At 40.2% G+C, this 144,179-nt stretch overlaps 1 protein-coding gene and 1 pseudogene across 2 annotated transcripts; both read right to left on the reverse strand.

Moving 5' to 3' along the window:
- Positions 1-13,075: 13,075 nt before the first annotated feature.
- Positions 13,076-14,047, reverse strand: LOC118628615 (annotated as a pseudogene).
- Positions 14,048-18,545: 4,498 nt separating this feature from the next.
- STK33 (serine/threonine kinase 33) lies at positions 18,546-84,511 on the reverse strand. Of its 2 annotated transcripts, XM_036259382.1 has the most exons (12): positions 84,287-84,511; positions 82,576-82,689; positions 75,120-75,233; positions 72,505-72,609; positions 67,401-67,539; positions 63,574-63,662; positions 61,663-61,747; positions 55,940-56,015; positions 50,202-50,314; positions 49,673-49,758; positions 36,995-37,198; positions 18,546-18,767 (listed from the first exon to the last, which is right to left on the reverse strand). In XM_036259382.1, the coding sequence occupies exons 1-12, from the start codon at positions 84,509-84,511 to the stop codon at positions 18,576-18,578; spliced, it is 1,542 nt and encodes a 513-aa protein (XP_036115275.1). In that variant the 3' UTR covers positions 18,546-18,575. The 2 variants fall into 2 exon arrangements, with proteins under 2 accessions (XP_036115275.1, XP_036115276.1); XM_036259383.1 differs by lacking the exon at positions 36,995-37,198.
- Positions 84,512-144,179: the final 59,668 nt, after the last annotated feature.

Here is a 144,179-nt window from a genome sequence, read left to right on the forward strand (position 1 = left end):
ACTGCAGCCAGCTGCTGAGCCCAAGCAGCTCCATTCACGTGGGATTCTAGTTCCATCATGCTCGATGTTCATTTCTTTGTTGCACTTTCATGTTTGTTGGCTAATTCTTCCTTTCGATGATCAATTTTGTAGAATGTCATGTGGCTTCATAACTTGAAGGCAAGGAGGCAACACAACGACCCATGTAGCTGTCTGTGTGTGAAACGAACCATGGATGCCCGGAGGCCAATCACCAACAGACTGCGAAAGAAGTGCCATGATTGGTCACAGATCATGATGTGCACCTGCTATTTACAGGACGTATGGGCTGAAAAGCCAGAAGGGAAGTTGCATTTTATGCAATTACAGTTAATATACCATGTTAGCTAAAATTTGAACCTTTTGTTGGAAAACTAGTATTATTTAACTAAATTGAGGTAACTGAAATCCATGCCTATCAGAGCTATGTAAAATGAAGACTGCTTGGATAAGTAGTTTGTTCTTTTTCACTGCTGTGTACTACTCCATCGTATGAATGTGTCACAATTTGTTTATACTGTCTCCTGTTGATGGACATTTGGGTTGTTCCCAGTTTACCTCTATTATGAATAAGGCTGCTATGAACATCCTGTACTGTCAAGATATGCACTCATTTGAGCTGGTTAAAGATTTCTCTATTCCAGTTCACTAATTATTTTATGTGACCCTAGGCAAGTCCCCAACTACACAGGGCTGGAGATGTTTGAGCCACATTTATAAAGAGAGAGGCTTCACAGGGTCCTAACTGGACTGAGATGGGAGGAAGGGCCTGCAGGAATCATCTTACTCGGCTCTTGTCCTCCTCCAGACCATTTCACAGGCAGGAAGATATACTCTAGATCCCAAGGGATTTGTCCAAGGTCACAGAGAGTCAGGCCTCTGGGGCCCCTCAGCTGCCCTCAAGGAGGCACCCTCCTAGTCGGGAGGCTGGAACTTGCCTAGTTCTAGGCCTGCTGGGGTTGTCCCTCTCTCTCCATTGTCAGATAATTGCACCCTGTCCACACGGGGGCGGAGGTCAGATCAGGTGGTGGGGCCAGGAGGCTGATGGTGGGAACCTTCCCTCCTCCGGATACCCCAGGAGCCTTCAGTGAAAGTTCAGCCCGGCCTGGCTGCCCCATTTAATTCTCATAATTAGCTGACAGCTCATTAGCAGCTCATTAGAAGTCCTGGAAATGTGGTGACAGTAACAAATTCAGTGCAACCAGGCAGTCTGGGGGTGACCCCAGGGGCCTGGCCCAGGCTGGGTTTCTGGGGAGCTACTGAGAAAGCTCAGTCTCTGTGCCCATGTCTGAATCCTCATTCTGAATCCCATCCTTGGATCCCATTAAAATGTCCCCTTGCCCTGCCTCCTGCCCACTGCCACTCTCCAGCCCGTTTTAGCTGCAGGACCCTTGGCTACTCTCCTGCGAGGATAAGATAGAGGGTAGCCTGGCTCCAAGACAAGAAGGGGGACCCCAAACCCTGGGAGGGACCCCAGAGAGTCCAGCCTCTCTCCTGAACACTGGGCACCAGGCCAGCCTGCAAGGTCAGGCCACCTGCCCACCTGCATGTCCTGGAGCTCATGCCCCCTGCTCTGGTCTCAGCTTTTCTGTCTATCTGTCTGAGTCTATCTCCATTTATTCAACATTCATTAGGCACCTACTATTTGCCTATTCTGAACTAAGTGTGAAGCAGTTACAAAGTTAGGTTAGCACAAGTCCATAAGTAAATGACATTGTGGGGAAGGAGATGAGTAAACAGACCTATGAGATACAGGCTGGAACAGAGGGAAGACTGAGGAATCACCAGAAGAGGGGATCCCAGTACCCCAGGGGCAGGACCACTCAGGGGTGGCTTCCTGAAGGAGGCAGCATCTTGCAGGAGGAGGAGTTTGCCAGTCTGTCTGCTCTTCCAACCACCACCTCTGTGCCTTCTCCTCCTCGCTGCAGCCCAGGCCCTCCCCTCCCTACAGCTGAGCCCCTTCACCTGGTGGTCTTGAGCCCACCAAAGGCTCCAGGAGCAGAGAACACAGACTTGGGACAGAGCCAGCCCCCAGGAGACAGCTAGAGCCTGGAGGGGCAAGGCGAGTCAGAGAGACTTCACCTCCAGAAGGGATGGAGGGGTAGGGAACAGGAAATGGTGGTGGGGTGGGAAGAGGAAAGTAGATGTGAGGGGCTAGAGTCTTGTGTCCTAGGTGGCCCCAGCCTCCAGCTGGCCAGATGACCTTGGGCAAGTCATTAATCTCCCTTGGACTTCCGTCCCTCACCCCCATCCCTTACTCCCACTGTGCTCTGTGGGAGCCATGGCCTGGGTAGGAGAACAGGGATTCCTGGCATGGCCACCAAAGGTCAGGACTCTCTAAGGGAGGCATGGCCACCAAAGGTCAGGACTCTCTAAGGGAGGCCTGGCCCCCAGTCCTGAGCTCCCAGCTCCACCTGCTCAGCGTGGTCATGCGTCTGCCACTGGGATCGATGGGAAGTCATTATCATCTCCACATGTTAATGACACCAATTAATTCCCCATCTGTGGGCCCCATGCAGCCTTCAGCGCTGAAGGTTAAAGGGAGGGGCACTGGCTCAGGGTGGCTTTTCCCCAGGAACAGTACAGGCCTATTTGTGTTGCTTGGTGTGTACAAGCATATGTATTCATTCTCCTTGCGTTGTCTGGTGTATAAAGAGCATGTTCATCTTTCACTGGTATATGCCACATGTGTACATGTGTGCACTCTGTGTATGTGTGCACTCGGTGTTTGTGTGTACAAAGTATAAATCTTATAAATATGTGCCAAGTACTGTATGTGTGTCCTGTGTACAATGCGTATACATATAAATTGTGCTTCTATGTTATGTTTGTATGCCATGTAGGGTTTTCATCTGTGTGTATTGTGTGTGTGCAAACATTATGTGTGGATCCTATATCTATGAATACTAACATAAAGTATTTGTGCCTCCTTTATCCACATGGATTGTATGTGGGTACACCTTCAGTCTATCTGCATTGTTATACCGGAGTATGTACAACACACCCATGTGGGTGTGTGCCCACTTGTACATTTGTGTGCTGACTGTGAGGAGCCCTGGCCAGCAGAGCCCTCACACTATTATATGGGTATGGGGTAGGTAGCAGAGGCTCCTCTCTCCTTTGGAGGTGCTGCCCTTGAGCCCAGGGTTCCAAGGGCAGATCTTACACTGTTACATGGACCTGAGGCTGCCTAACTTTCGTCTGGGTTTTGAAGGATGAGTAGGAGTTCACCAAGCAAACATAGTAGTAGAGAAGGGAAGGGGGTTCCAGGCTAAATGTTCTAAGTGTGTTACACATATTCATGTAATCTTCACCGCAAGCCTGTGAAGTGGGCACTATCATTATTGCTATTTTCCAGATGAGAAAATTGAGTTAAAGAGATGTTTAGTTAAAGACACATAGCTTGAAAGTGGTACTCTCAGGATTTGAACAGATTCATATTTGCACAAGTACAATCATATATACAATGTGCATGTACATAATAGTCACACACTTATCATCATACAGGCACGTCTGGCACACACGTACACGCACATGCACACACCCATACTCAGACCGTCTCCACGTATCCCCAGCTGTCCAGAGTGACCCAGGCCAGAGCTCTAGCTCAGCCCAGCTTCCTTGGGGTGGAAGTCCAGGGGAAGGAGAGTGGTGAGCATGTGATGAAGGGGAACCAGAAGGAGGTGCATGGGGGTGGTCTCCACCTGGTTACTGTACCCCTGCAGCCCAAGAACAGAGCACAGGATCCTCCCCACGCACCACACCCAAACCAGCAGGCCCATTCGGCAGACTTGGGCGTGGCCTTATTGTCTCCATCAGCCGAGGGGGAAGAATGCTGTCCACCCTGCGTGTGAACAAGCCTGAGGAAAGGACTCTCTAGAAAATGAGACCCCAAATCTCATGTATCCCCCGTCCCTTCAACGGCCAGCAGCCATCTAAGGTTCAAATAGCAGCCTGAAAAGCGGCTGCCTGCCCCATGTACAAGGCCTCTCACCTCAGGAGTCCCCCTGAGGGTGGAGCTTCCCGGCCTGCACCCTCAAGGCCAAGCTGTGCCCTGGCTGCCTCCTCACCCCCCCCCCCAAGGCCCTGGGTGGGCCGCCTGCCTGGCCTGCCAGAACCCCCGCTCACCGCCCTTCCCCTGGGCTCCTGCTCTTCTTAGTTAACAGAAAGCCACTGTGAATACTAAAGAAGAAATTAGCACCTGTCAGTCATTCTGGGTGTTTATAGATTTCCCAATCCCTCTTTAATTAACCCCTCCAGTTCCACAGCCACGCCTCCCCTTGGGTGGGAGCAGGGCCCCTGCCTCGAGGAGCTCCACGACCTGGTCTTTAATCCCCGCTTCACAGTTGCTTCTCATTCATCTTAGGGTCAGCCGTCCCACAGCCCCAGCGAGGCCCCTGCCGCCCCGAGATGTCAGGCAGTCAGATCAGGACATGAAGCATACGTGCCCTTCCACCTTCCACCCCACGTCGGGCATTTGTGGAACGGAGCTAATCACACAGACGTGCAACGCGTGGACGATGCAGCACAGCTATCGTCCTAGCACAGGCAGAAACATTCCACGTCCGTCAGCACATGGCTCGTCCTGGGGCAAACAGGACAGCTCAGCAGCCACCAAACAGCAGTGCCAAATCTACTTATTGACAGGGAAAACGGTCCTTTATACAGGCAAAACTGTAGGTCACTAAAGTGCATTTATAATATAGCACTTGCACTAAATCGTATTCATCAAGAAAGAGAAAGAAGCTCAAGAGACATGTTTTGAAGTCACCAGAATGTTAATGGTTATTGTTTCTCGGTGGTGAAATCACAGGTGATTTTTGCACTTCTCTGTGGTGTTTTTAACATATATATAATATATATTAAACCAGAAAATCCAATAGATAATTTGATAGAGGGGACAGACCAGAAGAGCTACTACCTGAGTAAATGGCTTCTTTTTGTTGTTAATCCTCACCCAAGAATTTTTTTTTAAGCGAGAGTGGGATGAAGGGAGGGAGAGAGAGACATCGATATGAGGGAGACACATCGGTTGGTTGCCTCCTGCATGGGCCCGACCAGGGCCAGGGAATTAGACCTGCAACCCAGGTACATGCCCTTGATTGGAAATCAAACCCACAACCCTTTGGTGTGCAGGCCGACACTCTAACCGCTAAGCCATGCTGGCCAGGGCTAAACAGCTTAATTTGTGTGGAAAGCAAGATTATTTAGAGACAGAGGTGGGGTGTGAAAAGGGAAGGGGCTGCTGCCTCAAAATCCAATTACACCCCCTGTGGGAGTCCAGAGCCCTCACAAGATGATTCCAAGTTCCTCCGCCTGACTTCTGGCTTCTCTCTGCTTCTGGGCTCCCACCACCTCTCACGGGGTCTTTGGGGTCACCAGAGCCCACCCAAAGATCAGTCAGAGCCCAGAGCCCCTCCCTTCCCTGAGCCCCTCCCCTGCCCTCGAGTGCAGGTGCTTTGTGAGTTGGGAGGAGGGGAGATAAGTAGAGTTAGGAGATTAAGTAGTCAGAGCCAGCAGTCATAATGCACCACAGACCATGTGACTCAAACAGCAGACATGTATTTCTCACAGTTCTGTAGGCTGGGAAGCCCAAGACCAAGGTCCAGCAGGGTTGGTTTCTGGTGCAGAGAGCAACCTTCTCACAGTGTCCTCACGTGGGGATTGAGGGATGGGCGGAGAGAGGTCTGGTTTTATAAGCGCACTAATCCCATCAGATCTGGGTCCCACCCTTATGACCTCATTTAACTTAATTACCTTCCTGAAGGCCCTCTCTCCAAATTCAGTCACATTAGGGACTGGGGACTCAACATATAAATTTTAGGGGACACAATTCAGTCCATAACAGGGTTGATGACATAGAGAGGTCACATTGCAGATGGAGGGTTTTGACCATCTCGCCCCAGCGCAGTGGAACTCCTCCCCCTCCCGTCTCTCCCGATTCAGGATTGTCCCCGGCTCATCTCCCAGCCCGAGGGCCCATTAAGGAATGTTTTGCAAGCAAGTATGTTTTCCTTCCCAGAAGGAATTTTAACAAAACATTTTCCCCATCACACAGCATAAACGAAATCCATTTACGCGTTTCCCAAGTCTTCGGAGGATTCTGACGCGGAGGCTTCCTGAGAAGGCTGGTCGGCACGGAGGTGGCTGAGCTCCCACCGAACGCACACTTGCAGGGTTTGAAGAACCACAGCCTGAGCACTTGTGGTTTTATTTAGCTGCTATTTTTGCCTTTTAACCACAGACCCCCCATTAATTTAGCTTCATCATCAATTTAGTTGCCTGCCAGTTAACCCTCCAATGTATGGGACACATCTCTGCAACCACAGGGTTGCCCATGCGTGACTAACCCTGAAGGTGGGTAAGTATTCGTGCTGGCTCAAGTGTGAGACATTTCCACCCTATGGCTGCCTCCGAGGTATCCGAGGTGTACATTACCCTCCACTCCCTCCCCCTACTGCTGATAGACAGACATTATTGGTGATGAACTAGAATTTGTGTTACTTAAATAACTAGCAATGCACCATCAAGGTAAGAATAATGGAACCACTGGATGATTTCAAGTTCACAGAGAATAGTCTTATAATGTGTTTAAGTTTATATTTTTTAATAGTAAATACACAGACATGCTGCCAGCAGCGAGTTGTCTGCAACTTACTTGTGCATTTTCCCCCTGGAGAGTGGAAGCAGAGAGGTGAGCTTTGGAGACAAACTCAGCTTGGAGAATGCAGCCTACCCCCGGGCACTTGGGCCACTGACATTTCCAGACTTCCAACAGGACAGGTGCAGCCCCTTGCTTCCTCCCCTCCTTCCTTCCCAAGCCAGGGAAATGAGTTCCACCCAGGCACCACTGATCAATGCCCAGCCAGGGAAGGGCACCGAGACCTTGGCAGAGTCTCGGGAACCTGGGTCCTGGGAAGGAGGGGACAGGAAGTGAGTGTAGTTTTATGTGTGTCTCAGCATGTTACGTGGGCAGGCGCAGACTGTCTGCCGCAGCAGTGAGGGTCCGAGGTGCCCACGAGCGTGTTCACGTGTGTGTGCTGGGCGTCGGGGGTGTTGCTTAGAACTGGCTGGAGCCAGGAGACGGCAGAAGCCTGAGGCGGGGCCGGGCTCCTGGAGCTCTCCTCCCCCAGTCTCGCCTGGTACTTTCAACACCAGCTTGGTCTCTGGACGTGGACGCACACCTGCAGCGACACCTTGTCGGGCTCTGACTCCACATTTCCTTACCATGAGCGAGATCACATCTTCCTGTGGCCACACGGGGGCTCCTGCGTCCTTGACCTTCCCGACACTCTGCCCAGGTGGGAAATCTCCTCCTTGGCGGAGTCGGAGCTGTCTCCTAGTATCCGTCCTCTCCTCCTCAGTGTCCTCCCCCCCATGTCAGTTGGTCCATCCATTAAAGCCAGTAACCTGCTGTGCTCCTTTGCGCTTTGTCAAGTCCTCCATTTTCCTTCAGCTTGTCACAGCCAAAGCAGTAACTGGAATCTAGAGATGGTGTCATTAGCCAAGAATGACCAGTAGATACCCCATGCCCTTGGGTTAATGCTGTTGCCCTGTTGCCTAGGTTGGGACACTATAAACCCCTCAATCTTCACTTGGGTCCTGAATAGATCTCTCCTAAAAACTGTCCAATTAAAACACACCTCCTTTTAACTCTCTTAACCCCCAAAGCTAGTGGTGGGGGCCTCTACATGATTGATAAAGAGTATCCAAAAATCCAGGTCAGCTGAGTCTCCCACCTGGCCCTCCCCCTCACAGTGGCTAAGGTTCCTGCTGCTGCCCCCTAGAGAATGGGGGTGGGATTGCTGTGGAGTGAGGAGCTGTTGGAGGTGTATGTCACAGAGCCTGCACGTCCCTGGCCTCCACGTAGGATCCAGAAGACTCATCCCACATGGCACATTCTGAATGCAGTCTGGAGAGGCCACACAGCTCCCAGCATCCCCACTTCCAGCTGGACACTCTGCCTGGTTCTGGTCCAGTGGCACGGAGCACCAGACACCCCTTTCACTGGGGCTTGCTGTACAGTGACGGGTTGGACTACATCTTACCTTTTGCACCTCTAAAGAAGCCTTTCATTTCTTTTATGGTATGAGTGTGGCCAGAGCCATCCATCCTGGACAGATACGCTTTTTGCGTTACTTCCTTGACATCTGAAAATAGTCTGCAAAGTTGGTCCGAAGGTTGTGGGTTATTGTTAAGCTGAAATTAGTCTGCAAATTACTTGCTTCGGGGCCCAGATAGGAAGCAAACCTGTTGAGTGTCATGGTTACCTGGGGAACCTCTCACCCATGTCCCTCTGCACACGTCCTCTGTGCACGATGCTCCTCCCCATGAGTTCCCCCACACCCCACCCACAGCCTATACCACCCATGTCCACCCACTTCACATGGCCGCATCTGCATCGGGGGCTACATGAGGGGTCCCCACAGCAAGGGTCATGCCAGGACCCAAGGCCTGGGCTGCCCTGCCTCACCATGTCTGGGTGGGACACCCGGGATTTGGGCCTGGTTCTCACCACTTTGGACACGTGGCTTCTTGCCGGGATCCCCAGAGCTGCACAGAAGCTGGGGAAGCAGAAGCCACAAGATCAAAGTGAGGGGCAAGAACGTTAGAAGTTAGTCTTCGGTTTCAAGGGTCACATCTGAGCCTCTGCTTCCAGGCAAAGAACAGCACGTGACCGGGAGAGACAGGTGTGTGAGCACTCCGGGGAGTTCTGAGATGGTTGGAGGGGAATCCTCTGGAAAAGACTCAGACTCCTGCAAGCCACATGGGGGGGGGGGGGGAGGGGTGCCCAGAGGCATTTATTTTAGGCATAAAGATAGTGTTCCCCTGCGGCCCAGCAGGCTTGGGCACACAGACACAGAGGCCGTCTCCTGCTTTTCTGTTAGGAGGACCTGGACAGGTGATTCGAAGTGCCAAGCCTCCTCACTGCCACCCCAGCAGCTGCTGAGCCGCTAACATGCTCTCTGGCCAGCAGGCCTGTGACTCCGTGTGTGTCTCTCCCCTCTGCATATCTCAGTGGACAGTTAGCAAGACAGACCTTTAGGGAAAATGGGTTTGTCCTTTTGGGTAATCACAGGGCTTTGTGCCTCTGACCCAGCCTAGGCCCGTCAACATGCTCTCTGGCACTCCGGCTGGCGTCACACAGGGAGAGGGCCCCCTCGTGGTCACTGGGAGTCCACTGCAAGAACATCGATAGGAACAGAAACATGCTTTGGGGATGCATCGCTGTCAAACACTGTCCTAGCACACTTAACAGCAGACCGCCCACTAATCCGTGCTAACAGGAACACCGCGGGGCCCACCAACAGGGGGCCTGGTGTCCTGAGGACTGGGGGTGACAGGACACACACTCGGAGGCCTGAGCCCATTTTGGAAAAAGATGCAAATGACCTAGAATGAAGGGCCAATAACCATGTCATCTGAGGAAGAGTCCAAGAGAAGTGGGGATGTTTAGATTGGAGAAGGCGTGCAGGGCTGTGGGGTCACCTTCACTTCCTGGGGGGCCATTATGTGGCAGGAGTCGAATTTCAATAGTCCCAGAGGGGCCAGTGAGGAGCAGGTGTCAGTTCAGATGAAGACTTTTCTAGCACTTGTATGTTTTCAGAATAGAATTCGTCTGCCTTGGGAGGTAGGGAGCCCCCACCTCAGGAAGGGTGTCATCCGAGGCTGTGGGTGGGGGTCCCTGCTCTGGAGGAGAGTTGAGCTGACGGAACAGTGCAGACAGTTCATGATTCAAATTTGGGTTCGGGAAAGGATCTGGTCCGCCACTGTCTGATTTACTTCTGGTCCAGGAACTGTGGAATTCGGGTCTCGCTGCTGAGGGCTTGCTACCCGGCCGCATTCAGACTCGATTAATCAGGCTGCAAAGAGCTTTGGCCACATCCCCCACAGGTACTTCCCCAAATGGTGTTTCCTGTCACCCCACTCCATTCTCATCCTTGTTCTTGCCCAAGGACAGTCCCTGCTCAGTCCTTGAGTGAGGGCAACAAGCAGCTATGTGCCCAGATGGTGCCTCGATGCCAGCTCTCCTGGGCCCTGGGTTCCCTGAGCCCTGCTCAGTCCTTGAGTGAGGGCAACAAGCAGCTATGTGCCCAGATGGTGCCTCGATGCCAGCTCTCCTGGGCCCTGGGTTCCCTGAGCCCTGCTCGGCGTCCAGAAGTCCTTGTACAACTTGCTATGGACTCTGGGTCTCTCTCAACATCCTGCCCCCTCTCCCAGCTGCTTTTCCATTCTCTCCATCCACCTGGATCCACTCCAGCCCTTAAATCCGTCCCGAGCAGCCACCTCCACCTCCAGGGCTAGCAGCCTTCTCAGCTTCAGGGACCAGCTGGAGCTCACTGCCAACCCCCACGAGGTCTTCCTCGGTGAGTAAAGCCACCATCATCTGGGTTACTGAAGCCAAAGTCACTTCTTGGTCCCCTGCCCCTTTTCCTCCCCCTCTATTTCTAGCCCATCACTGGATCCTATCAATTCTATCTCCAAAACGGATTTCAGACCCTCGTACTTCTCTGCCACGAGCTCCCTCTGTGCCCTCTCACCAACCCCCTGCTTCTCCTTGGGCTCTTTGCGAAGCTGTTTGTTACGCAGAAGGCAAGAGTGATCCTTTAAGCATATGTCCTGCCGTCCTTCCCAGCTGAAAACTTGTCAATAGTTTCCTACTGCTAAGAATAAATGGGTTCCTTCCTGTGGCCGCCAAGGCCCTGCAGGGCCTGGCCCCTGCCTCTCCCTCTCCGTCATCCAGGCCTTTGGACCAGGTCCTGGAGTCCTCCAGGCTCTTTCCCTGCTCCCTCTGCCTAAAGCGCTCTTCCCCTCAGCCTGCAAGCTTCCTCAGAAAGGCTCTCCAAGAAGGTTCCTACCCTGTTATTCTCCACTGTAGCCTTCTATTTCTTTCCTTCCTAGTTCTAATCACAAACATAATAATTTTACATATCTGTATAGATCTTGATGGCCTGACACCCCCCCACCCCCCGCCAGGACTGCAAGCTTAAGGGCAGTGACCTGGGACCTTGACTGTGATCTACATCATTTTATATCCAGTGCCTGCCACATGACTGGCACATAGTAGATGGCCCACAAATATTTCTTGATTAAATGACTGAGTCTCTCAGTCCAATTCTACTTAATGGACATTCTTTGTGCAGCTGCTGGTCCTCCGTGCTGGTGCCGCAGTGTGGTGCTGGTCCCCCTGGAGGAGAGGCCTGGCAGGGGCCAGACCGTGGTTCCTCCAGGCGAGCAGTGGGTAGCAGCCAGACATCCCCGCCAAGATGTGATGGGGGCCAGGGCACCTAATGATGCTTCACGGGCAGAAACTGGTATGAAGACACTGGTGAGCAGATCGTTGACATAAACATGGCTGAATGAATCAAGTCTCATGACTACGGTCTAGACTGATGGGAGGAAGGATAACTGCTTCTAGAAGGAAAACGACTGGTAGAAAACCACCCATTTCAGTGGGCTTTGGGAGCTTTCCCACTAGAAGCCGTGGGAACTTCCTCTTTTCTCCTAAACCCAAGTGGCAGACAGCGGACGGAGAGTGGGCAGCCGGGGCAGGAGGGCTGCCACCGTCCCTGGCTGCGGGGCTTCCTTCCAGAGCCGAGTTCCCGTCCTGCCTCACAGAATGGACCGAGCCTTCGGAACCGTCTGTGTTCCCTGGCGCCAGGCACTGTCAACGCGACAAGAAAACAAAACATCGCTCCGCCGAACATTACAGCAGAAGTACGGCAAAGGGAGGGCAGCAGCAGGGAGGCAGGGACTGCTCCGTAGCTGACCTCTGAACCCGCATTTCAGCCGCACAGCTGCACGGCCCCCCATGAAGAACTCTGGGGAATGGAAACATTGCCTCGATCCCTACCCCGCACCTGCCCTGTGCCGGGCATCACCGCACTGTGCTCCCGGTGAGCGTCGATTTATCCCGTCTGCACACACAGGGCTTCCAAACCCTCGGAAGCGAGGGAGCTCTTTGCTCTCTGGTCAAAAATAAATTCAAAGGCTTCTAAAGACGGCTGATGACCGGTGAAGGCATTCGGAATTTATTTTTATCAGGCCAAGTCCTTCAGAATGCCCCTCTCCCTGGCATGGCGTGGCTGGGTCTTACTCAAATTTGTCAACACGTCAAATAATCCTCTGTTCTACAACCTCGAGCCTCAGACTTGCTAACATGGCCACTCCAGGGTTTCGCTGGGAGACAGGGGAGCCACTTGGCCTTTTGGAACGCTGGGGTCAGCCTTCCTAGCAGTCTCAGGCCTAAACCACGAAGGCCGGGAGAGGCATGCAGTGCAACCGCCACGCACAGGAGCGGCTGGCTGGGTTCAGAGCTTGGTTCTGCTACTTCTTAGCTGTGTGACCTGGAAATTTCAAGTTTCTTAACCTCTCTGTGCCTTAATCTATTTCTCTGCAGACAATAATAGTACCAACTTCACAGGTTGCCGTAAGGATTAAAAGAATACGTTAAGTCCTGGCCTGTGGTCCAGAGAGACCCGGGTTCAGTTCCCGCTAAGGGCACGTACCTCGGTTGTAGTTTGTCCCCGACCCTGGTTGGTCGTGTGAGTGGCAGCCACTCGATGTGTCCCTTTCACGTCAATGTTACTCTCTCTCTCTCTCTCTCTTTTCCTCTCTCTCCCTTCCACTCTACCTGGACAAAAAATGGAAAAATGTCCTCGGTGAGGATTAAAAAAAATATGTCAAGGTGCTTAGAATAGTGTCTGGCACATGGTGAGCACTCCGTAAATGTGGCTGCAGTAATTACATCATGACCCCGGGAAGGGCTTTAGTTAAAAGACAGAGATCCTTCCACTAATACAGCTCAAAGCCAGCTTACAAGGGGACTTCGATGTCTAGTAAACTCAGTGTAAACCAACGCCTGGACCAGAAAATACTGGTAGCCACCCCCACACAGGGCCATCCCCCACCTGCCTTGCCCAGGGTCACGCTGGAAACGCTGACTCCGGGACCTGGCAGTCGCCCTGGGACAAAGACAGCTTTCTGTGCTGATGAGAAAAGTCTTTCTTTCTTATCTTTTTTTTTTTTTTTAGAAATAAAAGCCAAGTTTATTTGTTCATTTCTTGCATTTGAAGTACTCCTCGATGACATCCTCTGCCTGAGATTCTTTGCCATAGTCCTTAACTACCACATAACTGCAACCCACCACTTTACGGGGTTGTCCCTCTCCGTCGATTTTGCAGAGGCCTGCCCATCCCCCTACTTTCTTGTTGTCGTCAGCCTTGATGAGGCTGATGTGGTGCTCCGCACAGAGGGCCTCCGCCAATCTGAGCTGCATAGGCTCATCACGTCGGATGCGAGCACACAAAGGTGGGCTTGGCGCTCGTCTAAGGCTTTGGCAGCTTCGCGAATTCCGCGCTAGGCCACTGTGGAGGAGGGCGGTCTTCAGCACCTCCCGTAGAGCTGTATTAGCCTCCACTACACCTCCACAGCAATGCCTCCCTTGGCCATGGCGGTGGGTTATGGGTAGAGCCGGATCTTGAACGCACCCAAGCCTCCGCCTCTGCGCAGCTCCACCGCAGCCGGGAAAGAGGAGAGAGAAAAGTCTTTCTTAAACAACAGCTGGTGTCAGGCTCCTGTCTGCGGAGCGTGATTAGGTGAGAGGGTCAAAGTGTGTCTCAGTCCCCCAAGGGCAGAAAGATTTATGGGACCCGCGTATCAATGCCAAGGATATGCATGATCGGAAGATGCTGCAGAAGCCAGCTGGGAGAAGACTGTGCTGGGGGGAGGTCTGTCTGCGTGGCATCTGGTGGCCCTGGCCTCGGGGAGGCCCGCTGAGGTCTCCACCCTGTGCTCGCCGGGTCCACCTGAGACGTCTGGGGTGGCACCAGGCAACTGAGAGGAAGGTCCCTGACACCGCCAGCAGTGACCCTATTGGCCCGATTCGTCTTCCCAGCATCCCACGGTCACGTGTGCGCTGCTGCTCGAAGCCAGGCCACTGGGGCAGCGGTGCGATCCCCACCACGCCTGCTGGGAACTGCTCCCGAAAGCGTAGGGAGACGGGCAGAGAGGGAACAGAGCTAATCATGCCAGCCGCTGAGGAAGGCAGCCTCAAACACGCAAGACAGACCCTGATCATGGCCTTCCTTCGAAGAACAAAGGCAAGGAGAACGGGCTTACCAGTGAGGATTAGGTGATAACAATGTACCGAGCAGAAATCAAAACCACTTCTGAGCCAGCTCACTCAGGAAAATACGGGGTCCCAAAGAGTGAAACCGGACTAGTTCAGTGAGACCTTTGAAGAGTGAGGAAGTTCCTTTAAAATGCTGTGCGCGCTGATTTGAGCACTTGTAGAGATGAAACAAACACACAAGCCAGGAAGACGGCTTCAGATCGCCTGGCTTCCTGGTGCTGCGGGTTCTCCTGGAAGCCTCCACTGTGCCCCTCGGCCCTCGGCCAGGGGGCAGCCCGTAGGTCCTCCTGGCTGTTACAACTGTGGTTTTGTTTTTTAATCCTCACCCGAGGACATTTTTTGCATTTATCTTCAGATAGAGCAGGAGGGAGAGAGGGGGGAGAGAGAAAGAGAAACATGGACGTGAGAGAGACACATCGACTGGTTGCCTTGCCACCCACACGACCCCAACCAGGGCCGGGGACAAACTGCAACCGAGGTATGTGTCCTTAGCGGGAACCGAACCTGGGACTCTCTGGTCCGTGGGCTGATGCTCTAACCACTGAGCCAAACTAGGCAGGGCTACTGTTGCTTTCTTTAGGCTCCCCAAGGCCATGGTTGGAATCTAGACCTCAGTGCAAGCCTCCGGGGTCTAGACACTGTCAGAGTCAGTTGAGTGGTGGCAGACCTATCCAGCTAGTCTCAGTACCAACCCCAGGAACATCTCCCGGCCACCCCATCCCTCAACCCCTAGTGACCGCCCAGACCGTCGGTTTATTTCGGGAGGAACTCAGGTAAGCTCTTCGCTCGTATTCCGGAGGAGACTGGCAACCATAGAGCAAACCGGTCCAGGTCAAGAACAGTGCAGAAACGATAAGGAAAGGGACCAGATCGCTGTGGGTTCCAGGAGGAAACAGATGGTGCACGCAAATGGGGTGGTTGGAAGTTTAACAAAGAGGCTATTTCTAAATGTACTGAGAGTTTAGGGAAACCCACAAGGGAAGACACAGTACCCCAAGGCAATAGCCCCTGGTCTTGGCCTAAAGGGGCAGGGGACACAGCTGAGAGATCGACGGAGAATGCAGTGAATTCCCAGCATCCCGGCACAAAGGTGCTGGGGAAACCAACGACTGGACCCCACTCTCCCACCCTCTGGTCACCTGTTGGCGTCTCCCACTGACCGAATCCCCACAAACCTGAGGCCCGGAGCCTGTTGCTGCAGTCCCTAGAGACCGTGCTCTCCGGGTGGAGGACAGAGCAGGGTCAAGTGTCTCAGGGGAGGAGGACGGAACATGCCCAGCCCAGGTCATTTCCCTGAGGCCACAGCTTCTTGGCCTCCAGCCAAGTGCAGCCTTTCGAGGACACAACTTCCCGGCCAATGTCAGAGCTTTGCTTAACTGCTGGGAACGCATGTTTGAACAAAGCCTCTGTTCTCCATTCCAACAGCAGGTTGGAATTTAAAACGCTTCATTTTCAAGACTTGCTGCTTTTGATTTGTCCAACCTGGAACTTACATTTTGGAGTCAAATAGAATTATTTAAACAAAGCTTTTCAGTGATAAGCACAAAATGTTTTGATTTTTTTTTTTCTCCTTTCCTCCTCCCAACACCATGTAAAATTCCTCCTCAAAATGTAAGGGCTATTCCGTGGCCAACTCTTAAAATCACAGCCTTTCTGACCGTCCATTTCCCAGGGTCCTTGCTTCTCCAGCCGGTCTTCCTCCGGGTGCGCTTGCACGGGCCACGAGGGGCCCGTCCACCCGACTGGTCTGGAGTGACGGCTCCTTGAGGAGCAGCGCTCCCTCCTCTGCCTCCTGCTTCTGGGTTGGCAGAACCGTGAGCTGTCATCCCAGTCAGAGTTCTTTGTTACCTGTACCCACTTTGTTTTCCTTTTGCCCCACCCCCACCCGTCTTCCTTTCTTCTCTGATATCATCTTCTGTGCTCAGCTGTACTTCTCCCCAGTCCCGGCCTGCACTCACCTCTTTCATCACCTCCCTCTTGCCTTGGCTTGTCTGCTATTTTTAAGTCGGAATGTTGATCAGCATCTGCGTGCCTTGGAAGCAACACCTGTGCTGTGCTGTCCTAGAGAGAGTGTGTCCCTTTGGTCACAGCAAAGCCCAACCCTCCATGCTGACGTGCGCGGGAGATGTCAGTGATTGTTATCAATGCCTCGGAGTTGCCCATCGGTCACCAAAAACCAATCTGAAACAGAAAAGCTACTTTTTTCACAGTCGTGAGAGTACAAGGGGAAAGCAAGGCCATTCAGCCCTAGACACTGAAGAGGTACCACAGTTGGAAAACAGCTCAGACATGGTCTGGCCCAGGTGTGTTCCATACAAATAAATAAATAAAAATAATACGGAAATTCCCTTTAGAAAGAATGAGCTAAGTTTCTGTTGAAAGGAATCTACATAGCCCTGGCAGGTTTGGCTCAGCAGTTAGAGTGTCGGCCCACGGACCAAAGAGTCCCGGGTTCGATTCCAGCCAAGGGCACGTACCTCAGTTGCAGTTGGTCCCCAGCCCCAGTTGGGGTTGTGAGGGAGGCAACCAATCGATGTGTCTCTCTCACATCAATGTTTCTCTCTCTCTTCCTCCCTCTCTCCCTCCCACTCTATCTGAAGATAAACGGAAAATAATAATAATAAAAAAAGGAATCTACATAAATAAAATGAAGGTCTAGACAGAAGGGAGGACATCGACGCATCTCTGTGGTGGGCCTGGTGCTGGGTGGGAAGGGCACCACTCAAAGGGTATGAAATGACTTCGCCATTCACTCAGTGCTCACTTCTGGACCTTTGCTCGAGTTTACTAAACGGAATCACGCATTGAAGACCAAAGAGGCACGTGGATAGAAATTTGGATAGTACTCAATTTAACAACAGAATTCTCCTTGATACGAAAGACTGCATCATGCTATAAAAGTTAAGAGCATTTTGAAAACAGGGTATGTTCCATTTTCAGGCCCAGTGGAGGGGCAGAATCAAAGCCACTGTCTCGGCTGGTTTTTCTGCAAGGAGACCAGCAGCCAGCAACCCTCTGCCCCCAGGAGCGCCAGTAGAGAGGGGAAGTCGCCTAAGGAGGCCGGGTGTCTCAGCAGGCAAACAGAACCTGCTCGAAGACTGGCTCACTAAACCCAGAGAGAAGGCTTAAAACTCAGGAGAGGGTTTACGGGCTCCTGATAGGACTCGACGCAATCAGCAAGGGAGAAAGACCTTGAAGAAGCTGTGTCAATGCCAGTTCTAAAATAAAGTCTACACAGTTTCCACTAGACAGGCCCAGGCTGTCAGATGCCCCCAGAGGGAGCACATCGAAGGCACTAGGAAAGTGCTGGCAGGACGACTCAGCCCAGGGCGGCACGGGTCGGGGTCCTCTCCGATCCACTCGGAAGCACAACAGCATCTTCCAAATTAATGGCAAGAAGCACATCTACTACCTTCAGCCACTGGGTGGATTTATATGCAATGAGTACATGCTCAGCTGGCCAGGCGTGGGTCATTTTGGAGGCCCAAATGGCAATCCAGTTGGGGAAGGGGGGTTACTGCTTCATAAAGATAAAAGCTGATGTAAACTGTTTCTTTAGAATTTGTTTGGAAGGCCAAGTGAAATATCCACGTGCTCAGTTTGACCTGGAATGGCGAAATTATTTGCCAGGTGGAAGAAGAAACCCGTAATACTGAGAGGAATGATACCTTTCCCCCTGTGTCCAGCCTCATGACCTTCCCCAAAGGGTGTCCCTCCTCCTGCAGTAGGGGCCAAGCTCACAATTTGCATAGGGGCTCAGAGGACCTTATGATATTCACTTCTTGTTAACATAAAAATTAATGTGAGTGGGTAACATCTGTCTTTTATTGATTCCATCAATACATTGGGAATTTAGCAGCATATGAATGGCAAGCAATTACAAAATCTCCTATTCTTTTTCTACATTTAAATTGTCTTATACAATCTATAGCAACCTACAATCACAAGAACACACATGAATAGTCCGAAGCGCTTCTGCTGTTATGCCTGTGGTAAATTTATTAGTAATTTCCTAACAATGTCTGCTAGTGCAAAGTGCACATAATTATTAGGAACCTCCGTTACCATATTTGGCTCTCCTTTTCCCTGTGACTGTGCTGGAATCTAAGCAGGTGCAGCAGACTGAGCAAGGATGCTCCCAGTCCTGCTCGGAGGGCACCGGCTCCGCTAAACCACCCTGGAGAACGTCTGGCGTTGACTTCAGCGCAGCCCCACCGTCAGGCCTGCTGGTGGCTGTCCTTCAACACCATGCTGCTTGGAGATATCTAGTTTCAGTTTTAAACTGGCGCGAACACACCGCCGGGTTCGATGGAGCTGAAAGGCTAAAAGACCGCCTAGTGCTGTCCTTTCCACCGCCCATCCCCTCGTTTTAGCACTAGACAGAGCAGCTCTGGTTTTGCACTATTCAGCGCTGGAGGGAACCTTAGAGTTTCTTTTTGGTTCTAGGCAGGACAGCGGACTTAGCAGTATATTTGGTTGCTTTTCCATGACTCGAAGTCACAGAGGGTTTCTCTAGTTCTCCCTTGAGTGCAGCTGGAAGGAGTCTGCTCATGTCCAAGACGTCCGTATTTCCCTTCTTACTGGTCACAGGAAATGTTTCTTCATAAGCAGTGGGCTAGAAGTAAAAGGCCTGGATTAATTTTCAGACACAGAGCAACTCACATCATTTCAAAAAAAGCAAGGAACTACAAAACTGTCCCGGATTTGCAAGCTGAACACTGCCCAGCTGTGAGATATAAACTAATCACATTGTGAATTTGTTATTAGATGCCAGAGAAAACTTGGTTAGCACCTTCAAGAAAAAAGAATTGTTTAGTGTTTGGTGTAGAGCAAACTCAAGGTACCATTTCAGACCCTCCGCCGCACAAAATGAAAGTAAATACCTGGTAACCTTTGCTCAGGGAAGTCTGCTTGGACACAGCCGTCCTGGGCTCATCTGCAGATTTCTAGCCAGCGTGACGTTTGCATGGGACCCTGACAAGCCCATCATGACTATGCTTTCTAACCTGGGCACGAGGCTACTCACAGGGCCTCACAGTCTCACCATTCTCTGCCTCGATCCCAGGCTCCGGCTCCTAACCCCAGCCACACGGCTGGGGCAGGTCTGCAGCCCCGTGGAGCCTGACGCCTCACTGCCAGCCGGGGAAAGTGGCATCTGCACGTTTACCTGGGTTTACTATGAGAACGAAGAAGGCGGAGGCTGAGAAAGGGCTCCACAGCGTTCAAGCACTAGACCAGAGGAAGGGATTTTAACAGGCTGTGGTACTGTCTCAGATCCCCTCACCCCACAGATTAGTCTCTAATCTGGTCATGAGGGAAGCAGAGTCTATTTTGACCTTAGACCCATTTTAAAAGTAATCAATTCTAATTAAATGGAGCAGAGCACAGAGTTCTAGGAGAGCAGAGGCTGTCTCAGGAGCCCTACCCACGCAGGATGGGGGAGGAGGCGCCGGGGCTGACAAGGCAGTTCTCACGTACGCAGAATGATCTGACGTTTGGTACTCTGGTTAACTGAAAGTCAGTGGACATGTGAGTTAATAACAGGTTGACAATTTTCAAAGAAAAGATCATGTTACACTGCCCTGGCCGGTTTGGCTCAGCGGTTAGAGTGTCGGCCTGCGGACCAAGGAGTTGCAGGTTTGATTCTGGTCAAGAGCATATACCTCAGTCAGGGTTCGGACCCTGGCCCTGGTGGGGTCATACGGGAGGCAATCAGTCAATGTGTCTCTCTCACATCGATGTTTCTCTCTCTTTCTTTCCCTCGCTCCTATTCTATTTGAAGATAAATGGAAAAATATCCTTGGGTAAGGATTAAAAAAAAGATCACGTTACACAAAACCAATAAACCCAGTGTTTCTCTGACCACTTGGGCTCCTGTGATTCAAGTGCCCATGTTTTATACACAGCCGTAGCCCTTAATTTATGTTTGTCCAATGAGTAAATGACCTCCCAGGGCTGCAGCAAAACTACAGGTCATTTAACGATTTCTGGGACCTGTATTTTAGGAAGAGAACATTGACCTGATGTTTGCTTATTGCAGAGAGCCCTGAAACATCTGCCCCTTCAGAACACCACCACGCAAGGCTTGTGACAGTGTATGATCACTCTTGAGCTGGTGATTTTTTTCACTGAAATATTAATTTGTATACATTTAGAAATGAAAACAGGTCCTTTCCTTCACAGATTTTTTTTTCCCCCAAGAAAATTTCTGGGTTGCTTCTCTGTGTAGCCTTTTGAGAAACAGAAAATACCTAAAGTGCATTAGCATTCAGTAAAATATAGGTTGCACCCTCGTGCTGGAAACTCCTCTGCTCAGTGACAGGGCGAGAGCATAGCACCCAGATGTGCTAGTATCTGGTTGAAGGTAAGTTGCTTTGTCTAGTACATTCCTGGTCCCGAAGACATGAAACCTGTCATGGAAATTTCAATTCATAAAAATTTCATTCACTTGACATACAAATCCTATTAAAAGGTGAATCTAAGTGTAACCCTCTCTCTTTTGACATTTCCACCTCTTGAGTTATCATCCAAGTCGTTGTGGAAATGTTTTCCAGCCTGTCCACCCCAACTAATCCTCTAGAGAATAGGAGCAGAAACAGTCATTTTCTTTGTAATGCATTCATACTGCTGCATGGTTTATTGTTTCCATTCTTCTTCATGCTTCCATCTGTTAATTAATGTACTTGAGTCATTAAACTAATGCTCTTACCAGCAACATATGAGTGCCTGTTTTCTTATTTTTTTTCAGTCTGGCATTTAATACATGTTAAAACTAATACAGCCAACCATATTTTAATTGAGCTCCAAAATCAGCCTAAAACTAGCCACACGGAAACAAATCCCAATATTTGTTCCTTTGTTCCCTGGTAACATCACTGCAAATCTACTTATCTTTATGCAAATGTTTACATTGTAAATGCGTACGAACTTCTGTGTATATGGGTGCATCTTGTTAAATATTATATGTGTGTACACTTTACCATCTCTCTCTGCTAATTTGCAGTGGCATTAAGTTTAGGAAGCAGAATCATGAGAGATTTCCTAAAGGCAAAGCCTCCCTCTTAAATGTCCCCTCACTGGAAGTTCTCCACCACCAACGAAGCCCAGACGCGGCCCTTAGGGGGAGCTTTAACTTCCTTCACCCACAGCCACGCCTCTCAGCTCCTTGGAACATACGGTCAAGGCAAATTCTAGCTTCTAGGCTTTTCTCTAGAAACGTGAACAAATCTTATTTTCCAGGGATATAGATTTTAGATTATAGATGATCTAGACGTGAGGTTTCTCTTTCTCTTTTCTTTTTTTTTTATCCTCACCCGAGGACATTTTTCCATTTTTTGTTCAGATAGAGCGGGAGGGAGAGAGAGGAAGAGAGAGAGAGAGAAACGTCGATGTGAAGGGACACATGGAGTGGTTGCCACCCGCACGTCCAACCAGGGCCGGAGACAAACTGCAACCAAGGTACGTGCCCTTAGCGGGAACCGAACCCGGGTCTCTCTGGACCGCAGGCCGATGCTCCAACCGCTGAGCCAAACCAGCCAGGGCTCTTTCTCTTTTCTTATAGTTGATGGGGTTCCTCAGAGACCCACGCTGCTGCTGGTGCACTTCGAAGCGGAAAGTGCACCTGCCAAGGCTAGGGGAGCTACGAAGATCTTCCAGATCGTGAAAGGAAACCGAAGGTGATGGGCTCCCAGAGGATTGCACAAGGGGGAGAAAGATGAGAAAGGAACTTCAATATTCGGCTCTAGGGGGAAAGAGTCTAAATGAGACTGTTGGTCACCATTATCAACCCAAGAAAGAGGGTCTAAAAATCACTGTAGGCTGTTCTCTGAAGATACTGGTATACTACTGCACAGTGACCAAGAGAACCGGGCTATCATCAGCAAGCATCTTGAAATCAAATGAAAAGAATTCTCCTATCCTTACATAAAATCATGAAGAATTCATAGCTGACACACTGCAACCAGCTTGAACAGAATAGAGACCAAAAGGTTTACACAAAGGCTACTGATATGATTAATGGGTGGAGGTTTATTTATTCATCTATTTTTATTAATTTATTTTTGTTACAGATGTTTCTCCTGTTCCCCGCATTGATTCCCCTCCCCCTCCCTCCCCACCCTGTCCCCAGCTTTGTTGTCCATGTCCATTGTTCATGCATACATGCATATAAGTTCTGTGGTTTATCTCTCCCCCACCACCCTCTCCTCTGGGGATTGTTACTCTGTACCCCACTTTCACGTCTCTGGGACTACCCCATTCCTCAGACTGTTATGTTCATTATATTCCACAAATAAGTGAGATCATATGATACTTGTCTTTCTCTGTTTGGCTTGTTTCACTTAGGATAATACTTTCCAGGTCCCTCCATGTCGTCTCAAAGGATAAGAGATCTTTCCTTCTCACAGCTGCATAGTACTCCACTGTGTATATGTACCACTGCTTTTTTATCCATTCATCTACTGATGGACACTTGGGCTGTTTCCAGATCTTAGATATTGTAAATAGTGCTGCTACAAACATGGGGGTACATATATTCTTTCTGATTGGAGTTTTAGGCTGCTTAGGATATATTCCTAGAAGTGGGATCACTGGGTCAAATGTCAGTTTCATTTTTAATTTTTTGAGGAAACACCATAGTGTTTTCCATAGTGGCTGCACCAGTCTGCATTCCCACCAGCAGTGTACCAGAGTCCCCTTTTCTCCACACCCTCGCCAACACTTGTAGTTTGATGATTTGTTGATGGCGGCCATTCTGACAGGTGTGAGGTGATACCTCATTGTTGTTTTAATTTGCATCTCTCTGATGAGTAGTGATGTTGAGCATTTCTTCATAAGTCTCTTAGCCATCTGAATGTACTGTTTGGAGAGGTGTCTATTTAGTTCCTCTGCCCATTTTTTAATTGGGTTCTTTGTCTTCCTTTTGTTGACTTGTATGAGCACTCATTATATGTATTGGAAATTAACCCCTTATCTAATATATCATTGGCTTTTTCCTGGCTCTCTGCGCTGTGGAGCGGGCTTGGTCTTTATTCCCCAAGGGCGCTGCTCACAGCTAAGGCTGCTGCTGTCTGTGGGCTCTCAGCCGCCACCCTCTCGCGCCTCCACAGATCCTACCAGTGTCCCTGGTTATATGGCCCTGTCCTGCTGCTTTTCTGTTGCTTTTTTCCGAGGATTTTTCTTTATTTTAGTTGTAATTCCTGTTTGGTCCTGGGTGATCGTCTGCGTAGCTTCTACTCACTCTGCCTCCATTTTCACATCCTCTAAGCCTATCTTTTGCGCAGCTGGGTCGCATAGGTCTTTCTGGTGCACCCACACCCTGTAGGTCCCGTGGGTAACTGGATCGCACAGTCCCTTTGTTGACCCGGGTCTATGCCTATGTTATGGGCTGCTGGGTCGCACTGGCCTCTCTGGTGCCCCTGCACCCCACAGGTCCTGTGGGTAGGCAGCTGGATAGTACCAGTCTCTCTGGGACTCCGGCTTCCCACTGCTCTTGTGGGCTACTGGACCGCACAGGCCTCTGTGGAGCCCCAGGTCCCGCAGCTGGTGGCTGGAGAGTGCTGCTGCCCTGTGGGGCTCAACTCCTGCTCAGCTTTTGCTAGTTTTTTGGGGATGGGTCTCAGCTGGTGATCTGTGCTTCTGTTGTCTGGGGATGGATGTCTGCTCCCCAGCCTGTGTTGCTGGGAGTATATCTTGACTCTGATCGGGCTGCTACTATGGGGGATGTTGCTGGGCTCTCAGCTGTCCGCGGTTTCCGCATCTGGCACCTTGGCAGCTCCACTACTGTGCACTGGTCTGTGTTGACACAGAGTGTCCACTGGTCCGATGGAGCCAGGTGCGCTGGTGGGCTCAGGTTGCTGGGCCCTAGCCGCTCCCACTGCCTCCTCCCAGGGAAGAGCCGGGATCTTCCAAAATGGTGGGGCCTCCCCGCGGCGCAGGGAGAAGCGCCCTTAAGGGCCGCTCACCGCGGTAGCCGGCTGCTCCGTCCACAGCACAGGGACCTTCTGCTCCCGGCTCTGCACTGCTCGGGTTTGGTCGTCCGCCTTCAGGTCCACTCACACTCTCTCACACGCTAGCTCACTCTCTCACACACTCCCCCTCCCTCTGGAGGTTTTTGTTTTTTTTTTTATCCTCACCTGAGGACATTTCTTCCTTTTTTTTTTTTTAAAGTTCAGATAGAGTGGGAGGGAGGGAGAGAAAGGAAGAGAAAGAGAGAAACATCGATGTAAAAGGGACACATCGAGTGGCTGCCACCCACACGACCCAACCAGGGCTGGGAACAAACTGCAATCGAGGTACATGCCCTTAGCGGGAACCGAACCCGGGTCTCTCTGGACCGCAAGCCAATGCTCTAACCGCTGAGCCAAACCGGCCAGGGCTGGAGGTTTCTTTATAAGAGAGTTCTTCAGTCTAAAATTATAAAGAATTGGAGGACCTATATAATCACAATCTATAAAATGAAGAAGGGGCAAGATTTCAGCACTGGAGCTGGACAGCGTTTCTTAGCAGGGCAGTCAGAAGGTTACACAGCAGCTGCCCTGACAGCATTTCCACTGTTGCTCACTTTGACAGAGTCTTAGCATCTGGGACTGTTGAAGAACAGTCAGTCCTACTGGGGGCTGAATGATGGAAACGATGACCTTACAAGGTTCCCTTCAGTTCAGTTCCATCTTTTAGTAATTTTGCACCATGGCCTGATTTCTCCAACTCACATCACTAATCTTGAAAAGGGCGCATCATATGTGCAAGGGGAGATATGTAACAAGAAAACTGCGCTAAATATACATATTTTATTATTCACTGGCATAACTTTAACCTGATGAACTCACCCGTTGATAAAGGATGCAAAACCTGTAAGCTCTAGGCATATTCCTGAAAGCTAATGCCAGTGCCTGATTACTAGAAACTGTTACCATTTCTCTGAATTTGAGTAAAATATATGCTATTTAAGTAAAGTGGTTTATCACCATAGCAACCATTTCTAGAGTTACACATTCAAATTATAGGTCTGTATAAGGTCCAAGTGACAGAACATTCCGATACAAGTTTTCAGGGTACACCTTTGCTTGCAATGGTCACCCACTTTCTCTTACATTCCTGTGATTTTCAGAAGGAAGAAGATGGGGGAGGGGGCAAAGGGAAAATATAACTTGCAAATTAGAGAAATGTAAGCATCTCTCTTTTCTTTTTAATTTAAGGATAATTTACACACAGCAGAATGTACAACTTTCAAGGTACAGTTTTATGAATGTTGACAATGCTTGGACCTATATAACCAACATGCCCATCAAGAAATACAACAGCTTCCCAGAAAGCTCGCTAGCGCCACATCCTCGTCAACTCCCTTCCATCCTGGGGCTCCAAGGGTTCTAATATTTTTCAACATAAATTACTTTGTCTTTTCCCGAACTTCATATAAATGAAATGACATACAGCATGTACTCTTTGTGTCTGACTTTTTTTGCTTCACATTTATTTTAATTGACATTATATTAAGATAATTATAGATTCCATAGTATTATATCATACGTTTTTGAGATTCATTCATGATTTAGTGTTTTTATTGCCAAGTAATATTTTATTGCATTGGATATATTACAAGTTGTTTATCCATTCTTCTATTAATTGATATTCGGGCTGTTTCCAGTTTGGGGCTGTTTATATATAAAACTTCTATAAATATATTCTAAAATTCCTTTTTCAAATTTATATTTGGGATTGCTACATAAATGGTAAGTAAATGCTTAACTTTATAAATAACTGCCCAACTGTATTTCAAAGGAACGGTACCATTTTGCATTCCTACCAGCAATACAGTAACATTGATGTGAGAGAGAAACACCGTTTGGCTGCCTCCTGCACGCCCCCTACTGGGGATCAAGCCCACAACCTGGGCATGTGCCCTGATTGGGAATCCAACTAGGACCACTCAGTCCATGAAACGACACTCAATCTTCTGAGCCACACCAGCCAGGCCATTTTATCCATTTTTAAAAGTGCTTCCTGCATTATAAGAAACCTGACTACTCTCTGGTTGGAAAATGTTCTCCTAGAAGCTTTATAGTTTAGCTTTTAGATTTAGGTTTATTACCCATTTCAAACTAATTATTTTTCCATATAAATAGCCTACCACTCCAGTACCATTTATTGAAAACACTATCCTTTCCCCATTGAATGCCTTTAAAATCTCTGCCAATAATCAATTAACTACATAAGTATGAGTCAATTTCTAAACTCTCGATTTTGTTTTATTGATCTATTTGTCTATTCTGCACCAATACCATACTGTATTGATTACTGTAGCTAAACAGTAAATGTTGAAATTAGGTCACATAAGTTCTCCAACTTTGTTATTTTCAGGTTATATTAGCTGTTCTAGGTTTTATATATTTCCAAATACATTTTAGAATCATCTTGTTAATTTCTAACAGAAAAGCAAAAGCCCTAGATTTCAAGTCAGATTGCCTTAACACTATAATTTCGGGAGAACTGACATCGTAACAGTATCAGATATTCCCATCAATGAACATGGTATATCTCTCCATATATTTCAGTATTTCATATATAAATCTCTTAATATGTAAAAGAAGTTACCATCTGTTCCTACTCTGCTGAGGGTTTTTCTCATGTTTGATTGCTGAATTTATCAAATGCTTCCATTTCATTCAGCAATATTGTAGAGGTTTTAATATAAATATCTTACACATATATTGTTAGATTTATCACTATTTTATAATTTGCAATACTATTTTAAAAGTTTGTTTTCCAATTGGTCATTGCAAGTATATAACAATACAACTGATTTTTGTATACAGATCTTGCATCCTGCTTAGTTCACTTTTTGTAGATTTCTTGAGATTTTCTATGTACATAATCATTTCATCTACAAACAGAGACAGTTTTTTCTTCCTTTTCAATCTACATAACTTTCTTTTTATTTCTTTTACTTCCCTTGTTGTATTGGCTAAGACCTCTAGCATATTAAAAAGAAATACAAAGGACATCTTTGCCTTTCTCTTATCTTCACTGGGAAAGTATTCAACATTAAGCCATTAAAAATAACACTAGCTTTAGAAGTCTTTCCTTTTTCGGTAAAAATCTCTTAATATGTAAAAGAAGTTACCGTCTGTTCCTACTCTGCTAAGGGTTTTTCTCATGTTTGATTGTTGAATTTATCAAATGATTTTTTTCAAAATTAATGAAAAAATCATATGGCTTTTCCCTTTTATCTATTAATAGAGTGAATTACACTGGTTGATTCTTGAGTGTTAATCCAAACATACATTCCTGGAATATACTGTACACATAATCGTGATGCATTATCTTCTTTATATATTTCTGGATTCAGTTTGCCAATAGTGAGTTTGGAACTTTTGCATCTATACTTATAAGAGATATTGGCTAATAATGGCCTTTTCTTGTAAACCCTTGTCATGTTTTGGTATTAATGTAATAATTCCAAAGATTTTGCCTTATAAATCTGTTGAGAAATAGTCTCAAGAGTTTGTGTAACAAACTTTCTCTTCTTTGTTCTATAAATATTTGGAAGAATTGCCCTGGTTTGTTTGGCTCAGTGGTTAGAGTGTCAGCCTGTAGACCGAAGGATCACTGGTTTGATTCCCAGGCAAAGGCAAGTTTACTTGGGTTGCAAATTCAATCTCCAGCCCTAGTCGGGGTCATGCAGGAGGCAAGGAATCGATGTGTCGCTCTTACATCGATCTTTCTCTATCTCCCCTCCCTCCCTTCCACTCGATCTAAAAATCAATGAAAAGATATCCTCTGGTGAGGAGAAATAAATAAATAAATAAATAAATAAATAAATAAATAAATAAATAAATAAATGGAAGAATTAACCAGTAAAATCATTTGGGACTAGAGTTTCTTTATTGTAAAGTTCTTAATTATAAATTCAATTTTAAAAATAAATATAGAATTAGACCAACTAGCCCTGGCCGGTTTGGCTCAGTGGTTAGAGTGTGGGCCTGCGGTCCAGAGAGACCCAGGTTCGGTTCCTGCTAAGGGGGCGTACCTCGGTTGCAGTTTGTTCCCTGCCCTGGTTGGTCGTGCGGGTGGCAGCCACTCAATGTATCCCTTTCACGTTGATGTTTTTCTCTCTCTCCCTCCCACTGTATCTGAACAAAAAATGGAAAAATGTCCTCGGGTAAGGAAAAAAAAAAGAATTAGACCAACTATTTTTTGTATCTGTTTTGATATTTTTTAAAGGAATTTGACAATTTCATATAAATTTTCCAATTTATTGGCATTAAGTCATTCAGTATTATCTTTTTGAAATCATTCTTGCCTTCTAGTTTTGTTGGAGTACTTAATTTGCTGTTCTTTTTCTAGTTTATTGAAATGAAAGTTAATTATTATTGCCATTGTTTTAAAGTCAACAGTATTCTATATTTATTCACATATTTACTTTTGCCAATGCCCTTCATATGTTTCTGCAGTTCAGTACTTCCATCTGGGATCATTTTCTTTTACCTTCAAATTTTTTTTTTTAGTTCCCCTTATAGTAAAATATGCTGGTAACAAATTCCCTCATCTTTTACATACTTGAAAACATTTTTGTTTTATCTTTATTTTTGGAGGCAATTATCACTAGATAAAGAATTCCAAGTTGGCAGGAGGTTTTTAGTTTAGTTTTGTTTTTAGCACTTTAATGATGTCATTCCACTGTCTTCTGGCTTCCATTATTTCTGTTGCTATGTCAAATGTTGCTCCTTTGATGACAATGCGTTTTCCCCCTTCTCCCACCACTGCCCCAAATTAGATGTGTTTACAATTTTCTGTCTCTGGTCTAAAGAATTAGAGAATAGTATTCAAAGCAACCACCGACACCAGACAGGAATGAGAGAATCCCTAAAAGGAGATGGCCAGAGAAGGGGCATCCTAAAGTCTGCCCAGCTAAAGATATAGAAACTGACTTAAGATTTTAACATTTCCAAAGTCCAGGATACAATCCAAAGTTACTCAATAGAAATAAAAACTAATAGAGACAGATCCTGAGATGACCCAGATGTTGAAATTAGCAAATAAGAATTTTAAAACAGTTATCATAACTATTATCAGTGATGTTAAGGAAAATATTATTTAAATAAAGGAGGTCTCAGTAGACTAAAAGAAAATTTTAGAATAAAATATAATACATGAAATTAAATATCAAGCCTATCACAAGATAGGTTTTATAGTAAAATGGAGATAACCAAAGAGTAAACCTGAAGGTAGATCAATAAACTATATCCAATTTAAAGAACAGATTTTAAAAAATGAATATGCCTCAATGACCTAAAGAACAATATCAAATGGTCTAACATGTGAGCAATTACAGTCTCAGAAAATAAATTAAGAGAAATTACAGTTCTAAAAGACATAAATTTACAGATTCAAGAAGTTCAGCAAGCCCTAACAGAATAAATGTGAAGAACATGTCTGAAAATGTCATTGTCAAGCTGCTGAAAAACAAATAATAGAAAATCTTGAGACTATTCGAAGAATAGTAACACATTACTACTGGGGAAAAAAACATTTCAAATTACCAATGACTTCTTATCAGAGAAACTGGAAGCCAAAAGATAGTAGAATAATACCTTTAAAATATGGACCCAAAACATGCGAAGACAAAATTCTATAAGCAGAAAACATCCTTCCAAAATTAAGACAAAATAAAGACATTTTAGATAAAAGAAAACTAGGAGAGTGCATCACTAGCAGGCATGCAAGGGGAGTTCATTAGGCTGATGGGAAATCGTACCAGATGAAAACTTGGATTTTCAGGAAGGAAAGAAGAGCATCAGAAATGGTAACTATCTGGGTAAATATATGATAGTTTTCCTCTTAATTTATTAAAAATACATATGACTGTTTAAAGCAAAAATTAAAACATTGTTTTGTGGGGTTTACAATTATGTCGATGTAATACACGTGACAATTATAGCATAAAGGCAGGAAAAGAGATGAAGCCCCAAATTAATGCATCTGAATTGAAGCAGTTATAACCCAACCTAATGGTTGCTTCCTCACAAGGAAAAGATATAAATAGCATATCCTAACAGCTACACTCCCTAAGGGGGACTAGGCAAAAGCCAGGCTTGGGAGAGTAGGGAAATGATTTGAAAGGAGTCACTAAATATCCCTTTAACTATTAAAGCCTGGCTAAGTCTGTGGTGAAACCTAAGCCTTTACACAGGAGGTTCTAGTGGGAGTAAAAGTAGGGACAATAGTATTATTGTTTGTGGAAGTCTATGAATCCAAACTAGCAACTGGCATTGCAAACAGCATTAGATCAAAGAACAGCAGGTCAAGATTCATGTTAGCACAATCAATTACTTGTATCTGTGTTGTTCAGCTATTGCTGCAGTCATGCTACTGGGTTTGGGAGGTCCCCAAATCACTAGGAGAACCCACAGGATTCAGCATATAGTTGTACCACTGCTATGATTTATTACAGTGAAAGGATATAAAGCACAATTAGCAAAGGTAGAAAGCACTTGAGGTAGAGTCCAGTGGAAACCAGCTCAAGCTTCCTAGGGTTCTCTTCCAGGAGTCACACAGGATGCATTTAATTACCCAGCAACAGGTCGTGGCACTACATGCAAAATGCAGCCAACCAAGGAAGCTCTCTCAGCACCCAGGGTTCTTACTGGGAGCTGGTCACGTAGGCAGCCTCTGCCTAGCACCTGCCAAAACTGCAGACCCCAGAAGGAAAGCAGGTGTTCAGTAGAAAGCATATTGTTTGTACAAACGATTTCGGCATGATGAGTCATTCTTACCGGTGAATGGTTGCAACTGTCCCAAAATCTAAGCTCTCAGAAGCCAGCCAGGGGCCAGTTTTGCAAGCAAACCTTTTCAAAGATAGTTTAGCCCTGGCTGGTTTGGCTCAGTGGTTAGAGCATCTACCGAGGACTGAAGGGTCTCAGGTTTGATTCCCAGTCAAGGGCATGTACCTGGGTTGCAGGCTTGATCCCCAGCCCTGGTAGAGGTTGTGCGGGAGGCAACCAATCAATGTGTCTCTCTCACATCAATGTCTCTCCGTCTCTGTCTCTGTCTCTATCTCCCTCCCCCCTCCCTTTCCCTCTCTCTCACTCCTTCTCTTCCACTCTGTCTAAAAATCAATGGAAAAATATACTCAGGTGAGGATTAACAAAAAGAATGAGAGAGAGAGCAAGCTCAGTTAGGCCTGCTATGTTAACTCTTTTCTGGAAAACGACAAAAGTTTCCGTATCTTATAACAATAAACATTAATTTTTCTCAGTTAGCTGCAGGGCTTGGCAGTGCTAGGCTAGACTTTAGGTTGTGCATTGGGTTCAAGTCTGCTCCACAACCTTCGTGGCTCTGAGAACCGTGGCTCCTTGCAGGCATGTTTTCTCATGGCAGGTGGCAGAAACACAAGAGAGCAAGCTCAATCATGCAAATGCTTTTAAAGTCTCTGCTTACATCACACCTCTTAATATTCCATTAGCCAAAATGAGTCATGTAGCTCAGGCTAACATTAGCGGAGTGGGAAAATTTTCTTCATCTACTACAAGAGGGAGAACTGCAAAGTCACATGGCAAAGGGTGTGAATCCCTTGCAGGGAGGGGGAAATAATTCAATCTACCACAGTACCCTAGGGACTTTACCAAACTCAGTGGGCAAATAAGATCGGAAGTATCACCTTATTACCCATGAAAATGGTATTTCTTATTCTTAGTTGGTTCATTAGTTTATTTCAACACCTATACCCAAAGAAGCCTTGAAGCAGGCATAAAAAAATCATGCAATTTTAGTAATATCCTGTGCAACTTCTTTAGCAATGTAATAATAAAAATAAGTTAACACTGTCCGGCCAGTGTGGCTCAGTGGTTGAGCATTGACCCATGCACTAAGAGGTTACCAGTTCGATTTCCAGTCATGGCACATGCCCAGGTTGTGGGCCCAATCCCCAGTGAGGAGTGTGCAGGAGGCAGCCAATCAATGTTCTTTCTCATCGATGTTTCTCTCTCTCTCTCTCTCCCTCTCACTTCCTCTGTCTCTAAAATCAATAAAGGGGGGAAAAAAGTTAACATTAATCTGTGCTTACCGTATATCAAGAGTGTAACATGCAAGATTTCATTTAGTCCTTGGTTGATGGCATTAATCCGATTTTACAGATGAGAAAACAGAGGCCTAGAGACTTGCCCAAGGTCATAAAGCTTGTAAGTGGTGAAGCCAGGATTTGAATCCAAGCAGCTCAGATGTGGGCTTGGGCTTCTAACCATTATGACATTTTAAGTACAGTGCTTGGGCACATCTACCAGATAGCAATGTTGCAGTTGGAGAATAAAAGCGTGCCAAAATTGTGAAAGCACCACCAAACCTGCACATGATTCACACGGGCTCAGAGAGTTAAGATTTAAGTTGTAAAGAAAAGAAAATTTTTATCCTCTTTAACTAAAATACCAAGAAAACCTGACTTTTTCCCATAGAAACATATCAATATACCATAACCCAAATTTTGATTTCAATGTTTTTTAAATTCAAACACTTCTTGTCTTTGAAGAATCACTATATGAATAAATTTCATTGATCAAAATAACTTCTAAAGTTTCTAAGCCTTTCTACTTTCAAGACTAGGTAAAGTACCTGCTACATGTACTATCTCCTATGATACCATAAAGGCCATGTTTTCAGAAAGAAAAATGATCACAAAATAATCAAAACATTTTTCCATTTCCACTAAACAAAATATATTTGACTGTATCAAATAAATAATTTAACAACTAAGAAGTATGTCCTTCATGAAGCAAGAATTCTGTAATGCGAATGGTAGTCCTTCTACCACATCCAGAGTTTCTAGTCCCTCCCTCTGAGATTATGGGGAGGTGCATTTTAATTACAGACATTCATTTCTCTTACACTGTTTTCTGAGCTTAACAAATAGTGAAAGTATTGTACTATTTATCAGAAATCTCTAAGGATCTAACATTAAAAGGCATGCTCCCGCAAGAAGCAATGGTCTGCCAAGTGTCTCATTTGAAGATGAGTAAATGCTGCCGTAGGAGTTAGACTTGGGTGTATCTGAGAAAGTAGATTAAGGACCCACTGGAGGAAATTCAGAGGGTTACTAATAACACAAAACATTATCTAGATGTATTCAGCTTGGAAAACACCAGATATACATGAGACAACATCTTTGCCATCAAAGACGACCATTACCCTACATAGGCTAAAAGTTAGAAATGAAGATGAAGAGGAAAAAAGAAAGGACACTACCGAATGCCAACGACTTGGAAATAAGTCTGAGAAGGGGAAGTGTGAGCCTTAGTCCCAACAGGGGCGACGCGGAGACGCAGGCTGCCTTCTTCCACGACGGACGTCCAGGCGCTGGGACTAGAGCACAGTTACTCGGGGATGGGACAGCGCTCGGCTCGTGTGTTTTTGGTTTTGTGTATAACAAATCCTCACTTTCCAGGAGCTCTGCCACTTATCTAAAAAGTGTGATTTTCCTGGCTTGTGAGAAATATAAAATCCATGAGTATGAGACTCCCCAGAAGAGAGAACAATGATACAGCAGAAAGCAGAAACTGCTTGCAGATGTCCATTTAAATTAAGCCAAAATTCAAATATTTTAATGGAAAGAGAATCATATACATTTTCTTAATTTAGTAGGTTTAAGGTATTCATATTATCACATCAATTGTCCATATAATTTTAACAAAATTTTCCCATTTTAAGTATTTCAATATTCATACAATAAGTTTCAATAAAATTAAAATTTCAACTCTTAAGAATATTAATTATGAAATGAATCCTTTATGGATTCAAGAGTGAGTGGTCAACCCTATTTTCAGTTATCACTTTAGAACTTTATATACCACTACTTGCTGTTTATGAAGATTTGAAAGGAAAGAAGTAATTTCTTAGCATAAACTCAACTTCAATATAATTAACAAAGTAACATATTTATTCACAAAAATCCTTGGGGAAAAAAACTTAGCATATTAAATGTATAAGAATTTTTTCTTTGAAGGGATAACATTTTTTCAGAAAAAATTCCGAAGATAACCTAAGCACGAGAAAGTTCCTTAGTGGTTCCTTAGTTTCCAGGGCAAAGTCCTCACCATCTGGCAGGAATTTCTGTGACAGCATCTACAAGTGGCTTTCCTGAGTCTGCCTGAATACTTCCAATGACTGGGAGTGGGGTTTACCCATGGTCCAGCCTGTTCTATTGCAGATGAGCTCTGATTGTGGAAAAGTTCTTCCTGTTGAATAGAAATCTATATTCTTTAAAAAAAAATTATTTATTGATTTTAGAGAAAAAGAGAAACATTGATTTGTTGTTCCACCCATTTATGCATCCATTGGTTAATTCCTGTGTGTGCCCTGACTTGGCATATTGGGAGAATGTTCTATTTTTTAATTTTATTTTATTTTACTTTTTATCCTCACCCGAGGACATTTTTCCATTTTTTGTTCAGGTAGAGTGGGAGGGAGAGAGAAGAACAGAGAGAGAGAGAAACATCGACGTGAAAGGAACACACCGAGTGGCTGCCACCCGCACAACCGACCAGGGCCGGGGACAAACTGCAACCGAGGTACGCGCCCTTAGCGGGAACCGAACCCAGGTCTCTCAGGACCGCAGGCCGACGCTCTAACCGCTGAGCCAAACCGGCCAGGTCTGGGAGAATGTTCTAAACAACTGAACTACCCAGCCTTGACAAAATCTTATTCTTGAAATTTCAACCCATTGGCTATAGTTCTATCATCTACAAGCACCTTCAATCCCAATTCTTCTGTTCCCTAGCTGAAATCAGCACAGCAAGTCCCATCACTCTGTGACTTGGAGGAGGAGAGGGTGGAGAGGGAAGATGTGTGACAGAGCCACGGAAAAAGGGATAGAAGCCCACCAAACATTTGATTCACAAGAATATTTTATGCCAGATTCAGTGACAAACATAGATACCCAAGACGACAAAATATAAAGTGTGTATGCATGTATGTATGTATGTGTTTGTATACATGTGAGTATATGTAGACTCATATGAATATATATGTGTAATCTACGTGTACTGAGTATGTAAATATGTGTATTCTGTATGTGTATGTGTATATGTATGTATATGTGTGTGTGCATATGTACATGTGAATATAAAATTCCAAGCCAGCTAATAGGAAAATCTTCAAACTATGTTCATCTGTTCTTTTTTTAAAATTTTTAATCCTCACCTGAGGAGATTTTTCCACTTATCTTCAGATAGTGCGGGAGGGAAGGGGAGAGGAAAAGAGAGAAAGATTAATGTGAGAAAGATACATCAACTGGTTGCCACCTACACGGCCAGGGACAAACTGCAACCATACGTACATACATGCCCTTAGCTGGAACTAAACCTGGGACTCTTTGGTCTGCAGGCCAACACTCTAACCACTGAGCAAAACTGGCCAGGGCTCAAACTATGTTCAATAAGGAAATGCAAACATGAATTTTTTTTTTTTTCCTCACCCGAGGACTTTTTTTTTTTCCATTTTTTGTTCAGGTAGAGTGGGAGGGAGAGAGAGGAACAGAGAGAGAGAGAGAAACATCGATGTGAAAGGAACACATCGAGTGGCTGCCACCGCACAACCGACCAGGGCCGGGGACAAACTGCAACCGAGGTACATGCCCTTAGCGGGAACCGAACCCGGGTCTCTCTGGACCGCAGGCCGACGCTCTAACCGCTGAGCCAAACCAGCCAGGGCGCAAACATGAATTTTTTAAATATTATTTTTAACAAGAATACAAATACACACAGCTGCTAAACACTGCAGAAACTGCTAACAGATTAGAGAAGATGAAGGGCATTCAATAAACTTCTGTTTATGTTATGGCAAAAATATGATTATTTCAAAATACCTAAATCATTACATGTTAAGCTTATTATCTAGACATTTGCTATCAAGTGGATGAAGAAGTTCCCAACGAGTGCATCAAAATCAATCAATCACTCTACTCGGTGCCTTTCTGCCCGTTTCTCCCGGGAGTCTCAGCTGGGAGGGTGCAGGCCAGGGGCGCTGAGCCCTCCTGCTGAGGCTCGGGCCTCCCTTTCAGTCCCTCCACCCCACTTGCTCTGGGCTTCAGAGGACCGCAAAGTAGCAACTCCCCACAGAAAGTCGGGCCGCCCTAAGGCGAACACAGCCCTTACTGGCAGGATGCTCAATTATTAAAGCTAAAATGTGCTCATTAGATTTCAAGACAAGAAAGAAAACAAACATACAGAAAACTCTTCCACAAACACAGAAAACCGTTTGGGACATTGTCAGGATGTCCAGTCAGTAGAACGCAACCTAGAGTTAATCAAAACATTACAAAATTGTATTCACCGAAAAGAATAAGACTATATTTAGATCTAATCAGGTAAAATGATAAACCTACATAAATAGTTTTAGGTATCATAAAATTAGAAACAAATAACTGAATAATATAATAACTTTTTCTATGTAATACATAAACCCATTCCAAATTGCATAGCCTGGTAAAGTAAAAAAATTTTAATTTTGACCCATGGGCCACATCTGACATATCACCTGTTTCTGTTTATGTCTCCAAACTGCCGATGCCTGTTTTCAAGTTACATCGTCAGAGTTGAGAAGTTGTGACAGAGACTGTTCTGGCCCCAACAGCCTAAAATATTTATTATCTCTTCCTTTGCAGACCCCTGTCCTATATAATCAGAGATCTTAAAATAAACATGTAGGCCACATTGCTAAATCATGATGGTCTCAAGGGAGGAAAGAACTTTACTTGCTTTATCATGTGCGGCCTTTGTTACAAACCAACAACCAAAAGGATGGAGTTGGGGAAAGGAAACAATTGTCCATCCTACTGACTTGGTTGGTTCTTCCTACCTGTTTTTCCTCCTCTTCATCTGAAGCACTAGGGACACGGGTGACATTTCTGCTGGGTCCGCTGAGTTGGGAATCTTCCAGCTTTTCTTGTCTGGACTTGTTCTTCTGATCTGTTGTGTTTTCCTCATCACTTCCTGGATTATTTTTCCATTCTTTCATCATTTCTAACACGTTGGCTGGTCTTGCCGAAGAAAGTGTATTGCCCTAATATTAACAATGAATTTTTGGTGTTATAAATAGTTTGGAAAATTAAGAGCGTTCTTACATCTTTTAGTAATATATTTTCTTTAAAAATTATAGAAAAATTATCATTTTGAATAAGTGGCAAAACTGATGCCTGTTGGAACACACTCCCTGTGTGAAAAGGACACCAGACAGGGCAATTCCCTGGACCCAAAGACCCCCTTACATTATGGTTCCTACAAAAGTATTAGAGAAGCTGAAAGAAAGAAAGAAACTCCCCAATGTCTAGTGGGCCCAATACTAAGGGCAAGCCTGTATAATAACCAACTGTCCAGGTAAAATATAAATTCAGTTGATTAGTCAAGCGCTGTGTCCAAGAATATAAATGTTCGATCTGAAAATCCTTAGTTGACTGGAAGATTTAGCTATAAGGTGGTTATTTGATTATAACTGATTCAGTGTACTGTTTTTATCCCAGCTATGACAAACAATACCAAAACTGACCATTTTACAGTAACTAGATTTTTCTCAAATATTCAATTTAATGCCAAGAAATACTTGAATGCAGTCTCAAATGGCTTCTGCTAGACTAGGTATGCCTCAAATACTTTTTCTCCTAACTCGGACTAGTAGAGAACGTTTGGACAAGAAGTTTAGATCACATTTCGATTAAAATGGGAAGTTCAGATGTGAGTACAGCTAGGGAGTGATTCTAAATTAATTTGGGGTATGGGTGGACTGAAGCATAAGCGTCAGTGACACAGAACACTATGAGACAGGACACTTTAAAGGCTTAGAGGCAGTTATTTGAGTACACTTTTGAGGATTTGTAGAGTTTAATGTATTTGTGGTTAAAGGCAAACATTAAGCAGTAATAACTAAACGAGGATCATTATGCAATTAATTCTCCATGGTTCTTTTATTTCATCCTGTTTCAAGGTCTATGTTCTTATCAATTTCATAGTATCCTACTTTTGACTGCACATCCTCTACCATTTACTTCCAGAATGCCCTAACCATGCCTTCCGCCAACCCAGAGCCTACATTCCTTCAAGGCTCAATTTGAGAGTCATCTCTGTTAAGTATCTCAGAACTTCCAAAGATGCTGTCAACTTAAATTCAAATAAAGCACATAAAGAGGCTCAAAGACCATGAAAGAGTTGAAATCATTTAGAATGTAGATAGTCTCAGAGCTCTCATCTGAATGAATTCTGGTCTCCAAAGCTCAGTCTATAGCTCTTCTGGACTCCTATGATCTATCTAGTCTCTATTACAACTTCCTGGCTTCATCTTGACTTTCAACCTCAAATTTCATGTAATCACAGGGTCCAGAGTCCTAACATGCTAGTACACACAATTTTCCTCAACTTGATTCCTTCACTAGCAAACAGAGACAGTCTAACATGTATGTCTGTAATCCCAATCTTCAATTATCCTTCCCTGATAAACTCCCTGTAAATGAATTCTTTGGATACTATAGTAGTTACTAATGCTGCTCACCCAACATTCCTTTCTTCTTCTTCTTCTTCTTTTTTTTTTTTTTTTTGCTTAACTCTTACCCAAGGATATTTTTCATTGATTTTTAGGTAATGAATAGAGTGGAAAGAAGGGAGGGAGGGAGGGAGAGAAACCTCGATGTGAGAGAGACACACATCCTGCACTACCCCGACTGGGCAGGGATCAAACCTGCAACCCAGGTACGTGTCCTTGACTGGAATTGAACCCAAGACCCTTCGGTCCACAGGCCAATGCTCTAACCACTAAGCAAAACTAGCCAGAGCCAACATTCCTTTTTTCTAAGCACTTGGTAGAATTCTCTTCCTCGTTTGAGACATGACCATGAGACTTGTTTTGGCCAGTGAAATGTGATGAAAATGGTATGTATCTCTTGATGGTGGAAACTTTAAGAGATAGCATGCAATTTATCATGTTCCCAGTTCCTGCCTTAGTAACTGTAAAGCACAGAAATGAGGCCTCCCTCAGCCTGGGTCTCCGAGTGGGTACAGAAATGAGGACTCCCCTCCTCCCAGCCAATGCAAAGGAAGGCATCAAGAGCACTGAGATTTGGGACCACTTGTTACCACAGCATAATCTAGCCTATCCTGATACAGATAACAAATAAACATTTACATTCTGTAAGTTACCTCTAAAAAGCCTTAAAAGAGTGAGCCTACTTCACAACCAGCATACCTAACAGAAATCACATGCCGTCAGAGCCATGTATTTGGAAGCCCACTTATTTAGGCACTCCTTGCTTTGCACAGTCCTAGGATACATGAATTTCAGTCATTGTGACTTAGGTTAAATAATAGCAACAACGTTGTTCAAAGTGTAGTCACCATGGTATATTAACGATAACCGCATAAAATTCAAATTCCACTACCAGCTCTTTCATCCAGAATCACTATGCAAATGACAGATGTGCATTATGATGAGTGACCAAGCACTTCTTGCACAATCTGTTGGTGGCTGGACACTGTGCACCTGCTACTAAGCACACACGGACAGCAAAGTGTGCAGCTGTGCTGTCTCCTTTCTCCCAGGGAACAAAGATGAAACTGCAGCAAAGAGACTGAAAGTGATCATTCTGGAAGTGACACCCAAACCAGATGCACATGCAGTGATAGCAGAACTGCTGACTATGGGAACAACGACACTGCCACTGCTTGAGAGAATCCAGATGCACAACCAAAGAAACTTAGTGAAGGCAAAGTCATCAACGTAAGTGCAGAAAGTGGTTGTGACAGAAGGGATGACTTTGCCCCAGAGAAAGTGACGCCTGCAAAATATTTGACATTTAAAGAATTTTCAGAGATATTTCAAAACACTAAAGGCACAAAGGGTAAAATGTTGGGAGTGGATCCAAACTCAGAAAAGAGTATGGCAATTTTCCAAGGCCTGAGAAAGATGCTCCCCTCTGTACTCTGAGTTACATGACAAGAAGGCAAGTACTATTTAAACTAATCTCAATGACGTTTTTTTACCAAACAGTAAGACTCTTTAATTCTCAATATTTCTAATGTTTTAATTACAGTGCATCAAATATAGTAGTTCTACTTTTATTTAATTCCTTACATGTTTACAACCAACAATTAGAGCGTTTTCAATATTTAATAAAAATTTTAAAAATCATGGAACAATCATTATTTTTCCACTGATTATTCAAATCATTTGCACGGTTTCAAACTGCACTATTTTTATGGTCCTGCACTCCCGTGCAAAGCAAGGACTGCCTGTATTATCTTGAATCTGCCTCTCCAGCAATCTCTCAAATGTCCAGTTTACAAACACGTACACCCAAGAATTTGGTGACTGACACTCTACGTGCCGAAAGTAGAGTGCCTTTGTACTCAATGAAATGACCCTATTTCTCATTCCAAAGAGAATACAGAGAAGAGCAAAGGATCTAAAATAGGAGCTTTCCCTGTTGTCTGGAGTCCAGCCAATAATTCACTAGACTATCCCCTCCTTGCTGTCAGTAGTTGGAAGAGAAATTACGTCAAATGTTTGGACTGACCAATGAATAAGTGGCCCAGGGCTGTGTGTCATCAGCCTTCCAGGTTCAACAGAAATTACAAATGAACCAATGAACCAAATAAAAACGAGTGAAATTGCCCTGGCCAGTGTGGCTCAGTTGGCTGGGCATCATTCCACGCATTGAAGGGTTGCTGGTTTGATTCCCCACCAGGGCACATGCCCAGGTTGTGGACTTGATCCTCAGTGGGGAGCATGCAAGAGGCAGCCAATCGATGTTTCGCTCTCACATCGATGTGTGTGTCTCTCTCCCTCTCCCTTCCTCTCTCTCTATAAATTATTTTTAAAATATTTTTTTAATGGGTAGAATTGTTAGGACAGATACTGTAGACTGTATGCACCTCATCAGAACACTGTTCCCTGAACTCCCTTTACTGGCTGTATTCAGGGGGTCAGACACTGAACTCATCAACTATGAGGGAGCAAATGGCAAGAAGGCAGGAGTAGGCAGATAATAGGCTGTCACAGGTACAAAATAAACCTTTTGGGTAATAAATTCCACCTGTTTAGCAGATAGTTGAGACGATTTTATGAAAAACTGGGAAAAGGGACATTCATGGAGGAGAAGCACTGGTTAAATACTAAGATTTGGGTTTAATACCTTAGTAGACAAATTCCATAAATGCAAACCCAAATATATGTCCTCATCTAACAAAATCTACCTTTTCAAGGACAGTGCCTATAAGTATTTTGTAAACAACAGTTTTTGTTTTTTTAATCCTCTCCTGAGGACATTTTTCCACTTTTGTTTAAATAGAGTAGAAAGGAGAGAGAGGGAGAGAGACAGAGAGAAACATCAATGTAAAAGAGACACATTGAGTGGCCGCCTCCCACATGACCCCAACCAGGGCCGGGGATGAACTGCAACCGAGGTACGTGCCCTTGGCCAGAACCAAACCTATGACTCATTGGTCCGCAGGTCAACGCTCCAACTGCTGTGCTAAACAGTCCAGGGCAACAATAGGTGTTCTTTTTGGTATGTGCCCCTAGCAGGAACCGAACCTGGGACTCTCTGGTCTGCAGGCCGATGCTCCAACCATTGAGCTAAACTGGTCAGAGCCGTATTTTTTAAATGCAAGAATGATATGTATAAGCTAGGGTGAGATGATATCAAACATAAAATTGGCAAAATTAAAAGGAAACATTCTGGTTCTTTAGCTTATAGTCATCATTGTCTACTTTTAAAAGCTAGAACTCGTCATTTGGTAATGTTCCTAGGAATAATAATTTGCAATAGAAAAATGGAATAGTTCATTTATTTTAAAAAACATACAAAATCCAGATCAAAGCAATGAGATGCCAATTTTTACTTGATAGATGGATATGAATTTAAGTTTGATAACACACTGTTGGTGAGGGTGTGGGGAAACAGGCTCTCTCCTTACTTGCTTTTAATGGAAGGGATAATTAGCAATAACCTATGTGAAATGCATATTCTCTCTGCCCAGTAATTCCACTGTTAAGAATTTATCCTATAGATATGTTGACACAGTATACAAATATATATTTACAACAGCATTTTATAAAATTAATCCTCACCTGAGGATATGTCTTTCACTGATTTTAGAGAGGGAGGGGTGACCGGCTGGTGTGGCTCAGTGGTTGAGCGTCGACCCACGCACCAAGAGGTCGCCAGTTCAATTCCCTGTCAGGGCACATGCCCAGGTTGTGGGCCAAATCCCCAGTGGGGGGCATGCAGGAAGCGGCCAATCAATGTTCTTTCTCATCGATGTTTCTCTCTCTCTCTCTCTCCTTCTCATTTCCTCTCTCTCTAAAATCAATAAAGGGAAAAAAAGAGAGGGAGGGGAGGAGGGAGAAGGAAGACAGGGAGGGAGAGAGAGAGAGACAGCGAGAGAGACAGAGAGAGAGAGACATTGATGTGAAAGAATCATCAATCAGCTGCCTCCCATACACACCCTGACCGGGGATCAAACCCGCAACCTTCTGAGTATGGGACGACGCTCCAATCAACTGAACCACACCAGCCAGGGCTATGAGACCATTGATTGCACCATTTGTAAGAGGAGGGATACAAAACAATGTAAATGATCCATATTCACTGCGGATTATTTACAAAATAATAGTATATCCATAGTTGGGGATACAATGTTGTTTTTTAAATAAGGAAATCTCTCCAAGATATATTAGATTTAAAAAAATAGTTTGCATAATATGAATACATTTGGGTAAAGTATATACACAAAAATGTGTAGAATGTTTTTGAAGGAACACATAAGAGACTTAACAATGGTTATCTTTAGTAAGAGGGAATGAGGATAATGGAAGGAGAAAGTTATTTTTCTGTTTTATTTAACATTTAAATCATTTACCATGGTTAATCTCAACTATTTTATATGACTAATAATTAATGTAAATTACAGTAGGAAAGAAATAATGTAAGTTGCAGACACCCACAAAGGACTGATGACACCCACAAAGGATGATAGTACCCAATAAAATCACCAAACATGTCCTAATGGCTCTCAGTGAGTCTAAGGCTGTTGCATATCAAGGTAATAATAACCACTAAAGTAAGCGATTGAATGCCACTTTAAAACTGTTCAAGTCATTGATTTTTTTCCCCACAAGTACAGCAACTATAAGAGTAGACAGATTGGTGTTGATATTCCTATTCTTAAGGAGGAAAGAATCTGAGAAATTGACTAATTTACCATTATTCCAGAAGCACATTTCCAGCTGCCTGCCAAGAACTTCTAGCTAGAGGTGTTGCTAAGCCTTTAACACTGTACTGTATATTTGAAAGTTGCTAAGCTAGTTTATCTTAAAAATTCTCATCACGAGAAAAAAAAACACTGTAACTGTGATATGATAGATGTGTTAACTTATTGTGGTAATCATTTCCTAATACATACATACATCAAGGCATTATGTTGTTCACCTTAAATTTTACAATGTTATATGTCGATTATATCTCAATAAAGCTGGGAAAATAAAAGCGAACTCAATCTATTCCAAATTGACATTCTTCAAATGGGAGTATGTGGGCATTGGCTGCACATGAACACTTCCCGAGGGACATGTGGGAAGGACAGTTTGCAGGGATCGATTTCAAGACCCTGAATTTCCAATGATCTCTTCTTTCTCGAAAGTCATCATCGTGGGTAAGGGTTTGCAGCAATGCTTTCCATGTTTTTTTTCTTAAGCTGGTATCTTCCAATGCTTGCTAATGTACATGTATTTATTTGTGTGCTTGTGTGTGTGACAAAAGGCGCATATCTAGACTATGTAACAAACCTCTACAAATCAATAAGTAAAAGATGTAAAACCAAATAGAAAAATGGGGAAAAGACTTGAACAGGAATTTTGCAAAAGAAGAGATCAAAAAGGCCAATAAGCATAAATAAAAATGACCAATTTCATTTGTAATTTACGAAATACAAATCAAAATCATGAGATACCATTATATATCTATCAGAGTACTTAAATTAAAAATATTGACAACAGCCTTGGCCGGTTTGGCTCAGCGGTTAGAGCGTCGGCCTGTGGACCAGAGAGGCCCGGGTTTGGTTCCCGCTAAGGACACGTGCCTCAGTTGCAGTTTGTCCCCGGCCCCGGTTGGGGTCTTGGGGGTGGCAACCTGTCAATGTGGCTCTATCACATTGAGGTCTCTCTCTCTCTCCCTCCCTTCTACTCTATGTAAAGATAAATTTAAAAATCCTCAGGTGAGGAATAAAAAAGAAAATCGACAACAGCATGCGTTGGAGAAGATGCAGAGCAAAACTAGAACTCTGGCGCATTGCTGGTGAGTGGTACACACACTCAGAAAAGAGAACGAAGGAACTTTCAGGTGGGAGTGGGCAATGGAGAAAATTCACATAAATTCAACTGTGATCATGGTACTTCAGTGAGTTTCAGTAGCAACCATTTTCAAAACAAGTCAAATACAAAGTCCTCTCTATGCAAGCCAAGGTCTACAGCAAAATGGCTCTACCTGTCTTTACAGCCGAATTCCCCACTACTGCCCCACCTGTCTTCTTGGGACCTAGAAAAATAGAACTACTAATACACTTCACAGCCTCTGAATATACTTTTTTCCCCTGTTTTTAAATCTTTGTAAAGTTCTTTCTATTCTGAATCTCCCTCCTTCTTATCATGATGCCAGCATTAATTTCTACTTTTTCCCATTCTTTTAGAGCCAGATCCCATATTATCCTCACTTCAAGTAGTTTTCTAACCCCCGAAGGGAATAATAGCTCTCTTCTTTAAAACCTAATAGTACTATTACTGCTACATTATATATCCCATATAAAATCTATTTTTATATTGAGTAGACGCCTACATATTTTACAGAGTATATTCTATTATATGCTATGTGTAATATACAGAGTATACATTTATGTATTTATACATACACATTATATACTCATTCTCTGCCTGCAGTTCTGTTTTAAACCCTCTACTGGGCTGTGGCGAACCTGGGGGCCAGGACTGTACCAGATTCATCCTGTGCCCTCCACAGCATGTAACAGCTATTCAGTAAATATTTGTTGAATTATTAAGTATATATCAATCATTGAATATTGAATAAATACCCAAGGTTTCTGGGTCATGAGCTGCTTCTTAACATAATTTTTATAAAACCCTTCTTTAAACAGGGTCTCAAAGCGTATTCATATATATGTATATATGTATATACATATATATAAAACATAATTCAGAATTTAAGAATAACTAAATATAGTAAAATGAAGGTTGCGTGTTAACATATTTAGGATGAAAATACATAGTAGGAAAAAAATACCCATCAATTAGTTAGGCATCAGAAATTTTCCATTTGCTTATGTACAGTATATATGTTTAGGCTAAAGGTCAAAAGCTAATGACCAAAACATGAATAACAATTTTTAAATCAATGAACAAGGGCCTTGTTCACACATTAGGAAAGGTTGTTCTAGAAATCAGACCCTACACACCTTGAGTACATGTGCCTTTAGAAAGCGTGACTGTAAAGCAAAGTCCACTGTGGTAAATTACTCCAAGGCAGAGACTATTTTATTCATCCTTGTACCCCTATAGTGCCCAATGGATTAAAATTAAAAGATACTCATTAAATTCAATATACACATTTAAATGACTTTTGTCCCATTTAAAATAAGCCACCTTGCAATGCTTATACACTATAACAATAATATCCTCCATTTCAAAGAGCCTACAATTTGGTTTCCACTATCTATGACAGAAAGTTAAAATTCTAGCCTGAGATTCAAGTCCCCACACAATTTTCTTTCCTTTTCTAAAAGTCTCATTTCCCATTTCTTTCCTTCAAGCATCTTATCTGTCAGTCAAATTGAACTTCCTGATTTCACACTTGCTTGCCTCTGCACCTCTGGTCATTTGGCAATTTCTCATGTTATTTATCATTTTCTCCCTTGCATTGTATCTTATACATAGCTAGATTGTGAGTTCCTTATGTCAGAGACCACATCCTATATGTCTATAACTACACTTTATCACCTAGCACAGGACCTGGCACATGGTAGGCACCAAAAAAAAAAAAATCTGTTGAAGGAATTACTGAATGTCTGAATAATACCAATGGAGCTCAAAACTGGAAACTACTTCTTGACAAACCATAGGAGAAAAATGTTTCCTTAATTTATAGCAAGGTTCTTAAATATTAGTAGGCATTAAAAATACCTGGGGAACTTGTTTACAATGCAAATTAATGATGTTAGTTGTCACCAGGAGACTTGAAGGAATACCAAGAGGCAACTGTAATTATCTAGTAAGTGGGAACGAGCTCCTGAACCACTGTTGAGAGTAAAGAGGACAGAAGGGAAGAGACGGATGCAGGAGGGTAGCAGGTGCACTCCTGGCCATGAGAATCATCATCAAACTTGTCCTTTGTAGAAAAGTCATTTCTTGGCTCTTTTTCCTCACATCTAATCTTTTGACTTTTGAAATCAGAATGACAATGTGTGTTTATTTTAGGTTCCATTCACTTAAATGTACATAGAGAAACAATGTTTCTCAGAATACTCTTCAGATACATACCATATTTCAAAATGGACAATACATAGGTTAAACCCTAGAAACTTTTTATTCGATAAAGCTCTTTGAAAAAAAAAATGTTACTATGTGTTAGATATTGCAAAAGATAAGCTCTGGTTATAAAGCAGCAAGGCACTGAGAACTAACGTGCTCCCTTCAGATTATTTCAAACAGAGGATATGAATTATAGGAAGTAAGACTTCAAGTGGTTAAGAAGAAAAGAGTTTGCCTTTTAGAAGTTTATAAAATGCCGGTATTCTAAACTTCATACACTGAACTCCTTAGGATAGTCCGATATAGTACACGCTATCTGTCACTTCTCTATCCATTTGGCACCGACTGCATAGAAACAAATGTTACAGCGGCTCAAAAATGGAGACTTCTGGAAAAATGACCAAAGCCAAGAATAAAGCTGTACTAATTAGAACACAAATAATTATATGGCCAAACCCGAATGTTGTGTGATGCTGAAAAGAGAGAGATTTCTACGGCACGCCATCTGTTTTACAGTTTTTGCTGTACAAATCTACTCAGTACAGTTTGCAATGATCTATTTAGCTGCTAGCTCATTTGCACAATTACTTTAGACCAGAAATACTTATTGCACAGAATGATTTGAGAGATCAACATTGTTATAAAAGAGGGTAGATATAACCCATTTTTGAGTGAAGACTATTTTTTTAGTCCTTGGAGAAAAAAATTATTCAAAGAAATGATTAGAAATTGCCCAAGGAAATTATAAAATTTAAAAGAAGAGTGCTATCACTATAAATTTATGGTATCTAAACTTATCTGGGCCTTCAGGGTCACCATCAACCTCTCTCTTGGCAGGTCTAATGGAAACTTCTCCCTCATCTTGACCTTTCAGCGGCACTTACCTGGGAGCTGACTGCTCTCACTTTTTCAAACATTTTTCTCACTTAACTTCCCTGGTACCACTCTCATAATTGTCCCCCTCCCTCATCAGCTATTCCTTCTCAGCCTCCATTGCCAGCTTCCCTTCCACTAAATGTTGTAGTATCTAAAAGCAGGGTGCTGGGGTCTCTTTTCCTTTCTATCCGTATTTTCTTCCTAATTTATCCCTTCAGTCCGATAGCTTTATGTGGCATCTATATACTCCCAGTTCCCAAATTCATAGTTTCGGATCAGACTTTCCAGCTCCAGACTCATGTATTCAATTATATTTGACATCTCTATGTGGAAGTCACACTGGTATCTCACACTTAGCATATCTAACATGGAATTCTTGAGTCACCACACTTCCCCCAGTAAAACAATATCTATTTTTCTTACAGTCTTCCATATCTCAGTAAGTAATATCACTATCCAACCAATTGTTAAAGTAAAATCTAGGAGTCATCCTTGACTCCTCCTTTATCTTCATCCCTCATCTAATCCATCACTGAGTCCTGTCAATCATACCTAAAAAAAAAAAATCACATTTATTGCTCTTCAACTCTATTGTTACCATCTTGTCCAAGCCAACATCATCTCTCAATAATACCACTGCAATGTGGGCATATCACATATGTCCAGTACCTGACATAGTGTCTAACAAAGTAATAGTTGTAAAATAATTTTTTCACAGATGATTACTGCTCAGCAACATTCCTAGGTGTCTTGAAAAATCTCCAGTCTCAGTTCCCAGACATTTTTGGAGATACTTCTAGATTAACTCATTTCCTGAATCATTCACCCATTCGGCAATTATTGGAGTATTGTATTAATTGGTTTTAGGTTCAACTGCACATTTTACAGTATCTTAAAGATGACAGAAGTTTTTTCCTGCTCAATAAAGCGGTCTGGAGGTAAGCAGTCAAGGGCTGAAATGGCAGCTCTGTGAGCTGTGACCCGTGGTTCCTTGCATCTTATTGCTCTGCCATCCACTTTAGGGTCCAATGTGGCTACTCAAACTCCGGCCATCACACCTGCATTCCAGTCACCAGGAAAGAAGACAGGCATGGGGAATGCCGTGGCCCCTCCATTTAAGGACACTTCGTAGAAACTGCATCTACTTCCACTCAGATCTCATTGACCATCACAGTAACTAGCAAAGATGGGATAATTAGCAAAGAACACTAGACAGCAATGTTTCCAGCTAAAAGTCAGGATCTTCATTACCATGGAAGAGAAAGAGAGTAAATACTGAGAGCGAAGTAGCAGCCTCTTCCAAAGTTCCTGTTGTGACCAGGTAATGTTCTGGGTACAGGGATACAAATATCAGTAAGACAGGGTCTATGCTCAAAGAATTCAGCCTAATGAGGGGAAAACAATATATAAATGAATAATTACTCAACATTTCAAGCTAGGCAACAGCCAGTATTAGGAGAGACACTGGCTTTTCTGAGTCCCCCCCCCCAAATTCTTTCCATCCAAAGAGTTGAAGAGAAATGGATGGTTCCAATACTTCACATCATTAGACTCTTCCATATCCCACAGGTTTAATAATGGAGATTTCTCAGCTCTATTCTACTGGACTTGATACTTCATGGCATAAAGCAAAGTCCATTTAAACCTCTGTAAACAAATATAAACAACTATGGTAATAGTCTGTTGATGTTTTTTTGTTAATCCTCACTCATAGAGAGGAAGGGAAGAAGGAGGGGAAAGAGAGAAAGAAACATCGATATGAGAGAGACACATCCGGGGTCGGGGATCAAAGTTACAACCCAGGTATGTGCCCTTGACCAGCATTCAAACCCATGACCCTTTGGTCCTTGGGCCGACACTCTAACTGCTGAGCCAAATAGGCCAGGGCTGTGGTAATAGTTTTAACAGTTTGAAAATACCCATTTCAGAAATGTATCAAGACTCAATAATTTTTCAACTTGTCAGAACATAAGGCAAATTGACTGTTTTTTAGAAAAACTATATGTAAGGCCAAATGAAAAGAAATAAGCAATGGTAGAATGTCCAAAAAAAAAGAAAAGAAGTACTACTGGAACTTACCGTTAACCACTGGTTATCTAGCAGTTCCTTAGCCGTGATTCTGTGAGCAGGATCTACTTTCATAAGTTGTTTCAAAACACTTTTAGCTGCAAATAGAGAAAAATCCTGAATATTTTATTTATCTTAACTACAATTAATAACATACAATTCCCAACTTATTTAGAATTAGGTCTGTAGGACATGAAGGAAAGATGCCCATTATAAAGCAAATATTATCAGTATAAATAACTAAGAAATAAAGTTTAAAGCCCACAGTGAGGTTTTACTGCCTGGATTACCTAGTTTATATTCTAGTAAAAATTAACTAGGTAATCATCAAATTTCCTCCTCAATTTTTACTATGTATTTGCTATTTTGGTTGGAAGTTTTGACTATAACAATCACAGTGAAGATATCACTATTCCCACAAGCAAATAGTGTTATTTCTACAAGTAAATTTAATGACACACCAGAGATTGAAAGTATCTGAGTTACTAGAAAACTTTGTTATATTACATACATTGACTTCAGTAAAGAACAAGTCTGTTACCACAGTCACTTATGGAGTCCCAAACGGGGCCGTCGAAGCGCAGCTCTCCCTTTCTTATTAACTCAAAAAGCTTCTCTTCTGAGCTTGCCATGAAGGGTGGTTCTCCACATAATCTACAGCAAAGGCAATCGTGATCTTTAAATTCTTTAAATCAAAATAAGGCTACTGAAATTAAGTTTCCACAGGACTTGGAAGCAGTGGTGCTTCATATTTAAGTAAAGGAAGGAAGAAGGATAGAAATGAAGACACTGAAACGGTTAAAGACTTTGCTTACCTTGGTTCAGGCATCCGTTCAAATGGAGACCACCCTTGAAACCCATATATATAATTTTATTAACCAATATCATCCCAATTAATTCAATAAAAAATTTTAGAACTTAATAAAATATTTTAAAAATAGAGACTGCAGCCAAGAAATCAAGAGAAGACTGAGACTTGAAAGGGCAGAAATGTAAGAATTAGGAAGGATCGTCAAGAGCACAGATGTATCATTAGAGACCAAGGCTGAGCTCATCCATACCCTCCTATTCCCAATTACTGTGCATGGATGCGAAAGCTGGACAGTGAAGAAGGCTGACAAGAAAAAAATGATTCCTTTGAAACATGTTAGACAAGACCTCTACGGATCCTCTGGATTGCCAGAAAGATAAGCAAGTGTGTCCTAGAGCAAATTAAGCCTGATCATTGCTGAAGGCAAAAATGACAAAGTGAAGCTGTCCTACTTGGGACACATTGAGAGAAGACAGGGTTCTCTGGAAAAGATAACAATGCTTGGAAAAACTGAAGACAGCAGAAAAAGAGGAAAACCAAATATAAAATAGATTGACTCTGTAAAAGGAGCCATAGGCATGAACCTATAGGAGCTTAGCGGGGCTCTTGAGGACAGGACATTATGGACGTCACTCATTCATAGAATCTGTAAGAGTTGGATCCAACTCAATGGCATGTAACATACACACAGGAAGGGGTGGGTACCTCTCCGGATGTAGAAATGGAAGCAAAGGGGTTTTGTGAGATCAGTGCTAGGCTCTCATACACACTGAAACATCCAGCTCTGCAAATGATCCAAAGCTCTTCCAGGTAGGGAAACACTGAGCTTAAGCAGGTTAAAATAAAGGAAGGTTTGTACACAGTAATAGTTGCAGATAATAGAAGACATATCCTTTATTGTGAGCAAGGGTAATGTAATGGCTAAGGTGCATAAGCCAAACTAAATTTATGGAAAAATATACTAAGTTATCAGAGTTTAATGAGAATTATCAGAGTCTAAATGACCATGGTAAAATACTATGCAAATGTTAGTAAGAATAAACCAATAACAACCCTGGGAAAATCTATAGGCTCTGAGTCAAAGCTAAAAAAAAAAAAAAAAAAAAAAAAATTAAAATGACCACAACTCTTCAAAAATAGTATACAAAAAGAAGGTCTGGATGAGACAAGTCAGATGATGATGATTTGACCCTTCAGTCTGAAAGAGTGGATGCTGAGTATACATAATGACCAACATCAGTAAAACCATGTATAAAGTAAACATGAGCTTGTCTGCACATCTAGAACATAGAAACTATGTGTCATTAGAATCTTTTAAAAGGAAACCTGTACTATACTTCATGAAGAGCAAGGCGAGCCTGTGCTTCAGTAGATAATACAGTCCAACACCACAAAAACATGCTTAGAAGTTGAGTTCAGTTCTTCACAGTGCATTCTCAACAAGTATTAGCCATCCTCATTTTTGTCTACCCTGGCTTCTGAGAGCAACCCTGTGAACAACTACCAGATTTTCCCAATGACACCCACACAGAAGTTGGACCTGGACTCATCACAGAGGCAACTCTGTTATGTCTAATCTTCAACTCTCAAGACTGTATTTTTCCCACTTTATTGCTGAAAGAATAAAATGACACAATTCCATTATACTTCCCAAACGCTGGTCTATTATGTACTTAGGTGTAATGATCTCCAAAGCCACTTAGCAGTTACATTTCTACGAACCTTTTTAGCTATATATTTTTTTAAGTTCTTTTCCATGAACATTTTCTGAATAAATCTAAAGTGGATAAATATTTTGCATGAAAATGACGACGATGATTTTCCTAGGGGGGGAATAGTTGTTTTCATCCTAGTAATTTATCAAACTGGGCTGGACAATATAGCTTTTCATTTACCAACAGGTTCCTGTTAACAGATAGATAGGTATTTACCAAAGTGCTCCATAAACTCTAATTTTAATACTTTTTACTTCTCCAGCTCATTCTGACAATCCCCTTTCTGATCTTACTTCCTCACTATTATTTACTTTTAAAATGCAATTTTTAAAAAGCCAGAAAGATGGTCTTATGGGCAAATTACTATCTATTCTAACAAGTATAGGCCAGCAAAAACCCAGCTCACTGCGTCTGTTAATAACCAGCGACACGCACATTTACCAGTTTCTTAGCTGCTCCCTCATTGCCAGGCTAGCATGCAACTGTAGCTTAAGGGCTGCATTTTTAAAATTCCACTTTTTTCTGTCCTTTGCAATTTTACTTATACAAGAATGTATCTAATGGTTGGTCAATCAGCAGCATGTGAAATTTTATGATAGCAATTTTCTGCACATCCAGAAAAGGAAATCCAAGACATGAAAAATGCCTCTTAAAGCTTTCCTATTATTTTCTGTTGCATTCACAGGAATCAGAGCAGCAGAGGATATACACATAAAGAGTATTTATGTTAATTTCACCTTGAGGAAGTATGTTATCATTGTTCAATTAAGTGTTTACTGATAAACAAGAAAATAACCCACCCCACCCCCAGAAGGTAATACATTTGTGCCCTTGGTGAAGGAAATTATCTATAAGACCACCGGGCTCAGGGAGATTAATGAATAGGCACCGATTAGCTAAGTAAGAGTCCATTGTAAAGAAAAAAGATGTCATTTGTGATGATATGCAGCCATGCTCGGAAGCAGAAAAATTAAAACATCTTTAAGAAAGAGAAAAATTTAACATATTAACACACTACCACTTTCCTTAACACCAAATTGGAACCAAGAAGGCAGCAACCACATGAATTGCGTAATATTAGATTACACATATATTTGACTTGTGTTGTCTAGAAAGTCTTGAGAGTATAAAACATTAAGTTAAAATGAATATATATACACATATATACATATACATACATATATATACACATACGTGTGTGTGTGTGTGTGTGTGTGTGTGTGTGTGGCCCTGGGCAGTTTTGCTCAGTGGTTAGAGAGTTGGGTCTTAGACTGAAGGGTCTTGGGTTCAATTCTGGTCAAGGGCACGTACCTGGGTTGCAGGTTTGACCCCTAGCCCCCATCAGGGTTGTGCAGGAGGCAACCAATTGTTGTGTCTCTCTCACATTGATGTTTCTCTCCCTCTCTCCTTCCCCTCCCTTTTACTTCCTCTAAAATATCAATGGAAAAATATCCTTGGGTGAGGATTAACAACAACAAAAATTGTATCCACAGGCCGAGGCTCTAACTGCTGAGCCAAAGTGGCCAGGGCAAAAATAGTTATATTTTTAATTAAGGACTAAGGCTCAGAATTTTTACAACATGATTCTAACTAACACAAAACAATGATCGAAACTTGGTGAATACATTTATGCTCTAAGCAGTTTAAGTGGTTAATGCATGTTGACCATCTCACTTACAGCTATAATCATATCATCCCATTTCCACTGTCTGTACATTCCATGTCACACAACTATGGAAATGTGACTGTGCTGATGTCAATATTTAGAAATGACCTGGAAGAGGTAGTACACAGTGAAATCCTCACTATGACCATAAAACTAATGTTGCATCAACATAAAAATGTTCATATTCACCAAGAGGCAGAACAATGGCCACTAACTTTTCAAAACATCTCTTAGAAAATTCACTTTAATTCAATTTAACCAACATATATTGAGCACAAGCCTACTATTGTACCAGATACCAGGAATGCAAAGATGAATAAGATGTCTGTCCTTCATGGAATTTAGAGCAAGGAAAATAGATACAATACACATAATACAATAATTATATTACAATATTATAATCTAGTGTTTAAAAGTGCTATGAGAACACAGAGAAGGACACAATTAATTCTATCAAAGTTACACAGGTGCAAACCTTCCTGGTTCAATATTCTTATTTTATGATTTTGTTTTTCCTCTTTTGCTGTTACTGCTTTGCATGCATTTTTGTTTGTCGCCTTAAAGCAATTCTCAACCCTTTGGGGGTGAAACGACCCTTTCACAGGGGTCACCTAAGACCATCAAAAAACACATATTTCCGATGGTCTTAGGAACCAAGACGCCCCTCCTCTATTGTCTCCAGGCGGGTCCGCCCACATGCAGACACGCCCACAGACAACATGAGGAACTGTGTTAAAGGGTCGCGGCATTAGGAAGGTTGAGAACAACTGCTTTAAACCTCTGGGAAAGTATACATACTGAATGCAGTAACTCTCCTGAGGTAGAGTAAGAGTTAGGGAAATACAAGGCACTAATGTTTGGCCAGGACACATCCAGGAGAGAGGTTAGTAGAGAAGAAAAAGAACAATTAGGGAGAAGGAACTGCATGAGCCAAGATTCAGAGGCCCCGACACAGAGATCCTGGGCTGAGTCTCCGTCTGGTTAGTGCCCACTTGTCTAGTGCCAGGTCCCAGGAGCTCCTCGACCTGATGGGCTCTAAGTGAATCTCTTGAGAAAGTACAAAGAAGCTTGGTTTGTAGCAAAAGATCAGGAAAGTTTTAAGGCAAATTTTTCCCTTTGCTCAGATCATACAGTGCATTGTTGCATATGTAGACCAGTAAAAAGCAAAGCTGGAAGTTATAAATGTAGAGTATTAAAAAAATACCTGATGATAACAACAAGTGTTGGCGAGGGTGTGAAGAAAGGGGGACTCTAGTGCACTGCTGGTGGGAATGCAGACTGGTGCAGCCACTATGGAAAACAATATGGTGTTACCTCAAAAAATTAAAAATGGAACTTCCATTTGACTCAGTGATCCCACTTCTAGAAATATACCCTAAGAAGCCTGAAACACCAATCAGAAAGAATATATGTACCCCCATGTTTGTAGCAGCACTATTTACAATAGCTAAGATCTGGAAATAGCCCAAATGTCCATCAGTAGATGAATGGATAAAAAAGCAGTGGTACATATACACAATGGAGTACTACGCAGCTGTAAGAAAGAAAGATCTCTTCTCCTTTGAGACTACATGGAGGGACCTGGAAAGTATCATCCTAAGTGACACAAGCCAAACAGAGAAAGACAAGTATCATATGAGCTCACTTATTTGTGGAATATAATGAACATAACAGTCTGAGAAATGGGGTAGTCCCAGAGATGTGGAAGTGGGGTACAGACTGATAATCCCCAGAAGAGGGGGTGGTGGGAGAGAGATAAACCACAGAACTTATATGCATGTATGCATGAACAGTGGACATGGACAACAAACTGGGGACAGGGCAGGGAGGGAGGGGGTGGAAATTAGTGGGGGGAAAATGAGAAACATTTGTAACAAAAATTAATAAAAAAATAAATTAATTAAAAAAAAAATACCTGATGTATGTACCTACCTGACAACTACTAACAGAACTTTCAGAGTGATTTCCCAATTGTTTTTTCAGTCGCTTTTCAAAAGCTATAGTTTACTTTTTATTTTAAATCCATATGATTCTACTGTTAGAAACTATTCCTTCATTTTAAACTGTACATTTAGCAGGCTACTTACACAATGTACATGATGACACCTATGCTCCAAATGTCACACTGCTGGCTATAGTCATGGGCATTGATGACTTCAGGGGCTGCCAAACAAGCAGAAATAAAATAATATTAATAGTACAATAAATGACTTTTAAATGCTTCAACACAAAGCATGAAACATGTGCTGATGTGTTTTAATTTGTTCCCCACAGGGAAAAAGAGAACCAAAGCAGATGTTAACTGAATAATGTACAGGCCTCAACAACTGATGTCGCTGTACCCTCACTCCTACCGTTTAGCTTCTAACAGGACGAACTGGATAACTAGGTGTATGACTACTCTTCATTCCTTTGCAATCGTTAAGGAATGATTTTGTAAAGACTGTGTAGTTACAGTAGAAGACAGTGATATTTCAGCTCTTTTCCAAAAATAGAATTAAATACATGCCTTAAGGATATATAATTTAAAGCAAGCCCAATTTGTGGAAATCTGGATTCACAGAAAAACTAAGATAAAGGGTTATAAATCACGTTAGCAAAATAACAATACAATCACAGCAGTCCTACGACAGCATACGAACTACTTTCCATGTTTACTAAGAGAAAACTGAGACAAAGGGAGGATCAAAAAGCCATGAGTCACAGGAGTCCTGACTCCCCAACTCTGCTTCGTACTTTATGTGTTTACAATAGGGTGCCTTTATAGCCAAACATCTTTCAAAGTAGAACTTTTTTTTTAACTTTAAGGTAACACATTTTTTAATGATTAGATTTTTTTTTATATAATGACTGGTTTTTAAGAAAGTCACATACGATATTTCAGGAATATAGCTATTGTACCTCTGCAATAAGGAATCAAATATCCTTCTTTAAAAAAAAAGAAGAAGAACAGAACAGTTATAAATATAAAAATAAAACATATGGATATATTTCAATAGAACTATAACATTTATAATGTACTTTTGTATAAATTATGTTAAAGTATCTCGTGAGATGGGTATGTAGGCATTTGACTCACTTTGTCAAAGCAGAAACTAAGCTCAGATATATTGAGTGACTTGACTAAAGTTACAAAGGTGTTTTTCTTTTTTTTTTTTTTATCCTCACCAGAGGACAGTTTTTTTCCATTTTTTGTTCAGATAGAGTGGAAGGGAGAGAGAGGAAGAAAGAGAGAGAAAGAGAGAAAGATCGACGTGAAAGGGACACATCAAGTGGCTGCCACCTGCACGACCAACCAGGGCCGGGGACAAACTGCAACTGAAGTACATGCCCTTAGTGGGAACCAAACCTGGTCTCTCTGGACTGCAGGCCGACGCTCTAACCGCTGAACCAAACTGGCCAGGGCACAAAGGTGTTTTTAATTTTAGAAAAGTTTCACTCTCCCTCACACACACACACACACACACACACACACACACACACACCTTTTATAACTACTAAAAACAAATGGAATTTCATTTCCTCTTCCTAGTATTAAAGGGGCTAAAAATACAACAAAAATAAGTTTAAAAAGTAAACAGAAGAATAAGAAATGGCTCTACTATAGATAATTAACAAATGGAATAATTCATCTCCAAATCATTGAAAGTTAATGAATTAATATTTTCCGTTAAGCAATTACTTGTATTCTTTAACTCTGCTTAAACTCTTTAAATATGGAATCATTAACATTCAAGATGCTCCACGGCCACATGTCTATGACAAGGGCACATTCTGGGATGAGATTCCATGAAGAATCTCCATACAGGTACAACACACACACAGCAGGGGCCCAATTCCTGGTCCGCACTAGTTCAGAGTCACCTTAATTATCAGGGGCACTTCTACTGCACTGTCATCACAACTCTCACCGGGAGGCAGGGCCAGAGTAACTGTGCCAAGGAGTCATTTAGAAAGTCAGCAAAGCTCTAAAACCATCTGTCTTCTCTCTTGTTCTCGCACTTGTTATCAGTGTAGACAACTAATAAGCAGGCATAAAACTCAGGGTGCTTGGATATATTTTCCCCATATAACTACCGACCAGATGTCTTTTGCCAACAGGAGGATATGAACAGAATTTAAAGTAGCCTTTTCCCAAATAAGATAAAACAATTTCGAAACTTTATGCACCATCAAGTAGGCAAAAAATAATGAACTCGGTATATTCCTCAGCAAAAAAAAAAAAAGAATAAACTACTAATGTGTCTAAAAATCATTACATGGAACAGAAGAAAAGAGAATATTTACTGTATTTACTGTATGATTCAATACAGTATTTACTGTATTGGTTTACTGTATGATTCAATTTATATAAAGTTCTAGACAAGCAAAACTAAGCTATGGTGATAGAAATCATTAGTAGTTGCTGGGGTCTGGAGGGGGGCTGACTGAGGGGGACACAAAGGACTTTCTGGAGTGAGAGTTCAGTATCTTCATTGGGGTGGTGATTATACAAGATTATGTATTTCTCAAAACTCATCGAACTTTACACTTAATATTTGTACATTTTATTGTATGTTGATTATACTTCAGTAAAGTAGATTTTTCTATGAATCTAAAAGTACAAAAAGAATTCTTCAAAGCCCTATCTTAATTGGTGACTTTAACTTTCTCTCTTAGAAATCAAGAAAAGCAGTAAGCAAAATTAACTTAATATGGAATGTTTAATCAAAAAGGTATCACATTTGATTTTATAAACACAAACACAAGAGAAATGTTCATGCTCAACAAACCAGGAATAGACTTACTTCTAAATACGTAAGCAACATTTACAGAAACAGTCATGTGTTCAATCCTACAGAAAATTCCTAGAAGTTGGTAAAGCTTTAAGTCACAATTGCCTATTACAATGAGGAAAAATAGACAGAAAAACCAAAAGGCTAGGAAAACTAAAGCACATTCACACAAGCAGCAAACACATAACCACCTACAAAATTCTAAAAGCACTTCTAAATAATTCTTGAATTAAAGAAGACTAAAATTAAAGTTATAGACTATTAAGAAATAGTCTATATAATTCGAACATTGTCTAGACTAGAGCAAAAGAAATGGTCAAAGAAGTACTCAGAGGAAAATATATACCCCTAAATGCATTTATTAGAAACTAAGAAGACTGATAAATAAGCATTTAGCTTAGAAAGTTTAAAAATAAACCAAAGGAAAGTAGGAAAAAGGAATCCAGAAAGATAAAAGCAGAAATTAATGAAAACGCAAACCAAATAACATTAGACTTGAGCTGGTTCTTTGAAATCCCAATAAACTGGTCTAACTACCAACAAATCTGATCAAGAAAAAAATGATTATTAGTACAAGAGCTAAAATTGAGCACCAAGTGCCAGGTACTATGCTAATCATTCTACATATATTTTCTCATTTAATTCTCATGTCAACCTGATATTATTATTACATCCTAAATACATCCTCACCCCTTCCCTGTTTTAGTGTTCTCCCTTAGCACGTCTCTCTAATATACCAGCTATTTTATTTCTTTATCTTGTTTAATGTTATTGCCAACATGACATTTTTTTTTTTTATCCTCGCCCGAGGGCATTTTTCCATTTTTTGTTCAGGTAGAGTGGGAGGGAGAGAGGAACAGAGAGAGAGAGAGAAACATCGACATGAAAGGGATACATCGAGTGGCTGCCACCCGCACGACCAACCAGGGCCGGGGACAAACTGCAACCGAGGTACGTGCCCTTAGCGGGAACCGAACCCGGGTCTCTCTGGACCGCAGGCCGACGCTCTAATCACTGAGCCAAACCGGCCAGGGCGCCAACATGACATTTTTATGTGTGTTCATCATTGTATTCCCAATATCTAGACCAGTGTCTGACACAAAGAAGATCCTCAAAATTTTTTTGATAAATGAGTGACATAATATCCCTATTATAAGATGTAGAAATTGCAACAAAAGCAGTTGTTTGTCTAGGATTAATTAGATAGTAAGTGATAGAACTGAAATCCTGAGTTAGCCAGGTGATGTCAGAAGCCATCTTATCATATTACATCATACAACCTTCTTTAAAAACATTAGGAATCAATAGGGGGTTATAACCACAAATACACAGGAGAATCTGAAAATTCTAAGTGAATATATTTGCATAGTTATGCCAATAAAATGTAAAATCTCCATGTAATACACAATTTTCTAAAAAACATAAATCATAAAAATGATTCAAAAATATGTGAAAAACTTAAATAACCTAGAATAAATGGAAAATATTAATAGGAACTTCATCCTCCAAAGGGTACCAGGACTAAAATATTGTAAGAGGACATTTCATCAAACTAATAAATAGATCATTTCTACTACTTGAATGGTTCATGAGCATACAAAAAGTGAAAATGTTTTCGTTTTTAAATGAGGCAACCGTAACCCTAATGTCAAAAAAGACAAGGGTAGCACAAAAGAAAGCACGCTCTACTCAGAGCTCCTAAATAAAGTGACAAACTGAAACAGCAGTATATTAAACCAAGTGGGGTTAAATCCAAAAGTACAAGGATGGTTCAACATTTTAAGAAGCCACTAATGTAATTATTTCATGAATAAATTTAAAGAGAAAAAATATACGATCCTCTCAATAGGTACAAATTTGAATAGATGTCACCAGAGAAGACATAAATAACTAATAAGTACATGAAAAGATGCTCAACATCACTGGTCATTAAGGTAATGCAAATTAAAACCACAATGGGATACTACTTTATACCCACTACAATGCCTATAATTTTAAAAGATAGTTAATAATCGATGTCAGCAAGGATGTGAAGAAATTAAAACCTTCATGCATTGCTAGTAGAAAGGTAAAATGTTACAGCCCCTTTGGAAACTCATTTGGCAGCTTCTTAAAAATTTAAACATAAATAATATATGACCTAGCAATTTCCCTCCTAGGTAGCAACACAAAGAAAATAAAACAATATAGCCATAAAAAAACTTGTACATGAATGTTCATAACAGTATTATTCATAATAGCCCCAAACTGGAAACACCCTCCGTGTCAATCAGCTAACAGACGGATAGACAAATTGTCACATATTCAAGCAATGGGCAATTGTTCTGCAGCATAAAGGAACAGCCTGCAGACACACCCTACAAGGACAGACCTCAAACACGTGAGGCCAAGGGAAAGAAACCAGACCTAAAAGACCACATATTATACAGTTCCATTTATAGGGAATGTTCAAAAAAGGCAAATCTAGAGAGGCAAAAAGATTAGTGGTTACCTGGGGCTGGGATGGGCATGAGATTAGGCATGAGGCAACGTTTTGGGGTAGAATTGTTCTAAAACTGGATTGTGGTGATGGCTGCACAACTCTGTGGATGTATGAAAAATCACCAAATGGTACATTTTTTATATTTACATTATACTTTAGTAAAGCTATCAAAATCACATTTAGAAAAATGGAAAATCGTTGTTTTACAAATATATTTAATCAGTATTCTTTATGAAAAGCGATTTGATGGCAATGAAATTGAGCAAAAAATGGAAAGAATCAAAACACATGATTTTAGCATGAATTAACAAAAACAATAATTAAGTTCAGGGTATGATTACTTAAGACAAATAGACAACTGTAAGAAGAGCCCAGAGAAACAATAAACACTACCATCTTGGAAGATAAAAACTATGAGAAAAATGCTAAAACGACTGAAATTATTTGACCAAGAAAAAGAAAAAGACCAATCAGGGCCATTTAGTCATGATGGCAAAATCAAATTGCTCAAGTTTGAATCCCCATTACTTGCTCTATAAGTCTACTAACTTACCCATGTACATAGGAGTCCCACAGGTGGTCTGCAGCATGGCTTCACTCCCACCATGCTTCCTCACCGCTAAGCCAAAATCAGTCACCTAGAAGAAGAAACTCAGTCACCTGTCTTCCTGTCCCAGCGTTCTGTCATTCTGAAGGCAGGATTTTGTAACTGCATGGAATTCAGGGTCCTTGAGGATGGAGGGGCCTTACTTGTACTAGTAATAAGGACCTTGCTTTCCCTGCCCACCTCCCCCTCTCTGGGAAGAAGAAACTTAATAAAGATAGGCTTGGTTCTCAAATCTTGAGAAGACACTCAGGATGTTTATTATTCATTCCTTCTAATTAAATTCACCAGTTCAACACAGGAAGTGGCATCTTGAGAGAAGGCATTTAATTTTTTTCCCCAATAAACGTTATTTTTAAGAAGTTCTTTCACTGTAAAATACATTCTGGCCTTGTTATGTTTATTAGCTATTTTCCTGATACTCCAGCTACTTCTCTGTTTAAAGCACTGTTATAAATGCAAATCACTATCCTTTCCAGCTCTCACAGAAACTCCCCGTTTGTAATTATTTAAAAAACACTATCTCTGGTAAATACTATCTTTTCTTTATTATTTCCTTTGTGTTTCTAGAGTTACTAATTAAAACAATGACTACACTATTAAAAACTACAAGAAGCAAATTAACAGGGAAAAATACAGTATAACTACTAATACACTGGAGGCCGACTGCTGCAACTGCAGTCTTGCTGCTCAGTTCTAAACTGGTCATTAAACATTTGGTTATTAAATATTCAGGATGTGCCCTTGGTCTTGTCTCCCAAGTTGGAACAGCCTTGAGCTGAAAGCAGAAAAACAGGCACATTTATTGATCATATAACCAAAGATAGGCTGTTGGTGCACAGACACTGAATGGAAAGTTTCCAGAGCCTTATGGAGCAAGAGAATGTTCCTGTCAACACATGATATCACTATTCTTCGAAATAGATTAATCAATTTCCCCAAGAATTTTCACAATTATACCACTTGGAGTACTATGACACATACGTTTCTCCACAGAAAATCTATACAGATATCAAATAAACTAGGGTTTCACAATCCAATTCAGTTCTTTGGAGAGCATTTATTCCCTCATTCATCAAATATTAACTGAGCACATACTATGTTTCAGGCACTACTCTCAGCACCAGCAGTGAATAAGATATACATAATCCCTGCCCTCACAGAGTTTACAATGGAAATATTCAAGAACATTTACTCAGGTGAAACAGCAATACTGTTAAACTTATTTCTATTACAGGGATTTAGCATCTGCAACAGAGCGCGTTAGTCATAGACATTTTATTCCTAAATTAACACATTCATATATTTTGAAAGCAGCCACTATTAAAGTGCTAAGCAATAAATAATGTATCCTATCATTTATTTGACATTAAGTAATACTTAATTTGAATAAAATCTTCAAGAATAAACACTTGGCACATTAATTGTGCTTAGGATATAAATATTAATACCCAAGAAGATTTTCAGTGAGAAATACAGACTTTAGCATTAATTTAGTATCAGAGGCAGAGCCAAGGTGTGTTTTTTGCTAAATCTGTAACACATTTACATCAAATTACCAGGCATAATTTTGAAATTAATTAGAATTCAGAGCATCTGTTTGCTTGCTATTAACTAATGATTTAGAACTATCCAAATGAATATGTACTTAAAAAAAATTCATCAATAGTACCACTTAACTTGAAAAACTATTCTTGTCAGTTACAGCCTCTTTTGTGAATTTTTAATTTTTTTAACACCAACCACTTATTTTCTGGCTGCTCGAAGCTTCCAAAATGTGTCTAAAAAGAGGATGTACTTTGCCATTTTGCTATCAAACTGTTTATAGGCAAATATTTACCACCATTTCTAATATCTTACCTTTATGTTTACGTTCATTTCATTGTTAGCATCAATAAAGCTGCTTTTAACCATTATGTTTTCCAGTTTTAGATCTCTATGTACTATATCTACCAAGAAAATAAACAACAAATCAAATGAAATGAATAATGGAAAAATAGAGGGGACACGAAAGCAACAAATGAATATATTTGACAAATTAATGTCCACCGTTGAAATATTTGAGGCGAGCCATGCATAATTCTGCTCTGTTCCATTTCCTTATATTCAGACTCCTTTTCTCTGCATTTCTAACGTTAAGGAGCCACTTTCTTTGACTCCCTCCTCTCTCCCCATTCCCATGCCGCCCCACCTGGCTGCTGCTCTTCATGACAGCGGCCTGGTGAGCGGAAGAGGACCCTTTCCAAGGTTAGGCATTCCCAGGAAAGAGGGAGACAACTGTAGTTACAAGCTCAGGAAGGTTTCCCATAGATCTCCAAATGAAGAATTACTTCTTTCCTTCTATGCATATGCATTGCCAGTATAAACATTTAAGCCATGGCAACTTGGCTACATGTATACAAACTACACTGACTTCAGTATAATTTTTCTATGACATCAACACACACTTAACTAGTCTTTACATGTTAAAATAAAATTAAACAAAAACCTTGAAACACAAAATCTCCAGGCAAACATGCTAGACTTCAGGAAGGATTTTTACATACATGCAGATAATAATGTTCCAAGCACTTCCTTTGCAAATAACTGATTTGGTTCATATCCATAGCAATCATTTCTCTAGGCTTAAAAGGTTTTATGTATAACGGTGGGAAAATGTAGCTGCATGAGCCCCGGACTGGCAATTATACCTAACCATTTTTAGTTCCCTTGCACGGTTCCCAGCCTATGCTTTTGGAACTTTTATTGTATCTATTGCTCTGCTTATCTCTTCTTACATAAATACCACATGGCTTTAATTAATATATCTTTATACTGTTTTGACTGCTGGCAGGGCAAGTTTCCCTGCTGCCTCCATTATTCTTTTTCATTGTTTTCTTTGCTATTCTTACCCATTTCAGAATAATTTCACGAAAAACCCAGTTAAGATTTTTGCTTTGAATTATGCTGAATTTATAGATTAATGTGGGAAAATTGACCTCAGCATAATATTAAGCCTTTGGTTTCCCACCCTTGCAAAAACTGTTGCCCTCTGCCTGGAAAGCCCTCCCTTTTTCCTTCTGAGTCGTATTCCTCAGCTCAGGCTTCGCTTCCTCTGGGAACCCTCCCCTGCCTTTCCAACTCCAAGGAAGCTGAGGCTCGTATGCCCCTCGCACTTTCTATGTCTCTCCACTAGAGAAATGACCACGATCAACTACAATGTTTTCTACACCCACTCTCCCATCAGCCTGAATTTCTTGAGGGCAGGAGCTTTGTCTTCTCATCTTTGTGATTCTAGGACTGATCTCAATGCAGTAGGTGCTCAGGGAATATCTGCTCAATGAACCCCTGGGTTCCAGTACCCGCTCTGCCACGCCCAACCATGGCGCAGCACCTCTCTAGTCAGGTTTTTCTCATCTATACAATGAAAACTTTCCAAAATCACATGTAAGCCAACTAACTTTGAAAAAAAGGTGGAGTGTGAGGAAAAGCAGCAGCAACACAAAAGAAAAGTAAAGGGACTGGAATAACTAGAATAATTTTTTTTTTTTTTTTAATCCTCACCGGAGGACATTTTTCCATTTTTTGTACAGATAGAGTGGGAGGGAGAGAGAGGAAGGGAGAGAGAGTGAGAAACATCGACGTGAAGGGACACATCGAGTGGCTGCCACCCACACGACCAACCAGGGCCGGGGACAAACTGCAACCGAAGTACGTGCCCTTAGCGGGAACCGAACCCGGGTCTCCCAGACCACAGGCAGACGCTCTAACCGCTGAGCCAAACTGGCCAGGGCTAACTAGAATAATTTTTAAGTGTGGATTTTAAAGCAGTGGATACATGTTATAGCATACATTGGTCAAAACCCAGAGAATACACAACACCTAGAGTGATCCTAATGTAAAGTATGGACTTGGTGATGATGATATGTCAATGCAGGTTCATCAATTACAGAAATGTCCACTGCGTTGGGGGGTGTTGACAATGGGGGAGGCTGTTCATGGATGGGCAGAAGGGCAGACAGGTATCCCCCACTTTTCAAAAGTTCACATTACACCCCTTCACTTTTATAAAAGACCTACTTTAGCACCTGTTTTCGCTGATAGAAATTCAAAGAGGATTTTTGCTTTTATGAAAAAATGCAAAAAACAAAAATAGAGTTCAACAGTTGTTTCCAGCAAGCCTTTATAGAGGCATCGCATCCTGAACGGCCCGAGTGGCACCCCGAGCTCCTTTCCTGGGAACCACGCTCAGCATCTCAGCATCGAGCCACCATAGCTTTGAACTGTTTCTGGAGCATCTGCGCTTTATCTTGATTAATTCCGTGCATCTGTGAGCAAGATGTGTCCTACAGTATCAGAGAAGCCTAAGGGAGCTCATAAGAGTGTTACACTTACTGTAAAACTAGACGTAAGTAAGCATTTTGATCGTGGTGAATGAAATAAAGATAACACATAGGTGCTGAACTTGCCTGTGTCCACCATTTGCACTATTTACACAGAGATAAACAATCTTGAAAGCTGCCAAAGTTACTATTGGTTCTGCTCGTAGCAAAGTGGTGTCTTTTAATTTTTTTTAATTTTTTTTTATTAATTTTAGAGAGAGAGGAAGGGAGAGGGAGAGAGTGACAGAAACACCGATGAGAGAGGACATCAATCTGCCGCCTCCTGCATGCCCACAACTTTGGGCATGTGCCCTGACCAGGAATCGAACCGGCGACCTCTTGGTGCATGGGTCGATGCTCAACCACTGAGCTACACTGGCCAGGCCAAAGTGATATCTTTTTAGTAGGTATCCAATAATAGATAAAATGGAAAGTCTACTGTTTGAGTGAACCGATGGCTGTACAAAACATGCTGTGTGTTTACCATATCATCCCTGCGTTACTGTATGTTCGTGTCATTTGGTATGATTTGGTAGGTTATACTGGGGGCCTGGGAACAGTGAAAACTTTTCCACATAATTTGTGGGGGGTGTTGCTTCATGCCATTTCAGCTTACAAAAGGTTTCATAGGAACGCTCTGACAGCGGGAATATCTGTCTGGGAAATCTCTGTAACATCTGCTCAACTTCGCCGTGAACCTAAAATGGCTCTAAATGTCCAGAATATATAATTTTTAAATTATTAATATATAAATGCTTTTATAAATTTCACTTTTATTATTGATTTGTCTATTTTTTATTTGATAATAATAGCTCCTTCTCAAACTGTTAAACAGAAATGTTCACAACTTCATCCTTGTCCATGTACAATGTAATTGTATACTTGCCTTGTCTAATTAAATATATCTATAAGTATAGTTAAAAAGGAAAGCTCTTTAATTATTATTATTATTATTATTATCATTTATCCTCACCCAAGGACATTTTTGCATTTATCTTCAGGTAGAGTGGGAGGGAGAGAGAGAAACATCAATGTGAGAGAGACACACTGAGTGGTTGCAACCCACACGACCCCAACCAGGGCCGGGGACAAACTGCAACCGAGGTACGTGCCCTTAGCGGGGACCGAACCCAGGTCTCTCTGGTCAGTGGGCCGATGCTCCAACCGCTGGGCCAAACTGGCCAGGGTTAGCTTTTTACTTTTTAAGTAAAATCTCCCATACTCACAGGCGTTATTTCTGTGACTATGAATCCTGAGTACAATTACCCTGAAACAAAAGCGAGATCTGCATTCATGGAGTCAGTGACCAGACGAGCCTCTTCTCACCGTTATTGTGAAGATACGCTATAGCAGACGCGAGGCTTTGGATGATCCACCTTGCCTCATTCTCTGAGAAATGTCCTTTCCTCTCCAGAACTTTTTTGAGTTCTCCATCCTCACAAAGCTCCATCACAAGGTACATTTTCTGATGTTATATATTTAAAAAAAGAGAGAGAGCAAATTATATAGGTGGGGATCTTAAACATGTTCTATATTACATATATAGTAAAAATGTTATCATGATCTCAATCATCAATCTATTAGTTGCAAAATATTTATTATGTACAAGATACTGTGCAGGATACTAGAGGGGCACAGAAGCATAAGACAGTCTTTCTCCTCAAGGAGCTCCCAGTGCAGTTATAAATTCAGGTGGTAAGTGTTGATGGAAGAGGCAGGCCCCAGATGCCATGAGGTTTCAGAGGAGGGAGCCTCTGCCTAAAAAATGCTCACTGAGGAGGCGACATTAAAGGAGGTCTGAATGCGTGAATAGCAATGTAAGGGTAGAAAGGGTGGACAAGAACAGGCAGAACGCATGGTATTTGCAAAGACCACAAAACTTGAAACGACACTGCTGTTAAAAGTGCGCAGATCTCAGTGTTAATAGCACTGGGAGTTTGGTAGGACAGAGGAGAGTGGAGTGGTGGTGAGGCCTGAGACGGAAAGAACAGGCTGGTTCCAGATTATAAAGTCTTGGATCTCACAGGAAGGAGTCTGGAACTTTTCCCCATATGCAGTAAGAAGCCACTGAAGATTCTGAAGCTTGTGTCTGGAGTTGGGGAAAGGTGTACGCTGTTATCAATTTTGCGTTTCTAAAAGAACACTCCAGTAGTAATGTGGAGCAGGGCTCAGCCAGATTTTTCTGTCAAGGCCAGAACCAGACAATAAATACTTGCAGCTTTGTGGGCCATACTATCCCTTTTATAAGCAACACCACTCTGCTGTTACAGCATGAAAGCAATCATAAACAACACAATGAAACTTTATTTACAGACTCTAAAATTTCAGCTTCATATAATTTTCATGTCATGAAATATTACTCTTAAATTTCTTTTGACCATTTAAAAATGTAAAAGAAAAAACATAGTTTATGGGCCATAAAAAACAGGCAGCACACCAGATTTGGCTGGCACACTGTGGTATGCTGACCTGTTAACAGAGGGTAGACGAGAGGCACAGAATGGACACAAGAAGGGGAAGAAGAAAGATGCCTAGGAGAAAGAAGCAGTGGGACTTAGTGACTAATTGGCTACGAGTGGCAAAAGCCATAGATGAAATACCTCTTCCAGATTTGCTGTTTCTGTTCATACATATTAAGATCACTTTAGGTATCCCAACAGTCAAGTCATCTATTGAGTCAAAAAGATTCGCGGTCACCTAAAATCCAAGTCTTTTTCACACCCACTGCTATTCAGTCACAGAATACCCTCTCTGTCTCCATTCTAGTCTATGCTTCTAGATTTTTGTTGTTGTTTTTAAGATTTAGGGGTCTGATTCTATTCTACAACCACTAGGAATGCAACTTCTGTGTTCAATCAGCAAGCATGAAAACAGGAAGAGAAGGTTAACACCTTTTCTTTTTATAGTCAAAATTCTGATTCACTAAACCTGAGGATGCTTTAGAATTTCAAAAGTAACTGTTCTGCAAAGTCTAACATAATAGGCTTTTGAACAAGGCCATATTTCCCTACTGCCGGCACTGCAGAGACCACTGGCACATGACATGGTAAGAACTATTTAGAAGGAATGTTACATTAGCTTACAATATAAATTGATGTCCATTCTAAATCTGTACATTGATAAAAGTTATAGCAATAACAGTTTTTTAGAAGTCTTTTTATAATTATTAGAAATAATAGTGTCAATCTGGAGAACATTTGGACTCACAAAAAAACCGTAACTTAGTCAAAATGAATGATCAATACTAATACCACGGCCTCACCAATCAAGTAGTAATTTCCAGTAATTCTAAAGACGGCTTCAGCGGAAGGCCTAGGATTTGTGTGAGTTGGAGAGTGGAGAGAGGCAGAGCTGACCTATCCGAAGCAAGGGCAAGCAATACATAAAATGACAACCACAGATAACAGTTTCCTTTGCCTTCAAACTGTTCTAGATTTGGAACTGCACTTGTGCCCGAGATGGAGTAACATAGAGAGCAGACTTACTCTCCCTCCTGAAACAACTTAAGAAATGGACAAAATACACAGAAAAACAATTTTCAGGCATTAGACACCAGGCAGCAAAGGGCAGTGTTTCCAAAGAGAGAAACACAGGAGGCAAGCCCACCGGTCATCCTGGCTTGCTGTCTGGACAGCGTCCAGGCCACAGAGCAGGAAGAGGTCACCCAAGCAGAGCCCAGCAGTCTCCGGAATTGAGGGGATGGAGCCAGGAGCCCAGGAAGGTCAAGATGACTAAAGGTCCCAGGGCAGAGCACCAAAGAGGGGAAAGCTGCGCACAGAGAAAGCTCCATAGGTTTGCAGAGGGTCACCCTCAGGTCTCCAGCAGAATACTACGCAGCGCAAGTGCATGAAGAAGGTTCCAGAAGCTGGAAAAAGAACCATGCAAAAGGAACAGAAGGAATAACCACTGGAGCCTACATATGGAATACAAATGAGTTTGTATTCCCACTAGCCAGAGTGGAAAATCTCTTAATTTATGGGGCATCAGGGAGAGTACTCAGAAGGGTCTTTCCTCACTAGCAGGAAAACATGAGCCCTAGACGAGAGGCTGCTCCGCTGTCACCTAACAATGCTTCAAGCATCGCCCTGGCCGGTTTGGCTCAGTGGTTAGAGCATTGGCCTGTGGTCCAGAGAGACCCAGGTTCGGTTCCCGCTAAGGGCACGTGCCTCGGTTGCAGTTTGTCCTCGGCCCTGGTTGGTAGCGCGGGTGGCAGCCACTCGATGTGTCCCTTTCATGATGATGTTTCGTTCTCTCTCTCTCTCCCTCCCACTCTATCTGAACAAAAAAATGGAAAAATGTCCTAGGGTAAGGATAAAAAAAGCATCAGACGGTTTCTACGCCACTTAGCTATGTCCTACAATAGAGCCAAAGAATAGTTATGAAAATATAAAAATACCCAGCAACCAATAAAAAATTAACAGGCATAAAAAGACACAGGAAAATATAACCTGTAATGAAGGAAAAGAAAAATCAATCAAAACTAACCTAGAAATGACACACATGATAGAATTAGTAGAAAAGGACATTAAAAGTTATTATAACTAGCCCTGGCCAGTTTGGCTCAGCGGTTAGAGCGTCGGCCTGCGGTCCGGAGAGACCCGGGTTCGGTTCCCGCTAAGGGCACGTACTTCGGTTGCAGTTTGTCCCCGGCCCTGGTTGGTCGTGCGGGTGGCAGCCACTCGATGTGTCCCTTCACATCGATGTTTCTCTCTCTCTCTCCCTTCCTCTCTCTCCCTCCCACTCTATCTGTACAAAAAATGGAAAAATATCCTCAGGTGAGGATAAAAAAAAAAAAGTTATTATAACTATATTTAAGTAGGAGAAAATATTGACCCAAATCGAATTTCCATTGGAAAGGACAAAGAGCACATACAGTGCTACAGAAAGAGAGATTATTGAATCTGAAGACAACACAGAAGAAACTATGCTAAATGAAACAAGGACAGAAAAAAGATTCAGAAAATGAACAGACCATCAGGAAGCTGTGGACGAATACAAAGCAATCTAATATAAGTACTTGGAGTCCCCAAAGCGGGAGATGGCAGAAAAAATATTTAAAGAAATAATGGCCAGAAATTTCCTAAATTTGATGAAAACCACAAACTCACAGATCCAAGAGGCTCCATGAACCACAAGCACAAGAAACATGAAGAAAACTATACCGAGACACAACATAATCAAACTGCTTAAAACTGATCATTAAAGAGCAAAATTATTTTAAGAAGATTTGGGGGATAAGGAGATTTGGGGATAAAGAAATCACGACTTTAAGACTGGAAGTATTACGTTGGTCATCATTGCCATATATTGTGGCCCTGGCCAGTTTGGTTCAGCAGTTAGAGCACCCACCCATGGACCAGAGATAGCAGGTTTGATTCCCACTAAGGCACGTACCTCGGTTGCAATTTGTCCCTGGCCCCAGTTGGGGTCGTATGGGTGGCAACCAGTCAATGTGTCTCTCTCACATTGATGTTTCTCTCTCTCTCTTCTTCCCTCTCTCCCTTCCACTCTATCTGAAGATAAATGCACAAATGTCCTCAGGTGAGGATTAAAAAAAAAAGGATAACTGTGGTCTCTAATAGCTATTAAGCACTCCTAATGAATGAAGTATCACTGCCTTCGACTGACAAAGGAAACAAAGAATAACAGCTAACATTTAATGAGACAGATACTTTATATCCATTTTCCCATTTAATCACTCAACAAACAAATCCATTTTACAGATGAGGAAACTAAGGTAGAGAGAAGTTGAACAATTTGTCATGGTGTCATAGCCAATAATGGAGCCAGGATTCAAATGCACTGGCAATCTGACCCCAGAGTCCACATATCTAATCACTAAATTATTTTGCCTCCAAGCAGAGAAACACTCAAGCCCATAGGCACTAATCAGTCTGGAGGCAGAATGGCAAATCACCAGGCTTCAGAACAACTCTAATGAAAATTACAGGCATTCCAAGAGAAGAATGATAACAATAGGGAACAAGGAAGATTAAACATGTTGGTAAGACACAGACAAAATATCTTTTACATAGTGCTAAATATACCATGCTAACTTTATTATAAAGCTAACCTTCAAAAGCATGACAATATTCCAAGAGACTATCACAGAGAAACCAAGGACCAAAGCAAAATAAAGCCATCTCTAAGGAAGCCCTCATCCCTGTTTGGTTGTGTATGAAGTGGTTTCAATTTTAAACATTTGTTTTCAATATGCCACCTAAAACTATCACTAAAGCCATCAATCTAATCATCAGACACCTAATTATACAATCAATAATAAGAGTCCTCCCAAATGCTGTCATCCATCTTCAGTGACAAGCTCGTGCCGAGGACATGAGCAGCGTGCCTCAGAGGGGTTACTTCAGAAGGGAATAATGTTCACTGTGTAGTGACAACTTTCCAAACACAGCCCCTGCCAGAGCGTTACCGTGGGTGTCTCGAACACCTGCTCCAGGTGTATGATGTGTTCATGCCTCACACTTTTCAGGATGTCCACCTCCCGTTCGAGTAACTTCACAGCAGAGCTTCCAGCCTTAAATAGAGGAAACAGAGATTTCACATGTGCATGTCACTGCTACATACCTCGGTATAAAACTTACTCTTATGTTTTCCCTACACTTTGTTGAGAAGTTTCTTTTTCAAAAAAATAACATGCAACTTATTTCCATAATAAAATTAAATTATGCCCCTTTCTCCAATTTTATATATAATTTTATATATAATTTTACTTCAAACTCCATCTGTTTCTTGGACTTTTTCTATAAATTAGCTACAATATGGTCTCTGTCCCCTCACAAAAATTATTCCAATTTTTAACATGCTTTTTGGTATTTCCTTCAGAATCATGTTGATCCTTTGATGTTAGCATAATAAAGACAAAATCTACTTTCCAAGGACATCAATTGGAGAAGATAAAAAAATGTTTTTTTCTGTTTTGTTGTTGTTTTGCTTTGATTATATTTATATACATCAAAAGAAACAATAGGAAGTGAGACTTTACACTCATCCCTGCATTATATCACTTCCTGGTCCCCAATCTTCAAAAATTAACTGAGAAAGAGAAATTGAGATGTTGCCTTCACACCAATCTAACTCCAACTCGATCTCCTCGATGTGACCCTTAACCATACCTGACGGCAAAAGGTGAGGCAGCAGCACCCCAGGGAGCACAAGGCCTCCAATCAGGGTGTAAGTCACTGATTTTCTACAATGTCATCTAAGAATTTTAGAAGGACTTCCCCTGCTCCCCCCACTACCACTACCACCACACCAATCATCACCCCTACTGAATCTAAATGGCCATCATTGTTTGCAAATAAGCACTGTCCTTGTGCACATAAAATATCTCTGAGAGGGATAAGGAAGGTTTTATCCCTTCCTCCTTCCTCATACCTCAGCTGCCCCTCCAAGTTAGGAGAGTGCATATAGTTCTTAAAGGATTGAAAAGGGATTGATCAGAAGGCAATCTTTACTTACGTAAAAATTTTTCTTAGGGTCATTCCTGCTCTTACCCTTTAACCATGACCATCCCGGAGTGAGCAGGAAACTGTCCACTCACTACGCCCCGCCCATGTAGGATGAAAGTCACATTTTAAGGTTATCCTAAGAGGGTTAACAGGGATAGTGACAGTGAGGACTGAATTTCTGTCTAGACTAGATGTAAAAAGTTACCAAAAGTTCTCCTAAAATCCACCTCAATTCTGTTCCTACCTCCTTCTCCAAACAGCTTCACTTGTATATAACACAGTAATATATTATCCAAGTCATAACATTGATTAAATAATTTTATTTTACTATCTTAGTGTCCTGTAAACTCTCAGGATCAATATGTGTTTACAAGATTATGAATTCCTAAAACTACAAGCAGGTATCCTGACTATATAACCTAAAACTAACCCTTAACCCTACCTGATGCCAAAGGGGCAAAGGAAATGACGTCCCATGTAGCACCGTGGTTCTAAAATTCCGAAGACTAGTAGAAAAGCTCTGGATCTTGCTTTATTAAGATTAATATGTTACTTTATTAATCTTTAAGGAGAAATTATTCGTAATTTGCTATCGTTTGTTTTGAAGAACACATTAAAAACCTACTATCTCATTTTGTAATTGCAATACTTAGCATCAGAAATCTAAATTATAGTCCTGGCCGGTGCGGCTCAGTTAGTTGGGCATCGTCCCATGCACCGAAGGGTTGCCGGTTTGATTCCTAGTCAGGTCATATGTCCAGGGTGTGGCTCGATCCCCAGTATGGGGCATGTAGGAAGCAACCAACCAATGTTTCTCTCTCATCAATGTTTCTCTTTTCTCCCTCTCCCTTCCTCTCTATCTAAAAAAAAATCAATAAAAATATTGTTTTAAAAAGAAAAGTGAGAACAATTGGCAATACATAACAGTTGGTTTAAAATATATATATAAGGAAAAAACATAATTTTTCCCCAGGCACAGAAAATTTTTAAAAATTGATGAAATGATCAGGTGTAAAACCTGGGGACTTAGACTCTCCCTTAAGGGGAAGCCCCGTCATTCTCCGGCTCAGGGGACATCCAGTGAGGAATACAGAGGATATAAGTAGATAGCTGGGGGGAAAGTGGTTCAAACTAAAAGAATAGGTGGGATGAATAAACAGAATAAACTAACAACGAGGAAGTGGGAAATCAAAGGAAAGGAGAGAACAGGACAAAAGCAGAGCAGAACCCTCAGGAGAGAGCCCCAGCACTCACTCCTAGGAAGGCTCTCTAGCCAGTAGCCCTACATTATACATACTGATCATCGACATTACCTTCAGTTCTGGTAACCTTTACCTATATTTGGTAATACTGATTATGTTAGATATCTTTTCATTTGCTTTTTCCAGATACACTTGTCTTCCTGAGCTGAAGAACTGCTATCGTTCCAGAAGGTTTGAGAAATGCCCACAGACCCTGGGGAACAGCCCTGACCCCAGCCCACAAGGTCTGAGGCAGGTATGTTAGTGTGAAAACTATACTGCCCACCACACTGCACGGGTACTGCCCTCAGTATGATGCTGCTAATAAGCCTTACCTTTTCTTTGTTCACTTTTTTAATTGCCCACTTAGTTTCTGTTTCCTTGTTTGTAGCTTCAATGACCACTCCAAAGCTCCCTTTTCCCAATATTCTTCCAAATGTATATATTTCCTAGATAAAAAAAAATAAGAGTTCCTTTGTATTCCTTAGCCAGTCACTGAGTATTAAAAATGAACACACACTGACAGACATCCACCCAAGGGAAGAGAGATTTTGATCCAGGGTAAAACCAAATAGAAGGCACCACATATTTGCTTCAATATTACTAAACACATCTTAATTAAATAAAAATAAGCTTTGATGAATTTCATTAAATGTCTTTTGGAGGAAAACCATAAAAATCCTAATGGGGAAATGTATAAAAATGAATCTCTTACAAACTACAATATTAATAAAATATCTTCATAAGAAAAAGGAATGGAATATCAATACATACATACATACATACATACATATGTGTATAAAATACATTCACCCCCAAAATTATCACAAAACACTGAGAGCTATAAAATTAACACATATTAACCATAGAACAATTGCTTTCTTGTTACCAAGTAACACTTTTATCTTCATTATTTATATTAAAAATCACTTTTGTTGTTTTACTCCTCTTGTTTTAGAAAAAGCAATATGGGACAGAAATTTTAATATAAGTCAGCACTGAGGATAAAATAAAAACCATCTGTAGTAACACTATCCAGACCAAGAATCCTTCCGCTTATCATTTAACTTCTGCTCATGAACACAGCATGCACTGGTCTTGCCAACACCAGCATGCTGGTTCGCTCTGTAAAATGACACACAGATCACTTGTTCACACTTTCATTTCTTGTGAATTTGATTGGGAGGAGTCGATGTCCCTACTCCAAACCAACAAATATTTCTGGATCTTGAGAGAGCTTCTGAACACAAGAGAATGGCTGAGGTAATGCCGTTAGGTTGCGTCAGCCAGCAAAGTCTTCCCTAGAAGTGCTACTCTATCTCTGTGTCATCACCTTCACCAGGCCTCAGGTAAACTGGTTGCTAGTCTTCATCTTTTCTACCACTTATTTTCCTTTGTTACTTTAGTAAAAGCAGATTCAATGCCCAACTAATTATTTACCTCTCTCATGAAGGGCTTCCCTGACTAACTGCATGGTGGTGACTGTTCCTTCCTTCTGACTTCCATCAGCACGTATGCATTGGTCTTCAAACACTATTATTACTCTCTCGCCTACATTTTCCCCCCAAGATGGTCTAGAAGCTCCTTAAGAAGCTGTTTCTTTTTCTTTCTTTCTTTTTTTTTTTTATCCTCACCCGAGGACATTTTCCCATTTTTTTGTTCAGGTAGAGTGGGAGGGAGGGAGAGGAACAGAGAGAGAAACATCGATGTGAAAGGGACACATCAAGTGGCTGCCACCCACACGACCAACCAGGACCAGGGACAAACTGCAACCAAGGTACATGCCCTTAGCGGGAACCGAACCCGGGTCTCTAAGGACTGCAGGTCGATGCTCTAACCGCTGAGCCAAACCGGCCAGGGCAAGAAGCTGTTTCTTTTGTGCCCTTTAAAAAGCGTACCCTGAAACCATGTAAGCAAAATGTTCATGTTTAGTGCATGGGGATAAGGAAGGAAAGGAGGAAGGGAGATAGGAAGGGAGGGAGGAAGAGAGGTGGGAGATGGAGAGGGGAGTTAAGGGGAGGAAGAAAAGAGAAAGAAAAGGAAAGAAAGAGAAAGAGATGGGGAGGGAGAGAGAAGAGAGATGAGGAGGAAAGGGAAGGGAAGAAAGAAGGAAATACTCAGTTTCAACATGTTTGACTTTGCTTAGATATTTCCTTACGATATATACTTTGGGGGCTACAAAGTTGAATAAAACATAATTCCTGTTTTCTCAGAATTTGTAATCTCCTCAAGAGACAAGATTATTCTTAAGTCAGAAAGTCTTAAGTTAAAATAAAAATACAAAATGACATTGGGGCCAGAGACTAGAGCTAAAACACTGGAAGAACAAAGGAAACCATTATGAAAGAGGTAGCTTCTGAGACTGGCATGTGAGGGAACAAGGGCAAAAAAGTAATTGAGATTTTTTTTTAATCCTCACCCAAGGATACTTTTCCATTTTTGTTCAGATAGAGCAGGGGGGAGAGAGAGAGAGAGAGAAACATTGACAGGAAAGGGACACATCGAGTGGCTGCCACCCGCACGACCAACCAGGGCCGGGGACAAACTGCAACTGAGGTACGTGCCCTTAGGGGAACCGAATCCGGGTCCCTCTAGACTGCAGGCCGACGCTCTAACCACTGAGCAAAACTAGCCAGGGCTGAGATTTTTTTTTTCCAATAATCCAAGCAAGGCAAGGAAGGCATTCCAAAGGAAGAGCCGTACAAATGTGGAATGAATTCGTGAACTGATAAATGAATGAATCAATAAATCCTGTCAGCAAGCCAGCAGTTGGAATCCTCCTACATATACATATTTGATTTTTTTTTTTAATCCTCACCTGAGGATATTTTTTCAAATATCTTCAGATAGAGTGGGAGAGGGAGAGAGAGAGAGAGAGGAACATTGATGTGAGGGGAACACATCGATTGGTTGCCTCCTGCATGACCCTGACCAGGGCCGGGGACGAACTGCAACAAAGGTCCGTGCCCTTGGCCGGAATCAAACCCACAACTCTTTGGTCCATGGGCTGACACTCTACCGCTGAGCCAAACCAGCCAGGGACTACATATACATATTTGAGAGAAGCGAGAGACTGGGTATGTGAAGTTGAACCCTGACGGAAGAGCTCCAGATTTACCGTCTTAACTACTTTAAGTAGAGACCCCTAAACTCACACAGGGCACATCCCGTCCCCAAGACACTGCTTTCAGATGACTTATAATTACTTCTACTCCCCTCCCTCCCCTGCTCCCACTTAACAGAGAGAGTTAAAGTCAGAAAACTAAGATGATTTAAATAAGACAAAATATTTTACTTTTATTATTATATGCCACTCCCAACTATTTATTATGTAAAATAAGTTAAATCTGAATTTAAATGGTCATTTACCTTTTCTCCCCCACAGAACAAAATAATCTCAATTCTATCACCATTTCCCCAATTTTTCTCGACCTTTAAAAACTAAACTCTCATTTTCTTTCTAAACATATAGAACCACAACTTGGACACAGAATTTTAATAGTTTAAATAAAACTTTTTAAAATGAGGAATGGGTAGAGGAATAGTTCAATTGCCCAACTACATTTTTTAATAAACTAATCTTTTTCTTTAACTACTGGCTTTGACATCATTAAATAGTGGTAAAAATAAGAAGAACATGACTTCTTGTTCATATTAATTTTGAGAGGATGCTATTAAAACATAATATAGATCTATTTTTATTGACATGACAGTGTGTGGAGTGTAAAAGCATGCATGACATGATCCCAGTATGAAAATGCTGAAATGTGTGTATGTGAGGATGCTTATATTAAAGTCTGGAAAGACGTTCATTTAAATATTGAGTAGTTATCACCAGGAAGTAGAATTTTGGATGATTTTTTAAAAAGTTTTTTTATCCTCCCCCGAGGACATTTTTCCATTTTTTTGTTCAGATAGAGTGGGAGAGAGAGAGAGGAGGAAAAAGAGAGAGAGAAACATTGATGTAAAAGGGACACATCGAGTGGCTGCCTCCCGCACGACCCAACCAGGGTTGGGCACAAACTGCAACCGCGGTTCGTGCCCTTAGCGGGAACCGAACCTGGGTCTCTCTGGACTGCAGGCCGATGCTCCAACCTCTGAGCCAAACCAGCCAGGGCAGAATTTTGGATGATTTTAACTTCCTTTTTTATAATCTACTGCAAGGTTTAAAATCTTCAAAATGAGCCTGTCTGTTAAATGGAGGAAGAGAAACTTGAACTATACCAGTTAACGTTATTTCTTCAAAATGTATACAAGAAATAGTTCATCATTTAAGAGAGAAAAAAACTGAAAAGAAAATATAGGATATATATATATATATATGCATAAAAAATAAAGGTAATAAATGTTATGTTAAAACTGGTTATATCTGGCTCATAATTTTTATTTTCTTCACTTTTCTACGTATATTTTCCTAATTTTTCACAACAAACACATTTTGATTTTGTAAGAGCTCTTATGACTACATTTACAACTCAGCAAATTTCGTCCAGTCGGTGTGGCTCAGCCGCTGAGTGGCGATCCTGCACCAGGAGGTCGCCAGCACATGCCTGGTCAGGACACATGCCCAGATTGTGGGCCGATCCCCAGTGGGGGCATGCAGGAGGCGGCCAGTAGATGTTCTCTCTCATGAATGATTCTATCTCTCTCTCCCTCTCCCTTCTTCTCTCTCTAAAATCAATAAAGGAAAAAAAATTATTTTAATAAAATAAAAATAGAACTCAGCAAATTTGTAGATTTTTTAAATGCAGACCTTTTCTTTCTTTCTTTCTTTCTTTTTTTTTTATCCTCACCTGAGGACATTTTTCCATTCTTTGTTCAGGTAGAGTGGGAGGGAGAGAGAGGAACAGAGAGAGAGAGAGAGAGAAACATCGATGTGAAAGGAACACATCGAGTGGCTGCCACCCGCACAACCGACCAGGGCCGGGGACAAACTGCAACTGAGGTACGCGCCCCCAGCAGGAACCGAACCCGGGTCTCTCAGGACCGCAGGCCGACGCTCTAACCGCTGAGCCAAACCGGCCAGGGCCAGACCTTTTCTTTAAAGGGGGATATTTAAGCTTTTTTAAGTTAGAATTTCTCAGGAAGTTTTTCTGATCACTTGAGGTATATTGCCAAATATTTCTTAATATGTTTTTTAAAAGTTAACATTAATTCAAATTTCTTCTAGTAGCTGTTCTTGTTGAAGTTCCTTTAAACTGATATTATAGTATCACATTTAATTTCTAAAATGGTACTAATATTTAATTCATATTTGTATATTGTAATTAGAATCCTAGGAAGACAGTATTGGTATTCATCCAATCAGAGGCTGCAAAAAAACAGCCTCCAGGAAGTGAACAGCCAAACATGACAAGTCCTCTGGTCCCTCTCTGCATCTTAAAGAGGTCTACACAAAGACTCCACAATTGCCCTCAGCAACAGGCAAGATCTGAAGATCAAAATGCTCTAATTTTAAAATGCCCTCCACGTTGATTAAAGTCCATTTGGTCCTCTATGGAAGGAAAAAATAGTCTGTATTGTCCGTAGTAAAGACTGACATACTTGGACTTCCGGTCAAGATGGCGGCGTAGGTAAACACGGTATCGCGTCCTCCCACAACCACATCAAAGTTACAACTAAACTACAGAACAACCATCATTCAAAACCACCTGAAATCAAGCTGAATGGAAGTCCTACAACTACGGAATTAAAGAATGGCTTCAAGACTAGAAGGAGGGGTGGAGGCGCAACAGGCTGGTCCCCACACCCACGTGTGGTGGATGAAAATCTGGAGGAACACATCGGCTGGGAAGGTACTCCCTAAGGACTGAGGGGTCCTTGTCCCACTCAGGCCCCCAGCAACAGGGTTCCAGTGCCAGGAAGAGAAGTTCCTATAACTTCTGACTGTAAAACCAGCAGGAACTGAGGCTCAGGGAGGCTGAGGAGGCTGGAGCCCCAGGCAGCTCCTCTTAAAGGGCCCGTGCACGAATTTACTCAGACTTGCTCCTTCTAATCTCAGAGGGGAAGCAGCTAGAGGGGCGCCAGAGACATATAGGGAAGAACAGAGCTGTTTGGCATTGGAGTGAGGGCTGGAGAGGGGGCTTTCTCCTGGACAAACATGCTGTCAGAGGCCTTTGTTCCCTTGGTGAGCCATTCCCTGGGGCGGCAGAGGGCTGCCATACCTGGAACTCCAGCAACTTGGCTCACACTGTTTGCCCCACCCAACTTTCAGGCCCACCCAAGCTGTTTCCAGTTGCTTTACCATAGGATTGGCCTGTCTGGATCCTGCTTCAGGTTTTCCTAAATTCTTTCAAACAAGTAGCATCTGGTCTCAGCTAGCCCCATACCTCTTGTTAAGTAATACATAGAAACAAACACAGGGAGGCAGCCAAAATGAGGAGACAAAGAAACAGGTCCCAAATGAAAAAACAGAACAGAACTCCAGGAAAAGAACTAAGTGATATGGAGATAAGCAACCTAACAGATGCAGAGTTCAAAACACTGCTTATAAGAATGCTCAATTAACTTATTGAGAAACTCAGCAAACTCAGTGAGGGCTGCAAGAGCATAAAAAAGGACCAGTCAGAAAGGAAGGATGTACAGTCAGAAATGAAGGAGGCACTAACTGAAATAAAGAATAATTTACACAGATTAAATAGTAGAGTAGGTAAAGCCAAGAAGCAAACCATCAATTTGGAATATAAGGAAGCAAAAAACACCCAATCAGAATAGCAAAAAGAAAAAGAATCCAAAAAAATGAGGATAGTGTAAGGAGCCTCTGGGAACTTCAAGCATGCCAACATTCGCATCTTGGGGGTGCCAGAAGGAGAAGAGAGAAAACAAGAAATCGGAATCCTATTTGAAACAATAATGGCAGAAAACTTCCCTAACTTGGGGAAGGAAACAGACATACAAGTCCAGGAAGCACAGAGAGTCCCAAACAAGATGAACCCCAAGAGGCCCACACCAAGACACATCATCATCAAAATGTAAAAGGTTCAAGACAAAGAGAAATTCTTTAAAGCAGCAAGAGAAAAGCAGTTAGTTACCTACAAGGGAGTTCCCATAAGACTCTCAGCAGATTTCCCAAAAGAAACTTTGCAGGCCAGAAGGGAGTGGCGAGAAATATTCAGAGTGATGAAAAGCAAGAACCTACAACCAAGATTACTCTATCCTGCAAAGCTGTCATTTAGAATCGATGGCCATATCAAGAGTTTCCCAGACAAGAAAAAGCTAAAGGAATTCATCATCATCAAACTAGTATTATATGAAATGTTGAAGGATCTTCTTGAAGAAAAAGATAAAAAATATGAACAAAATGGCAATGAATACATATCTATGTAATTAAATCTACAAACAAAATGAACAAGCAGAACAGAAACATTCTCATAGATACAGAGAACATTTTGCTGGCTGGGGGAATGAGTGAAAAAGGTGAAGGGATTAAGAAGTACAAATTGGTTTTTAGACTGACAAACCTCAAAGGGAAGGGGGGTTGAGGGGTGGAAAGAAATAAACCAAAGAACTTATATGCATAACCAATGGACACAAACAAAGTGTGGAGAAAGGCAGGCGGGGGGCAGTAGTGGGGAGGAGGTCAATAGGGGGAAAATGAGGAACATCTGTAATACATTCAACAATAAAGATAAGTTAAAAAAAAAACAACTTTGATATACTTGAAAATGGTAAATTTCCCCTTTTCTTTCCTTCCCTGTCTTAGAAACTTATTTTTAAATCTTTTTTGCCATTAACCATTGACACAGAAGAAACCTGAAAGTTCCTAGTAGCTTCACTTTGCTTTCTAAATACCTGAATAGCAGCTCCATTGTCCATCCTGATGTGAGGAACTTTCACTTCTGTAAAGTTGCCCCGACCCCACTGCTGTTGAGATGCCTTTCTCTCTACACTTGAGGTTTGTGAGGGCTTAGACCAAAAAAGGAATAAAAAAAAAGTAATATGAAGATATAACACACATGTTGACAAAGTAGGAATCATAATTTAGATATGACAAATCTTTAATGTGTGCCATGTCTATTTATTCTGTACAATATAATTCACTGTCTTTTTCAAATTCTAAGCCCTATACAATTTATTGACTCATTAGGCTAAAAGAGACCTTAAGAAGTCACTCAAACTAATCTCCTAACTCCAAGCAAGTGTACATTATAACCTGCATAGCAGATAAATCATAACTTACCTGATTCTTTAAAATTGTGAGAAGACTTCACAGCTTTTTCCATCATTCTTGTTTCAAAACATAACAATCATCTCAAATAGGTTATACATAAAAATTTTTTTGGCCAGACATTCAAAAAATAAGCTTCAAATGAAAATAACATAGTAACAACTCACTCAGTAACGACTAACTCAGAGATGCCTATATGGTAGTAACTATACAGTAATACAATTCAGGAAAAAAAACAGTTTAGGGTAAGAATTTGAAAAAGTTACAACAACTTTGAGGACGGAAAACCTAACTTTTTTTTTATCCTCACTCGAGGACATTTTTTCATTTTTTGTTCAGATAGAGTGGGAGGGAGAGAGAGGAAGAGAGAGAGAGAAACATCGATGTGAAAGGGACACATCGAGTGGCTGCCTCCCGCACGACCCAACCAGGGTCGGGGACAAACTGCAACCGAGGTATGTGCCCTTAGCGAGAACTGAACCTGGGTCTCTCTGGACTGCAGGCCGACACTCTAACTGCTGAGCCAAACAGGGCAGGGCAAACCTAACTTTTCTTAAACTTACTGCTTTCTGTCTCCAAAACTGTGCTATATCATGTAAAATCTTCCACACTCACTTGTCTTTAGAAAGGTGAATACAGCCCTGGCTGGTTTGGCTCAGCGGTTGGAGCGTCGGCCTGCGGTCCTGAGAGACCCGGGTTCGGTTTCCGCTAAGGGCACGTACCTCGGTTGCAGTTTGTCCCTGGCCCTGGTCGGTTGTGCGGGTGGCAGCCACTCGATGTGTTCCTTTCACATCGATGTTTCTCTCTCTCTCTCTCTCTGTTCCTCTCTCTCCTTCCCACTCTACCTGAACAAAAAATGGAAAAATGTCCTCGGGTGAGGATTAAAAAAAAAAAAGGTGAATACACCCAAACCAGTCCAACTGGGTAGTCATAGATTGTAACTAATGCAAATTGATTTTGTAGAGTATATTTGATATTCCAACTAGATAACCAGAAATTATCTTAAATAATAGCTACCCTATATTTAACTACAACCATAAATCTCATTCTGCACTGAAAAAATGACCCCACATCTGTATAAACCACTTTTTAAAAAAAGTTAGATCAACATTCCAAATTATTCACAGTGCTGGGAAACAATTAATTTGGGCAGTGTTAGAAATATCCTAAAAGAAAGTACTAACCAACTTTGCTCACCTCTTGTGTAAGAAAGAAACATTCCTTTAATAGTTAAGAAGGCAATGAATTAGCTGACAAGGGCCCATGAATGAAGGTAGGGATGTGATTAGAGTGGGATTTCAACTTGGGCTGAGAAGTAGAATCTTTGATATTTACCAAATCTTTTGCAGAGGTCTTATTTTTAGTAAAAACTTGTTCATTTCTTCTCTCTGATGACACTGAAACATCTGAATGACCAATGCTTGATGTCTGTGACATTTCCACCACCAGCACTGGAGAAAGCCTGGTTTTATAGGAACATGTACAAAGTGTATTTTTCTGAGAAGTAGACGAACAGTAGGGACACTTTGTGGGTTTTTTCCCAAAGTCACTATCAGCCATTTTCTGAACTCTGCAACAAAAGCAACTTGAAAGAAAGCCGTTTCCACTCTTTGGGGAAAAGAACCAAACTAAAAAGGATAAGGTAAGCTGATGGCAAAACTGGTAACTTCCAACTGGTGAGGTCCTTATGTTAATGAAGCACTAGACTCATATTCATACATGAGAGCTGCAAAAAGAAAAGAAATCACCATTTAGAAAATTCTTTCTTATCCTAGAAATGAGAGAAAAACTAGCAACTAACACTAAAAGCATCCTGACTATAAATGAAAAGTTAATATTTACAACAAAATAAGGACACATTTTAAAAAGCAATGAATTCTCGTCTTTCAAAATTAAATTCTTGAACTTCAGAAATTTTATTTATCAATCAAAAGAATCACCCTCTCTGTTGAGAACCATGAAAATGCTGAAAAGTACAGTCTAAGGAAATCAATTAGGTGGATTGATATCAGTTTATTAAATGAAATAGAATAATTTCAGAATATTTTGCATAGGCTCCTTGGTAAGTTTTGTGAAAACTTTATTTTAATTATATAGATATCTACATCTATAGAATGTGTGTGTGTGTGTGTGTGTGTGTGTGTGTATGTGTGAGAATACTTGGTCACATTATAAAATGTATTTCTTAATGTGACTTTGGTTTAAAAAAAGCTAAAAATACTGGTGTGAAACATACATTACAGTAATTTCAAAATTTAAACCTTGGTCTACTAATTATTAGAGAAAATTTATGACATACATCACAAAGAAGTAGACAATTTGATTTCATAAAACAACCTAATTCTAAAAGTTCAAAGGCAGTATTAGAAGAATCTTCATTTTTATACTCAAATAGAAAAAATAGGAAATAATGGGTGCTATTTTCCCCCAAGTGTAGAATAGATATGCCCAGCACTCTACCTAACTAGAGTTATTGGCAGTTATACGGTTTTAAATTGGAAAAATATGAGCTGAGGAAGGAAGGAGGAATGTGTGCTGCAGTACATATAAGAGAATACCTGAAGAAACTTGCAGAAGTAATTGCGTGTACATTATTATAGTCTTGTGCCATACTATTTCAGATATTATTTAAAAGTATACCGGGTTGGGCAAAAGTAGGTTTACAGTTGTTTGTATAAAAATAATACAATAATTAATAAATAATAATACAAGAATAAAGTGTGTTTCACTTACTCACAACTATAATCCTACCTTTGCCCCATCCTGTATTTTATAGTCACAGGTTTTTGTTGAAAAACAAAGTCAAGCATTTGTGAGAGGAGCGCGCGCGTGTGTGTTTATTGGCATCAGGTGCATTCTTTCCCCCCTCTGCCTGTCCAGAGGGTAGTTTTTACACACCTCTTCTTTCTTTCTTTGTCAACCAGGAATAGAATCTTTTTTTTTCTCAATAAAGTAATATCAAGATGAAGAAAATAAAATTGCACTCATGGGCAAAAACAAACAAAAAACAACAACATTACCATGCTATCTTGAAAAACTGATTGGAAATTATAAAGCTGAGTATTTATCAAAGCTACTGGTACTTCACAATGATGGCTTGAAATTTGAAGTTGAAATTTATTCCAAAGAGCATGAAATCAAAATTTTAATTCACATTTAGATAGCACTTTATATTTGACGAAGCTTTTTATTATTTTTATTTATTTACTTATTTTTTTCAATTACCCTTGACCTACAATATTATATTGGTTTCAGGTGTACAGCATTGTAATTAGACATTTATATATCTTATGAAGTGCTCACCCCAATAAATCTAGTACCCATATAACAATACATAGTTATTACATTATTGACTATATTCACTATGTTGTACTTTTTTTTTTTTAACCCTCACCCGAGGACATTTTTGCATTTATCTTCAGATAGAGTGGGAGGGAGAGAAGGAGGAAGAGAGAGAGAGATAAACATCGATGTGAGAGAGACACATTGACTGGTCGTCACCCACATGACCCCAACCAGAGCCAGGGACAAACTGCAACCAAGGTACATGCACTTAGCAGGAACCGAACCTGGGCCTCTCTGGCCCATGGGCCAACACTCTAACCGCTGAGCCAAATCTGCCAGTGCTATGCTGTACTTTTTACATCTCTGTAACTATTTTTATAACTGGAAATCTGAGCTTCTTAATCCCTTTCACCTTTTCCACCCACCCTCAACCCCTCTTCCATGTGGCAATCATCAAAATGTTCTCTGTATCTATGAGTTTTTTTTCTGTTTGTTTTGTTGTTGTTGTTGTTGTTTGTTTTGTTTTTTAGATTCCACATATAAGTGAAATCATATGGTATTTGTCTTTCTCTGTCTGACTGATTTCACTTAGCACAACACCCTCTAGGCCCATCCATGTTGTCCCAAATGGCAAGATTTCCTTCTTTTTATGGCTAAGTAATATTCCATTGTGTATATGTACCACATTGAAGAGACTCTATTTACCCCATTGTATATTCTTGCCTCCTTTGTCATAGATTGACCATATAGGCATGGGTAAGATTTCCTTCTTTTTATGGCTAAGTAATATTCCATTGTGTATATGTACCACATTGAAGAGACTCTATTTACCCCATTGTATATTCTTGCCTCCTTTGTCATAGATTGACCATATAGGCATGGGTTTATTTCTGGACTCTCTATTCTGCTCCATTGATCCATAAGTCTGTTCTCATGCCAGTACCATGCTGTTTTGATCACTATAAACTTGTAGTATAGTTTGATACAAGGTGGTGTGATACCACCAACTTTGTTCTTTCTCAAGATTGGTTGGGCTACTAGAGGTCTTTTGTGTTTCCATATAAGTTTCTGGATTATTTTTTCTAGTTCTGTGAAAAATGCCATTGGTATTTTGATAGGTGGTGCATTGAACCTGTACACTGCTTTGGGTAGTAATGGGCATTTTAACTATGTTAATTCTGCCTATCCATCAGCATGGAATAGTTTCCTTTTATTTGTTATCTTCTTCAGTTTTTTTACTCCATGTCTTATAGTTTTCTGAGTATGGGTCTTTTACCTCCTTGGTTAAATTTATTCCTAGGTATTTTATTTATGGTGTAATTGTAAATGGGATCATTTTCTTTTCTTTCTTTTTTTTTTTATCCTCACCCGAGGACATTTTTCAGTATTTTGTTCAGATAGAGTGGGAGGGAGAGAGAGAGAAAAAAAAACATCGACGTGAAAGGGACACATCGAGTGGCTGCCACCCACACAACCCAACCAGGGCCAGGGACAAACTGCAACCGAGGTACATGCCCTTAGCGGGAACCGAACCCGGGTCTCTCCGGACCGCAGGCCAATGCTCTAACCACTGAGCCAAACCGGCCAGGGCAGGGATCATTTTCTTAATTTCTGTTTCTGATAGCTCATTATTGGTGTATAAAAATGCAAATAAACCCTGGCTGCTTTGGCTCAGTGGTTAGAGTATCGGCCCACGGACCAATGAATCACAGGTTCAATTCCAGTCAAGGGCACATTTGATTGGTTGCAGTTTGTCCCTGGCCCCGGTTGGGGTTGTGTGGGAGGCAACCAGTCGATGTGTCTCTCTCACATCAATGTTCCTCTCTCTCTCCCTCCCTCCCACTCTATTTGAAGATAAAATAGAAAAATATCTTTGGGTGAGGATTAAAAAAATGCTAATTATTTCTGAATATTAATTTTGTATCCTGCTACTTCACAACATTAATTTATTAGCTGTAATAATTTTTTGGTGGAATCTTTAGGATTCTGTATATACAGTATCATGTCATCTACAAATAATGACAGTTCTATTTCTTCCTTTCCAACTTGAATGCCTTTATTTCTTTTTCTTCTCTGATTGCTGTAGCTAGGACTTCCAATACTATGTTGAATAAAAGTGATGAAAGTGGACATCTTTGTCTTGTTCCTGAGCTTAAGGAGAAGCTTTTAGCTTTTCACCACTGAATACAACGTTAGAGGTGGATTTGTCATATATAGCCTTTATTATGTTGCAATGTTTACTCTATCACCACTTTACTGAGAGTTTATTATAAATGGATATTGGATTTTGTCAAATGCTTTTTCTACATCTATTAAAATGATATGATTTTTAGCCTTATTTTTTTTTATGTGGTATATCACATTAATTGATTTGTAGATATCAAACCAACTATGCATCCCAGGAATAAATCTCACTTGATCATTGCATATAACCCTTTGATTTGCTAATATTTTGTTGAGAATTTTTCATTGATGTTCATCAGGGATAATGACCTATAATTCTTTTTTTTTTGTAGTGTTTTTAGTTTCGGTATCAGAATAATGCTGGCCTTGTAAAATGAGTTTGGGAGCCTTCACACCTCTTCAATTTTTTGGAATTGTTTGAGAAGAATAGGTAATAATTCTTTGAATGTTTCATAAAATTCTCCCGTAAAGCCATCTGATCCATGACTTTCGTTTGTTAAGAGTTTTTTTTTTATTATTACTGATTTGAATTTGTTAGTAGTTATCAGTCTGTTCAACTTTTCTATTTCTTCCTGATTCAGTCTTGGAAGCTTGTATATTTCTAGGAATTTGTCCATTTCTTCCAGGTTGTCCAATTTTTTGGCATACAATGGTTCATAGTATTTTCTTATAATCATTTCTATTTCTGTGGTGTTGGTTGTCAGTTCTCCTGTTTCATTTCTCATTTTTAAATTTAGGCACCCTCTCTTATTTTCTTGATGAGTCTGGCTAAAGGTTTATCAATTTTGTTTAACTTTTCAAAGAACCAGCTCTCAGGTTCATTGATCTTTTCCGTTGTGTTTTTTAGACTCTATTTCGTTTATTTCTGCTCTGATCTTTATTTTCTTCCTTCAACTCACTTTACACATTGTTTGTTCCTCTTTTCCTAGTTCCTTTAGGTATAAAATTAGATGATTTGGGGTGGCAGTTTCTCATTTCCTGAGGTAGACCTGTGTTGCTATGAATTTCTCTCTTTGAACTGCTTTGGCTGTGTCCCATAGATTTGAGGTCATTGTGTTTTCACTTTCATTTGTCTCAAATTATCTTTTGATTTCTTACTTTATCTTGTTGTTAATCCATTTATTGATTAGTAGTATGTTATTTAGCCTCCATGTGTTTGTGTTTTTTAGTTTTCTTCTTGTAATTGATTTCTAGTTTTATACCATTCTGATCAGAAATGTCTTCCTGGGACACAATTCCTGTTGGTTTTCATAGCCACATTATGGGGATTCCTCTTCCTGGCACTGATGCCCCACGTTGGGGTGTCCCCTGTGAGGCTGGGTCCTCTCACACCTCAGGGGGTATCTCTGGAGCTAAAATATCCCTCCCAATTCTTAAGCTCCACCCTGTTGGTGTGGTACCTGCCCATTCTGTGTCTCCACTCCTACCAGTCTCAACATGGGTGCATTTTTATATCCTTAGTTATAGTAATACTGTTCAGTTAGTCTTCAGGTGGTTTTCAATGATAGTTGTTCTATAATTTAATTGTAAATTTGATGTGGTCATGGAAGAAGGCAAGCACATAGTTTATTTACTTTGCCATCTTGTCCAGAAGTCTTTTCCAATGCTCATCATATGAGTTTTGGTCACAGCTGGAGAATAAAAGGTTAGGTATATATGAACTATACAATTGTCCTTTGAACTGGAATAAACTTGACCTGAATAAATAGTTATATGTCTTTGTTTCATTAAAGAAATACCTTTCTAGTTTTAGTTGTCTTAAGACTAGTTTTCTAATCTGAAATGAGTGCGGACTTTTATCAAATTCTTATCGATTGTGATTATCACATTTTTTCTTATTGAATCTTTTTATATGTTCTAATGTAAAAAGCTTTCCTAAGTTAAAGCATTCTTGCATTTATAGTATGAACCCTACAGGATCATGATGGATGATTCTTTTAATGTGCTGAAAAATTGACGTGTTTGTATTTTGAGTTTTCATATATTCATAAGTTAAACTAGTCTATAATTTTTCTTTTCAGCCCTCTTTATCAGACTTTGATATTAGATTCTGGCTAGTTTCATAAAATAAATTAGGTATCTATCCATTTCACAATGCTTGGTAACAATCTATAGAGCATGGAAATCTGAAGGAAAATCTCCCAAGTCCATAGGATTTTATTATATTGATAGTAGTTTATCCAATATTTATTCTCCTATCCTTCCTTCCTAACAAAATCCTGATTTTTGTCTGGGGTAGCAATGTGCTCATTAAAATCTATTTGCTAGCCTCCCTTGTAGCTTAGGAATAGTGACCTGACTTATGGCTATGAACCTTATAGAATGCTAGCAAAGCTGTGCTTAAAAGTAAATTTATATTCTTAAACCTTTATTAAAAACAGAAAAAATATTAAAAATACAGTACATGAGTACTTGATATATTTTGGAAATTAACCCCTTATCTGATGTATCATTGGCAAATATGTTCTCCCATACGGTGGGTTCCCTTTTCATTATGATGCTGCTTTCTTTTGCTGTGCAGAAGCTTTTTAGTTTGATGTAGTTCCATTAGTTTCTTTTTTCCTTTGTTTCTCTTGCCCTAGGAGATGTATCAGTGAAAATTCTGCTATGTGAGATGTCTAAGATTTTACTGCCTACATTTTCTTCTAGGATTTTTATGGTTTCATCACTTACATTTAAATCTTTTATCCATTTTTAGCATATTCTTGTGTATGGTGTAAGTTGGTGATATAGTTTCATCTTTTTGCATGTGTCTGTCCAGTTTTCTCAACACCATTTGTTGAAGAGACTGTCTTTACTCCATTGTATGTTCTTGCCTCCTTTGTCAAACAAAAGGAAGACAAACATTCCAATTTTAAAAAAATGAGCAAAGGACCCGAATAGACACTTCTCCAAAGAGGACATACAGATGGCCAATAGACATATGAAAAAATACTCAACCTTATTAATCATCAGAGAAATGCAAATTAAAATGAGATATCACCTCACATCTGTCACAATGGCTATCATCAATAAATCAACAAACAACAAGTGTTGGTGAGGATGAGGAGAAAAGGGAACAGTAGTTCACTGCTGATGGGAATGTAGACTTGTGCAGCCACTATGGAAAACAGTATGGAGGTTCCTCAAAAAATTAAACATGGAACTGGCATTTGACCCAGCAATCCCACTTCTGGGAATATATACTAAAAACCCTGAAACACCCATCAGAAAGAATATATGCACCCCTATGCTCATAGCAGCATTACTTCCAATAGCTAAGATTTGGAAACAGCCCAAGTGCCCAACAGTAGATGAATGAATAAAAATGCTATGGTACATTTACACAATGGAATACTATACAGCTATAAAAAAGCAGGATCTCTTATCCTTTGAGACAGCATGAATGGACCTGAAGATTATTATGCTAGGTGAAATAAGCCAATCAGAGAAAGACTTATCACATGATCTCACTTATTTGTGGAATATAATGAAAAAAATGAATTGACCAACAAAATAATCTTGAGGCATTAAACAAAAATATACTACGTGAACTGTCAAATCAAAAAGAAAGAAATATGATCAAGGAATAACATTTAAGATGAACAGAAATGATAATGAAATGTAGGTTTTGTTGAATTTTGCCTGTAAGGCCCTAATTAAACTGAACCCTCGCTACCTCTCAAATTTCTTATCTCACCATTCTCTGCCTTGCTTTAGATACACTAGTGATTTTGCTGCTCCTCAAATATACCAAGCATACGTCCTTTTCATGGCTTTGGCCTGTTTGCTTCCTCTGCCTGGGATGCTCTTTCCTCAGATATCTGAATGATTAGCTCCCTTGCTTCATAGTAGTTTTGGCTTATTTGAGAGACCTTTTTTTCTTTCTTTTTTTTTTTTCTTTTTGAATGTGCCCTTAGTGGGAACCGAACCCAGGACTCTCTGGTTCGCAGGCCAGTGCTCCAACCACTGAGCCAAACTATCCAGGGCTTGAGAGATCTTTTCTAACCACATCATCTGAAACAACAGGTCCGTTCACTCTGCCCCCTTACCTTGCTTTATTTTTATTTATAGCACATATCATTTCACTCAGGAGTTCTCTCCCAGAGTTTTTTTCTACTTTTAGAGAACAGATGATTCCTATATAAACTGTTTCAGAGCAATGAAAAACCATCAGTTCATTCTATTCAGTTGGAGCAACCAAAATCTGACCATAGCAGTAAACACAAATGGGGAAAAGGTGTTCTTAACAGACCAATCTCATCTGTGAATAGATGTACTCGTATTTACCCCAGGTAATATGTACAGCATACTCTAAGATTATTAGATAAAAATAATGGACAAAGCTCAATAAGTATGGCCTTTTATCAAAGTGGTGTGAAAAAATTATCCTGATGTGATTAAAACTCATAATGGTGAGCACTGGAAAAGGTGCATAAAAAGTACCCTCCATACAGGTAGAAGGGAAAAAAGAATACAACTGATGCCACTAAACACACACACACAGACTCTTCTTAAAAATGTTTGACTTTGTTTTTCAAGTATACGTAGCAAGACTTAAAAAAAACCCACCTCAATATATTTAACTCTAGGCCTTGGAAGAAAATGCTTTGCATTTCAGTTTAAACATAAGCCTGTAACCATCAGTGACTCAGAGCCGTGGAATAGATCTGCAAATAACAACATGCTGTTTAGGAAAAACAGTGCTTTCTCTCTGCAAGTGTAGAAAAGTCCCATGTCAGATGTGTGAGGTATCATTTTATGCATGCGTTGAGAATACGGACTTTACAGTACTTTTTATAAGAAACTGAAGGAAGTGTTCATAATGCAAAGATTTATTTAAAGTGTAGCTGAGTTCATTATAAATGGTATTCCTAAAAGCATGCTTACCATATCCTCCAAGTGTGTGTGTGTGTGTGTGTGTGTGTGTGTACTTTCAACAGAATCTTTAAATATTAAATTTCCCATTTTTAAGATGGATTTTTTATGTGAATCTATAAACAGTTATCTTTTTCTTAGCTCTGTTCAGAAAGTATTTCCTTCCATTTTTTCATCAATTTCTCAATAATTCATATTATCATAATATCACTGACACTGACATAGACTTCTGAGTACTTTCTTGTTCCAGTTTCTGATTTATCCATTGTCCTACAATGGGTAAGAATTTAGTAGTTATATTCAGAAAGCATAGGAGTTCCTATTACTCACTGAGGAGTTTCATTTCTACTCTCTAACCTACCAACCGCTACATTTGCCAAAGTAATGTTCTACATTCTTACCACAGCAATTCTAAGAAAAACAATGGGTTGAATAGCTGCATGCAAAATTTCTTGACAAGATTTAGATTTCAAATATAATTTCTTTTTGGCTGGCTGAATTCTAATTATTTTAGCTTAAAAACCGAAATAGAACAAATGTTTACTCACATTTCTTTCTTTCTCATTTATGAATTGATATGAAATATTTGTTACTAAAATAAATCTACTATCTAGCAGGCCATATAATGCCATTCATATTTTAGAGGCATAAAATTAATCAAGTATTGCAAACCTAACACATCTTTATGTAAACACAAAGATGAATAACTCTTCTATAGAATCACAGAATTATGTTTAAACAGGACTTTAGATATAAAAAGATATATTAGAAAACCAAAGAAGCTTCTAGTATAATAGTGTTTCTTTGTGTCTCCAAAGACTGAACAGCATAGGTATTAGACAATACATAAACAAATAAAATAAGTTCAAATCATGTCAGTATTTAACTAACAATGTGAGCTTCCCTTTGGCTAAAGGTTTTCATTTTATTTTCAGAACTAAGGCAAGTCAATGGAACAATTCTGATATAAAAAAAAATCTCTGAGCTTTTATTTAAGCATAAAAAGGTCCCTTACCTATTGGCCCTAGAAGATACACTTACAGCAATTTCCTCAAGAAAATGAACACAAGAATGGTTTTATGAGATATAACTAGCTACAATTTTCTTCCCCAAAAGCAATTTTTTTAGTTTTTTTGCTAAGACTGTGTCTACAGGAACCTAAACAGTCAGTCAATTCGGTCAAAAATGTGTTCTATTCAAGTGAAGAGAAAAAAACTTATGGATTGTCTGACACTATGCAGTCCAGGCTGAATGACTGTTCATTCACTTTTCAACTACTTGTTTTCATAACATGCTTACAGAGCCTAAAGAGGGACCAAATAAGCTTTCAGATCATAGCTATATTTTTGAAGGAGACCCTCACTTGTTTCCTATGTCCATAAAGGGCATGATTAGGGAAATAAGTCTGTGTTGTCTTATAAAAGGAATTACACTATGTTTAAAATTTACATTATTTCGTAGATATTTTTAAATGTTTTATAGTTGATGTGTGCTATTAGTGTTTCTTTCCATTTTAATTTTCATAATATTCCTCACTGATTAAGCTGTAATCTGGACAGCTTTAAATGTGGTCCCCATACCAACAGTTTAAGGTAAGAACAGAGATTTTACTTAAAAAGTCTGGTTAAAGGGATTGGATAAAACCAAGAGATCCTCTTCTGATTCTTTCCTGTCATTATCCAGTGTCTTTTTTCCCTATAAAAGATACGCAACCTGAAGCCAGGGACATTTATGCCACTACAGATCCGTCCTTGTACATAACAGACATGCAATAAACATTCCTGAAGGTTAGTTTTGCGGGACTAACATCCCCCAGAATCATGACTCATTTAGGCAGTGCAGGCAGAGCCCTCAAAGAAAGGAGTGGGTCACACGGAGGAGGACTATCTCAAAGGGAATGTGAGGGCTTCTTTCATAGATCTGAGAAGAGATTAGGCCTAAGGAATTAGTCTTCTGTGTGATTCAAAGAGAGGGTGCATGCCAATTCCAATCTAATATAAAGGACTTCTAACAGAACTGTGAAAGATAAAAGACTCAGTCACTAGAAGAATACTAGCAGAGGTTGGAAGGTCAGTTGGCAGGAAACCATAGAAGATACTTAAACACAGACTAGGATGTCTGGAGGTTCCTTCTAGCCCTAAGTCTATGAAGATGAATCACTCCTTCTAATTACAAATGGAGGCACAGCAGACATTTAAAGGGAATCCTGCTTTTCTACCACAAACCAGGCCAAACCAGCTACAGCCACGAAACTCACCTCACCCAATCTGTGTCTCACCTGAAACAGAGCAGCACTGTTAAAATTCCTCACAGGAGCAGGGTGATAGTGAGGAGGAGGAAGGGATGAGAAGGAAGGCTGATATGCAGAGAAGTAATGGCCCTAGCTAGAAAAGAAAAAGCTAAGTAGCCCTGGCCAGTTTGGCTCAGCGGTTAGAGCAACAGCCCATAGATCAAAGAGTCTCAGGTTCAATTCCGGTCAAGGGCATGTACGTAGGTTGTGGTTCAATCACAGGCCCTGGTCGGGACTGTGTGGGAGGCAACCAATAGGTGTCTCTTTTTTTTTTTTTTTTTAATCCTCAACCGAGGACATTTTTCCATTTTTTGTACAGATAGAGTGGGAGGGAGAGAGAGGAAGGGAGAGAGAGCGAGAAACATCGACATGAAGGGACACATCGAGTGGTTGCCACCCGCATGACCAACCAGGGCCGGGGACAAACTGCAACCGAAGTACGTGCCCTTAGCGGGAACCGAACCCGGGTCTCTCCGGACCGCAGGCTGACGCTCTAACCGCTGAGCCAAACTGGCCAGGGCAATAGGTGTCTCTTACATAGATGTTTCTCCCTCCCTCCCTCCCTCTCTCTCTCTCTCTCTCTCCCCCTCTCCCTCTCTCTCCCCCTCTCCCTCTCTCTCCCTCCCTCCCTCCCACTCTATCTGAAAATCAATGAAAAAAATATCCTCAGGTGAGGATTTAAAAAAAGAAAAAGCTAAATAAAGTGTAGAAGAAAAGATACTGTAACAAAAAGAAAATAAGATTTCCTGCCCACTCATGAAAGCAGAGCATGTAGGTGAAGACGGAGCAAGTGAGTCCATGTGTAGCTAAGGCACACAAAAACACACTGCTGCCAAGCAGGTGGGGTTCAGTGGCCGAGTGTCGACCCATGCACCAAGAGGTCGCTGGTTCAATTCCCAGCCAGGGCACATGCCCAGGTTGTGGGCCAAATCCCCAGTGGGGGGCATGCAAGAGGTGGCTAATCAATGTTGTCTCGTCGATGTTTCTAGCTCTCTCTCCCTCTCCCGTCCTCTCTAAAATCAATAAAGAAAAAAAAAAGTATGTTGCCAATAGACTCTGGAAGAGAAGGAGAACCACTCTGAGGATTGTTGTGTGAATACTCAGATATGTTCCATCCAGGGTACTTAAGAGAAAATAGTATTACTGCATTCAGGGATCTTTAATCTCCGCCCCCAGGTTTATTGAGGTATAATTATTTTTCTTTGTAATATTATTTTATATATTTTTTTACTTTATTTTTATTGTTGACACTATTACAGATGTCCCTATCCCCCTTTTGTCCACCTCGACCCAGCCCCCAACATGCACCCCTGCCTCTGACCATCACCACACTGTTGTCTGTGTCTATGGGTTATATATATATATGTTCTTTGACTAATCTCTTCAGCTTCTCTCATCCAGACTCCCCATTCCTCTCCCCTCTGACAGCTGTCGGCCTGTTCCATGTATCCATGTCTCTGGTTCTACTTTCATCAGTTTATTTTGTTCGTTACATTCTACATATAAGTGCCATCATATGGTATTTGTCTTTCTTTGACTGGCTTATTTCACTTAGCATTATAATCTCCAGGTCCATCCATGCTTTTGCAAAAAGGTAAGAGTTCCTTCATTTTTATGGCCACAAAGTATTCCATTGTGCAAATATACCAAGCTTTTTTATCCACTAATCTACTGATGGACACATGGTCTGCTTCCAAATCTTGGCTACTGTAAATAACGCTGCAATGAACATAGGGGTGCACATATTCTTTCAAATTAATGTTTCAGGTTTCTTTGGATATATTCTCAGAAGTGGAATCGCTGGATCAAAGGCAGATCCATTTTTAATTTTTTGAGAAAACTCTACACTGTTTCCCATAGTGGCTACAAAAGTCTGCATTCCCACTAATAGTGCACTAGGGTTCCCTTTTCTCCACATCCTCACCAGCACTTGCTATTTATTGCTTTATTGATGGTAGCCATTCTGGTAGGTGTGAGGTGATATCTCACTGTGGTTTTAATTTGCATCTCTCTAATGATTAATGATGCTGAATATTTTTTCATATGTCTATTGGCCATCTGTATGTCCTCTTTGGAGAAGTGTCTATTCAGGTCCTTTGCCCATTTTTAAATTGGATTGTCTTCTTCACATCAAAGTTACAACTAAACTACAGAACAACCATCATTCAAAACCACCTGAAATCAAGCTGAATGGAAGACCTACAACTACGGAATTAAAGAAGCAGCCTCATCGAGACTGGTAGGAGAGGCGGAGGCAGATGGGCTGGTCCCACACCCACGTGTGGTAGATAAAAATAAGGAGGACACCTCAGCTAGGACTGAGGGGTTCCCATCCCACACCAGGCTCCCAGCTCAGGGTTCCAGTGCCAGGAAGAGAATCCACATCACCCTGGCTGTAAAACCAGTGGGAACTGAGGCTGAGGAAGGCTGAGGCTGCGGGAGCCCCCAGGCAGCTCCTCTTAAATGTCCCCACAAGGACTTACTCCGACTCACTCCCTCCAGGCTCCAGCGTGGGGGAGGCAGCTTGAAAGGCACCAGAGACAAATGGGGAAGAACTGAGCTGTTTGGCATTGGAGCAAGGGCTGGAGAGGCAGCTTTCTCCTGGATAGACATGCTGTCAGAGGTCTTTGTTCCTTTGGTGAGCCCTTCCCTGGGACAGCAGATGGCCACCATATCTGGGACTCTAGCAACCTGGCTCACACTGGCTGCCCAGCCCTAGTGATCCCCTGAGGCCTTGCCCCACCCAACTTTCAGGCCCACCCAAGCTGCTGCCGATTGGTTAACTATAAGATTGGTCTGTCTTGGATCCTGCTTTAGGTTTTCCTAAATTCTTTCAAACAAGCAGCATTTAGTCTCAGCTAGCCCCATACCTCTCGTTAATACATAAAAACAAACACAGGGGAGCAGCCAAAATGAGGAGACAAAGAAACAGGTCCCAAATCAAAGAACAGAACAAAACTCCAGGAAAAGAACTAAGCGAAATGGAGATAAGCAATCTAACAGATGCAGAGTTCAAAACAGTGCTTATAAGGATACTCAATGAACTTAGTGAGAACTTAAATGAACTTAGTGAGGGCCTCAAGAGTATAAAAAAGGACCAGTCAGAAATGAAGGATGCACAGTCAGAAATGAAGGAGGCACTAACTGAAATAAAGAATAATTTACACAGATTCAGTAGCAGAGTAGGTAAAGCCGAGAAGTAAACCATCGATATGGAATATAAGGAAGCAAAAAACACCCAATCAGAACAGCAAAAAGAAAAAAATAATCCAAAAAAAGTGAAGACAGTGTAAGGAGCCTCTGGTACAACTTCAAGCATGCCAACATTTGTATCTGGAGGGTGCCAGAAGGAGAAGAGAGAGAACAAGAAATCGGAATCCTATTTGAAACAATAATGGCAGAAAACTTCCCTAACTTGGGGAAGGAAACAGACATACAAGTCCAGGAAGCACAGAGAGTCCCAAACAAGATGAACCCCAAGAGGCCCACACCAAGACACATCATCATCAAAATGCAAAAGGTTCAAGACAGAGAGAGAATCTTAAAAGCAGCAAGAGAAAAGCAGTTAGTTACCTACAAGGGAGTTCCCATAAGACTCTCAGCTGATTTCTCAAAAGAAACTTTGCAGGCCAGAAGGGAGTGACAAGAAATATTCAGAGTGATGAAAAGTAAGAACCTACAACCAAGATTACTCTGTCCTGAAAAGCTATCATTTAGAATCGATGGCCATATCAAGAGTTTCCCAGACAAGAAAAAGCTAAAGGAATTCATCATCACCAAACTAGTATTATATGAAATGTTGAAGGGTCTTCTTGAAGAAAAAGATAAAAAATATGAACAAATTAAATGGCAATGAATACATATCTACTGACAATTGAATCTACAAAAATGAACAAGCAGAACAGAAACATTCTCATAGATATAGAGAACATTTTGTTGGTTGCCAGATGGAAGGGGGATTGGGGTAATGGATGTAAAAGGTGAAGGGATTAAGAAGTACAAATTGGTTGTTAGACTGACAAACTTCAAAGGGAAAGAGGTATGGGGGGGGGTTAGGGTGGGAAGAAATAAACCAAAGAACTTATATGTATATATGCGTAACCAATGGACACAGACAACAGTGTGGGGAAAGGCAGGAGGTGGGCAAGAGTGGGGAGGAGGAGGTCAATAGGGGAAAAATGAGGAACATCTGTAATACATTCAACAATAAAGATAAGTTAAAAATAATAATAATAAAACAAAAGATACAAAAAAATAAATAAATTGGATTGTCTTCTTGGTGTTGAGTTGTATAAGTTAATTATATATTTTGGAAATTAACCCCTTATCAGATGTATCACTGGCAAATATGTTCTCCCATACAGTAGGTTCCCTTTTCATTTTGCTGATGGTTTCTTTTGCTTGAAAAATAAAATCACAAGACAATTAAAGTGTACAACATGATAATTTGATATACATATAAATTGTGAAAGAATTCCCCCATCCAGTTAATTAATACATCTGTCACTTTACCTATTGGGTACAAACTTCAGTCATGAGATGAGCAAGGTCTGACTATCTAATGTATAACATGGTGACTACCACTGATAATACTGACTACCATTATAAAACTGAAATTTTCTAAGAGAGTAGAACTTAAATGTTCTCACACACACATAAAAAGTAAATACGTACCCAGGAATATTAACCCAATTAGCAATAGATCAATAAGATTAAGAATTTGATGGTAGATCTGAGAGGTTTGCAAACTTCATTTTTCAAATTAATAATTTTGCATTAACAAAACCAGAGACGTGGAAGTAGGGTACAGAGGTGGTGGTGGGTGGGGGGGTAGAAACCACAGAACTTATATGCGTGTATGCATAACCAATGGACATGAACAACAAAGCTGGGGACAGGGTAGGGAGGGAGGGGGAGAAGGGTGTCAATGGGGGGAAAAAGGAGAAACATCTGTAACAAAAGATAAATAAATAAATAAATTTTTTAAAGGTATTAATATAAGTGTGGTCAGAGTGCCTTTTCTGTATGCCAAATATTCCCAGGAATATTGAAAGAGAGAAACTTCCCCAAATCATCAACTTTCCATGAAACCAGTTAGCTAAGGAAATATGTGGTATAATGCCCCAACCCAGATGTTTCACCCCATGTGAGAAAAGGCATTCTGCCCCTCAAGATCATGGTCAGTACTGGTAGCACAGTTTAGAGGTATCCAGGCACCTTTCCTCCGTGGCCATACCTGTGCAAACTTGACAACCCCAAACAATCTAAAACAAGACACTAAAACAGATACCACGGTCTTTGTTTTCAAGTTTTTGTAGAAATAATATTAATTTAGTAAAACAGAAAAAAAACAAAAAGTATTGCTCTTAACCCCTGAGCCCCTTCAGGGCAGGAACTATATTCTATCATCTTCTGTCCAGTAAAAGGCCTCCACTAAATAGGGATTACTGACTAAAAAGCATTCACTAATCTATAAAGTGTTTTACAGCTTACAAATATAATGTACCACATACTTGCCTAGTGTAAGAATGCCAGTGGCCTGTCACATAAACAAAGTCAGAATGTGTTCGTGTGAGTCTCTTGGCTAAAACACACAACCCTCATTCCATCTTGAAGCTCTCATTCTAGATCAAAACACCAAAACCCCTATATCAAGACTGAACCCAGTCCTTCACTGTTTCCACCTGCTTCTGAAAGGTTCCCTATCAGACAAGATGTTGTAACTGCACTCCCATATTTATATTCTCAAGACTTTTTGTTTTCAGGGGTCTAGAAGAACAAACACATAAGAATTTATTTTAGTGATGGATCATATTGTCAAATTCAAAGGGTTTCTGATAGCTAAGGCAAATCCCCAACAACTACAGGCCTTAGTAATAATAAATCGTATTACTAAGATTCTTATATTCAACAAAAGATCACTATTTGGGGCAGATGGTGTTACTCGCAATAACTGGTTCATTTTTCTGTCATAATAAAATATGCAAGTCATAGCCAAGACCAAAAAAATTCATGTGAGATATATGTGAACCTTCTCAGGCTCCCTAGCCAAATAACCTCCAGTAAGACTACTTATTTTCTGGAAGAGCCTATTTTCTTTACTCCTAGTGATGAGCCATATATATAATGCAGCACACAAACCCCAGCCTTATAGCCAGAACAAAAGCATTTAGAACGTCAGATTTCAGGAATCAATGTGGCATAGCTGTCAATTTCAGAAAGACAGGGGAAATAAAACCAAAATGCACTTAATGGCAAGGATTCTGTCAGTCTGGCCAAGAAGAGTGTCCAGAGGGTAGTAGTGAGTTAAGCAAAGAGCACCAGAGGTCCAAGCAGGAGAACAGGCCAACTGAGAATCTAGCCTAGGCCTAACAGTTAATGTGTGTGTCCAGCAAACACTTTCTGAAAACCTGTTACATACCAAGGATTGCACTGAGTGCTAGGGATAAAGAGGTTATTGAGAACTGGGCCTTACTAATAATGATTATGTAAAGATGATGATAGGTATGTACAAAGTTCAAAAGTGATGTACAAAGTTCAAAAGTGACAAGGGAAATAATGTAAACCAGTAAGAAACAAAAAAATTGTAGGATGAGAGAAACCAAGATTCAAGGTCCACCTCTACCACTTACTAACTCACTTCCCCAGATGCAAAGTAAAAATAATAGCAGTGACTATCTTATATGACTGCTGTGATGACCGGCTAGATAATACTTACAAGGTGCCTAGGACTTTGCAATTTAATTAAATTAAAAATTTAAAAAAATTTAATTTTACATATTAAAAATAATTACTCACTTGTAGAGGGAAAGTCACAAAAGGTTTCATGGGACAGGTGGTACTCAAACTAAGTCCTAAAGGATGAGCTGGACTCCACCTGGTGAACAAGCCTAGCAAAGGCTCTTCAGACAAAGACACCAGCACACGCGAGGGCCCAGAACCCGCGGTCCCAGAGGAGCAGAGGATGGCCGTCTCCATCGGAAGGCAAGAACGACAGGGGAGAGAAAGCAAAGTCTGGGTTAAGATGAGAAGAGGGAAGAAGCACTTTCGGAAAAGATTGGGGTTCAACAAGAGTGTCTTCACTGAAGAACAGTGAAGCACAAAGGACAGGTAGGATGAAGTGGGACATGAGGTTCTCCTTCTGCGAGAGCTGCCAAAAGAAGGGCTGCTGCAATGGAATCACCTTGGGTGAACACTTCCAGCCCTGACACCAGTGAGCCACAGATTTGGTGTGAATAGAGTGGCACCAAACTGCCAGACTAACTAACTCTGCCAGCAAGGAGGAGGAGCTCAGCATTGAAGGGCACACAGGGCACCAACATATGCTGAAAATACGAACTATACAGTTCAAAAGTATGAACAGGCCTCAGCCAGTACAATTCATCCACATCTACCATAAGATTTTAGTGACTAATTCAATAGAGCCTGCCTTCCCTCCTTCCTTCCCTCCCTCCCTCCCTTCCTTGGTACATGCCCCTAGCGGGAACCGAACTCAGGACTCTCTGGTCCGCAGGCCAACACTCAACCACTGAGTCAAACTGGCCAGGGATAGAGTCGTCGTTTCAATGTGATAAAATGTATGACTTATTTCTAGTTCATTTCAAAATAACCAAAAATACCAAAGGAAGCTTCCCACTATAGTTTCCAGAATAAAATATTGTTATTTCCTTTATAAACACACACACACACATCCCTACCTAAATTCAGCACTGTTGTAAACAAAGCTACACCAGTCCCAAAAAACCCAACCCACAATTTCTAAAAAATTTATGAGCATTAAAATCTCAAAAGTCTTCTCGGACAATGGTTCCTTTTTACATGTACAGAAAATTTTAAATAAAATGTTTGCCATTGCAGAAAGAACGCAAGCTTTACCGTTAGATAAAAGTTCAAATTCCTCATCAGTGACTTAACCTGTCTGATCTCAACTTCCTCATATAAAAAGTATATAGATGGTGTCTACATACCTTCATGGCAGAATTGTTATAAGGATAGGATATAAGGTGTGTAAAGTCCCAACACAGTGTATGCTCCTAATGAAGGGAGGTTTTTAATATTATGTAAACTGTCAAAACCCAATGGATGACAGCATCAGAAAATTATTGTATTAAGTCATAATCTCTCAATCTAATGCTCCAAATATTGTTCTACATGGGTTCCAAGATACAAATTGTCATCTAATTAGCTCATGTCTAGCTTCAAATACAACCTAATGGGAGCTTGCTCCAGTGCATGCATTGCTGAGGGAATGGCTTGCTGAACCAGAACAAAAGCAGCTTGTTATATGTTAAATTCTGAATGCTACAGGCTCTCAAAAATCACATTTATAACTATTTCATTTTTAAATATGTAATGTTGAATATCATAATGCTGAATATCAAGAAGAGCATTTTATGTAGCCTAGCCAAGACCATTCTCTCAAAATATTACTAGTCTATATTATACCTTAATAACTGACCATGAAGGAATAATATGTAAATGGTTAGGTTTTCAGAGAAAGGAGACATCTGTAACTGCAGATTTATTTACTTGGTGAGTTTTCAAAACTTTGCAATGGAACTGTAAAAACAATGTGATTAAAATCGATAGAGCACATCATTTGCTGATACTGTTGCCCAAGAAAAGGCAATAAGCCTTAGGCATGTTATTACTAGATTACACAATTTCACTGACAGGTTCAAGATTTTTAAAGGCAACTGAGACTACAGAGAATTTCTTTTATGGAGCCAAGAGGTTTTCTCTTCAATTAAAAAGGAAATTATCATGCCTCTTTTTTATGATGAAGATAAGAAATGTCCTCTGTAATATTTTAAAAATAATATTAATATTACATTTTCCTTTATTTCCTAAAATAAAAATAGATTGATGATCCTGATTAAAACTGAAAGCTACTTTTGTTTAACAATACTGTATCCAACCACATATTATTTAACAAATACTAGAACAGTTCAGGAGATAATGGTTCTTGTAAGATTATTATCTCAGCAAAGTCCATGTAGAAAAATATGAAAGTCCAAAAACAGGAGTTTCCAAACCTCTTCTGCAAAAATGATCAATGACTCTCTTTTCGTGTCTCGGTCATAAAATGACAAACTTTTTTAAAGGCCTTCAGACTCAAAGAATGATATATTTCAAAGTATGCTTTTTAATCAGATAGCAACAGTTAGCCATGTAGACATAAATTCATTTGATAAAAGTAACCAAATAAAACGCAACCTACAATCAACAAGACTTTTGCCCTAGTCAGATCTTCTACTGTACTACAAATAGAAAATTGCAAAAGTTTTTAATAGCTTTATAGTGAAAATTGCAAAGTAGTAATATTTTATGTAGCCTAGGAGCGCTGATGAAATCAACTGTAGTTTTATACTTATGACAGAAAAAAAATGTTGACTAGAAAAGGTAAGATGATTTTAATCATGAATTTCAAGAAGAAATACAGGGCCAGCCTCACAGAAATAAATAGCTTTTACTAAGTGAACAGTAAAGTCTCTTCAGGAGGCTTAAGTGTTTAGACTTACCACAGACATCAATAATTTTTGAAAGACAATTTACAGCCCTGGCCAGTTTAGCTCAGCGGTTAGAGCGTCGGCCTGCAGATGGAGAGTCCCAGGTTCAATTCCCACTAAGGACACATAGCTCGGTTGCAGACTGTTCTCGGCCCCAGTTGGGGTCGTGTGGGTAGCAACCACTCAGTGTGTCTCTCTCACATCGATGTTTCTCTCTCTCTTCCCTCCCTCTCTATCTGATGCTAAATGAGAAAATGTCCTCGAGTGACAATTTACAAAAAACCATATACTTTCTTGTCATGAATATACTTACATATATAATAGCTTTATGTTCTAAATAGCTAGCTACTGAAATAGGTAGCTTTATTAACTGAATAATGCAACTGATCACAGAGGAAGGATATGTGGAATGAAAACATAAGAAAGCCCAGGATAGAACTATGAGAAACATCAACTTCTAAAGGATAATCAGAGGAAGAGAGGCCACTGAACAATGGAAAAGAGTGTCCATAGAGGTATCAAGGAAGTTATTTAATGGAAAAAGATTGGTCAAAAGTCAAACGGCTCAACATTTTTAAGGAAGATGAAGGTTGAAAAGTTGTACTTAAAAATTAAGGGTAGTGTTGGCAAAATGGCAGATTAGAGACCTCCAAAATTTTGTTCATCCATAAAAGCAATGAAAAAGCTGACAAAAATTATTAGAAACTTTCCAGAGTTATAGAAATTAACCAAAGGCTTACAGACACCTAGGAAGCATTTATTTTAAATAAGCAGTTGGATCTCAGTAAGAAGAGTAATCTTTGTGAAAGTTTAACTTCCCTTAGTCCCATCTCCCACTCTCCTTCTCTGCATCAGCCTTGAAAAACAATGGCCCACATTTCTGGTACAGTCTAGTAGTCACGGGGGAGAGATGGAGCTCTTTCAAATCCTCATTCCCAAATATCTGTCATTACTTGAACTTTCTGGTGATTCCCTAGGAGACTCAACTTATCAGCCAGTTTGTACTTTACCTGACTAAGAGCTCACCTAATACAAACAGTCTTTTCACAGGTGGCATTTGTTGAAAATAATTACAAGCAAGTGTTCTAACTTCATAGCTGCTTGAGGCATTCATTAAGACTTGGAGAAATAGACTAACCAAAATTCTTAAAAGGAAAAGCTGGGGAATAAGATGTCCACATGGAATTTGAAACATTCCAACATATTCTTGTGAATCTAGGAGGACACACACATGAACAGACCTATATACATGCAAGGAAAGACTTGAAGAGCCCTTAAGCTCTCATCTCTAGCTGACCTTGAGGCACTGCACAGTAAAAAGTAAAGGCCAGCACAGAGTTGTCAGTAACCTTGCTTAACAGTGAGGGTTTATCGCAACATGCATACAGAGCTCCTCAGCTAAGACTGGTGATTTATTGGTCACAGAAACTTAAGAAAATCTCCCCCAATCATTAGTTGACCACTAAGCTAAACAAGTAGAGAGTTCAGAAGCCACGGGGAAAAAAAGAGCATAGACATCATATAATTAGTTCAAAAAGGTCACTAAACATACAACTATTACAAGAACCAGGAGCAACAAAATACTTGGAGAGGGAGAATATCCGATTTCCAGAGTTGCCACATTATTTAAAATATCCAGTTTTCAACAACAACAACAACAAAAACAGGAAGGTATGGCCATACAAAAGGAGAAAACACTCAATAGAAACTGGTCCTGATGAAGCCCAGATGTTGGACTTACTAGACAAGGACTTTAAGTGAGCTATTTTAAATATGTTCAAAGAGTTGAAGAAAATGTGTCTAAATAGTTAAAAGACAGCATGAAAATATCTCACCAAATAGATGTTGTCATTAAAGATATATAAGTTTTAAATCAAATAGAAATTCTGCAATTGAAAAGTACAGCAATTCAAATGACTATAACATTAGAGATACTCAATAGCAGATCTGAGCAAGCAGAAGAAAGAAGTGGTGAACTTTAACATAGGTAAATGAGGATATCTAGTCTGAGAAACAAAATAAATAAATAATAATAATAATAAATAAACATAGTTTTAGAGACCTATGGGGACACCATCAAATGTACCAACTATACATAGTGGGAGTCCAAAAGAAGAGTCAGTAATAGAAAAAGACAGAAAGAATCTTTGAAGAAATAATGGCCAAAAGCTTCCAAATGTGATGAAAAACAATCTCACTTTCAAGAAGCTTAAAAAAAAACAAAAAAAAAAAACTGCAAGTAGGATAAACTTAAGAAGATCCACACATAGACACATATTAACCAAACTCAAAAGACAAAGAAAAAAATCTTAAAAGCAGCAAAAGAAAAATAATTTATCACATTCAAGAGATGTTCAATAAAAATAACAACTGATTCTCATCAGAAAACATGTAATCTAGAAGAGAGTGAGATGACATATTCAAAGTTCTAAAAGGGAAAAAATAAAAAACCTGTTAACCCAAATCCATCATAAACTATCCTTCAAAAATGAAGTGACTAGCATAAGACCAGTATTACACTGATACCAAAACCAGTCAAAGACATCACACACAACTACAGATCTGTATTTCTTTGAATAAAATATTAACAGCATAGTCTAGCAAAATACTGAATCCAGCAGTTTATTAAAAAGGATTATACAGTACGACAAAGGGAGATCTATCCAAGGAATACAGGTTGGTTCAACATACAAAAATCAATGCAATACACTATATTAATGTAATAAAGAGGAAAATAAACACATGATCATCTCAATACCCACAGAAAAAAAATTTTGACAAAAATCCCCCACCCTCTCATGATAAAAACATTCAACAAGCTAGGAATAAAAGAGAATTTCCTCAAACTGACAAAGGCATCTACAAAAACCCATAGGTAACATCATACTTAATAGTGAAAGACTGAAAGCTTCCCCCCTAAGATCAGGAAAAGATAAAGATTTTTACTCTCATCATATCTATGTAACACTGTACTGGAAGTTTTGGCCTGGAAAGCATTAAACATGAAAATTAAATTAAACGCATCAATGGTGGAATGAAAAAAAAATTATCTCTACTTACAAATGACATGATCCAGCATATAAAAAATCCTATGGAACACACACACACATGAGCTAATAAGTTGAGCAAGGTTGCAGGACATAAGAATAATCAACAAAAATCATTTGTATTTCTATGTACTAAAAATAAACAATCTGAAAATAAAAGTAAGAAAACAATTCAACTCAGTAATATAAAAAAAAAACAGGAGTGGAAAACAAAATAAGTACAATACTTATACAGGGAAAACTATAAAACCCTATTAAAAGAAATTAAAGAAATGAACGGAAAGACAATTTGTCTTCATGTGTTAGAAGACCTAATATTGCTAGGATGGCAATACTTCACAAGCCGATCTACCAATCAATACAATCTCTATAAAAAATCCGACCATCTTTCATTTGAAGAGAGGGGCAGAAATTGACAATCCTAAAATTCATACAGAAATGAAAGGGACAAGTATAGCCAATCTTGGAGGGAAATTACCAAAGTTGAAAGACTTATATTTAACAATTTCAAAGCTTACTTTAAATCCAGAGTAATCAGAACAGCATGGTGCTGGCCTAGCATAAACATTTAGATCAGTGGAACAAAATTGAGAGTCCAGAAATAAACCTATACAACAGTACTCAATTGATTTTTGACAAGGGTATCAAGACAATTCAATGGGGAATAAATAATCTTTTAAATAAATGGTGCTGGTACAACTAGACACACATACACAAAATAATGAATACAAAGTCCTACCTAACAACATATATAAAAGTAACTCAAAATAGATTTTAAAAAACTAAATGTCAGTGCTAAACGATAAAACTCTTAGAATAAAACACAGGGATAATAAATTTTTGTGACCTTGTAATAAGCAACAGTTTCCTAGATATGTCACTTTAGCACAGGCAACCAAAGAAAAATTAGATATATAGACTTCATCACAATTAAAAACATCTGTGTTTCACCTGGAGGTGTGGCTCAGTGCACTGAGCATTGTCCCATGGAGTGATAGGTCCCAGTTGGGTTCCTGGACAGGGCACATGCCCAGGTCGTGGGTTTGATCCCCTATGAGGGGCATGTGGGAAGCAGCCAATCGACGTTCCTCTCTCACATCAATGTTTTTCTCTCTCCCTTTGTCTCTCTCTAATAAAATCAATAACATTTTTTTAAAAGCTGTGCTTCTCCCTGGCTGGTTTGGCTCAGCAGCTGGAGCATCAGCATGCTGTCCAGAAAGACCTAGGTTCGATTCCCACTAAGGGCACGTACCTCGATTGCAGTTTGTCCCTGGCCCTGGTTGGGTTGTGCAGGTGGCAGCCACTCGATGTGTCCCTTTCACATTGATGTTTCTCTCTCTCTCTCTGTTCCTCTCTCTCCTTCTCACTTTATCTGAACAAAAGGTGGAAAAATGTCCTCAGGTGAGGATAAAAAAAAAATGTTTTAAAAAGCTGTGCTTCAATGTATATTATCTGAAAAGTGAAAAAATAACCCACAGAATTGTATAAAACATCTACAAATTAAATAGCAAACAAGGGTCTAGTATCCAGAATTTATAAAAAACTCTTATAATTCAAGAACAAACAGATCACCCAATTTTTCAAATGGGCAAGTGATTTACTTAAAATTTTCTCCAAACATATACAAAATTCCAAAATGGCAGCAGAGCGAATGAAGCTACACAGACCATCTCCCAGGACTAAACTGGAATTAAAACTAAAATAAAGACAAATCATCGGGAAAGAGCATCAGAAAAGCAGCTGGAGAGGACCCATATAACCAGGGACAAAAAAAGGACTAAATCAAGCCTGATAGAAACTGCAGAGGCACAAGAGGGTGGGCTGGGAGCCCATGGACAGTAGCTGTTTTAGCTGTGAGAAGCTCCCTTGGGGTTAAAATCCCAAGCCCACTCCATGGTGCAGAGGGCCAGGACAGAGCACTAAATTAGCTACAGCCACTCACCTTGGGCTCCAGCACAAGGAGGGCAGACTAGATTGGAACTGTGTGGAGACTCGTGAGCTTAGAGTGGTGAGAGAACAATGGGAGTTTTTTGCTGAATCTCTTCTCTACAGTACAGCAGCCATCTTACTCAAAGAGCCACTTCCCAGAGCCTCAGAGAAAAGCAACAGCCCCTCCCTCGGGAATTTAACATCACCCGGCTAGGCCAGAGAAATGTAAATTGAGGCTCATTAACAGCCAGAAAGCATCTGTCCCACCTTCTGGAAATCCCCTTACCCTGGACACCTGAGGGAGTTTTTCATTCAGTTGAGGGCTACAACCCAAGGCTCATCAAGTATCTGAGACTTAATAGCCTCCAGGCAAAAGGTAGAAGATAACTGAACCTTTCCTAGACTTGCAAATCTACTCAGGAAAGTAAGACTTGACAGTGGTGTTTAACGTGGGTCCTGCCATACTCACCCAAACCCAGTAGAGGGAGCCACAATAAGCAGAACACAAACATCCACAGAAAAAATTCGGCAGTCTCCAAAACGCACTGAGACAGCAAAAATGGTGAAACAAAGAAACAAATAACAAATAGAAGAACAAGAGAACTTTATAAAAGAAGAGATAAATGAAATGCAGTTAAGCAAGTTATCAGAGGAAGAATTCAAAGCCATGATAATGAGGAAGCTCAACAGCATGAGTAAAAAGCTCAACAGCATGAGTAAAAAGCTCAACCACATGAGTAAAGATATAGAAATATTGAAAACCAACCAACTGGAAATGAAGAATTAATTAGCAGAACACATTGGAATGAAATAAAGAACACATTGGAAGTAATAACCAGCAGAGTAGAGAAAGTTGGGGACTGGATCAGTGAATTAGAAGACAGGGTAGAAAATATCACCACATCAGAACACCACAACAAAAAAAACAAGAAGACAGCTTAAGAGAACTATGGGACAACAGGAAATGCAATAATATTCGCATCATAGGCGTCCCCAAAGAAGAAGAAAATGAGCAAGGGTTAGAGAATATATTTGAAGAGATAGTGACAGAAAACTGCCCTAACTTGGTAGAGGAAAATGGCATTCAAGTTCAAGAATCACAGAGAGCCCCAAGTAAGAAGAACCCAAACAGGCCCACACCAAAACACATAGTATTTAAAATGCCAAAAATTAAAGACAAAGAGAGAATCCTAAAGGCAGCAAGAGACAAGCAATAGGTTACCTACAAAGGAAACCCAACAAAGCTCTCAGCTGACTTCTCAACAGAAACACAGTAGGCCAGAAGGGAGTGGCATGAAGTAATTAAGATCATGAAAAACAAGAATCTGAATCCAAGACTACTCTATCCATCAAGGCTATCATGCAAAATAGAAGGTCAAATAAAGAGCTTTCCAGACAAAAAAAGGCTAAGGGAATATATTAACACCAAACCAGCACTGCAAGATATGCTAAAAGGACTGCTGTAATTAGTAGAAGAAATAGAAAGAAAAATAGACCCACACTAAACAAAAATGGCAATAAACAAGTACATATCAATTATCACCTTAAATGTCAATGGTGTGAATACTCCAATAAAAAGACACAGAGTAGCAGACTGGATAAGAAAGCATGACTCACATATATGTTATTTACAAAAACCCACCTCACAACAAAAGACTCACATAGGTTGAAAGTGAAGGGATGGAAAATAATCTTTCAAGCAAATGGAAAGCAAAAAAAAAGCTGGGGTAGCAATACCCATATCTGATAAAGTAGATTTCAAAATGAAGGCCATAACTAGAGACAAAGAAGGCCACTACATAATATTGATAAGATCTATCCAACAGGAAGATATAATGTTGGTAAACATATATGCACCCAATTTAGGAGCACCAATATATATTAAAAATCTTTTGGAGGACTTCAAAGGAGAAATAGATAACAATACAATCATAGCAGTGGACTTCAATACCAATACCCCGCTGACATCACTGGATAGATCTTCTAGACAAAAAATTAACAAAGAAACACGGACTCTAAATAAGTGCTAGATCAAATGAATTTAATAGATATCTACAGAGAATACACCCCAAAACTGAAGAATTCACACTCTTCTCAAGTGCACATGGGACATTCTCAATGATAGACCACATGTTAGGGCACAAACTAACTCTCTACAAGTTCAAGATTGAAATCATATCAAGCATCTTCTCAGATCACAATGGCATGCAACTAATAATCAACTGCAACAAGAACATGCAAAGACTTTTGAAGACATGGAGGCTAAATAGCATGTAATTAAAACAATGAATGGGTTACTGAGGAGATCAAGTAAGAAATTAAAAACTTCCTGAAAACCAATGAAAATGAACACACAACAACACAAAATCTATGGGATGCAGCAAAAGCAGTTCTGAGAGGGAAGTTCATAGCACTACAGGCCTACCTCAAGAAACAAGAAAAATTTCTAATTGACTGTCTAAGCTCACAACTTAAAGAACTAGAAAGCAAACAAAAAGAAAATCCCAGAGCAAGTAGAAAGAAGGAAATAGTAAAGATCAGAGCAGAAATAACTGACATGGAGACCAAAAAAACAATTCAAAGAATCAATTAAACACAGAGCTAGTTCTTTGAAAGATAAACAAGATTGATGAACAGACCAATAACAACTAAGTAAATTGAAGAGGTAATCAAGACTCTCCCAGCAAACAAAAGCCCAGGCCCAGATGGCTTCACGGGGGAGTTTTACTGAACATTCGAAGAAGAACTAACACCCTTAAACTATTTCCAAAAATTCAAGAAGGAAGACTTCCAAACTTTTTTATGAGGCCAGCCTAATTCTAATTCCAAAACCAAATAAAAACACTACAAAGAAAGAAAACTACAGGCCAATATCCCTGATGAACAATGAACCAACAATGAACTTACAGAAAGAGAAACTAAAAGAGCAATCCCATTTACCATTGAGGCAAAAAAAAAAATTAAGATACCTCAGAATAAACTTAACCAAAAAAGTAAAGGACCTATTTGTAGAATATTACAGAACATTGAAAAAAGAAACAGAAAGCCCTGGCCGGTTTGGCTCAGCAGTTAGCGCATTGACCAGCGGAGCAGAGTCCCCTGGGTTCGGTTCCCACTAAGGGCATGCACCTTGGTTGCAGTTTGTCCCTGCCCCAGTTGGGGTCATGTGGGTGTCAACCATTCAGTGTGTCTCTCTCACATCGATGTTTCTCTCTCTCTCTTCCCTCCTTTTTTCCTCCTGCTCTATCTAAAGATAAATGCAAAAATGTCCTCAGGTCAAAATTAAAAAAAAGAAAAGAAATAAAGAAAGATATAAAAGAAGGAAAGCATATAGCTTGTTCATGGATTGGAATAATTAACATCATTAAAATGTCCATACTACCCAAAGCAATCTATAGATTCAATGCAATCCCCATTAAAATGCCAACAACATATTTCACAGAACTAGAACAAATACTTCAAAAGTTTATATGGAACCAGAAAAGACCCCAAATAGCCACAGCAATCTTGAAAAAAAAGAACAAAGTATGAAGGATCACAATACCAGATATCAGGTTATATTACAAAGCCACTGTAATCAAAACAGTCTGGTACTGACACAAGAACAAGCATATAGATCAATGGAACAGAAGAGAAACCCAGAAATTGACCAAAGACATTATGCTCAACTAATATTTGACAAAGGTGGCAAGAGCATGCAATGGAGTAAAGACAGCCTCTTTAATAAATGGTGATGGAATAATTGGACAGCTATATGGAAAAAAGTGAAATAAGACCACGAATTTACACTATACACAAGAGTAAACTCAAAATAAATAAAAGTCCTAAATGTGACTCGTGAATCCATAAAAATCCTAGAAGAAAGTGTAGGCAACAAAATTTAAGACATCATACGCAGCAGAATTTTCACTGATACAATGCCTAAGGCAAGAGAAACAAAGGAAAAAATTAATACATAGGACTACATCAAACTAAAAAGTTTCTGCACAGCAAAAGAAACAACCATCAAAATGGACAGGGAACCCACTATATGGGAGAGAATAACTGCCAATGATGCATCAGACAAAGGATTAATTTCCAAAATATATAGAATACTCATACAACTCAACAAAAGGAAGACAAAGAACCCAATTAAAAAATGGGCAGAGGACCTAAATAGACACCTCTCTAAAAAGGACATACAAATGGCCAAGAGACATATGAAAAAATGTTCGTCACTAAACATCAGAGAGATGCAAATTAAAACGACTATGAGGTATCACCTCACACCTGCCAAAATGGCTACCATCAACAAATCATCAAACCACAAGTGCTGGTGAGGGTGTGGAGAAAAGGGGACTCTAGTACACTGCTGGTGGGAATGCAGACTGGTGCTGCCACTATGGGAAACAATGTGGTGTTACCTCAAAAAATTAAAAATGGAACTGCCATTTGACCCAGTGATTCCACTTCTAGGAATATATCCTAAGAAGCCTGAAATACCAATCAGGAAGAATATATGTACCCCTATGGTCATAGCAGCACTATTTACAATAGCTAAGCTCTGGAAACAGCCCAAGGGTCCATCAATAGATGAATGGATAAAAAAGCTGTGGTACATGTATACAATGGAACACTACGCAGCTCTAGGAAAGAAAGATCTCTTATCCTTTGAGACGACATGAAGGAACCTGAAGAGTATTATGCTAAGCGAACTAAAACAATCAGAGAAAGACAAATACCACATGATCTCACTTATTTGTAGAATATAATAAACAAAATAAGCTGATGACAAAATAGACCCAGAGACATAGAAAGGAGCACGGTTCAGACTGACAAACCTCAGAGGAGGGGGCGAGGGGAGGGGAATGGATAAGATAAACCAAAGAACTTATATGCATGTATGCGTAACCAATGGACATAGACAACAATGCTGGAGGTGGGGTGCGTGTGATGGGGAGGAGGGTGTCTAGGCGAGAAAAAGGAGAAACATCTGTAACAAAAAATAATAAAAATTGAAAGAAAAAAAAGATATACAAACACCAATAAGCACATGAATAGATGCTCAATTTCTTTAGTCATCATGATAAGGCAAATCAAAACTACAATGAAATACCACCGCACACTCACCAGGATGATTCTAGTAAAATAAATAAACAAAAACAAAAAAATAACAAGTGGTAGAGAGGATGTGGAATAATAGTAATCTCCATACAGTGCTAGTGGAGATGTAAAATGGTGTAGCTGTAATGGAAGACAATTCTGTGTTTCCTCAAAAAGTTAAACAGAGTTTTGATTTGACCCAGCATTTCCTAGGTATAGACCCAAGAGAACTGAAAACATATTCACACAAAAACGTACACACTAATGAACAGGTTCCACATATTCTATGATTCTACTGATTGAAATGTCCCAAATAGGCAAATCCATAAGCAAGTAGATTAGTATATGTCAGGGCCTGGAGGGTGGGGGGGATGGGAAGTGACTGCTAAAAGTTACAAGGTTTCTTCTAATTCAAAAATATTCTCAATTTAGAAGGAACAACCATGGAGTAGCACACACTTTAAAGTGGTAAAATGTATATGTAAATTATATCCAAATTTTTAACAATTAAGTTGACCCTGAAAATATGGCAAGATTGCCTTAAGTAAATTGGTGGGAACAGACTAAATGAGAATTTTTCCTAAAAGTCAAGGCATTGCCCTGTCTGGTGTGCTTCAGTTGCTTTGGCATTGTCCCATGTACCAAAAGGTTGCTGGTTTGATTCCCGGTCCGGGCACATGCTCCGGTTTCGGGTTTGATCCCCAATAGGGGCTGTGCAGGAGGCAGCCAAATGACATTCTGCTCTCTCACATGGATGTTTCTATTTCTCTCTCCCTCTCTTCTCCCTAAAAATCAATAGAAATATTTATTTTTTAAATAAGTGGCTTCTGGCCACTTATTTCAAGCTTTGTCTAAACAGCATACAAAAATTAATTGAAACGCAAGAATTCAGTCTATCTTCCAGCTTTACCAAAGTCTAGGGCCCAGTCATCCAAAAAGGACTATGGGAGGCCTTCTGTCTAGCAGCCTTGTCTCAAGAAAGAACCTTAATTGAGCAAAACTCTCTGGGCCTACTGGTCCTCTAGCCTAGCTTTCTGCCCTTCACTAGTGTTATGTTCTTTCCATTATACCCACAGACTGCCTAGGTCCAAATCCTGACCACTTACTAAATCTGTGATTTTAATCTACTTACTCTATTTTTGTGCTTTAGTTTCTTCATCAGTAAATTGGGGATAATGAAGCACCTTCCACAGAGTTGTTATGAGTAAATAAATACATATAAAATGCTTATAAATAATAAATAGTACATTGATACATGTAAAGTGTCTGCTAAATTGTAATATACACGTTGTGGGGTAATGGAAGGGGAATGAGTCTAAATCATGACCAAACCATTCACCATTATGTCTCAACAATGATTCTTTGATGAGTCCTGTGGTAAACATAAAGGTTACGGTAAAGGTGAAGGAGGAAAGACAGTGCATACCCATGTCAAACCCATTCAATTAAAGAAGGCTAGACAATGGCTGATACACTTAAAGACACCCCTGGTTAAAAAGCTCTACTTTCACATAATCCAAATCAGAAACAGGTAAGGTAAACAAGTCCTCCATTGTTGTTTTTTAAATTCCTCACCTGAGGATATTTTCCTATTTATTTTTAAATAAGAGTGGGAGGGAGAGGTAGAGAGTGAGAGCAAGAGAGAGAGAGAGAGAAACATCAGTGTGAGAGACAAACATGATTGGCTGCTTCCCACAGGACCCTGACCAGGGCTGGAGACTGAACTGCAACTGAGGTATGTGGCCTTGACCAGAATCGAACCTGCGACTTTTTGGTCCGTGGGCCAATGCTCTAACTGCTGAGCCAACGACCCAGGTCAAGTCCTTTATTTTTTTAATATGCAGTGACTACTAAGACAAAGACATAATCATTCCATGAGCATTAATCTGCAACTATAATATAAAATTAATTGAAAAATGCAAATATTAATCAGACTATTAGAAGGATCTTGCAACATTGAAAAAAACTTTCTCAAGTTTTTTATCTGACCCACAATAACAAATACATTTTTACGTTATGCCCCAATACATACATATAAGTAAATGCTTATTATTTATAATGTGTTATACTTGTTATTTTTTTTAAATTAATTTATTTATTTTTGTTAACAGATGTTTCTCCTTTCCCCCACACTGATTCCCCCCTCCCCCTCCCTCCCTGCCCTGTCTCTAGCTTTGTTGTCCATGTCCATTGGTCATGCATACATGCATATAAGTTCTGTGGTTTATCTCTCTCCCACCACTCACTCTTCTGGAGATTGTCAGTCTATACCCCACTTCCACATTTCTGGGACTACCCCATTCCTCAGTCTGTTATGTGCATTATATTCCACAAATAAGTGAGATCATATCATACTTGTCTTTCTCTGTTTGGCTTGTTTCACTTAGGATAATACTTTCCAGGTCCCTCCATGTCGTCTCAAAGGATAAGAGATCTTTCTTTCTTACAGCTGCATAGTACTCCATTGTGTATATGTACCACTGCTTTTTAATCCTTTCGTCTACTGATGGACACTTGGGCTGTTTCTAGATCTTAGCTATTGTAAATAGTGCTGCTATGAACATGGGGGTACATGTATTCTTTCTGATTGGTGTTTCAGGCTTCTTAGGGTATATTCCTAGAAGTGGGATCACTGAGTCAAATGGAAGTTCAATTTTTAATTTTTTGAGGTAACACCATATTGTTTTCCATAGTGGCTGCACCAGTCTGCATTCCCACCAGCAGTATACTAGAGTTCCCTTTTCTCCACACCCTCGCCAACACTTGTTGTTTGATGATTTGTTGATGGCGGCCATTCTGACAGGTGTGAGGTGATACCTCATTATTGTTTTAATTTACATCTCTCTGATGATTAGTGATGTTGAGCATTTATTCATATGTCTCTTAGCCATTTGTATGTCCTGTTTGGAGAGGTGTCTATTTAGTTCCTCTGCCCATTTTTTAATTGGGTTCTTTGTCTTCCTTTTGTTGAGTTGTATGAGCACTCTCTATATATTGGAAATTAACCCCCTACCTGCTATATCATTGGCAATTATGCTCTCCCAGACAGTGGGTAGCCTTTCCGTTTTGATGATTGTATCTTTCGCTGTGCAAAAGCTTTTGAGTTTGATGTAGTCTCATGTGTTCATTTTCTCCTTTGTTTCTATTGCCTTAGGTGATGTATCAGTGAAAATTCTGCTGCGTATGATGTATGAAATTTTGTTGCCTACAGTTTCTTCTAGGATTTTATGGATTCATGAGTCACATTTAAGTCTTTTATCCATTTTGAGTTTATTCTTGTGTAGGGTGTAAGTTGATGGTCTAGTTTCATTTTTTTTTTTTGCATGTAGGTGTCCAATTTTCCCAACACCATTTATTAAAGAGGCTGTCCTTACTCCACTGTATGCTCTTGCCACCTTTGTCAAATATTAATTGAGCATATTGCGTTGGGTCCATTTCTGGGTTCTCTGTTCTGTTCCACTGGTCTATATGCCTGTTCTTGTGCCAGTACCAGGCTGTTTTGATTACAATGGCTTTGAGGTATATAACCTGAAATCTGGTCATGTGATCCCTCCAACTTTGTTCTTCTTTTTCAAGATTTCTGTGGCTATTCGAGGTCTCTTTTGGTTCCATATGAACTTTTGAAGTATTTGTTCTAATTCTGTGAAGTATGCTGTTGGTATTTTGATGGGGATTGCATTGAATCTATAGATTGCTTTGGGTAGTATGGACATTTTAATGATGTTAATTCTTCCAATCCATGAACAGGGTATGTGCTTCCACTTTTTTATATCTTCCTCTATTTCTTTTTTCTTTTTTTTTTATCCTCACCTGGGGACATTTTTCCATTTTTTGTACAGATAGAGTGGGAGGGAGAAAGAGGAAGAGAGAGAGAGAAAAACATCGACGTGAAAGGGACACATCGAGTGGCTGCCACCCGCATGACCAACCAGGGCCGGGGACAAACTGCAACCGAGGTACATGCCCTTAGCGGGAACCGAACCCGGGTCTCTCCGGACAGCAGGCCGACGCTCTAACTGCTGAGCCAAACCGGCCAGGGCATATTTCTTTTTTCAATGACCTGTAGTTTTCTGTGAATAGGTCCTTTATTTCTTTGGTTAAGTTTATTCCTAGGTATCTTAATTTTTTTGCCGCAATGGTAAATGGAATTGTTTTCTTAGTTTCTCTTTCTGTGAGTTCATCGTTGGTGTATAAGAATGCCATCGATTTCTTGACGTTAATTTTGTATCCTGCTACTTTGCCAAATTCATTTATTAAGTCTAGTAAATTTTTGATGGGGTCTTTGGGATTTTCTACGTATAGTATCATGTCATCTGCGAATAATGACAGTTTCACTTCCTCCTTTCCAATTTGAATCCCTTTAATTTTTTCTTCCTGCTGAATGCTGTGGCTAAGACTTCCAGTATTATGTTAAATAAGAGTGGTGAAAGTGGGCATCCTTGCCTTGTTCCTGTTCTTAAGGGAAATGCTTTTAGTTTTTGCCCATTGAGCATGATGTTGGCTGTAGGTCTTTCATATATGGCCTTTATTATGTCAAGATATGATCCCTCTATTCCCACATTGCTGAGTGTTTTTATCAGAAATGGATGCTGGATTTTGTCGAATGCTTTTTCAGCGTCTATTGATATGATCATGTGGTTTTTATTCTTCATTTTATTTATGTGGTGTATCACCTTTATTGATTTGTGAATATTGTACCAGCCTTGTATCACTGGGATGAAGCCCACTTGCTCATGGTGAAAAATTTTTTTGGTGTATTGCTGGATTAGATTTGCTAGTACTTTGTTCAGGATTTGGGCATCTATGTTCATCAGGGATATTGGCCTGTAGTTTTCTTTCTTTGTAGTGTTTTTATCTGGTTTTGGAATTAGAATTAGGCTGGCCTCATAAAACAAGTTTGGAAGTCTTCCTTCTTCTTGAATTTTTTGAAATAGTTTGAGGAGAATGGGTGTTAGTTCTTCTTTGAATGTTTGGTAAAACTCCCCCGTGAAGCCATCTGGGCCTGGGCTTTTGTTTGCTGGGAGAGTCTTGATTACCTCTTCAATTTCCTTAGTTGTTATTGGTCTGTTCAAGTTTTCTATCTCTTCCTGGTCCACTTTTGGGAGACTGTATGTTTCTAGAAATTTGTCCATTTTGCTTAGATTGTCGAATTTGTTGCCATATAATTGTTCATAGTTGTTGTTAATGATCTTTTGTATTTCTGTGGTGTCAGTTGTTACTTCTCCTCTTTCATTTCTGATTTTGTGTATTTGGTTTCTCTCTCTTTTTTCTTGGTGAGTCTAAGTAAGAGTCCATCAATCTTGTTTATCTTTTCAAAAAACCAGCTCCTCTTTGTTTCATTGATCCTTTTAAGTGGTTTTTTTGTAATCTATGTCATTTATTTCTGCTCTGATCTTTACTATTTCCTTCCTTCTACTTGCTCTGGGTTTTGTTGTTGTTGTTTGCTTTCTAGTTCTTTAAGTTGTGAGCTTAGACAGTCTATTAGAGATTTTTCTTGTTTCTTGAGGTAGGCCTGTAGTGCTATGAACTTCCCTCTCAGAACTGCTTTCGCTGCATCCCATAGATTTTGTGTTGTTGTGTCTTCATTTTCACTCGTTTTCAAGAAGTTTTTAATTTCTTACTTGATCTCCTCATTAACCCATTCATTGTTTTAATTACATGCTATTTAGCCTCCATGTGTTCAAATGTCTTTGCATGTTCTTGTTGCAATTGATTTCTAGTTTCATGCCATTGTGATCTGAGAAGATGCTTGATATGATTTCAATCTTGAACTTGTAGAGACTTAGTCTGTGTCCTAACATGTGGTCTATCATTGAGAATGTCCCATGTGCACTTGAGAAGAATGTGAATTCTGTAGTTTTGGGGTGTAATTCTCTGTAGATATCTATTAAATCCATTTGGTCTAGTGCTTCATTTAGAGCCTCTGTTTCCTTGCTAATTTTTTGTCTAGAGGATATCCAGTGATGTCAGCGGGATGTTGAAGTCCCCTGCTATGATTGTATTGCTATCAATTTCTCCTTTGAAGTCCTCCAGAAGATTTTTAATACATTTTGGTGCTCCTATATTGGGTGCATATATGTTTATCAAGGTTATATGTTCCTATTGGATAGATCCTTTCAATATTATTTGGTGGCTTTCTTTGTCTCTAGTTATGGTCTACATTTTGAAATATATTTTATCAGATATGAGTATTGCTACCCCAGCTTCTTTTTCCTTTCTGTTGCTTGGAAGATTTTTTCCATCCCTTCACTTTCAACCTATTTGAGTCTTTTGTTGTGAGGTGGGTCTCTTGTAAACAACATATAGATGAGTCATGCTTTCTTATCCAATCATCTACTCTGTGTCTTTTTATGGGAGCATTCAATCCATTTACATTTAAGATGATAATTGATATGTACTTATTTATTGCCATTTTTGTTTAGTGTGGTTCCATTTTTCTTCCCATTTCTCCTGCTAATTACAGCAGTCCTTTTAACATTTCTTGCAGTGCTGGTTTGGTGCTAATGTATTCCCTTAGCCTTTTTTTTTCTGGGAAGCTCTTTTTTTGACCTTCTATTTTTGAATAGTAGCCTTGCTGGGCAGACTAGTCTTGGATTCAGATCCTTGTTTTTCATGACCTTGATTACCTCATGCCATTCCCTTCTGGCCTGTAGTGTTTCTGTTGAGAAGTCAGCTGAGAGCCTTGTTGGGTTTCCTTTGTAGGTAACCTGTTGCGTCTCTCTTGCTGCTTTTAGGATTCTCTCTTTGTCTTTAATTTTTGGCACTTTGATTACTGTGTGTCTTGGTGTGGGCCTGTTTGGGTTCTTCTTACTTGGGGCTCTCTGTGCTTCTTGAACTTGAATGCCTTCTTCCTTCACCAAATTAGGGAAGTTTTCTGTAACTGTTTCTTCAAATATATTCTCTAACCCTTGCTCATTTTCTTCTTCTTTGGGGACTCCTATGATGCGACTCCTATGATTACATTTCCAGTTGTCCCAGAGTTCTCTTAAGCTGTCTTCCTGTTTTTTAATTATTTTTTCCTTTTGGTTTTCTGATTGGTTGATTTTTTTCTACTCTATCTTCTAATTCACTTATCCGGTCCTCAGCTTCCTCTACTCTGCTATTTAGACTTTCCAATGTGTTCTTTATTTCTGCTATGTCATTCTTCTTTTCTTCTTGGTGGTTTTTAATTTCAAACTTGTTAATTTTCAACATTTCTATGTCTTTACTCATGGTGCTCATGTCTTTACACATGCTGTTGAGCTTCCTCAAGATCATGGCTCTGAATTTTTGTTGTTAACCTGCTTAACTGCACCTCATTTATCTCATCTTTGGTAGAGGTCTCTTGCTCTTTCATTGGGCTTTTGTTTCTGTGTTTCACCATTTTGGCTATCACAGTGAGCTTTGGAGCCTGCTAAATTTTCCCTGTGGTTGTTGGTGTTCTGCCATTTGTGGCTCCCTCTCCTGGCTTTGGATGAGGCAGGGGGGACGTTAAACTCCACTGTCAAGTCTTACTTTCCTGTTTAGAGTTGCTAGCCCAGGGAATGGTAGTTATCCCCTAGCTTTTTTGCCTGGAGGCTATTTGTAGTGGTCACCTGAAGAACGTTGGTTTCTGAGTTGAATGAAAAACTCCCTCAGGTGCTCAGTGTAAGAGGATTTCCTGAGGGTGGGGCAGATGCTGGTTGTTAATGGTCCTCATTTAGCATTTCAATGGCCACCAGGGGGGTTGAATCTCTGAGGGAGGGGCCGTCGCCTCTCCCCAGGGCCCTGGGAAGGAGTAAGATGACCACAGTCCTGCGTGGCTGCAACTCAGTAAAAGCTCTGAGTGCCCTCCAAATCCCGAGTGTCCCCACACAGTTCCAGTCCAGCCTGCCCTCCCTCTGCCGGAGCCCAAGGTGAGTAGCTGCTGCTAATTTAGCCTCTGTCCCGGCTCTGTGCTATGGAGCTGCTTGGGACTTTAACCCCAGGGCGCTGTTCCCAGCTAAGGCCTTCACTCCCACCTAGGCTGTGGCAGCTCCCAGCCGAGGGTGCAGCTCCCAACTGAGGTCGCAGCTCCCAGCCAAGGCTGCAGGTCCCAGCCGAGGCAGCTGCAGCTCCCAGCCGAGGACGCAGGTCACAGCCGAGGACGCAGGTCCCAGCCCAGGCGGCTGCAGACCGTAGGCTCCCTGCCCCCTCTCACGTCTTCGCAAGCCTACCAGGAGTGAGTCGGTGTCTCTGGTCATGTGTTCCTCCAAGCTGCTTTTCGATTGCCTTTTCCTGATGATTTGTCTGTATTTTCGTTGTAATTCCAGTTTGGTCCCGGGAGATGGTCTGTGTAGCTTCCATTCACTCTGCTACCATTTTCAGTCTCCATACTTGCTATTCTTATCTGTTCCATTTCCATTTTAAAATTTTTCCTTGCCCTGTTAGGTATGGGTCAGTGGTTAGTGCATCAGCCTGCACACTAAGAGGTCTCAGGTTCGATTCCCAATCAAGGCCACGTATCTGGGTTGCAGGTTAAATCCCTGGCTCTGGCCGGAGCGCATGCAGGGGCAACCAAACAATGTATCTCTCTCATATCAATGTTCCTCTCTCTCTTTCCTTCCTTTTCTTTCTCTCTGCCTCCCTCCCTTTCTTCCACTCTCTCCAAAAAAAAATAAAATAAAATCAATGAAAAAATATCCTTGGGTGAGGATTAACAAAAAAATATATATTCTTGCCGCAACACCCTACCACCACTCCATTAAATTGATTTTACTATCCAGTAATGGTCATGGTTCAAAGTCTGACCAAATTGGTAGTAAGAAATACCAATCTGGACATGTGACCAACTAACTTTAATACAAAGAAGAAGGAATTACATACTCAATAGAGGTTAATACTGTAGGAACGCTGAAAAGGTTCATATTGATGGGGATTCCAGGATCTACTGTATACAACTATGGACACAAACAGAAATTCAAACAATAGGAATTAGGAATCAGACATAGTTTGGTCTCCTTTTTATTACTCTTTGCCCAGTCTGTGTGGAAGACAAGCTGCTAAAATATCTGATGTACCAACAAATGGCAACACCAGACAGAAACTTGAGGGCTGTCTGATTTAATTAGGCACTGTTGTTTCTATTGTCTGTGTTTGCTCTCTTTCTCCATATTTCAACAGACTTTTGGTATGTTCTGCTGATTCTAATAGTTAAGATGCAGAACTAATATGACAGGTAGCTTTCATCTTACATGCTATCTGCACTCAGTTAGCAATGACCTGGCTCAGTATTTTGAAGAGCATGTGAGATCATCTCAAGTAGAAGGAATGTCGGGACTGATTAGGGATGTCTATCATGGGCGTTTGACAGAGGTAACTTGCAGCATGCACGGTGTCTGTTTGCCAGCCTGACTGTACAACACACAAAGTTTAAATATTTTTCAAAACACTCTTGGATAAATGCAACAAAATGTGGATGTAACGCACACATTTTTAACTACATCACTAACAGTGTATCAGACTTTATTCCAGCTGCTGTGGAAGTTATTGTAATAATATGCAAATATTTTACATTCATAAAAAAGGTGAAGAAAATAAAATCATTTTGTGATTTTATCAGAGTGTAATAAAGACCAATTTTGTCATGTCTTTATACAAGATTTCTGAGACTGATGTCTGCTCGTGAACGAACACTAATAATGTTTCGATGCTGTGAGCCTATATTTTATCAGCTGAAAATGTCCCCATTAATAAGACATCTTTCAAAGATCCTAACACTCCACTTGGGGGTGATTTTTGCACATTAGCACCATTTTCTCATGATGTTATTTCCAGAATAGTGACCCAGAACATAACAAAAATGATACTAAGATTTGCATATTTACATTATTATTTAAAAGGGGAAAAGCACTGGTTTGTTCTAGGCAAAAACAAACAAACAAACTGCGTAAGAAAATGCATGTATATGTCTGTTGTTCTTGGCAGAAGAAAAACTACAGGTGAAAATTTCCAAGTTGGGCAAAACACAGTTAAATACCAAACACTCACAAAGTAGGAAGTAAGCAGCAGGACAATCGGCTGCCCGAGGACAGTGGAGGTCCTAGAAGAAGGAGGCAAGGGTGGGCCATGCACACCCAGACATGTAGTTTTTCTCACCATTGTATTATCCCTCCCATTAACAAAGCCTGGCACATAGCAAGAACTCAATAACTATCTGTAAGAGGAAGGACAGAAAGCATGAAAAGGAAAAGGGAGGGAAGGCAGAAACTCACACAACTAAGCTGTGGCTCCATTCTAACTACCACATGGTGGTTATAAAGCAGAGCTGGGAAAGGTGACGGCAATAAACAAGTTCCGCACTACAAATGAAGATGACCAGGAAATCGGCCTGCAGTTGCTAAGGGATCCATGTGCTAAGGTCCTAGCAAAGGAGCAGCTTTGCCCAAGACACAATGGCTCCTGACACACCCAGAAGCAAGGGTTTGTCTCTCCCAGTTCCTTGTGCACAGACTCTAAATATTATAAAGACAACTACATACCCAGGGAGAATAAGAATCCTCCTGGACTGTAAACCTCAATATGCAAGATGAAGTTTTAATTATTATATGGGCTCTCTGGTCTACAGCCCTGTACTAGTAATACTCAGCAAGAGGAAGGGAGGAAGAGCAAAATATGTGGGGCAGTTGAGGGTATTTGTCCAGGCACGAGGAGTGAAATGTACCAGCAAAGCAAGATAACTACAAATGCTCTCTAACATCAAACCTTTTAGAACTAGGGAGGGATCCATGTTTATACCTAAAGACTGTCGATCTCCTGAAAAATGTATGCAAAAGTGTGTACATGCGCATTTTTCTGAGAAGAGAGTCCAGTACTTTCTAAAGAGTGACAAAAAAGTCCACAGTCTACCATACCTCCCCCCACGAAATATTAAGAACCACAATACAGCAATTTATAAACTATAGATCATTTGTGAGACACAATATTTTAAAATTAAATAGAACAGAAAATATGAGAATATAACAATTCATTTCATTAAATCTGCTTCAGGGGTGTGTGTGCGCGCGCGTGTGTGTGTGTATACTGAGGTCTGGGTCAAAATGTTTGAGAATCACTGCTCTAATGCATCAGAAATGGCTATATACAACTTTGTAACATTAAATCATCATCCATTGAAAACAATTAGGTGATCCGTGGTTCCAGTGGGCATTCTACTGATTTGAGTGACATATGATCCACCAAAATGAAATTGCTATTATTAGAAAACTGTAGTCTGCAATACTCAGAAATGAAAGTATATCCCTATAAGGTCTTATTGATTTTAAGGAAACCAAGGACAACAAAGAGGTTGCCTGTGAAGGGATTCTGAACACTGGGTGTCTCTGAGAAAATATGAACTACTGAATGAAACATTTATAAATGAGAAGAGTAAATATTTCCCTGGGAGGATGGAATGGTCCAAGCACCTAAGAAAGATATCAGGAAAGGGGAGAGTATGGAAACTTATCCCTAAACCTAGCATAGCAATGAGTCTTAGAAAAATTATTATTTCTTTTACTCAAAACAGTCAGAAGATTATAGTAAATTTACCATGACTACTTGAGTGTGGGTCATTTTAGTCCCAGTTACCAGTGTCTGCTACTGTGTTCTCGTCTCTTTTAGGCCTCAATGCAAGAAACATAAATGGTCCAGAACCTGAGTTATTGCTCTTATTGTCTAAAATGTCACTGAAGTACTTTACAGATTTGAGCTGTCCCAATCAATGCAAAAATTTCAAAAATATCACTAGATTCTACACAACCAGACCACTATGCTCCCTCACCTACAAATGACTATAAGATGTTTTCTGAAACAGGTCTGATTTGGGGTCCAAGTATATCTCAGATCAACAGTGAAGCACCACCCTGAGAGTCCCCATTCCTCTTCCCCTGCTTACTACCAGAATGCTGGGGGCCAGGTTTACATCTCTCAGCAGGAGAGCAGAGCTTCCTCTCCAAAGAAACTCTCTCTCTCTCTCTCTCTCTCACACACACACACACACACACACACACACACACGCAACGCACAAACACTGACATACAGGGATTCCTCCCCTGACCCCTGAAGCCCCCAGAAAAAGAGCTTAGATCTTTACCGGGTCACCTTCACTAGCTGACACAAAGTTGGGATGCAATTTTAATACCTCCTTCTTAAATAAAAAAAAGATAGCTAGACATTTTATGAAATACTCAGAAGCAAAAGAGAACTAAATAAATAGGTGGAAAGAAACTCAAAGAAAACAGGGAGAAGACCAGGAGCAGAATTATACCATACATATAAAAATATCCTCCAAAAGTTTAAAGATATCATATCCATAAAATAAGAAACTACAATGAAAGAACATTCAGAAATCAGAGGGAGCCCTTAACATCTAAAAATAAAAATTAAATTAAATTAAGGAGTTAGAAGATAAATTTGGGAAGTGTCTTGGAAAATAGACCAAAATGACAAAAAAATGGAAAATGGGAGTGAATAGATATGAAAATTAAAGGATGAGTCCAGGAGGTCCAACATTTGAATAACAAGAGTTAAAGCAAAAAAGAATACAGAAAATTAAAAGAGAAGAAATTATCAAAGACATAATACAAATAAACCTTCCAAGGAATAAAGAACATGCATTTTCAAATAGAAAGAACCCACAGATTTCACAGCAAATTAATAAAAAATGATCCACATTGATAATCAAAAAATTTCAGAACACCAAGAACAAAGAGAAAAAAGGGTGGGGAAACTGCACAATGGGGGATCAGCTGTCAGCCTCACTGAGAGGGGGACAACCCGACACTATGTCTCACAATGTGGTGTGACACTCATGATGTGATACAACAGGAATTACACAGCACCATTTATGAAGTATTATTGTTTAACAGTTGAACTAGAATTCATTCAAGCATAAATCTAAATACTAGTGACATTTTACTTCAATTGTTATATTTTTCAGTACTAAAATTTCATTTAGTTCTTCTTTGTACCTTCTATTTCTATGCTGAGATGTTCTATTAAGAAAAATGTTAAGACTCTGGCCGGTTTGGCTCAGAGGTTAGAGCGTCGCCCTGCGGTCAGTTCCCGCTTAGGGCATGTACCTCGACTGCAGTTTGTCCCCAGCCCTGGTTGGGTTGTGCGGGTGGCAACCACTCAATGTGCCCCTTTCACATCGATGTTTCTCTCTCTCTCTCTTCCTCTCTCTCCCTCCCTCTCTATCTGAACAAAAACAAACAAACAAAAAAAAAATGTCCTTGGGTGAGGATTAAAAAAAGAAAGAAAGAAAAATGTTAAGGATGAGTCTTGTCATACACATAATTTTATTTATGACTTTGTTGCCACTAAAAAAACCTGCCAATAGCAGGAATTTTTCTGGAAAAATGAAGCGCTCAGGAACATATGTAATTTCCTATGAATTTTTCAGAGTGATCCCAACTTAGCAGATGTGTCCTCCACTAGTGTCTGGTGTTTAACAAATGCTGGATAGATGGATGGATGGATGGACGGATGAACAAACACATGTCTGCAGGTCTCTACACACTTTATTTATTTATTTATTTATTTTTATCCTCACCCGAGGACATTTTTCCATTTTTTGTTCAGGTAGAGTGGGAGGGAGAGAGAGGAAGGGAGAGAGAGAGAAACATCGATGTGAAAGGGACACATCGAGTGGCTGCCACCCGCACGACCAACCAGGGCCGGGGACAAACTGCAACCGAAGTACGTGCCCTTAGCGGGAACCGAACCCGGGTCTCTCCGGACCGCAGGCCGACGCTTTAACCGCTGAGCCAAACTGGCCAGGGCTCTCTACACACTTTAAAAGGGAGCAGAATGTCTACTCCTATTAAAAGGAGTTAAAGAGGGGAAGAATCTAGAGCTATAATCTCTTAACAGAAGAGCCCCTGAAAGTCTGGAGTCAGGAACTATTTCAGGTGATCATTTTGGGACAATAAACCATTGTTGTATGGCCAATGAACCATTCTGACAACAGGAAAGTGTATAAAAGCTAAGAGGACTGTTTCCAAATACACTGATGATATGAACTGGGATGAAAGCTTAAGAGTTGTCCAGAATCTGTTCTCCCTTGATGTTCAGATATATCCAAAGATGTCACATCTAGCCAGAAGGTTTACTGAATGCTTTGGGAAATTTATAGAAAAGGCCTTCTTTTTTTTAACCTCACCCAAGGACATTTTTGCATTTATCTTTAGAGAGTGCGGGAGGGAGAGAGGAGGGAAGAGAGAGAGAAACATCAATGCGAGAGGGACACATCGACTGGTTGCCACCCACACGACCCCAACCAGGGCCAGGGACAAACCGCAACCAAGGTGCATGCCCTTAGCGGGAACCAAACCCAGGACTCTCTGGTCCATGGGCCGACGCTCTAACCACTGAGCAAAACCGGCCAGGGCAGAAAAGGCATTCTTTATATTGATATCAATTCCAGACCTCTAGGAGGGCTTGCTGGCAATCTTTGGACAGAAGGTGATGGACCTCTCTTGTCCTGGTCTGATAAGGCCACAAGTAATCATTTGGGAGACAGTGGATCAATGACTAAGGTGAAGAAGTAAGACAGCTGGCAACATGGAAACTAAAAACTGACCTGGAGACTCACCAAACCAAACTGTTGGCAAAACTGGGTTACATCCTGCAAACAGGCAAGAATCTTTTCACCTTTAACCTAAAGCAGTGGAGCACCCATAAAACATCAATACCAATAAGAGTAAATTATCCTAGTTTTGGACTGCACCAGGACAGCAAAATATTTGGGGAATCTATCCGCAATGGCTTCTTTATGTTAAAGAATTCCCCCTAGAAACTCATGCAATAATTACTTGGTATTAGCATAGTCATGTGATTTATGTGGCATTTAACTAACAGGAATATGTGTAAGGAACTCAGGGAGGTTACTGTATCCCCTTAATAGCTATCTCATAACTAATGTAATACACAGAGGCTAATATAAAATTTTAGCTTCTATAGGTTAATAAAGAATATTTGATCTATTATCCTTCAGTGAGCCACAAATTAAAGAAAAGATTATATGATTAATTTAGGTTCTAAACAACACTTTGCAGTGGAAAAGAGATGAAGCAATTAAGGCCCTCTAAAGAATTCAGTTCAGTTTTATACCTTTAAGATATGAATTAGATTAAATCATATCAATTATTTGAGAAATGTGTACATTTTCCATGAGAATATTATTTTAAAACTGGCCTAATTTACTAATGAAAGAACAAGAGGCTTTTCACCTCTCCTTTTCCATAGAGGGTGTTTTTTTCTTTTAATTTCTTAAATAGTGTTCATTTTTTTGGACTCAGTAGTATAATACGGTTTTACATTTCCTGCTTTCTCTGCTGAAGATAACTCAGCAGCTATCGTCCAGGTAGATTTTCATTTCACCCAGACCACAGTTTTATACAAAGTAAATTTTCTAAATTCAGATAATTTAACAACTATTCCTAATGAGAAATTCTTTAGGTGATGCTAGGTAAGAACCCCATGAAAGAATTCTGTTCAAGTACAGTATGAACAACTCCTTACTAAAGAGCTCTTTCCACCAACTCCGGTGCATTAAGTATGTTCCATGCATATCTTTCTATCATTGTATATTCTGAAATAAAAGCATATATATAAAATGATAGTGCTAAGTCAGTTGCTATTTTACTTTTCATTTGTTTCAAATGTTTCACAACTTAAGTCTGTGATATTACAAGCCCCTCCAGAAGACTTAAATAGTATTAAAATACTGCTTTCAATTTAAAGGGCAAAATATCTGGAAAATTAAGGTCACAATGTTAGAGAACCTAATGGAGTATGGATTTCTGCTTGAAGTACTACAACCAGAAACCTCAGCAATCTTAAATCTGTCTCTCCTGGATATAATAAGTTTTAAAGCTTTGAATGAATTTTCAGAATATGTTTCTCATCCCTCATAGCTTCAGAAAAAGATGTAGCAGAGAAGCAAAGAGAATGGTCTCTATAATAATGGAATTTTTATGCAGTACCAACAAGTTACAGAGGCTTTAAAACAAAGGATGAATATGATCATTCTTAAAGGAGGAAAAATAACAAGCATTAGAAGATTTCTTTGTATGAATTTCTTCTCAGGTACAAAGTACTTTTCTAAAGGTCAAGAAATGGTAGAGTCTTCAATCCAAAATGCCATAAATGCTACAGAATCATAATTAAATCAACTGTTAAATTCTTTTAATGTAAGGTTTTCATTTCAGTAGTTCTATAACTGATTTGGCTAGCTCCATATTCCATAATAAAACCTAAGTCATTTTTTTCAGATAGGGCATTACCCAGGAAATGTATAACATTTGAAATAGGGAAACAATGCAAAGTATATTTCAAAAAAATTGCTTTTCAAATGTTCATCTGAAAAATGGTTCTCTACCAGGGGTTATTTTGCCTCCCAGAGGACACTTAGCAATGTCTGGGGACATTTTTAATTGTTAAAAGTGGGAGAGTGCTATTGGCATCTAGAGCATAGAAACAAAGGTGATGAGGCTAAACATCTGCAATGCAACCCATAACAAAGACTTATCCACCCAAAATGGCAATGGTGCCAAGGTTGAGACAATACCAAGCAAACAATCAAATGTGCTTGAACAATGAACACATACTTGCAGAATGAATGAATGAGTATTAATACAAAAAAAGATTTAGTTTCTACTTTTTATAGCTTATCACCTCCTTCAATTTGATGCTGCCTAATACAGACTCTATTTCTATTCTCAAAATCTTCATCAGATTCCCCTATGATGTCAAGTATGAGCAAATGAAAATCACATATTGCCCTATACTATGGGCCATGGAATCCAAAACAGGGGCACTATATTGACTATTTAATTGCCACTCAAATTAGCAGATGAAGACATTTTCAAATGCCTTCAGTGATTAAGAGTACAAAAAATATTTTTTAATCATGGGAATTAAAACTATTATTTTAGCCCTGGCCAGTCTGGCTCAGCAGTTAGAGTAGTAGCCCACAGACCAATGAGTCACAGGTTCGATTCCTGTCAAGGGCACCTAACTTGGTTGCGGCTTATCCCCAGCCCTTGTTGGGTTGTACGGGAAGCAATCAGTCAACGTGGCTCTATCACATCAACGTTTCTCTCTGTCTCTTTCTCTCTCTCCCTCCCACTCTATCTGATAATAAGTAGAAAAATATCCTCGAGTGAGGATTAAAAAAAAAACTATAATATTATTTGGCCACATTTGTTGGTAAGCTAAGGTATTTCAAATTTATATCAAGACTAAATAGCTAAAAAGATAGTCTTCAGAAAATACTTATCATGTGAACAATGTAAATAGAAAAGGTTAAAAAATATAGTAATTCACAATTTCCAGTTTAAAATTAACAAAAAAATTTTAAACCTCCAGTGTTCCCAGTTTAATACAAAAACTACCTCCAGAGTAGAAATCATATTTTTTTTTAATCCTGATTTACATGTATCCTTAACTAGCACCTAGCTCAAGATTGATTTTAATATCTAGAGTGATGATTGTCTCTGAAAGAAGAAATTATGGATAAATGTTATTTTCTCCTTAAAACTTTTTAAAATTTTTTACTTTTTTTTATTAATTTATTTTTGTTACAGATGTTTCTCCTTTTTCCCCAGCAGACACCCTCCTCCCTATCCCGCCCCCCAGAAGTATTGCTTTCTATGTCCATTGGTTACGCATACATGCATATAAGTTCTTTGGTTTATCTCATCCATTTCCCCCACCCCCCTCCTCTGAGTTTTGTCAGCCTAAACCATACTCTTTTCTGTGTCTTTGGGTCTGTTTTGTTCATCAGCTTTTTTTGTTCATTATATTCCACAAATAAGTGAGATCACGTGGTATTTGTCTTTCTCTGATTGGCTTATTTTGCTTAGCATGATATACTCCAGATCCCTCCATATCATCTCAAAGGATAACAGATCTTTCTTTCCTACAGCTGCATAGTATTCCATTGTGTAAATGTACCACACTCATCTATTGATGGACACTTGGGCTGTTTCCAGATCTTAGCAACTGTAAATAGTGCTGCTATGAACATGGGGGTACATATATTCTTTCTGATTGGTGTGTGTCAGGCTGCTTAGGATATATTCCTAGAAGTGGGATCGGTGGGTCAAATGGCAGTTCCATTTTTAATTTTTTGAGGTAACACCATATTGTTTTCCACAGTGGCTGCACCAGTCTGCATTCCCACCAGCAGTGTACTAGGGTCCCGTTTTCTCCACACCCTCGTCAGCACTTGTTGTTTGCTGAGTTGTTGATGGCAGCCATTCTGGCAGGTGTGAGGTGATACCTCATAGTCATTTTAATTTGCATCTCTCTGATGATTAGTGACGTTGAGCCATTTGTATGCCCTGTTTGGAGAGGTGTCTATTTAGGTCCTCTGCCCATTTTTTAATTGGGTTCTTTGTCTTCCTTTTGTTGAGTTGTATGAGTACTCTATATGTTTTGGAAATTAATCCCTTGTCTGATGTATTGTTGGCAATTATGCTTTCCCATATAGTGGGTTCCCTGTCCATTTTGATGGTTGTTTCTTTTGCTGTGCAGAAGCCTTCTAGTTTGATGTAGTTCGATGTGTTAATTTTTTTCTTTGTTTCTCTTGCCTTAGGTGTTGTATCAGTGAAAATTCTGCTGCATATGATGTCTTAAATTTTGTTGCCTACATTTTTTTCTAAGATTTTTATGGATTCATGAGTCACATTTAGGACTTTTATCCATTTTGAGTTTATTCTTGTGTATAGTGTAAGTTGGTAGTCTAGTTTCATTTTTTTGCATGTAGCTGTCCAATTTTCCCAATGCCATTTATTAAAGAGGCTGTCTCTACTACATTGCATGCTCTTGCCACCTTTGTCAAATATTAACTGAGAATAATGTCTTAGATCTATTTCCAGATTCTCTTTGTTCTGTTCCATTGATTTATATGCTGTTCTTGTGCCAGTACCAGGCTGTTTTGATTACAATGGCTTTGTAGTATAACCTGATATTCGATATTGTGATCCCTCCTACTTTGTCCTTCTTTTTCAAGATTGCTGTGGCTATTCAGGGTCTTTTTCAGTTCCATATAAACTTTTGAAGTATTTGTTCTAGTTCTATATGTCATTGGTATTTTAATGGGGATTGCACTGAATTTATAGATTGCTTTGGGTAGTATGGACATTATAATGATGTTAATTCTTCCAATCCATGAACAAGGCACATGCTTCCATCTTTTTATATCTTCCTCTTCTTCTTTTGTAAATATCCTGTAGTTTTCTGCAAATAGGTCCTTTACTTTTTGGTTAAGTTTATTCCGAGGTATCTTAATTTTTTTTGCTGCAATGGTAAATGGGATTTTTTTTTTAGTTTCTCTTTCTGTGAGTTCATTATTGGTGTATAAGAATGCCATCGATTTCTTGATGTTAATTTTGTATCCTGCTACCTTACCAAATTTGTTTATTAAATCTGGTAGATTTTTGATGGAGTCTTTAGGGTTTTCTATGTCGAATATGATATCATCTGCAAATAATGACAGTTTCACTTCCTCATTTCCAATTTGGATCCCTTTGATTATTTCTTCTTGTCTAATCACTGTGGCTAAGACTTCCAGTACTATGTTAAATAAGAGTGGCGAAAATGGGCATCCCTGTCTTGTTCCTGTTCCTAAGAGAAATGTTTTTAGTTTTTGCCCACTGAGTATGATGTTAGCTGTAGCTTTTTCATATATGGCCTCTATTATGTCAAGACATGATCCCTCTATTCCCACATTGCTGAGCGTTTTTATCAGAAATGAGTGGATTTTGTCAAATGCTTTTTCAGCATCTATTTTTCATTTTGTTTATGTGGTGTAGCACATTTATTGATTTGTGAATACAGTACCAGCCTTGCATCGCTGGGATGAATCCCAGTTGGTCATGGTGAATAATTTTTTTAATGTATTGCTGGATCCAATTTGCCAATATTTTGTTAAGAATTTTGGCATCTGTGTTCATCAGGGATATTAGCCTGAAGTTTTCTCTCTTTGTAGTGTCTTTATCTGGTTTTGGAATTAGAATTATGCTGACCTCTTCTTGAATTTTTCGGAATACTTTGAAGAGAATGGGTGTTAGTTCTTCTTTGAATGTTCGGTAAAACTCCCCAGGGAAAGCTGTCCAAGCCCAGGCTCTTGTTTGCTGGGAGAATATTGATTACATCTTCATTTTCCTTAGTTATTACTGGATTGTTCAAGTTTTCTATGTCTTTCCAGTTCAGATTTGGGAAACTGGGTGTTTCTAGAAATTTGTCCATTTTGCTTAGATTGTCCAATTTGTTGGCGTCTAATTGTTCATAGTATTTGTTAACAATCCTTTGTATTTCTGTGGTGTCAGTAGTTACTTCTCCTCTTTTCTGATTTTGTTTATTTGGGTCCTCTCTCTGTTTCTTGGTGAGTCTAGCTAAGGGTCCATCAATCTTGTTTATCTTTTGAAAGAACCAGCTCTTTGTTTCATTGATTCTGTTTGTTTGTTTGTTTGTTTGTTTGTTTTGGTCTCTATGTCATTTATTTCTGCTCTATTCTTTACTATTTCTTTCTTTCTACTTGCTCTGGGTTTTTCATTTGTTTGCTTTCTAGTTCTTTAAGTTGTGAGGTTAGATAGTCTATTAGAAATTTTTCTTGTTTCCTGAGGTAGGCCTGGAGTGCTATGAACTTCCCTCTCAGGACTGCTTTTGCTGCATCCCACAGATTTTGTATTGTTGTGTGTTGTTCATTTTCATTGGTTTCCAGGAAGTTTCTAATTTCTTCCTTGAACTCCTTGCTAACACATTCATGATTTAATAACATGCAATTTAGCCTCCATATGTTCAAATGTCTTTGCGTGTTTTTGTTGTGATTGATTTCTAGTTTTATACCATTGTGATCTGAGAAGATATAATTTCAACCTTCTTGAACTTGTAGAGACTTAGTTTGTTCCCTAACATGTGGTCTGTCTTTGAGAATGTCCCATGTGCACTTGAAAAGAATGTGAATTCTGCAGTTTTGGGGTGTAATTCTCTGTAGATATCTATTAAATCCATTTGGTCTAGTGCATCATTTAGAGTCTCTGTTTCCTTGTTAATTTTTTGTCTAGAGGATCTATCCAGTGATATCAGCAGGATATTGAAGTCCCTGCTATTATTGTATTGCTGTCAATTTCTCCTTTGAAGTTGTTCAGAAGTTTTGAAATATATTTTGGTGCTCCTACATTGGGTGCATATATGTTTACCAAGGTTATGTCTTCCTGTTGGATAGATCCTTTCAATATTATGTAGTGTCCTTCTTTGTTTCTAGTTGTGACTTTCATTTTGAAGTCTATTTTATCAGATATGAGTATTGCTACCCCAGCTTTTTTTGCTTTCCGTTTGCTTGGAAAAATTTTTTTCCATCCCTTCACTTTCAACCTATGTGAGTCTTTTGTTATGAAATGGGTCTCTTGTAAACAACATATATATGAGTTATGCTTTCTTTTCCAATCAGCTACTCTGCCTTTGATCAGAGTGTTGAGTCCATTTGCATTTAAGGTTACTATTTTTTTTTTTTTTTTTTAATCCTCACCTGAGGACATTTTTCCTTTTTTTTTTTTTTTTTTTGTTCAGATAGAGCGGGAGGGAGAGAGAGGAAGAGAGAGAGAGAGAAACATCGACGTGAAGGGACACATCGAGTGGCTGCCACCCGCACGACCAACCTGGGCCGGGGACAAACTGCAACCGAGGTACGTGCCCTTAGCGGGAACCGAACCCGGGTCTCTCTGTACCGCAGGCCGACACTCCAACCGCTGAGCCAAACCGGCCAGGGCAGGTTACTATTGATATGTACTTATTTATTGCCATTTTTGTTTGTTGTGGTTATATTTTTCTTCCTTCTTCTTCTGTTAATTACAGCGGTCCTTTTAGCATTTCTGACAGTGCTGGTTTGGTGCTAATATAGTCCCTTCACCTTTTTTTTAATCTGGGAAGCTCTTTATTTCACCTTCTATTTTTAATGATAGCCTTGGTGGATAGAGTAGTCTTGGATTCAGATCCTTGTTTTTCATTACCTTGATTACTTCATTCCATTCCCTTCTGGCCTGTAGTGTTTCTGATGAGAAGTCAGCTGATAGAATTATGGGGGTTCCTTTGTACGTATCCTGTGGCTTATCTCTTGATCCTTTAGAATTCTATCTTTGTTTTTAATTTTTGGTATTTTAATTATTATGTGTCTTGGTGTTGGCCTGTTTGGGTTCTTCTTCCTTGGGGCTCTCTGTGTTTCTTGAACTTGTATTCCTTTTTCCTTCACCAAGTTAGGGAAGTGTTCTGTCACTATTTCTTCAAATATATTTTCTAACCCTTGCTCATTTTCTTCTTCTTCTTCTTCTTCAGGAACTCCTATGATGCAGATGTTGTTATGTTTCCAGTGTCCCACAGTTTTCTTAAGCCATCTTCCTGTTTTTAATTGTTTTTTCTTTTTGGTTTTCTGATTTGGGATTTTTTCTACCCTGTCTTCTAATTCACTGATCCAGTTCTCAGCTTCCTCTACTCTGCTGGTTATTCCTTCCATTGTGTTCTTTATTTCTGCTATGTCATTCTTCATTTCTAATTGGTTGATTTTCAATGTTTCTATATCTTTACTCATGTGGTTGAGCTTCTTCATTATCATCACTCTGAACTCCACCTCTAATAACTTGCTTAATTGCATTTCATTTATCTCTTCTTCAGTAGAGTTCTCTTCTTCTTTCATTTGGGATTTGTTTCTTTCTTTCACTATTTTGGCTGTCTCAGTGGGTTTAGGAGCCTGCCGAATTTTCCCTGTGGGTGTTGGTGTTCCACTGATTGTGGCTCCCTCTACTGGGTTTGGATGAATATGGCAGAACTCATGTTAAACACCACTGTCAAGTCTTACTTTCCTGGGTAGGTTTGCAAGCCCAAGTAAGGTTCAGTTATCCTGTAGCTTTTTGCCTGGAGGCTATTAGTTTGTTACTTAATGAGCCTTGGGTTGTAGCCCTCAACTGAATGAAAAACTCCCCCTCAGGTGTTCAAGGTAAGAGGATTTCCATAGGGTGGGGAAGATGCTTGCTGGCTGTTAATGAACCTCAATTTGCATTTCTCTGACCTGGCTGGGTGGTATTAAATTCCTGAGGAAGAGGCTGTTGCTTCTCCCTAGGGCTCTGGGAAAGGGCTCTTTGAGTAATATGGCTATTTTCTTGTGAGAGAGTGATTCAGCAAAAAATCTCCCACTGCTCTCCCAGCTCTCCCAGCTCTCCAAGCTCCCAAGTCTCTCCACACAGTTCCAAATCAGTCTGCCCTCCCTTTGCTGGAACCCAAGGTGAGTGGCTATAGCTAATTTAGTGCTCTGTCCCAGCTCTCTGCACTGTGGAGCCAGCTTGGGATTTTAACCCAAAGGGAGCTGCTCACAGCTAAAACAGCTGCTGTCCATGGGCTCCCAGCCCGCCCTTTCATGCCTCTGAAGTTTCTACCAGGCTCAATTTCATGTCCTCTTTCTGACCTTAGTTATATGGGTCCTCTCCAGTTGACTTTATGTTGCTTTCTCCTGATGATTTGTCTTTATTTTAGTTGTAATTCCAGTTTGGTCCTGGGAGCTGGTCTGTGTAGCTTCCATTCACTCCGCTGCCATTTTGGAATAAAATTTTTCCATTTTTAAACTATATACATAATAATTTTGTAAGAAAAATAAATCATATATTTTTTAAAGCCTCTAAAAATTCACATGTACTCATTAATTTATAGAGAATCATATATTATTCCAGGGTTTAATTTTAAGAATAGAGCTAATCATAAAGATATGGAATTCCTAAATTATTTCTCTTTAAAGAATCTATAATTGAATATAATTGAAAAAGACTTATAAATATTTCTAGCTGAAATAATAGCATTAAGTGGATTACAAATACTAAATCTATTATAAGTATTTACACATTATTATACAACTATACTTTGTTTTAATTGTCCTTGGAGACAAATATTTCTGTGAGAAATATATCATTTTCCTAAATATTTAAATATTGCCTAAAATAATGTTATTTTAATAAAAAATACACTATTACATGAACAAAAGACCTGATATGGTCCTACACTCCTAATTGAAGAGGAATCTAAAACTGTTCAAATGTTTATTCAGACAGAAGTGAAGGGCACAACTTCTCAAAGGGAAATGGGTTTTAATAAAAATTTATAAACAAGAAGTTGTCTACCAAAGGTTTAGGTCCAAATGAACCAAGAATAAGGAAATCCTATGTGGGATTTTTCCAAAATTATCTAAAGCCACATGCACTTGGAAAACCCAAAACAATCAAAATAAGTACACTACTTAAACATGCTTTCAAACCTATTTCTCCCCGCCAGGTATCAAGGACCAGGGAGGGTGTTGATTTGTTCTTTTTGTTCTTTTATAAAGCTAAATGAGCATGCAAACCTTCAAAAGAGAGGCAAAAATGAAAATGACAGCACTACTTATGAATCTAAAATAATCTCTGTAAATCAGTGTCATAGAAATGAACAAAAAGACATATAAACATCCCAAGCAAGTACTATCCCTTTGTAAGAAAATCTGACTTTAGGATTGCTAACATTACAAAAGATTTTGGTATATATCAGTCTCTTGATGTATTTATTAGTGATCACTATTTCTTAAGGGCAATCTAGCAACCAATAATTGACTTATATATTCCTTCCAAATATTTTTATTTAGAGTCAACCACATGTAAGAGACTATGTTAGGCACAGTGAGAGAAGCAGACTTATCCACCACAGGCTTTTAACTCAAGAAGCACACAATTGCAGTTGGAACTGTGGACCAATGAGTCCTGGGTTCGATTCTAGTCATGGGCATGTGCCTCAGTTGCAGTTCGTCCCTGGCCCTAGTCAGAGTCCTGCAGGAGGCAACCAGTCAATGTGTCCCTCTCATGTCGATGTTTCTCTCTCTCTCCCTCCCTTCCACCCTCTCATTCTATCTGAAGATAAATAGAAAAATATCCTCGGGTGAGGACTAAAATATGACATGCCTAGAAGTAACTTCAAAACAAAGTAAGAAGGGAGAAGTAGCTAAAGAGCAGTGAAAGTAAAATGTCATAAGAAAAAGCAGTGACTTCCAGCTGGGGTAGCCTGGGAAGACACTGAGATTATATGGTATCATTTGAGATGGGACTGGAAATATACATGGGATTTAGACCATCTGAGAAGAAGGTAAACAGACTAAGGCAGTGGTTCTTAACCTTCCTAATGCCATGACCCTTTAATACAGTTCTCATGTTATGCATGGGCGTATCTGCATGTGGGCAAACCCGCTTGGAGATGGATATAGGAGGGGTGTCTCGGTTCCTAAGATCATCGGAAATATGTGTTTTCCGATAGTCTTAGGCGACCCCTGTAAAAGGGTTGTTCGATCCCCAAAGGGGTCGCAACCCACAGGTTGAGAACCACTGGACTAAGGAGAGAGAAATAATGCAAGTGAAAGTGGACACATGAAAAAGCATCCATGCTCATTCAGAAATTCTGCTGGCCTACAGAAAGTACTGCAGAAAGAGGAGTAAAGATGAGGCAGGATATCGAGACTAGGATGGGTTTTGAAGGGCTTGACCACAAGGCTGAGAAGTCTGGACTTCATTGGGTAATTGGGGAGCTGGTAAAGGTTTCTGAACAGGAAAAGGCATTATCGAAGTTGTGCTTTAGAAAGATCAATCTAGCAGTAATTGAAGTAACTGAACATCAATCAAATGCAGATAATAAAGCACAGTGAGTATAATGTAAGCCTGCAGGAATTCAGGAATTCATTTATAAAAATGTAATTTATACACATCTTTTCAGTAACACAGCTCTATAAACTGTCTTGCTCATATACTAGTACCTAATTATATAAGCATTTCAAAAGGTCATAAGCACTATAAAATGATATCACAAAACCTTTTGCCTCTGCCTGGAAATCCTTCCACCCCCTTTCCCTTCCGGTAAACTCCTTATCCTATAGGTCTCAGTTTAAATGTCACTTCCTCAGAAAGGCCTTTTTTTAATCACTTATCCAAATGAGGTCTCCCTGTTTTTTCTCTTTCAAAGGAACTTGTACTTTTTCTTCATAGCACTTATTATAATTTATAATTATATATTTCGGTCAGTAATTGATTAAAGTCTATCTCCACCACTAGACTATGAGAGGAAGGACAATACTATTTTTGCTAATCATCATATTCTAACAATACGACACATAGTAGGCATTTAACAAATACTTATTCTATGAAGAATGAATGAATGAGGAAGAGAACAGAGTTTAAGGTCACCACTGTAATGCCCTCTTTGGTAAATGTATTATTTATTGGCAAAGATACTTTCTTTCAGAGAGAAATTTTTTTTTTATCTTAAATTTCAACTTAGGACCAAATTCCTGTCTTCTAAAATCAGAATAAAAGTCTATACTTCTAAAACAAAAACCTTAAACCAAATATTTAAGCCAAAATATACCTTCATACTTCTCATGTTTTTATAAAAATGTAACTACTGAGTGAACTGGAAAAAGGGACAGGGCAAGCATTGTAAATCAGATGTAAAGAAGGCAGTTATACATGTGTTGTGACTCCTTGTGTGTCATGTCAGAACCTGAAAAAGAACTTCAATATTCAACATGAAAGAATGTATATTACCCTACATCATCACTGGAGTAGACAAAACCCTCAGAGAAAGACGGCTAAGCTTCTTCACAAGTAACTTATTTCCAAATAATAAATATGTGGCTTTCAACCACATGCTACTGGTACCTCTATACTCAGTTCCACAGACTTGGTACAATGTTTTCTTTATATAATAATAAACACATAGGAGATCGGTGATATACCTCTGTAATCATTAGTGGTCTAGAGAAGTCCAAAGGAGTTCAACGTGTAGCATTCGGACCTTATTCTAACATGTAGCCCTTTGAAAAATTTTAATTTAGAAAAATTATATACTTGTAAACTAGGAGGCCTAACCAACTGTCAGTAAGAAAATAGAAAAGTTGGCTCAAGCCGAGAAATGCTGAGCTAACACAGTACAATGAAGCACATGCAACACAAATTTGGGGGTACTTGTACATGTACTACATAAACTTAAAATGAAAAGACAAAAAGATCAACATAAGACATAAGGAAACACCTGCATTCCTAAAAATCACTGCGCTATGTAAAAATCACACAACAGAAAACAGGACTTACAGGAGATCAGCAGTTAGAGACTCAACACTCAAAACTTCATCAGTGACTAACAGCAGAACTAACTATGTGGGTATTTAGAATCAAACAGGTAATGAACGCCAACTGGATAGTGCAATCATTTCCCATTGTTCTATTGTCTTGAGCTGAACAGAATCAAAAGATTCTGAAGAGCCCTGGCCAGGTGGCTCAGTTGGTTGGAGCACTGTCCCATACACCAAAAAGGTTGCAGGTTTGAATCCTGTTCAGGGCACATATCTAGGTTGAGGGTTCGATCCCTGGTCGGGGTGCATGCATTGGGAGGCAATTGATCAATGTTTCTCTCACGTGGATATTTGTCAATCTTTTTCCCTCTCTCTCTCTCCCCTTCCCTCCCATATCCTCGGGTAAGGATTTAAAAAAAAAAAAAAAAATCTGAAGAATCACAGACCTTCTAATAGAAAAAAGTCACAAATTCAAAATAGATTTGTATAAATCATATGGCTAAACTCCAGAAAATGCTGAGGCCTGCTTGGCTCAATGAAAGTACAATCTACTTCACAAAATCATTGCTTTATAGTGGTATGTGTATGGCGAAAATATAACACCAATGGCAAATACAGCATTTGATCAAATCTGGTTTTTGCTCAGGAATACCAGGTTTTCTTTTCCTGTCATCAGTATTATCATTAGAACACCTTCTCTCCTTTTCCCTATGCTTTCCGCAGCCATTATTGTGATCACCAAAGCACGAAGCCAACCAACTGGTGTAGCCTAATTCACAATCCTTAGCAACAGCATTGTTCTTGCCCCTGGTGCTTGTTTCCAGTTTGGTATCACAACAATGGTCATGTAGTGAAAACAGTATTTGTGAAAAGATTCCATTTCATCTGGTTTTAATTAGAAAATCCAACCCCTAAGAGAAATGTCTGAAGCTCTATTTATAGCAGGTATCAAGCATTGGCTGTTCCAAGGCTTATGAGCATCGAGAACACTCAGTTCCCTGCTTCATGCAAAGTAGGGGTTTAATTTTCGTTGAATAAACATTAGTTGAACTGAGTTAATTAGTTTACAGCACCACCAATCAGATTATTTTTGTTTGTTTTTAATTACTATAAAAAATTAAAAGATGACTGCTTAATAAAAATGGGAAGAGTAGAGGGGGTATAAAATGAAAATAAAAGTCCACAGCATCTGCTTTTCCTCTGCAAAGACAGCTACTTTCAGCAGTTCTTGTGCAACATTTTAGAAATTTTCTGTGCATTTATGTAAGAATAATATGTATGCCCTGGCCAGTTTGCTCAGTGGTTAGAGCATCGGCCTGTGGACCAAAGAGTCGCAAGTTCAGTTCTGGTCAAGGGTATGAACCTCAGTTGTGGTTCAGTCCCCAGCCCTGGTCAGGGTCGTACAGGAGGCAACCAGTCGATGTCTCTCTCCCATCGATATTTTTTTTTTCCTCTCTCTCCCCTTCCCTCCCTCCCACTCTTTCTGAAGATAAATGAAAAAAAAATATATATATCGTCAGGTGAGGATTAAACAAAAAAGAATATGTATTATTTTTAGGATAGACGATCATACTATATCTATTTTCATGTAATTTGCATTTTTTTCCTAAATATTACAGCCTGGTCATTTTTCCATTATCAGTAAATATATTTACACATCTTTTGTTTTAATGATTATATAATATTCCAAGGTAAATAAGCATCTTAAATTATTTAACAAACTAATATCAATAGTTAAGTAAATCATTTCCAAATTGTTTCTATTATAAGCAATGACATAAACAGTACCCTTTTACATATATCTTTGTATCCTAAGATAAATATATTTGTAGAATATATTCTCAGAAGTAACATTGCAGAGATAACACGTATGAGCATTTACAATTTTGATAAATGCCACACTGCTCTCCAGAAAGGATATGAGAATGCC

This window comes from Molossus molossus, unplaced genomic scaffold (genome assembly GCF_014108415.1).
Source record: "Molossus molossus isolate mMolMol1 unplaced genomic scaffold, mMolMol1.p scaffold_m16_p_13, whole genome shotgun sequence".
NCBI classification, from domain to species: domain Eukaryota; kingdom Metazoa; phylum Chordata; class Mammalia; order Chiroptera; family Molossidae; genus Molossus; species Molossus molossus.

What these genes read in the sequence shown, in the direction of transcription:
- STK33 (XM_036259382.1), bottom strand. Translation starts at nt 84,511, where the DNA reads ATGGCTGATAGTGACTTTGGGAAAAAACCCACAAAGTGTCCCTACTGT. An exon ending in AGCGTATCTTCACAATAACG is followed by an intron (nt 63,663 to 67,400) that starts GTGAGAAGAGGC and finishes TTTTCTTGGTAG; the next exon opens with ATATAGTACATAGAGATCTA. An exon ending in AAATGAACGTAAACATAAAG is followed by an intron (nt 61,748 to 63,573) that starts GTAAGATATTAG and finishes TTCTTCTTCTAG; the next exon opens with GTGACTGATTTTGGCTTAGC.